This window comes from Pithys albifrons, chromosome 8 (genome assembly GCF_047495875.1).
Source record: "Pithys albifrons albifrons isolate INPA30051 chromosome 8, PitAlb_v1, whole genome shotgun sequence".
Taxonomy (NCBI): domain Eukaryota; kingdom Metazoa; phylum Chordata; class Aves; order Passeriformes; family Thamnophilidae; genus Pithys; species Pithys albifrons.
In genome coordinates this window covers 22607918-22752096 of record NC_092465.1, presented here as the reverse complement: position 1 = coordinate 22752096, position 144179 = coordinate 22607918, and the positions used below count along the sequence as shown (strand labels likewise).

The window sequence follows — 144179 nt, the reverse complement described above, 5'->3', positions numbered from 1 at the left end:
AAATGTGTTCAATTTTCAGATGTTTGTTTTAGTAGACATACTGAGAATTTCCAAGGCTGTGGCGTATTTTCACTATTCTGCCATTTACACTGAGCTTAACAACTAAAAATAGACCTGTTCAGAAACCTATCCAGAAACTGAGCAGAGGATTGAGAGTGGGAGATCTTGAGCCACAATTACATTTTTGCAGCCAAGTTGTTGTGTGGGCTTAAGCAACTCATTTTCCAGTCATACGGTGAAGGAAATAATGCCCCTAGTTAATATTTTTAAATATTTGGAATTGCCTGCAAAGATGTAAGTACAATCCTTTTTTTCGCCACTATATTGCTTCTATCACTAAAGTCAGATATGGAACCTGAGCAGAGTTCTAACAGGTTTTATGCTGAATTTTTGGTTTCTGTCCAATTTTCTTCAAACTGCTGTCAGCCATAGGCAGGTAGGGGGTATTCTTACTGTCTGTTACCTTGCTGTCCCATTCTCCAGCCCTGAATCTCCCTTCATTTCTCTAATTTTAGCCCTATGCAGAGTATTATGACCTCTCTGGATACTGAAAACTGGTACCATGTATAGCTTGTTGAGCCAAGGTCTAACTGGTGGAGCCACATTCAGGTTATTCATAGTTAAGTCAAACTCTTTAAAAACAGAAACAAAAAACCAGTTTTTGAGGTAGTTTATCTGATACACTTTTTTTTTCTTTTATTTCTTCTGTTCAAAATCTTTTTATTAGAAACAGCTCCATCCACTTGTAGCAGCATTCCTCCAATGCTATTATGAGATTCACTAGTGATGTTCTGCAAATGCCAGCCAAAATCTATCTGCAAGAACATCTGCAACTGTGCAAACCTGTTGTAATTACCAACCATCATCTTTTATCCTCCTGCTGGGGCAACTGCTCCAAAGATGACTTTTTGCCCTGAGCTAACAAGGTCCAGAAACTTGCTGTTATGTACAAATCCTGCCACATGGCTTATACGCAAATTCTAGTAGAATTTTTCAGCTACAAGAGGTAACAAATTCCCAAGTAGCATGAGTCTTGTGGAAATATTTTAAATTTTCTGTGTTTTTATTTGGTGCATCTGCTTCATACATTGTTATTCCATGGGATTATTTTTAAGGGTTTGCAATAATCATACAAAAGAATTATTTCAAGAAATATCTAATAATGAAAAAGGTGTTGCAGATGCTGAAATTTGACTGTAATTAAACTATAAAAGGATGTCATTTATGTGTATGTGTAAACAGGTGATAGATATTAGGAGATTGATATTCTGTACATATAAATGTATACAGTAAGACTACACTGTATTTGCTTGTAGGAAAAACACAAGTTCACACACTTTATGGCACTACTGGCAGATAAATGTTGCAGAAACCTTCAATACATACCTGTCAGCAACTCTTTTGTGACTAGGTACTGATACCTTCCTCTCTTGGAATTGTTTCCAACATTGCAAACCTTCAAGGACTTTCAATTAATTACAATTTTCTCTCTCAAGCAACCTGATAAACAAGTGCTTTCATTTTTCCTGCACTGTAGAACTGACTTTCAGAGGAGGCACCTGCCCTGGTGGGCAGTTTCACATTCAGCGTCTCTGGCTGCCTTTTCAGTCATCAAAAGTATAATGTGCATCCAAAGTGCAAAAGTCTGATTGCCTCAACACAGGAAATGTTATAACTGCAGGGCCATACATTTCTCAAACAACATTGGCTTAACCTCGCTCCTTGAGAAGAGTATGCAAGTTTGATTGCACCTGCATAACCTTGTACCTCAGGTGTTCAGGCGAAATCACCTCACCTACAGAGTGCCAGTCATGCTGTTTAAAAAGGCAGAGGAACTCGGACAGCTGAAATAAAATCAGAAAGACCCCACCAAATCAGTAATATTTGATGTGCAATTGCAACACGTACAGGATGAGCTTTCCACTGCACTTCTAAGTAAATACATTTACAAACCATAGCGAAACTCTTGGCAGAGCATCATGTCAGCATTGCCTGCCTGCCTAAAATATGTGCCTGTGAGACTCAAGGAAGGAGCTCCTTGTTCAGCAACCTCTCTGTTTCTGTACTCTTAGAACTTCCAGGCTTGTATTCTGGTTCCTAGAGATTTTGACCATCTTTTAGGTCCTCAGTGTGATGATTTCTGCATAGCTGAAGCAGGTAGGGCTGTGCTAAAATGGGCTATTTTCATAGTCAGGAGTGTCTCAGACATGTAAGTGTGGATTCCTTCTTGGAGATAGCACAGGGATCTGAATATTGGCACTAAGGGGTATTGCTTGTGATTTAAATGTATTTCCACACAGAATGGTTGGGTTTGCACCCATTGCATATAGCACTCTGTTAAATTCTGATCTCGAATTACCCTTAATCAACCTATTCTCAGCACTGAGGTCCACAGGGCTACACTGTGCTGCACCAGCAAAGAACTTCTGTCAGCACTGATGACTTAATTAAATACTTCAAAGACATCTGCAGTGGCACTTACTCTCCTCTTCACACAGTTGCCCCAGACTTTTTGTTAAACCTGTTGATATTTTTATTTCTCTGGATACCCTTCGTATTGCTGTATGTCTGCACTTTATCATCTGAGGAAAGAAGCAATTGCAATGACAGAACTAGACCTTGTTATGCCATGAGTAATATTACACACAGTCCAGCACTTCTGGAGGGAATCTTGAATGCTGGTACTTTATATACATGATAAACAAGGGGAATTTGGTTTGTATTTGAGATAATTTATGGTATAGGCTCCTTCATGTGTAGCTGCTGCTGCACTGTTCTTTCTTGCCAAGATTCATTACACATAATTGGTTGGCTAACATCCCTGGGACTTCTTAGAAGGTGTATTAAAGAGCCCTAAAAGAACAGTATGCAGATTATAGCTTCCCATGTTTTTTGTAAATGTTGCAGACATTTGGAACATGTCATTAGATTTTTTCAAAAGGAACAGAAGGAAACCACAGTAATAAGTATTTTCCTCTTCCTACTCATTTTTTGGGTAATGAATTTTCGGCTTATTGAAGCATATTTTGCCTGTTGTTCTTTGCCTGCTGACTAACAAAGAACGAGAACAGTTATCACAGTACTCAGTAAAAGCAGTGTTGCAGTCTTGAGTAGTACTGAATATGTATTCCATATAAACCTGCCTCCCTGAAATTGTGCTTTGTTCTTGTGGAGAAAGAATATACTAAGAAGATAAAAGCCTATCAGATTGGCATGGTATGCACCTAGATCCATACAGCAATTCTATTGCAGAGAGATAAATAATAGGAAAAGGGTAAACTAGGAGAATTAGGCTGCAGGTATCAGTACAGTAGACAACATTCAGTCCAGTTACAAAAAGTCAGCCATATTCTCAGCTACTGTGCAGCTAGAGGTTTAATGTACTTTACTGGAGAGACTTGCCTAGAAAGCAATTTTTAATATTACTCTGCATAGCACATTCAGAGGCTCACTTGTGTGAAATTTTGACCTCAGATGCAAAAAGATAACACCAGTAAAACCCATGATGTTGCTTTGGAGTGTTATTACACCATTGAGGAGTATGTGTAGCAGCTAGCACCTATTCTTACCTCCTCCCCTGCAGGGAACTGGCTGCACCATCCTGAAGGGGTCTGATGCAAGTTCTGTGAAAGTGATGGAAGAACAGAGAACTGCAAAAGAGTCTGCGGCTGTGGTCCCTTCTGGCTTTGTGGGCCCCCAGTGTAAGTAAGGAGGGTCTTTTGAGATTGGGCACGGGATCATGGATGAATGGTGATGCAGAGACAAGCAGGGCCACATAAGGATAGGCGGAAACTGATAGAGGGACAAGAATTCTGTACCTCTGCTTTGTTCAGTGATGAGAACACCATTGAGTCTAGTCTACTCCACTGCTTCCAAATCCCACTTGTGTTTGGGTGAATCTTTTTCATATATGATCAACCGAATTCATTGTGGATGCAACATCATTGCTATTAATCATTCTGGTATTCCCAGCTCCCTGGATTTTATTTGGGTTTAGAGTTAGTGGTTCTTAATTTTTAGAGTGTACCTTTGAGCCTACACTACACCACTTCTAATATGGGGTTCAATATTTATATTTTATTTAAAACACAGGATGTGTTACCCCAGTGCTTTTAACATTTTAATATACACATAAAATTTTTATGGTGCTCTCCCTTCCTGAGAGAAGTCTCAGGAATATAACAATTTTCCTGTGAAGAAAAAAAAAACACGTAACAACCCAACTTCGCTTTAATTTTGGGTCTACTAAAGTCTCTTGCTATGCATGACTGATATCAGTGGAGATAAAATAAACCTCCAAGAGCAAAACATCAGAAAATTTTAAAAAATCAGCTTAGTTCTGTGCTGGCCTCAGCACACTGTTGATTTGGTGCTTGGGAGCCCATAGTAGCAAGGATGCTGATGGCTGGAGCTGGAGCCATCCTGACCTCCTCCCTGCAGCGTCACCCAGGCAGTTTTCTGGAGGCAAACTGCTGCCTTACTCAACTCAGGTGAATCTAGTGCTCTCCCTACACATTGTTTTTCACTCTGTTTCAGTTTTCCACCCAAGACGTGTTGCCAGAGATCAGGTGAGGTTGCAGCCCAGCTGTGATGCAGCTTTGGCTCCAGCAGCAGGACGCACAGAAACACTGCTGTACTGCAGGAGCACCAGTAGATGGACAGCCCCCTGGCTGCGACCCTGCAAAAGGGTGGGTGAGATGCCCAGCCTGCCCTTAGAGCACTGATAGCCTTTCCTGCTCATGGTAGTTGTAGGCAGTAGGAAGCCATAAGCACCACTTATGGCTATAAATGGTGTAGTAGTAGGATGCTCACTTTCTGGTGTCCCTTCTGGTACAGTGCATCTGTTTCCCTGAGGGCGTTATCAGTGTAGTGTGACTGAACCTATTGCAAATTACAGCTGGATGTCACCTTCAGGATCTGTACTTGTGATGCTTTGCATCTGTGACAAACAAAGTTGTACCCCTTTGAGGGACTTTGTATTCTCTGGTCATTTTTCTTCCATACAGAAGTTCCTACTTTACCAGGGAAATAGTGGTATGTAGCATTTCATCAAACACAGAAAGCCTGAATGTGCACCTACCAGGTCTTCATCATGGGTTTATCTGTGGTCAGTTAAAAGAAGCTGAATCTTTATTAAAAATTAAGTGAGTCCAGGTCCTCTCTTAACAACTAATCAAACTCTTTAGAACTTGATATGTTTTAGAAAATTCTTCAGTTCTTACTTAATCATCCTTTTCATCTGCTTTGACAATATACTACAGTAAAGATGGTAATTATTATTCTAACTATTTTCATGTGGAAGAGTAAATAGCCTGGGAAAGGTACATGCAATGTATTTCCATGTGGCTGAAATGAGGAATCATGGAAGGTCTAACATCAAGTTCTACACTTACCAGATTTCCAGATCAAAGTTATTTAGATATAATTTTGTTGCAATTTACAGATTTTTTTTTAATTAAGAAGACTAGGTCAGCTGCAATGTATGCAATTTGGTTTTTACTAAAAGAAAAAAAAGGGTACAATTCAAAATTAATTATGCACGCTTATAAATATATGTGAGTAAACACCCTTAAAATCTATACACAAATTAGATTTATAGAGCAAAATTCAATACTATTCTACAAAGCTGTAAAGTACTTGTAAATTCTCATGAAAAAACATCAATATATTTTAGTTTTAATAATGACAACATTTAATAAATAAGATACAGCTTCACGGATAATACAATATAAAATATTGTTTCACATATCTGTGCATTGCATCTTTATTTTTACCAGTCTTCTCAATTTGCTTTTACTATTTCTCATATTTTTAAAATTTATTTATTAACAATAGACCTGGGCTAATTGTTTTGGTTTTTTTGCTTTGAATTTCGGGATGAGTACTTTCATGCACAAAGTTTACTTCTTTTTTTTTTTTTTTATTTGTTAGCAGGTCTGGCAGAGAAATGAGTGTTGCTTGTTTCAGTGATTTCTGCATATAGTATGACATCGTTATTTTTATATCTCTTGGTTGAAAAAGAATCTTGCAATCTACTCAGTTTGAAAGCTGTTTTCTTTGTATTTTCTGGTATTTACTCTGGAAATGCAATCAATGTAAACAGATATAAAATAGTCCAGTTTATTTCATTGGATTCTCTCTTAACTACTACTTAACATCAAATGGTGACACACCTGTTAAAGGAAAATTTTTTCTTTTTTAAAGATGAGGTTGTCTTTTCCTCCATATTTCATGAGAGACAACTGCTCTAGGATGGATATCTACCTTATGTGTAATCTTCAGATTAGCACATAGGAGTCATTCCCCTTAGCTACAATCACCACCTTTGAAGCAATTGCCCATTTCCATTCCTTCTCCTCTGAGCTTTGAAGAGGAGCTCATAATTCAACGGTGGCCAGACATCTGTACATGCTTATCTAAGTACAATGTATTTGGAGTGAATGTTTCAGTGTGGGATCGGCAGTGTATTTTAAAATGTACCCAGGTGCTGGAGCTGAAGCAGGAGGTGTTTGCTGCTGTCCATTTAGCCATGCACTGGCAGGGCCACTACTGACCCTCTGTGGGGAACAGAAGGTCCATTTGTGGCAGTCGGAGCAAGCCCTGTTGTAAATGAGGATCAGCCATTTCAAATTTTTTTTCCTTCCTGTCTTGGTGCTGTATTTGGGACCATGCACTGCATCTTGTATTGGCTCACTCAGCTGGTGCCACTCTGCTTCCCCACAGCAGAAGAACAAGTGGATAGGTCATTTTCTGCTTTATTAAGAGATTTGAAGGTCAGAGCATGAAAATGGTAATTTCAATCAGAGCCAGTCTGGTTGCTCAGCAGACTAACGGTGCTGCTATAGGTGGTAGATCTTAATGCATGCAGAGGCTGTGATCTAATTCTGAGCGCTGCTTGTTGGGTCAGATCTGGTTGAGTCAAATTGTGATGCATCAGCCCATCAGGTTGTTCCTGAGAGGTTGTCTCCCACCTAGGTGGCAACAAATAAAATAAAAAGGAGGGAATTGGAGACCTTGCTTTGCTGAACAAGCACAAATTTCTGCATTAAGGATTAGCATTTAGAAAATAATCCACTCCTGTCTTTAGCGTAATCTCAGCAGACATACTAAATTCAGTGTTGAAGGCTTTCCAGGTACTGTCAAGTACCAGACATAGGCACTCCTTGCAAATTGATGGGAGTAGGAAGCAGGCAGTGGAAGAGAATAGATTAATTTCTTATTGTCTCTTGATTAATTCTTGTAGTGCCAAATAGCATGATGTGGACTACAAGAGGAGACTGTTAGGAATTCACAGTTTTATCCTAAAAGGAGAGAGGGATTGCAATGGCTCGATTTCATGTGTAAATATAGCACTTTATTCTGACAGTATAATAACTAATGAGGATTTGTAGACACTTGAAAGAATAGCAGTATATTTTAAACAAGTATACATGAGTTTTTAGAACCTTACTACAGCCCTCCCCTGATGCACAGATCTGTGCCCAGTTCCAGCACACTAACAATAGCAGAAATAGCAATTATATAGCAACTGTAACATTTTTCAAGACACCATGGGTACAGTATTAGGAGAAAAAAACTCCAAGCAAACAAATTAGCAAAATGAAAGCATATGTTATGGGTTCACCTAGGGGGGCCTAGATTTGGGCTCTGAAGACAAACCAAGACAGCATAGCACAGCACTTAATCACGCAGTCATCTCATTTAAATCAATGGGTTCACTCATTTTTGTCTAATTATGCACGTTTTTAAGATATGCTTAGTATGTCACAAGACTGTGTAATCTTATCATTGCAGCTATCCATTTCCCTTAGATTTGCCTTAACTTAGGAGAAAGTAATGCTGTTTTGTTACTGGTCACGGGTAGCTGGCACAGGAGGTATGGGCTTGCAGCAAGAGCTGGTAAGCACTGCAATAGGATGCACAGTCATAAAGTCTTAGCTAAAAAGTAACTAAGTATTGCTAAAGAGATGGTAAATTACAGAAGTTTCTTGACTCCAGTGATGTTACAGCAACCTTGCAGTAGACAATGAAGGTGGCAGGGTAAATGGCTCCTGCCACCTTCATTGTACACTGCATAAGTTGAAACCAGTGAAAGCCAGAGCAGATAAGCATAATTACAAGTGGGGAGCTCTGGCAAAGATGGAGTGCAGATGGCAGGAGAACAGTAGTAAAATGATGTGTTTTATGTTACTTTTGTCCCGTCTTTTATTTACTTTAGTCTGCTTGCAGGATGTTTGTCTGTAAACATGACCACAAAACACTTAAACAGGAATAAAAGTAACTTTTATTGAAGGAATTTAAAAGTAGTCTCTGGAAAACATGCAAGAAACACCATGTGTGCTCCACATCATCTTCAAAGTAGAGTGAACACAGCGGGGATCTGCTACTGTCACCAAAACCAAATCCAAGCTGCACCTTTTAATATTTATATAATTGAAAGCACAAATCCAGTTTTCTGCCTTTGAAAGTGCTAATGTCTCATAACAGCAAAAGAGTCAAACTCATCTTTTCAAACTTGTAATAACACTAAATTAATCCCTTAGTTTTGGGATAAAGCAGCAACATCAGGACAAGACTGCTTACCACATATTGCAAAATATAACTTTCCATTCTTAAGACTAATTAGAGAAGCATGCAGTAGCACCACTATGGTTCTGTCAGCATTTTCACAATAAACCCCCCCTTTTCAGGGCTTTATAACTTGGCTGTAAAAAATTAGCTTCAGGCGGAAGCTTGGCATACCATGGTTCACCTCAGCAGCAAATCATGCTGTGCCTGTGGTTATGCGTGTGGTTTGTTGATTGTTTCCTAAATATAAATTTTCATTAAAATTAGTTTTGTAACTTCTTGGAAGACAATAATAAAATAGATTAATTTTTAAATGAACATAGTTACTTTTTTGACAGGCTCTTGCAGCAAGTTGTTAAAAGTATGGAGGTTTGAGATATGAAGCACAAAGCCTTATGATGCTTTGTTTTGGAAATTAAATTATCTCAAGGGAAGTTTGAAAGCAGGTTATTGCGCTCACATGATGAACTTATTTCACAGGGTGTAATCCTGACTCCAAGAAAGACACCAAGCAGCTTTGATGGAAAAATGCCTCACAAAAGCATCTCATGTGAGAGCACATAGCCCCTGAAGCCCTTGGAACAGCTATGCCAAAGAGAGAGTAAGTGTTCTCTGAGCTGCAGGAGTGCCCAGGTCACTAAACTCTCAGGTGAAGAAGCCATCAGTGCCTTTCTCCACTTGGCATGTAGCAGTGGCAATGTCAGCCTTTCCCAGGCTCATGGCAGATCAAACTGAGGCATCTTTTTAAGTTGTTGGAAACAAAACCACTGTTTGTTCAATTTGCATACTATGGATGACCTCAGTGCATCAGAAGTGTTCACGTAACACATTACATCCACCAATTTTATATTGAGCTGACTAGCACAAATAAAATCTGAACTTCAAACGCTTCTGTTTCAGCTTCACTGTGGTCTGTAGGAATGCCTAAGGAGCCAGGACACTACCAGGCACTTGGAAACACTGCAGCATAGAGAGAGAAATGGAAGTATTGGAAAGCAAATCAGGACAATTTGGTAAGATGGGCAAGGCTGACCAATTTTTTTTCAGAGTATGAAAAAAAATGAGTTTTCCTCGTTTCAATACAGCTTAAATTTTGGTGTGGGTTTCAATATTTTTTTCATCACTTTAAAAAGTTCATAAGAGTTGATGATTAAAAAAAGATAGGTAAAATATGCAGGCCTTGGAAGCTAAATTTGCTTTTTCGAAGGAAGTAAGAGAGATACTGTCAAAACATATAGGAGATGGAGAATGTCATCAATATGCACTACCACACTCTCCAAATCATTCTTCAATATAAGTGTCAAGAAAAAACTAACAATCCACATCCAGTATTCTTCGATCAATGAACAGCTGAAGATGAAAATTAATATTATGGAGTAGAATAACCAATTATAAGCCAATTCAAAAGTCTATTCATCATGGACTCATTTTTTGCAATGGGTGGATAAGATTTGAAAGGGAGAGAAAGCAAGTGAGTAAGCAGCACTGAGCCAACTCACCAGCTTCCCAAGCACAGAGCTTTGTCACTCCCCAAAAACAGAGTTTATGGCTGATGAATAGCAAAGTATTTGAGCTCAGCCATCTCCCTGAGTACAAGCAGTCAGCTAAGACTGCTGCCTCTCACACAGAGGTAGGCTCAGCCTCTCCATCAGATCAACAGAATTTGGTTCCAGCTTTAATTTTCTCCCAGAGTAGCTGCCAGGATATCCTCGAACACATAAACCCAATTAAGCCAAGCTAAAGTGATCATTAAGCTTTCAAGTATGTGTCTGCTGATATTTTATAAGGCTGTAGTCTGCTTAAAGTTTCACCTCCTGCAGCCAGTCATGGTTGACCCTGGGAGTCCACTGAAACAACAGACAGAGGCTCCTAAATTTCTGGGAGAGTCTTTGAGTGTCACACAATTAGAGAGGCTGCCCAGACCACAGTGGCTCACATGAGAATTGCTCCAAATTTCTTTTTACGCCTTCCAGCTGCTGAGGTAGCACCCACTCAGAATAGTGACTTTGACCTACACCTGTGGGCAACCTAAGAGTGTGCAAGTGGGAATGTGCATGTCACCATTTGTCACCTTGAGGACTGGTTTAAATTTTCTGATTTAATTTCCCTTTGCAAAAATGATAATGCTTTGGCTGTGACCATGCAGTTTGCATTCAGCAAGTGCTAGCACTCACTGGAAAGCAAACAAAATCTAGTGCTTAGTGTCTCACTTCACCTCCCCACCCCAGTCCCAGTTTATATAGAAGACTCCCCTTCACACGAACAACTCTAGTTCTCCAGAATGACAACGAATAAAACCAAATAAACTGAATTTGTTAAATGGAGAGGGTATGCATTGCTCCATAATCCTGCTGCTTTCCATTGACTCTACACACCCAGCTTTGTGGCCATGTTGTCAGAAGCCTATTTCACTTACCCAGGCTAAGAAATCAAAAACAGTTCTGCTCATCTGAGCTTTGTTTTCTTGTAATGTTAGTTCATACATAAGTACAATGCAGGGAACAGACACATCAGAGAACATCTAGAGGGATTTTATAGACAGCCAACCAAGGGCACAGGTAGTCTCTGTCCGTCCTCATGTTCACTTTTGCCTGTCTTATTGGAGACCTTGTGAACATGAAGACATTCTCTCTCTTTAAATGGTGTTTGTGTTTCTTAATGATTTAGTAAGTCATCTGTGAAAGTAAATATCTCATGTACAGTGTTTGCTCTTCTTTGATTCCCTTCCAGCAGTACTCAACAGCCTGCAGGCTTAGGTGCTGTTTTCTTAAATTTGGGGATGCACTGACTACACTACATTTAGACTAAACAAATGCAGTCAAAAACATGTATTCCCACTCTTCATGGTAGTATGCTAGTAAATTAAATGAAAGGAATGTAAAAACTTTATAAGCATATTCCACTTGAAACAAACAAACAAAAATTTACATGCAAAAATGAATGTATTCTAGTAGAGGAATAAAATTTACAAATATCTTTTAGGATTTTCAAGCCATCGATATCCATGCTCTCATTGCCTAGAATTGTATGGCCTCTACAGCTTCATGCACTCAATAAGCATTTCCCAGCGTTTAAAGGTACCCTTTGCCTACTTGGAATCCCTTTTCTTGTTCTATTTTTTTTCTTGAAAGACACTGTCTGACTTCTTTTTCCCCTGTAGTTTTGATTTCTGTATTTCTACAAGAATCTCCTCTGATTTCTGCAACATTGCCTACAACCGACGGAATGGAGACCCAAGGTTTGCTGTCAGTGCCTTTGCTGAGATGACAGGAGGGTGTAGGAAGATGAAAATCAAGCTAGACCTTGGCTGTAAAATGCTGGCTGCTAAAGGAAATACATACAGAGAACTGAAATCAGAGGTGGCATAAGAGGTAAGTCAGGGCAATTACCTGCATCATAAACTAGCCTTAATTAAATGATAAAAACAAAAGATGGAATGGGATATAATGAAAAGGGAAACACATCAAATGATAGCACAACATATATTCCTATCGCATTTTGAATTTCAATTATCAGTAAATGTGAATCTTAAGTTGAACATGACCCAACCTGATCTACACTGCATGGTTACATCATGACTTCTGTCAGTGTCTGTGATTGGTCTTGCAGTAAGGCAGGGGCTGAACAAACAGAAAGGCATAGTGGCAGTTTTTAAAATGTATATATTTGTATATTTCAAAATCTCACAATATTCTTCATCAAAATCTAATCATTTAAAACTAACCAGTAAATATTGAGGATATATAAGTAATATGAATGTAGTTAATACTGCCTACAGTGCTACACTTACATATTACTTCCTTGGGAAATTTTAAACTAAGGCTGACTAGGTGGTTCATACCATTCTGACAGCCAACTGCCTTTGCTGACACTTTGTATGTTTGCACCGTACCAGTTGCATTGTCCAGAGGGCCATCACAAGTTTCCCTCATCAGTTTGTGTCCTCTAAACCCTCCCAGGTCATGCTGGCAGGGAACAGAGTGACTCTGGGGAAGTCAGAATGTCGTTCTAGTGATGAGTTTGGCCCTTTGTAAAAGAAACTGATATCCCTCTTTTCCCTCTCTACTTCTTTCCAGCAAGAAATTTTCATTTTCAAACCAATGACTCATACAAGTCTCTTCATCTTTTTGTCTGAAGCTCTCAGTCTCACCATGAAAACCAAAAGCTAAATTCTACAAAACAACATAAGGGAGAATCCAGTTATGATTAGGCTAAATTTAACATGCTCTCCTATGCATGTTTTAGTGCTTTATGTACATCACGCATGCCACTGAAGCGATAGACAGAAGAATAGCCCAGGAAAGGGAAGAAAATGAACTTCACAATAAAGGCTGTGTTTTCCCAAACCTTAAAGCATTTAAAGAATGGGAATTGCTGCATTCTTTTACTCTAAGAGTTCCCTTCTCAACTCTATCAGACAACTTACTGCTAACTCTTCACTCTGCTTTTAGTTATGAACTTGCTTTTGCTTTCCTGTTCATAACAAAGCAAGCAGGCAAGAATGGAAAGCAGAGTTAGGTAAGTATCTGGCAGTTTCATGAGAAGCATATTCTAGAGAGCAGCAATAATCCAGATAAGGTTCCAGTTTTCTTTGTGCTTGTTTTGAAGGGCAGTTGTTTGGCAGCTCCACACTTCCCATGTATGCTTTGTAGTCTATGTGTAAACGTAGACTCCCTCCCCTGAGTATCATCCCACAAAGAAACAAATAATAATGGAAAAAGTTTGAGGGTAGATATTTGTAAGTTATAAGAATCATATTCATGCATAATGATATATTTTATATAAAGATTTTTGAAGCAGTCTTTTTACTCTTATGTGTAAGAAATGCAAAATGCTTTTTTCCTTCATAACCAGTAACTATACAGACAGGTATACTGGAATGGAAAGGGACAAACAAACCTAAAGATGACAAATCTGTACAGAAAGCTGTTAGTATGCTAGATCCTATTACAGAGCTGTGGGAGGCCTTGTACACTATGTACCAGCTCTATGGGGACCTCCATATTTAAAAGGATGAAAAAAATGTGATTTGAAAAACCCCTCATGGGCAGCCTTCAAAGGCACAGACAGGTTCTGACTGGATTAACATTTATTGACTGTTTAAGCCTGCTTTTTTGCTTCAGGACAGAGATACACAAGTTTAATTGCAGAGGCTGTTCTGCCAACTGATCACCAGAGTGGCAACCAAAGCTTCACTAATCGGTCCTTCATTAGAGAAGTCTCTATTACAAAACAAATTAAGCATGCTCTGATCTAACCTGCAGGTCCAATGGCATTACAGCAAAGTTTAGGCTGTTAGAGCACTGAAAAACTTATTAAGGTTTAGCGCTGATATAGCACTTTTGTATTGATTTTACAATACACAGGTATTATGATTTATGGAGTGCTAGTGTCACTCTAACAAGCTGAAGGACACACAATATCATCTCCAACATCATTAAAATTCAGAAGCCTCTAGAACTAACTCATCAACGACTGTGCATTGTCACAGGCTATAGAGCTGTATTCCAGTTGGAAAATGCCCTAAGCTTCCGGGATAGTTGTCTTTCGGAATAATGTAATTTAAAAGAGGGGGGGAAGGGGGAAGGAGAGAATTCAAACTATGTTTTAAAAACTGCCTGTGAATGCCCAGTTCCTGCACTAGCAGAGCACTCTTCTTCACCTCCACCCGTTCACAGCTGGGATGCTCTGACTGCCGCCTGTGCTCCCGGAGCCGCCCGGGTACCCCCGACCCAGAGCGGACACGCTCGCTGACAGCCCCGCGCTGTTCCCGTCCTTCTGTGTCCCGACGACTCTGTCCTATTCTGCCCAAGTTTGGGTTCGCGCCGTGTCCCGGCCCGCAGCCAGCCCTCCCGCCCGGGCGGCCGCTATCGCTCTTTTTACATTAAAAAAACCCAAACAACAAAAAACCCACAAAAAAACCCACCAGGCCCTGGGCTGCCGCACCGCAGCAGCGATGCAAACAAGCTGCAGGGCCGCTGCCAGCAGCGGCAGGGACGGCTCCGGCCCCGACTCCAGCCCCAGCCCCGGCCCCGGCCCCGGCCCCGGCTCCGGCTTCGGCTCCGGCTCCGGCCCCGCCGCGCGGGCGGTTCTGCGGTGCGCTGGAGCCCCCTGTCGGCCGCCGCGCGCAAGGGCGGGAGCGGCCGCGCCGGGAACCGCACCGGGAGCGGCCGGGCTCCTCTGGACACGTGTTCCCTTCGGCTCAGGTGCGTGCCTGCCATCTCTGGGGAGTAGCGTAGGGCCGCTGGTCCCGTACCCCAGTTCTGAGCTGGTGTGTAACAACTGAGAACATGCTGAGTAGAGGCACAACTTTGCCTTTCCTGTAGCAATCTCCGAGCGCAGGAAATTCTCCTCACGGAATTTTATGACTGGGATGACAATAGTACCTTTAGCACTGGAGTGTGCCTGGGCTAGCCGAAGGAATTTGCCTTGGCAAAATCCTGGTTTGCTATCCCACCCTGCACTAAGTAGTCACAGTTTATGCCAGTAGGAATCCTGAGGGCCAGTTCTCTTCTGTGTTACCATTCATACACCAACGGCATTTACATCAGCACTACAAGATCACTTAAAAGGGGATGTAGGAACGACACTACAAACCACCTGAGCACCAAACCCATTTGTGGTTAATGAGATAGTGCACCATGCCCGGTATTGTATTATAAGCATTTCTGTTCTTTACTTGGTGATCACTGGTGTTGTTTCCTACCTCAAATAATGAACAGTGTTATATCACTATTACATTTGCTATATGAATATAATCAAGTATGGAAACATGCATTCTACTGCCACTCTTGTGTGTGCACAGCTCCCCTTATAAGCTGTGAGAATGTTTCATGTGAAAGGCCTTAAAGTCGGAAAACTGGGGGCTAGGCTTATTCAAAAGCAGCCTTTTCTGAGGTGTTCCAAAGTTCCCTAAAAATTGACAGAGCCTCTAGATATGCCACATATTTCTGTTTGGCATATATGTACTCATTTTTTCTCCCAGATTCTGAAACATCTAAATATTTTCAACTGAGTATGCTTGAAAATTACAGTTAAAATTACAAAATACTTCCTAAATTATTTTTCTGACTAACATTAAACCATAGTTTATGGATTACTTTTATCTTAAATGACACTTAAAGCTCTTCAGATTTAGCTCTTACACTCACGTAAGTCACTTCAATGGGGAGAGTCATCCGATCTCAAATTGCTTAAGTACCATCACCATAAACAACATCAGGAGCAGTCAGTAATAAGTGAGTAATACATGTAAATGACTGAATGAAAACCCCCCACAAAAGTACAAATTAGCATTTTTCTCTGCTGAGAATTGCAGTACTCTCTTGTTTTGGATCTCTTACTAAGACTCAAGCAGTCCTGCAAAATGCTACTCCAGTATGTATAGTTAAGTAACAGCTAAACAGATAAATTATTTTAAGTCTTCTTAAAATTATTATAATGTATATATCAAAGATTAGACATTTTCCAGACCTGTGTAAATAAGTGTTAGTCAGTGGCTTATTAGAGTGGTAGAAGTTGTTTATATTTTTGTTGCTCGTGTTTTTAATAGCTTATTATTTCTAAGGAAGGAAGACAAGGCTTTTCTTTCCAATGCAGCCAAAGACACCTGATTGCAAAATTCAGTCAGTCCTAAAATTAAAATTAGGAGGCTGGATCAGCATGAAAGCAATTGTGTTAGAAGTCAGCGTTGAGATGTTATTGATAGAAAAGCTAATGCAGTACATTTTCTTCTGTCACATGTTTCTGGCCCAAAGCAATTTGCCAACTAGCTAACCACCTCAGCATAAACACTGGGGAGCCCCTGCTGGGTTCTGGAAATCCCGCTTGTCTGCAAGTGCACAATATACAAGGCAAATCTCCATAAAGCTTGGTGCTACAGTTGAATACAAACACTCCTCAGGTCCTGCTGTGACTTGGCATACCCCGCTGGACAGCTGGAAACTGAGAGGAAAGGAGCTGCTGCCAATAACGGGTTACAAGGGATTGTCAGTGCAAAGTTTCCTGGAAATAGGCAGCAACTGACATTATTTTGTTGGAGGATACTGATGTGATATATAAGGTATATACAATGATACGTGGTTGCGTTTGATATATATTTGATAGGATATACAGTAAAACAGCACCTTTTTGATATGATCCATGTGCTTTGGCTAAGAATTAAACCCTGAAAAAAACAAACAGAATTTGTCCCAACCTTACATTTTACCTAACATAATTCTGGATATCAGATGATGCCTTAAATGTCATTTCGTTATGTTTATCAAGAAGATTTAGCATGCTAAGGGTTGTGAATGTGTATCTAACACCTTTGCAGCTGCAGTTTACTGTAGAGAGATTGCATGCAGTCACTTTTTCTTTTTTTTTTCTTGGAACCGCTTGCAATGAATTGCTACCAGCAATCATTAAAAAAATTTTGCTCTTTTTATGTAGCTTGAATATACAAAATGCTACTTATCTGCATCCTAGTGTAAAGAATACTTCAAAGACAATTCAGATATATAAATGAAACAGCTAACATAGGGATTGGCATACTCGATCATCATTAGTCTAATGTAATATAATCTTTTATGTAAAGAAGCTACATTTTCTAACCCTGAATAAAAGCCCAGCATTCTCTGTGTGTTATAATAAATTAATGCAATAAAAACAGGTACACTTATCCTCTAAAGAAGCTTATTAAGCAGACTGCTAGTGCTGCAAAATTCAGCACACAGTAAACAATACTTTTTTTGTTAGAATAATGACTTACAGTTTATTCTTTTATACATCTAGCACTTGGGGGCCGCATCCATTTACCAAAATAATACCAAATTAGTACTGCAAATATTGAAATCAGACCTTTCAGACTAACCAGTGGCCTAATTTTCTCTTCAATCTGCTCTTAATCTCAGTTCATCAATAACACTGCCTTATTATAGGACTTTGACAGTGAGCTAGAGCTTTTGATAAATTATACATCTCAAGCCAGATTTAAAATTTGAAGCTCAAGTGCTAATTATCTGTACAGGCCTAGTTAATAACGAGATTTCTTGTTAAGTATCTGATCACAGCATGGGCATCATTTGTCAAGAACCTCAAGTCTACCTTGGAGACTAGCTCTTCGAATTCTCCCTTGCCTACCATATGTAAAATTGGGATCTTTGTTTCTATAATAACCTTTTATTAGGAAGCTGACATAATGATTAAGTTCGCTGTAGACACATACAATGAGTTAGACAATTACCCTTGCTGCTTTAAACTACTCAGGCTCCTAGCAAGACAAAATAATTAATATTGAATTTTAATTTGATGTGTTCCACATTTAAACCCCAATTTGCAAAGTACACCTGGAAGGCTGCCGCTGTTTCCTTGCAGTTTGTGCTGATGAAATAAAAGCTCCTGCAGTTTGAATGTAAAAGCACAGAAGGCATGATGCACCACAATCACTTCTCAGTGGAGCAAAGAATTTTCGAGCGTTAATGGGAAAGGTAATTACCTAGGTCTAACTTTATAGCCTTTTCTCTAATGAAACTATAATCTCCCAGGCCTACATGGTTTAAGTATTTACATGATTTTAACGATTTCACTGCCGTAACAGTTGTCACACATGGTAAGTTAAAATGTCAGTGCCTTAAAACAAAGATGCTAATTATATTTCTATATTTTTATTATTGAAATAAAACTGTACTGTGCGAAGTGACAGAACATAATAAAAACAACCATGCACTGCGTTGCCTAAGTGGAAGGGGCAGGGGGGCATATTTGTTTGCAAAAAAACGTGCCTGAGAGCCTTCTCAACTGTACCTGTTAACTGGGCTGAGTGGCTTAGTTCCCCTGAGCTTTGGCAGTGGAGCAGAGCAGGCCATGTGCTCTAGGACCCATAGTCTCTCAGACTTTGGCCAAAACTCCCACTGTGCCAACTTGTGTTGTCCTTCTCTTATTAAAATACAAATGGTTCTCAACCGTAATCGCCTAAAGTTGTCTCACATCCCTACAGTGCTGGCCTTGTAAGGTGGAGTCCTGGAGACCTTCCTCTACATTAGTCCAGTCCTTCCATACATTACTGCAGTCCTGATGGCAAGCACTTCCTCCAACATATAGATGAATTGAGTCTGAAACATGTGGAGAAATAGGCTTATTGCCTCAAGGACTGCACAGTGCAGCTATTTGCAGAGTGTACCCTGTAATGTGGTTCCAGTTTTTTGGGGTGGTGCCTGGGTCTGGCTGGGGGTGGGATGGAGCTCCCACCCAGCTCACGTCATCTGGTGTTCACAGCCTTTGCAGAGTTCTCTGTTTCTCCCTGCTAGCCTCTGCTTTTACTGTACTTGGCGGCTTCCTCTCACCTCACCTCTATGTCAGATATGTAGGTTGGCAGGGTTGTAATAACATTAGTAATGTCAACTTTCCCAATGACTTCAGCTCCAGGTTTGGAACCTGGCAAGTACCCTGCCTTTACTCTGCTCCAGTAAGGCTGGATGACTTCTTCCAGCCCTGGCTTTTGTCTGTGCTAGAGAACCTCTCACCTTTAAACAATCTGAAGTCATTACCACTGCAATTTCCAGGCCAGTCTAATTTGATGTTCGTCATCATGCTACACCTTTATTTTCCAAAACCTGCTCATATCTTCTAGCCATGGGCCTCAGGTGCAAATTTTTGTTCCATAACAAAAGAACTTGCCAAAAAGACAGATGTGGGGATGCCTAAACCAGATACCTTCTGATTATTATCAGCTTATGACACAAAATGACACATTTAAACAGAAAATCAGAAGCTACTTGGCTGACAGGAAGGTGAGTCTCAACACTCATTTAGAGTGTCCATGGGGAGCCATAATTTTCATTTTGTAGAAAATTCAGACAATTCAGATTTTTTTAAAATTCCTTACTGGAATGAAAAAACAGAAAGATAAAAATAGATTTATCAAGATTATTTTTCTGGCTGATTCACTGCTGCTAGTCTGAAAAAATAATTCAAGACTGTAAGCAGTGTCTTTTGAGTCACAAATTTTAGTGAAAGATGCTGTAATAAAACATCTGATAGAACAATCTCAGAGAGGTAAGCTCTGCAAATCCCTGAAGAGTAGTGGGACCGAAGGGTGAAACCATGGACAAAGAAACATGGACAACTCAATATGATGACCAAACATGGATTTCTGCTTTGACCCCTGTAACAGCTGTGGTGTTGTAAGAAAGACAAGACCCTTGGATGAAACTGCGTGGATCCTGTTAGCCTGGGGAGGCAAGTATTATTAGTTAACCTGGCACCAAAGCAAGAAACAAAGATGCTGCCAGGCTGGGGAGGGGCAAGAACATAGTGCTAGACTGTGGTTTGGGTTTTTTTCCCCTTCCAGAAAATAAAGAATTATAATCATCTTCTGTGCCTCAGCTCAAGGAGGACGCTGCAGACCAGGAGGGAGATCATATAGCATAACAATGTGTGATGATGGCAGGTAAAAGCTGCTTTTCCTGTGTTTCCAGATCATAAACTGGGCTATATCATTCAAGGGGAAAGACCTAATAGTCTTCTCATCTCTTAACACTGTGAGGGAATTCACTAGGATGCTGGATACTGAAGGAGAAGCCTTGCATTCCAATTTTAAGGATGTCAGCACTGGGAAAATCAAATGCTTTATTGGTTTGACATTAGTAGAGATTTTATGTTATAGGATTTCTTTTTCATTTGAAAGCATAGATCTACAGTAACAGGCAGATGGTAGAAAAGATGAAATAAGAAAGTGCATTATTATGATGGTAAAAAATGACAGACATCTTCTTTAGTTGCTCCAGTATAGCCATTCACTAGCAATGTTGCCTAATTAGCCTCCACCTCTTACCCCAGGGAGGAGCAGCTCTGAGCACTGCTGCTTTTCTGCTCTTTCTCTTCAATATGACAAACAAAAGCAGCCAAAGCAGCTGCTCTAAGCCACTGGCTTCTTCAAAGGTGAGAACAGAGTGAACTCCTTCTACTGCTTACTACTCCTAGCTTCCAGATAATATAGTTTTTATTATATAATATATATAATTTCCTCCCTAGTCTCTCGAACATCTCTGAAACATTGCTACTGAGTACTTTAAGTAGTAGATTTGTGCCTTTTGAAGAGGCTTTGGAAACCTTATATTTCATGGTATGAGAAATATAAAAACTTCTTTGTAGATTAATGACTGTTTCTTCTTGTAAGTTTTATAAAAAGAAGAAAAATATTGTTTTACCAATAATGAAATTCAGTATGGGTTATCCAGATCAGGAAATTTCCATCAAAAATTTATCATTAGTTTTAGAAGGTCGTCCTTTCCAGGTTCCTATCACAATTAAAAATTACTTTACAGCACAGATCTTGCTGTCCTGAAAGTTAAACTACATGTTTAAGAACAAATGATGTAATAATCAAGATGTTAGATGCAAAATAACACTGAGATAAAGTTTCTTTTAACTATATGAAAAAGTACGAGAAATTCAACACTGTGCAGCAATATAGAAAATTCACAAATTTTTGCTAATGCACACAGGCAACACAAATCAAACATCCCCTTTTTAATTTAGACATGCACTGGGTTTTTCAGACATCATATTACTGTGCACTAAAACAGCCCAAATCACTTATCAAAAACACTGCCAATGAAAAAAACAGGTTTGTCACTTTGCTGGTGGTCTTAGCACATAAAGCAAAATTGCCACTATACATCATCCTTAAAAGAAAGACAATACCAAAGGGGAAGCTGCCAGAAGGTGCCATTTTCAGATGTCAAGATAAGGGATGGATGTCTGAATTAATGCAAGACTTGTTGCATGTTGTCTGTAACAGGCAACCTGGTGCCCTGCTAAAGCAGACAGCAATGCTTGTACTTGGATGCATTTCTAGGACGTATAACTGAAGGAGCCTAAAGTAACTTAAGAAAACAAATGCTAGTTAGATTACTCCTGGAGGCAACTGCTATGGGTTCTTGATGGTGCTGTAAGCAATTCTTTCAAAGTGCTATGGAGAAAAAAATGCAGAGATTGGATCCTGGGGTAACAATCCATTGGAAAAATCCATTAATCCCAAGGGCATAAATTGAGAAGCCACCTTTGGCCCTTCTGAGACAAGGTCTTCTAGGAAAGACTAACTGGTGCCTGTGTTGTGAAAAAACTGAGTAAGTACACCCAGAATGGGAATGTTGGTGCCATTAAGCGGAACAGCAAAGTTAGTAGGCATTGCAAGAAGCAATGATGATATTAACAGTAATGCTAAGAACTACAGTGATTGTAGGGGGGGTAAGTGTGTCATTGGTATAACAAGTGCCCACTAGGGCTAGGGTGGGTTTCAGCACATAAGGAAGTAAAGGTTTGGAGGGCAATTTGTTTTGTAATATGTACAGTTGTGACAAGTGTTAAGATTACAAGGAATCATTGTCTACAAAGCTACTTATACTCTTGGGAGCGAGGAAAGGACCTTTAAGGAAGCTATGATGCAGGCTTAGCTTTGCCTGGGCTTGCATGTAACATCTTTATGAACCTTTCTGTATGTGGCTATTGCTTGGGTTTGCAGAAATTAAATACATTAAACAAGACTATCCAAAACCTCAGGTGGGTTTAAGGGTAGATTTGCACCTATTACGGAGTTCTGAAAGTGGATGGAAATTAATCCATTTAATTTTGACAAGAAAATCATGTCTGAGTATCCAAGAAATTAATATTATTCTGGCTATGAACTTTTGGAAAACGTTACTGTCTAGCAACCTAAAGCCTCTTGAAAGTGTCATTCTTAAGCTGATGAATCTGTCTATACTGCTTTGCTTTCCCATGTCTCTACCTTGTTATGTTTTGAAGTTGTTGTGCTTTCTTCCACTGCCAGAATCGTATTTCTGGCACAAGCACAAACCTGCTGCCAGCTGGTCACCTTGTGCTGGAGCCTCCTCATGGCAGCTATCAGAATGTGGAGTCTCATTAAGTTCTCTGTGTACCTCATCTTATTTAGACAGATGAAGGGGCCAGAGCAGAGGTACATCTGAACAGGATGCCTTAGTACCCTGTAGCTCAGAATCGCAGAATCAGCTAGGTTGGAAAAGACCTCTGAGGTCATCAAGTCCAACCTATGAACTAACACCACCTTGTCAACTGTGGCACCAAGTGCCACATCCAGTCTTTTCTTAAACACCTCCAGGAACAGTGACTCCACCACCTCCCTGGGCAGCCCCATTCTGATGCCCAATCATTCCTTCTGTGAAGAACAACTATTATAACCTGCTTTTGCACCCTCCTCTGCGTGACCACAGCACTGCAGAGCCAACAGGAACAGGAGTCGTGTGCTGTAATGGTAAAATCAGTTCTATGCTGCTCCTGCCAACATTAAGGCTGTCATTTCTACAAAGCCCTGATATATTTTTTGCCTCTTCCCTAACACAAATGTAAATCCTGAAAACTCATACTGGGATGTGGAACTGAGGGCATCTTTGTCTATACTGAGAGAACTGAAAGCGCAATTTAAATGTTAGTGATATTCCTTCATCTGTAACACAACCTGAGTTGGCCCCAGAGCTGACTTCAAGAAAGGAGCATTGTAGTGTTAAATATATATAACTGTTAAATCTTTAACTGAATTTCCACCGGTCATGTACAAAGACAGAGTAATACCTGAGTTACATTCCTACTGACTTGCACTCTTCACAAATGAAAGCTGGTGAGATGACTTGTTAACTGGTGTAGTAATTAATCTTCAAGAGGGTAGAAGTACAATATTAAATTGGAGTTCAGGTTACAGAGATGAAATCAAATGAACAAGTTCAGTATCTCTAACATCTTACCACTTAATCCACAAGCTGTCTAAGTACATCAAGACATTTAATTAATTCTGAGATTCCCTGATCAATTGCAGAAAAAAAAGATAAAATGCAAAGTATGCAAAAGAGTTCTAGTCAGACTGACCTGCTATGTAGCAGAGAATTATCAGTGTACCCTATATGCATGCTGCAGATGATATACTGTCTCTGCATCAGACTGTTCTGAAATTCAGACCTTCACAAGTTCCAGTACTCAGAAGGGCATTTGGAAGAACCTGAGAAGAGCTTAACTGATGAATTTGTCAAGTAAAAAATTTTCACTGTTAAACCTCAAATATGAAACAAGTTTCTCACAAAATGCAAGACACTCCCAGCCCATACAAGGTTTTTTTATGGATCAGCTAAGACTTTTGTGCTGGCCAACCTCTTTCCTGACAAGCCCTACAGACAGCTCAGGCCTCTGTGGAGAAATGGCTGAAGCTTGAAACTGGTCCAGGTGGGAAGGGAGGCCCTTCTCCCAACCATGGCATTTGACCAAACAGATGAGTTTGTGGGTTTACCCTGCCCCCAGCCAAGGGCTCAGCAGAGAGCAGTGTCCACAGGGTCTGTGTCTGTTCTGCCCCAGGGAAAGCTGCCTAAGCACTATGGGAGCAGCAGGTCAGGCCTGGTTTGGGGAAGCACCTTCAGGTTCTGCTTTAATTACCTGATCTGTTGACTTCTACAAAAAAAGGGAAGCATTTTTTGAGAGGTGCCTCATTCAGAGAGAAAACACAGTGTGCTGGGCAGTTAAATGGGGCATGTTTTATTTAATTCTCTTTTCTCCACATAGGAGCTAGGTTTCATATCTCAACTAATTTAGGTAGGAAGCTTGTTTTTATTCCATTAACTTGCAGTATGAATGTCACCACCCACACTGATAGCAGTGACCACTGCCAGAAAGTCACCAACACTTCACAGTAGTCCTTATTATGCCTGAAAAACACATAGCAGTGGATACACACTATTTATTCTAAAGCAGGAGTTACTTAATGCTTAACTATGTTAAAAATGCAAAAGTGAAAAAAAGTGATCTTACCTCCACCTCTCCAACAGCTGCCGTCACTGGGGAAGGACCAACTTCAGAGCCTGTGGCAGTGTTTTCTGATGAGCTATTGGCACATTAAAGACTTACATGTTCACCTGGAGAGGAGCACACCTGTTCAGTCAACCCGTGTACATGATAATGTATGATAATCGTGCATCAGTGCTTTTGAGGACTCTGTCATTGCACCCAGACTGCTGAGAGATCATCCCATCTATAATGCCTATGCAAGTAAGTGAGGTCCTACACATTGAATAATATTGCAGCTTGTTTGTTACTCGTTTTACATTCTCATTTTGGTAAGGAGAAGTTGACAAGACCGTAAGTTAAATTTTCTCTTTTTTTTTTTTTTTTAGTAGAGCTTTAACAATCTACAGTAGCTGAGAATTTGCCTAGTTTTCTATATCATGTTGGTTGTTTAAAGACCATGCAGAATTATGTTTTTTCTTTAGAGGCTGATAAGTTCAGTCTTCTGAAGAAGGTGTTGACTACCATTAGTAGTGGGTTCATTTGTTCTCTGCTGGACACTGTCAGCCAGCAGGGGTTTAGGCTGTTGTGCAGCTCCCAGCTCAATTATTTCTTGGGGCTCTTTGTTTAATATAATGGGGTCAAATTCAGACTGTAGGTGGCTGATGATTTCTGGTCCAATTTACAATAGCCTGTCTGTAAGCCCACCTTGAATCCAGTTAGTCTCTTTTGTAAAATAAAGTGAACACTCTGCAAAGTCTCAGTCTTTTGGTCCAGTAGTTTTTATAATGTGAACCGATTAGCAGTTTTTCCTGTTCAAAGTGGTTCTTACATATTTATGCAACTGTGTTGATAGGGAAATTATTTTTATGTCATATATTGTAGTGCACTGAAGTTGAAAGTTTTTCTCCTGAAAGAAGAAGAAATGGGAACAGGTTTAGTACTACCAATATCTGCCATTAAGTGTTTTGTGAATCTCAAGTTCACAATTAATCCAAAGTTCCTGATCCCTCTTAGGAGTATGATATGATCTTTAGAAGGCCATGGTATTGTGTTTTGTCAATATGCAGGCATTGTAGCTGACCAGCTGGCTTTTTAGAACAGGTATATATTGACTAACAAACACTGAAAAGAACTGTGAGTCTTAACTGCCCCAGTTCAGCTCAAATCTTTAGGGCAGAGGAACACAACAACTTCTGGAATGTCACAGCAGGGAAGTAAGTGTGATACATACCCCAGGGATGATGCAGAAAGCTCTGAGAATTCAAGGATCTTTACAGAATAAACTGCTCCATTTATTTCTGTGTTTTATGGAAGAGATGAACAAAAGGCCTCAATCTCACACTGTCTAAACCAACTGGCAATGGGACTACTTATTATCCTCTGGATTCAGACTCTAATTCAGACTGTAACTCAGTGCACAGAAAATATTTATTGGTTTTTCAAGATTCTGAAATTTTTCAGAACCTAAATACAAATGCTCAAAGTAGAAGCATAGAAATAAGGAATAAAAATTAAGATATGAAATGAAGAACACTTGACATTTCATGATTTTTACAATGAAGCAAATAGATAAGACCTTAGGAAAGCTACAGCAATGGTGATCCAGAATGCAGGGTATGCTCCTGTATCAGGCTATTTCTACTGGGAGATTCAGTGTTGCAGTTGGACCTGCTGTAGTCTGTTTCAAACCTTAGTTTTTCTGAAACGACATCTAACTACAGAGACGGTTTGTGGCAGAGTTTGTGTACAGACCTAGTGATTGACATAACCACCTGTTTGCAAAGAGGGAGCAGGAAAGCTTTGTAGTCTTCAGGCAAATAGCACCTTTTCCTCTTAAACAAGTGTTCTTCTTTCTATAACAATGTGACTGTACCAAGCAGCATTTTTGTTGAATCTGAACCAGGTGTTATATTGCTGTCTCTATTGCATTTACTTCAATCCATATATGTCTGTTTCTTTACTATACACCCAGATCTGAGCACTTGCTATTCCTTGTAGGGCAGGAGAAAGAGGCTGACATTTTGCCTAAAGTTAACTGATTTTACTTGCTTACAAATACAAAAGCTTCATTTTAACAGTTGTATCAAGAACTTTTCAACTTACCAATACTTTTCAATTATAAAAAAACAGCTACCAGATTAAGTGACTTACAATTTAAGCTAATGTAAGTGGGGAATTCTGAGTATATTTGGGTTTTTGATAAAATAAAGTAAGGTTCATTTGCTAATTCGAACTTGGTGGAAAAAGATAGAAAAACAATGCCCCTTAATTTTCCTTTGTAGGTAGAGACATGAATGTTGATTCTTTGCTCATGAAATAAACCTTCTTTGCGGCAGTAATGGATAGAGCTTGCAAACAGGAAAAGAAGTAAATAGGAAAAAACCCACAAAACTTACTTATTCAGAATGAAAACTGAAATAGATATTTTATCTTTGAAAGTTACCTCATTATTGAGTAAATAAGATGTCAAAACAAACTGCAGTCCTGGGTCAGTTTCTGTCCAGTTCTTTCTTAGCAAAACTGAATAACAATTTGAGAAAGCCTGTGAGGACATGAAGAGAGGGTAGCAAACTTGGAAAGGCACTGAAGAAGTTTCTAGGTGACTCTAAATTTAATGTTTCTATTCTACTTGTCTTCATTTCATATCTTAATTTTTATTCCTTGTTTCTATGCTTCTACTTTGAGCATTTGTATTTAAGTTCTGAAAAATTTCAGAATCTTGAAAAACCAATAAATATTTTCTGCCTTTTTCTTTTTTTCTTTTTAGATGAGCATGCTGTTGTCCTTTCACTCTCGCTTCATTCCAGTTCTTAATGCACAAGACGTGGAATTTAGTCTTAAGAAAAACTAAGAACCCGGAGGTAAAAAGCCTAAAAAGTCAAATGTGGCACTGTGAGTAAAAGGTACTGAACCAGCAGTTTGGCTAAGGGTTTGATGAAATGTCTCGTGTAAATGTTAATAAAACATTGGTAAAAGAATAAGATGAGCAAGAAAATGGCCAAAAAGTAGATATTTAGCTGAGCTTAACAGGAAAGTTATTGGAAAGAAGGTACTGGTTCAAAGGCTGATCAAATCTAAAGGGCTGAAAAATGTTTTTATGATTATCTTGACATAAAACAGGTGTATTAATGAACACTGCAGATGATAAAACTTTGGAAGGCATTGACGTTTTGGAACATGTCTGGAATATTACATAGGCAGAATTTGGGGGGAAAAAGGTTTGAAATAGAACTAAATGCAACATTAAAAAGAACTTTGTCTGTAATGTGGAATTTCATTAGAAACATCAGATGAAGTGAAAGTCATCTTTCATCGATCAGCATACACAATCCAAGCCACCAGTGCAACAGATCTAGTGGAGATGTAAATGTTCAGAGTTCTCTCTGTGTTTCTGCACACTATTGTATTTCAGAATATAGGTATGCTCCAGGTGTACGAGGTTCCTCTAGCCTAGTAATAATAAAGCTGAGAAGGATATATGAATCTGGCTTTGTATATAGCAAAGAAATAAAAAAAAGAAGATTGCATTTAAAAATAGAAAAAGACTAATTTCAAGCCAATCTATAAGTGTAAAAAGAGAGGAAGATTCATCCAATGAACCAGAAACCTTGGTTTTAAGGGAAGCACAGTGTGGGGAACATGTGTGATTTTTAAGGTGGATCACTTACAATAACAGTTATTTATGGCTTCAAAGGCCTCTGCAGTGATGTTTTCTTCATTTTAACAGTTTGGTTGTCTTGCAGTAGCACCTTTCTGTAGGGTGCATCTTCACCTTCCATCAGAAATCAAAACTGACCATTAAGCTCAGTATCCAGAAAAGATTGTCAAAACTCTTTCATCAGCATGTTGTGTTGCTAACTTTTTACAGACCCACAGTCTCACAAGTTCAGTTCTTGAGATACCAATTTTATCTTTTGAATCCTCAATTTGCATATCTGTGCAGAGAAAAGATGGCTTTCATGACTTCTGGAACTTGGTGTACTTTTCATGAATGCTCAGGCAAATTAACTTCAAGCAAGAAATGGCTGAAGAAGAGAGTTCACCAACAGTGTGGAAGAACAATGCATTGGCATTAGAAATGATGAAGTGTCCCTATTTTGCTGGCTTTATCCATAGATACCCATGAGTTGCCAGACCCATACTCCCTGGAGCTATTCCTGGCAGGCACACAAGAATGGCACACTGTGGGTGTACACTGTGGTTTTCAGACTGTAGAGTAAAAGATGTTCCCCTGAGATTTCATATGTTTTCCATTGGTTTTGCTCTAGCTCATTTGCAAAAGTGGCAGTGCTAAACAGCCAGGGTTGTTCTTCATTCTTCAGGGTGACTATGGAGATTGTAGCTGCATAAGGTGCTTTCAGCTCCCTTTAACCCTCATGCCGCATAACTGCTGGGCATCCCCTTAGAGTAACAAGGTTAGAGAGATGATATATCAATTTTTTTTCTTTTCTTTTTTTTTATTGTCAGCCACCTCTGAAGCACTTTGTATATGTGAGTCACATATCAGGCGCTTGGTGGAGATAAACTTCTCAGCTGTTAGAAAGTCCAAAAAACTGCTGGACCTTTTGGTACAAAAGATCATCCTCTTAAGGATATTTAATGGCTGGGTAGCAGTCTCCTGTGTGAATGTATCCAAGTAATTATAGCTTAAAGTTGTACTAATCACTTCTAATAGAGATGGACTCTTACCCCTGCTGTGTCCCTCACTGCTCCCAGATGAGAACTATCCCAACAATTTGGGATTAGCAAAAACACTTGTTATACTATTAGCTTCATAACTTTATTAACATCTTTGATTATAGAACAGATGGATGAATCTTAATCATTCTATAATGGAAGATTAAATAGCTTAAACTATATCAATCATATTTAAGTCTTTGCTTAATAAAACAATAATTTAAGTTGGGTCATCAGTAGGGTTTGAACCCCAGGCTTTCAGATTAGCTGCCGACTTCCTCCATTAAAAGAGTAAACCCATTAGCTGCTTGCAGTTGTACACTTATGTCTGTGTACACTGGCCATTAAAATATGTGACTCATGCTGTGTTGGTGGATTACACATTGAATTTTGAGATTAAGAATTCCTTTTGTGCCCCTCAGAAGGAGTTTTACCCCCTGAATAGAGTAGGCAAAGAGAAATGGGTCAGCTGGTGACAGTGTTCAGTTTTATTTTTGCTTAAAGCTGGTGTAAGTCTTCAGGTATCAAAACACTTTATAAAAATGTCTAGTTTGGTTACCATTGGTTCAGAGATACTTAAGAGCCAAACTTGCATATTTGGTGTATGGACTTTGAGATCCAGACAAAAACAGTCTTATTGAAGTCCCATCCTGTTGTTATGATCAGAAAATAACTATAAGACTACATTAAAAACTGCAGTGATTACTTACAGTATACTTTTTGTCATCTATTTTAGGTAAACTGGTTCACTGAAAACAGAAGTTCTTAGAGGTTTTTTTTCCCTCTGCATCATTTTGCTGTGCTACTTAAACCTTAGGTAACCTCAGATACTCTTCATGACCTCCCCCAGGGTCAGCACTGGCTTGCACTGACTCAGAATCTTGACTGCAGTTTATTAAAGCCCTTTATCTGCTGCTTTATCAGAGACAGCATATCAAACTTTACTGAAGGTGGCAAATCAAACCACTAACTGAAGGGAAATTGTGTTATTCTCTGAACATTGAATGAAAGAACCAGTGGAGGGTGACTTAACAAATCTCATGTGAAAAAGAGGTCTTCAGTCTTCAGTGTAAATTTGAATGCAGTTGATTACAGTGCCAGGCTTCAACAAGTGTGGGTTTCATGACTGTACAGTTTGTTCATTTTGGTAAATAAACAGAAAATGCGTAACTATTGCTTGACACTGTTAACACAGACACACAATGTCAAAACTGAAGGAAAAACATGGTAAATTAAAGATCAGCTACTGGTACAGAATTTGAGAATGTCACCTCCAAAAGCTAATAGCTCAAGGACACGCTGAGGAATATGGCTCCAGCTTAGTGGGAAGAGAAACTACTAATTCCTCATAAAAAACCACTTCCTGTGGCATCATTTGTCTTCCTTGGAGGAGAGGTGTCTAAAAGCAGGTTGAACTCTAGTTAACTTTGGAAAGCTCACAATAAAAGGTAAAACTGCACAGGAGCTCCATAGCTGTGTATCAAGCCCTATAATTCCGCAAACTTTGCAAGTTTGCCCATCAGTCTTCCTCAAAACTTTACATACATACTTAAGATTAAAATTTTATTTGGAGATGTCATTTCACTTTACTGTGAATCAGTACATCAGCTCTTCTATAAGTGCACTCAGTCACTCCCTGAAGAGAGAGAAACTTAGCAATGGTATATATATTTCCTGCTCATTACACTGTAAAGACCCTTGGAGAACTGATACATTGATTAGCACAATTTAGAAGCATGGTTTTGCCCTGATCAATACATTTGTGTGTTGCAAACTGGCTAATGGCAAATATCAGAGTCCCCACCTGTTTGGAATAATTGCAGGATACAAACATTAGCCTATTGAAAGAATGCATTTACTGGGCACAAAGAAAAATTTATGATCTTCAACTATACAGTCTCTGCAATAACAGTGACTGCCAAGCAGAGAAAAGATAGTTCAGCTATATTAAAATAGCAGGTAAATCTGGAGTCTGGGGTTTGCTCCAGGTATTTAAAGACCTGAGCAGATCATAATGAAGGAACAGATGTACCACTTCAAGCTAGTGTGGTACATGAGTAGCCTCAGAGGAGTGTTGGAACACAAAATGAAAAAAGATATAACTCTGATCAAAAATCTATGTCCAATGGCTCAGAAAATACATACACCTGCTTACAGAGACTCTCTGTATGGATTCTTCAAAGTTTGATATAGATATGCCGTAACTGTAATTCATGTCACTCCCTCAGGGTACAGTACTTTTTATACCCTGGTAAATTATTTTATATCCTGAAATAGCTTTTCCAGGTGAACTGAAACACTTTGTGGTGCTTTTAAGTACTCTGATGCTTCTGACTGGCCATGTTTTTCATTTTAACCTCTCAAAACAGAGGAGGACCACTCCTTTTTTGTCAATCCTATAAACCAGGAGATACAAAGTTCTCACTGGAGAAGAAGTTAGGTTGCCTTGTTAGAGTTCAGGAATTAAATATTTCCCAGGAAATCAAAACAGTAAAGTTATTCTAAGATGAGCTGCTTTCAATGTTTTCTACTGCTGAGGTTCTACTCTAAACATCATATTTCCATACTCAGCAGGAGATAACTATTGCCTGGTGGTTCCACATCTCACTTGGTAGTCTAACTTATCTCTGAGGCATAAAGGGGCATGACTTCACAGAGAGACCAGAGGAGAGTCAGACCAGCTGAGCTGCCCAGAGTTCTGGACCAGACAAGCCCACTCGCCTTTCTTGAGGATACAAGAGGTGGCCAAACACGTCCTGATGTATGAAGATGGAAAGTGAGATACTGCCAACAGGAGGCAGCGTATGTTGGACTGAACTACCCTAGGTATTTTACAGGGACTTAGGGTTGAGCCCTGAAATTCTACAGCTGCCAAAGTTGAATCACTATGGCCAGGGAAACATAAATTGCAGGAAAAAGTCACCCAAGCGAAGCACATGGTCAGGTGCTGGAGCTCTGAGTGGGTGTCCTGACTTTCCTCCAAAGAGCCTGACACAGAATTGAAGAGTTGTTTGATCTGAAACTAGCTAAATTTGTGTTGCTGCAAGAGGATTTCTTTCTATGTTGGGGCAGCTAAACGAATATATTTTCCCAGCTTGTTTAATACAAAGTGTTTCTACAGCAGTGTCTTGAGGGCCATAATGCTATGGCTTTCTCCTGGCACAGTCAGCTAGATCACCTTATTGGGTTAGAGCAGGAAGAATGGGACTTGCTCATCAAACTCTGGTTTTAGTGTTAGTAGGATTCAGGATCTGTAGTAAGTTTGTCACATGCCTTTGTACAGGTGAAAAACATGGTTATCAGATATTGTTCTCTGAAACCTGATGCATTGATGTGCCAGTTCCATGGAGATAAAGGTAAAACCTGGTCTTGGGAGGAACCCTCTTAATTACAGGTTAAGAACTGACACCTGAAATGAGCCCCAGCACCTTGGATTCAGTCCTCAAAATAAAACCAGATGGGTAATGGTAGCTTTAGAAGCTCATATTAGAGAAGTTAGAGGGGTAACCGTTCCTTGTAATAAAATAAGAAAATAGCGATTAGGCAGTGTAATATCAAGCTTTTCCTGCTCCATTTCTGCAGTGCTGAGTTTGTAGAAGAGAGAATTTGCAATTCTCAGATATCTGGGAAGTACTTTTAAGTGTTTCTAACACATCTGTTAGAGTCTGAGAATGTTTGTATTACAAAGGACTAAAGCTGGTAAGGGGGTTTTCTGTTTGTTTGTTTGTTTGTTTTTCAACTTCTACTCGTAATCTGATACTTTTTTCTGTTGTTTTTAGTTTTCTATAGCCACATTGAGGTTAGCTATACAGATAAGAGAAATTTACTCACCCTAATGTATCCTTTACAAGAATATCAGAGGATGAGGTACTATCGCTGTAACACAGAAAGTAAATGTAATGCCATTGTTAATATAGGTAGTGCTCCTGCAATCCACAAAGGTACAGGAAAGTAAAATGGATTAACAGTGACGTGACTCCTTCACCCTGTATTTTGTTGTTTACATGAGAAATTCTTTAAATATTAGTGTTAATCTAGCTCTGTTTTCACTAACTGTTGGCTGATGCATTCATTCCCAAGCAAAACTCATCCCTTTTGCAGCACTGCAGCAACTGTCCATTGTAATTGAAAAGAACCCTTTGGGACTTGCTCTTGATACAACTGTCTCTCTCAATATGGAGAGCTCTAGGTTTTGAGTCAGGCTTTAACTAAGTATAAAAGTGTTTCAGGAAGGTGACTATAAGTAGCCCAAGGAAACTGTGTTCTGGACTTTGCTACTGAGCTAGTTGAACCCTCTGATATGTGCTGAAAGGACTTTTTGTGCATCCAAGAGGAGCAGCATAAGGGTAAGACACTGGTGATGCAGGTTCTGGGAGAGCATTTCAGATCCACCGATTGTTCAGTGTTGTGAACTCAGTCTGGTGAAATATTCAGCTTTTATCTTCAGGCTGTCCATAGCAGCACATCTAGTACAGAAACTCTAATACTGACTTAGTATGCAATTGTTCACATGAAGTTCAGGGCTTCTGTTTGGATCCTCTGCTTTGCAGTATGAGTACAATTTCAGATGGGAATTATGCTGATCAGGTGGGTAGGAGCTGTCATGTGTCTTCTGTATTTCGTCAGCTGTCACAAGTTTGATAAAACCTCCTCTAGTTACTGAGGTCAGACACTGGTGACAATAAGCACCCAGAGGAGCCACAAGAGAGTGGTGACTCCAGAACCTGTAAATGCAGTTACTTTTTAGTCTAGTCACATGGCCTTGCTGGAAGAGGCATTGGCTCTGTCATAAGGACAACTATCTGCCAACAGGGTAATGACATTCATTGTGAAAACTTATTTTTCAGGTAAAGATTCCTTTTAGGTCTTCATCCTGCTTTAGTTTTTTCCCCCAAATAAGGCCATTTTCATTCTAACCATAGGAAGTCCTAAGTGAAGTGTTTGGGAGATAGATGATAGTGAATTCCAGTTTTCCTGGATAACCTTGGTCAGGGATATAAGTTGTCAGTGCTGTTCACATGGGTAGGCTTTCACGTTAGTGCCAGTTTTTGCTGGGCATCTTCCTCTCTGCCATGTTTCAGAGGTACACTTCATGCAGTGGTACAGCTCTCAGTTGCAATACTCTTTCCATTTCTCCTCAGCGTGAGAGAAACAACTAGAATCCTGGCTTGCAATCTGTCTTACTAATGCTTAGGCTGGTGTTCACAGCCCTAAGGGCTTGTAGGCAATTTAATTACATTCATTTCATAATTTCAAGTGATGGTATTTTGTAAACATTTTTAATGTATCATCATTAATATGCTAAGGAATGAAATCTATTTCTGCCAAGAAAGGGGAAATAAATCTTCACTATCTCTTTGGTCCACTAGTTTACATTTAGAATAGAACACCTTTTCTGAAAAGCTGTTGGAGACATATGCTCCCATTATTATCTCACAGTGATTTATCACTAACTCTAAAATAAACATTATATCCAAGTTACCTGCTTGCTACTGCCCTTACTATGCCATTTCAGAATATCTTAAAGAACCAGCATATGAACATTGGTGTGAGTTTGTTGAGTTTGAGAGGTTTTTTGCCTGCACTCTTTTAGTATTGTTGCCACATGTATTTTTTCAAATTGTAGTAAGCAAGAGGAAAAGAAACAAATAAAAACAGAATTTCCAGCCGAAATCCTAGCTAGAAAAGGCAAACTTACACATAGAAACCAGTACTGAAATCTCCTCATTGGGAGAACACTGAATTGAAAAAAATTCACCTATTAAGGGAAAAGAAAAACTCATTAAAATATGAGGTGTTCTATACCCTAAAGGTTGAGAGGATCTTTTTACCTACATATTTGGTGCTGAGTGAGTTAGCACAGCCCTCAATAACTTGAAACAGTCATAGACAGTGGTCTAAGATGTAATTCTGCTGTCAGCTGCCCAGAATCTCTCCATTTGTAAAATAGGCCATCTGTTTTCCACTTTCCAGCCACTTTTTCAAGTAACAAACAGCCCTATTTCTGTTAGAGTTGAGAAGGTGTTTTCTTGTAGCTGAAAGATCAAGGTGACTGAAGGCATAGGATAAGTGGAACCTGTAGTTCTCTGCCTTAGCACATGGTGCCTACCTCTTAGTTAACAAATCACACGCTGCACCCACTTCAGAGGAAGAATTCAATTAAAGTATGGATATTTACTTAAATTTATTTACTTAAATTTATGTTGAAAATCCAGTTCTTACACTCCGTAAGAATTAGAGCTTAATTAAGGAGTTTAGTAACAAGATGTATCATTGCCCCAACTTGAAAAATGAGGGGAAAGAGAGAGAAAGGTCACTTCTCAGCCCTTTATTACTGTACCTTTTTCTTCTTTGTTTTTGGTGATCACTACTGCAATAAAATTTGTTAACAGCCATGTGAGGGAAACATCTCTGCTCTTGCACTAAAAGCTTCACCCAGTGTCAGTAATTCTCTCTTTTAGCCTTTTTGTTAAATGTCTTGGGCAGTGGATTAAACCTGAACATTTAAGATATTTGTCTCCCTTTTGGAAAGGCTGGTTTATGTTCATAAAGTTCTTTCAATGCAGGAAACATATTAAATCCTGCTCTGTTCTGTGCTTCCAGTTTGTTCTGAGGTCGTGCAGTGGCAAAACTGCTCTGCAGAAATTCTGGGTCAATTATTTTAAAAAATAACAAATAATTGCCATTGGGTATAAAACTCTGATTGAATGCAGTAGAGACTACTGCTTTAGCATTATTAGAATAGCACCTCTTGGTTTTAAAGAATTGAGAAGAATTGCTTTTTTACAATGTTTAAAGTTACGTAAGCAAATTCAAAATCTGAAGATTGCCTATAGATATTTGACAAATATAGTTTAAATAATGCTATGAGGTCCAAGAGCAGTATTGTGTCTTACCCTGTGGAGGTAAGCCCTGCATTGAATATTTATTACTTCAAATGTTTTCTATTTTTCAACATCATCACTCTAGTTATTTTATCTGGCACATCTTTATTCTAAAATATAGGCACACAGTACAGAATACCACAGTAGGTTTTCCTGGCAAAAATGTATTTAGCCTGCTCAAAGACAGGAGTTGAGGTTAAAAATATTAGGTGGCAGTGCAAGGTGGGGATTTGGGAGTTTAAGACATTCTAATTATTCACTAGACCCGTATGCTTCTGTCATCTTCACCAATTCAGAACAACACTTGGAAAAAACAAGTGACCCTCACTATCATACATAATGTGGCAGCTTAATTGGCAAGAAGAGGGTGAAAAGTAGGCTAGGAAAACCCTTTGAGACTGATGGAGCATATTTCAGTGGCTTCATCAAGGTAATGTTACCCAGGTGATTGAAAGCAGCAAATATTTCACCAGGAAAAAATACACAGGTGCTTCAACTGCAGAATCACATACAAATTATTACAAACATTCATTCAGGGTTTTTTTGAGACTTCTATTTAAATATTTAGAGGAAAAGTAAAAGAAAATTATTAATACCCACAAATTATGGTGCTAGTGTACCTAAAGATACCTTGCATTTGCAGTGAGATTTCACTCAGAGAGGTTTTTGGTTGTAATACTTATTTGCTTTCATCACAGGAGGGAAGCAATCAGCAAGTAATTTTCTGCAGATTACCACAAAACATGCCTTTTTGCATATGTGACCAGAACAGACATAATACTGAAGCACCCTGAATTTCATGGTCACAGAGCCAGTCGAGATCCATCAGTCTCACAAAAATGCACTGTTCAATTTACAGATATCATAAGGAACCTTTTAAGTGTAAACAACATAGACCACAAATTGAATTAATACTGCTTTTATTGTTGTTTTGACTTCCTAGATAGCATAGTAAAACTAGAAAGAAAGGAACTTATGGAGTTTCCTGGACAAGTACACTGATTCTGTTAAACTCAGATGTAAATAAATAAACTTTAAATATGTATTTTAAACAAAATTCATAGCCACATTATTAGAACAGGTATGTGTCCCCAGATCAATATAAAATTAGTAATATATATTTTTCAGTAATATTTTCCGTCAAAAATACATCATCGTGTGATTTTGCTTCTTCAACATTACTAACATGTACCACGGCAACTACTATAAGCTACTGGTTCAACCCAACAAAATGCATGGGGAATTGGAAAACACTTTCTCCTGTGCACACATGCACTCCTGTGCACGCAGTGTGAGTTGTTACCACCAAGGGGCCCACATTTGTATGAGCAGACTAGGTGCTTTAGAAGTCCAGATTTACTTGGGCACTTTAAGTGACTTAATCGTATTTGAAATCAACATGTGTTAGCTAGTTGTTAATTGCCAGTTAAAAAAAATCCTGATCAGCAGTGACTAAAAATATTTGAGGGTAATGCTGTTAATCCAGTCTTTTGGACCATGTGTTTGCATCCCAAGATCTCACATCTTCATGTATGCTCTGTGCAGAGGTAGTGGAATAGCTGAGTGGATCTGGCTGAAGTACTTTTTTAAGACAGGTTTAGAGATGATCTGAGCATGGATGTTGTTTATGCTACTGGAAAAAAAAAATTAAAATATAAAATAGGAGTTTTGTCTGCTATTGAACTACAGATATTTATGATCATACCTCCCTGGTTGTCATACTTCCTCCAATGCCTACAGCTCTGACCTGAAAGTAAACTGTGTAATTTCAATGAGCCATACGTGATCAGAGATGTCTCTTCCCAGACTTAATTCTTCTAAAAATTTTCGAGGCTGATAAAAATTTATTCCCAAATCTGATAAATAAATAAAAAGTACAAGGGGATGTTTCAATCACGCTCGTCTGTCACCCTATACAAAGAACGAAACATTTCTTAAACTGACTGCTGTGCGATATGTTAATTAGTCATCACCAGAGAATGAAGGGCTTCATTAGCAGGTAGGTGCATGTGAGACAATGTTAAAGGAATATATATGCATGAAGCCTCAAATCTAACCATCTTATTTGCAATCTGTTACTGAGCTAGAATTTTGTTAAACATTTTGAAGATGTACAAAATCCCTTGTAGAGGAGGCACTGGCTCTTAAATAATTGGCAGCAGTGCTAGCTCATTAGAATAGCCTCTCCTCTCATGTGCCAATTGTGCCCTGTGTTGAGCTGTTCAATAATCAGCATCCAATCATTCCTCTTGTCACATCACTCAGCATGACAAATCAGTGATATTAACCACAAGGGTTAAGGCCAGTGCCAGTCATTGTTTACATCTCAGGTTAGCCAGTTCTCTTTCAATCAATACAATGTCTCTAGAAATACAATACAAATAGAACTGGTGGTATAGGCTTCATAAAAATCACATGACTTCCCCACATTTCAAAAAGAAGACAATAAATTATAGATGTGCCATACAAACTGTGGTATGAAACTGGCTATATTTAACTTGAAGAATATAGGGAATGCACTCCTGAAAAGAGTTGCTGTATTTGCCAACACCCAGTTGTAGAAATACCAAAACCTAGAGTTTCAGAGAAACACAGGATAAAGCACCCACATGGAGGACGTCCCTCACAGTGAGTCAGGTTGTCAGTAGTACATTCACCCAGGTAATGCCTAAGCCCTTCTCCTAAGTGATTTGAGTTAATTTGTGAGAAACTTGGGATACCCTTTCTTGCATGTATTACTTCCTATTGGTTGGCACTGGATTTCAGACACTGTTGGGCATCTCTTATTTGGTTTAGTTAGGTTCCTCTCAAGCTTGCAGCCTTCCCTAGGCTTTACCTAGCTGAATAATTTAGTGCATTTTATCTGTGTAATCTGTGTATTTTATCACCTCAGTGCTCTCCTGTGGTCAAGGATCACTAATAAATAAGGGAAGCAATAAAATATGATATTCAAACAGTACTATCTGCTGCCTTACTGTGCCAGCACTAGCCATGAGAGCAAGCGTCTGTTCACTCTTATCCACAGCATATTGCTCATCATCCCTCAGTTCTGGCATAGAGCAGCACTATGCTGTTCACTCTTTAATTTCCTAATTTCAGCAATAGCATCTCATAGAAATGTAGCAATGAATCAGTAAATCTGATATCTACTTGAGGACAATTAAATCTCGTATTTTTCTTATCACCAGTTTTGTAAGCAATAGTTATGGAAATCCACAAACTACAGTGACTATCACAAATTTAAAAGACTGATAATATGCTTGTGTATGCATACCAAAACCTGCTGAATCTGTCAGTTTGGAAAGAGCTGCAGGCTAAGTGAAGCAGGGTGTTCTCGGAAGTTAGCTAAACAATATGAATCATAATTCTAAAGAGAGAGGCTGGGCAAAAGGACAAGGAATAGTAGCCAGTAATATTAGAAATTTCTTGAGCTCTCTGTTCTAAACAACTTGTAAGCTCTGACAAAGAGGCATTTCTCTTGTTCTGTGCATCTTGCAGCTGGTTACCTTCTGAAATGAGCACCTGCCATTATTTTTTCTCCATCTTTGCTTTCACTGACAATAGAGTAATACAGGAGCAATGGAAGGCTCCTGAGTAATGCCTATGCATGGGGTCTGGCTGCAGGCTGAGCAATAACCCAACACTAGTTATCTCGTGGGAGAGTCTCAGTGCAGCTTCTTGTCTCTCTCTTTTGTCCCTCCCCTCCCTTATTCCTCTCTCCCCCCTCTATGTATAAACACAGTCACTTGATTTTGAAAGTTTTTGGGTTTGGTTACTCTCTTTACATAAATGGAATAAAAATCTGTATGCCACATTTAAATACATATTTCTGTAGTATAGACACTAGAGAAAATAAAAGGCAGAACGTGGATGCTCAAAAGATTCAGTAAATATACATTGGGCTGTTATTAAAGGTATATTCATCCAGAATCACACTGGTCTCCCTGGGCACAGCTGGCCTCCCTTGTGCAGTACATGCAGTACTGTACCACTGTGGGAAAATACAGCGTGGAGAGAATTCCTCTACTTATGATGACAATAACATAATAAATGCATCCTGAGATGGTCAGGATAGCTATTACTGTGCTGTGGCAAGCTTGGGCCTTTAAATGTCTAGCCGTTTTTCGTTTTTAAAAAGCTCATTTTATATATGGTTCATCATTGTACCACTGACCTTTTCTCTTCTGACTTGTGCTGATGACATCATGGAAATGACAAGATTACCAGGAGCGATGGAAATAGCTGCTTATTATTGTACAAATTAGCAAAGACCTGGCAGCAACACGAACGTGATAGGCTGGTACATCTGCTCTGGTGTGGATGAGAAAGCCACATCCAACCATCTAAAATCAGCAATCAGAATTCAGTCAGGGACAAAAGCTCCTGTTTGTCTAGGAGCTTCTCTCAGTGTGGGAGCATCCAGATGAAAATGTCTGATTATCATTTATTATAACATGGAGTTACAGCTGTTTTCCAATTTCAGTAGATAAATAGCACACTTACTTATCAATATCTCCTATTTTAATGTGGAGCTTAAGCATATTTTTGGGCAGGATTTCAGTAATTACTTCCCTATAATAAATTCCCCACTCATTTAGTTCCCTCATTCAGTTTTACAGTTATAGTAAGCACTGACACGGTTTAACTGTATTTCAGGGTGGTTTTAAAGTTCTCACAAGAATATAGAGTTCTTGTATTATCACCTGAAATGTGTTAATATTCCCAAGGTGGTAGTCTCGACTCAGTCTAGTAATATTACTAGGCTTGTAGCAAAGCTTAATTAGTAGATTCATACTCATGGTAAAAGTTAGGCATGGTCTCAGTACCATATTGAATTGGGGTCTTGGAAACAACTATGCCTGCTAATTTTCTAGGATAGTGCTGTAGAGTGAATAAAATAGTTAAATCGATACCAGCTAGGTAAGAGATATGGAAGATCATGTAGAACCCAATACGTGTGTAATCATACCCTGGTTATGATGGGAATGAAAAGGGTATGTTGAGTTGTGCTACTTAGGTGATCTGCCAGTCCAGCAGACCTTCTCTGGTTTCTATCCCTGTCACCACCATACCCCCCAAAACCAAAGAGAAAACAAGAAAAAAACCCCTGGATGCTGTTTTCTATTTACAAGTTTGTTTTCTATGCTTAATCAGAAGTTGCAGGTAGCTATGGAATAGATGAGATGAGAATTAGACTGCAGTAGGTCATTCTAGGGCTGCTCAGGTTCAGCAGGTTCAGTGTTGTGGTGACTGCAGGTATAAAAAGATATTTAATTTTTCTTAAAAGCACTTGAATGGCTTTTTGTCATGGTCTTATTATACCTGCTGAGAATGTTTGCTTTTTATCATTCACAAACAGGTAATGTTTCTGTAAGAAAAGGCTTTTCCTTCATGCTCGAGAATATAATAGTTTTTATTACCTCAAAATGTAGATTGAGGGAGAAAGTGAAGGCACAATCAAATATACAGGGGAAAAAATATTTCCCTGGGAAGGTCACAGTGAATTAATAAAGAATGTCCTTCAATAATCATTGTGACTTTAAGGGGAATAATTATTTAGTGTCATCCTCCTTTGCTTTGTTAGAATTTCCTGTAGAATTCTGTTTTCCTGTGTTCCCACTACTCCTGTGGATCATGCACATGGTGTTAGTGAGACTGAATGAGCTGTACTGGATAGCTCGGTGCTCTATGTCTTTATCAACAGAGAAAAGATGGCAGAACAGCATCTGTTTCCCTGACTGCAGGCATTCTGGTACTTTATCTGTGTGTTTATAGCTGGAGGCTATACTCGATCTCTTTGCTCTTGTGGTTTGGTAATTCCAGTAGCAGGTAGCTTTGGCAGCATTTCATATTCCTAATTGCATCTGTGACTGTTTCTCAGTGAAGTGGATGTGCTCATTTCTATCCATGATTCTTTTATCCTAATTGAGTAACTGGAGCTCACTAATGTCCAACATGACTCAAACCACAGCTTATGTGATGGCCTTCATGCCACTGTGTCACGTCATGGTTTTCCTGCTGGTTCTAGATCTCCCTATGGATAGCAAAAGAAAACTATAGACTCCCTACCTAGGTTGGCACCTCCCTGGGAAGTGGCTTTATGCAGATGCTGAAATTAATTAGCATATACAGGGAAGGACAGAGAAAGAGATCTCTGGAGAAATGCCAGCTTTAATGTAGGCAGACTCATCTTTCTTTGCAGTCAGTGAAAGGGAAAGGTCTCCTCCATATACAGGTCCTGTTTTTCAAATTACTGACTCCTCCAGGAATTACCAAAAATCATCAGAGTACATAGTTAAATGCAAAGTAATCCCCAAATTCACCAATATAAGAAAGTCGGGAACTTTCAGAAAATGTGTGCAAATCCTTGGCCCACACCCAACTTTCTGAACTCAGCCAAATTTGCTGTTCGTTAAAGTGCTTAGAATAGCACATGTGTAAAATTTAATGCAGAGCACTTCAGCATTTCATTCTATGTCTGACAGGAGATGCTTCCATTTGGGCTCTTGGTTTGTTTCAGAAAAGTGTGGCTGTGCATCTGTTCCCATCACACCACATAGAGGCAGCCTTGACAGACTCCTCTTCCAGGACAGCATTAGGTTTTTGGAGATCTCTCGCTGTATTTATTTCTTGTAAAGATCCTATTGCATTGTCAGCACTTAGCACCAGATAATAATTCTGGAGCCAGACACTCCTATCACAGGCCACAAGTCACTTCCATTGATTTCAAGTACAATGCAGCTTTTATCTCCATGCCATTCAGAAGAGAGTGTGGTTGGGTCACCCTCATTATATACATCATTTGAGTGTATACAAGAAAAGTAACATATTGGAGAAAACTTAGGCAGAGGCAATGCTGCTTTACAGTAATTCCTAGAATAGGGCAAAAAGAAGGCCTTTTTTTTCCCATTGAAAGCGAGATACTAATTCCAGTGAAATTATGGAAGTATTGTTTCTGCCTTAGATATGGCTGGGAGATAATAAATTTTCCTCTTCAATTTGTAAGTCTTTTGAGTACCTGGCTATTAGTTACTAGCCTTCACTAACAGCAAGTAATCAATAGTTAAATCTTAACTCCAAATAACCTATATAGAAAATAAAAAATTTCAGTGAAAAAGATAGTTTCTAAGAAGTTTACTTTGATCAGGTTCCTTTTTCATAATCTGAAGAGAGACAGAAAAATATAGAGAATGAGCACAGATACACACTACCAATGTGGCTGTCAAGGAGAGCACATTTTAGATCTTTGCATGTGGCTTGTTTTTGAAGCAATCTGAATGACTAATGGTGGGGAAGAGGGATTAGAAGGGATTCTTTATCCCTATAGGTTACCAAAAAAAAGGTCGTTATTAATGCAGTAGTAGAATCTTAAGTTACAGACAGACACGAGACATGGCTGCTCATAGCAGGACCCAGATGCGAAGCTAGAAAAGATACATAATGCTCCCCGTAGCAGCATCTGGCTTTTTGGCAGAGTCTACACACTTGGGCATTGACAACTCTGGATTTGCTTTGTAGTCTTTCAAACAGTTGGATTGCAGTGGCCCTGGGCAAAACTGCAGTACCTTTTCCTCCATAGCACATAATTTTACAGAGCATTTCACAAAAGAATTACCACTGAAAATGAACATAGTCTGTGCAATTAGTCTGATAATTAAGACTTAAGTACTGGACAGAGATCAAAGTGCTTGTAATCTGCAATAAAGTTCCTAGAGTTGTAGGGATTTTCAAAATGTTAACTTGTGCTTTATTGCACCTTCCATTTATTGTGTACCCATGATAGCAGCAACACATTTTCCCAGTGGATATCAGCATGTATAACTGCAGCACCTGTTACTACATAAGCCTGGTGTTTCTCACAATATGATTACTCTGTCAACGACTGCCATAAAAGGTGGCATCTGTATTCATCAAAAAGAGTTATCAATAAATGTAAAGCCATACCACAATTAGAGATCTCCAAGGAAGAACAAATCCAACAAAAAAAAAGTCAACGACACTATTTAATTACCAAGATTGTTAATCAATAAAATGCCTTCATAACTTTTAATTAAATTTTTATTTGAACTGGATGTTTAGAGAATCTGATTCTTTGTTTTTGTTTCATTTAACAGTTGCACTACTAAAGTACTGGTGACATCTGTGAACAACCATCCTCAGGGGGACATTTCATGTCTGTAAGTACATTTTGTCACCTACAGAGGGTGTTAAGAATCTTGTTAAAAATAAAGGAAATAGTTAGGAGACATCTCACTGTAGCCATTATTATAGTGCAAATTACCAGGTAGAGTAATCCAGAAGCTGTCAGGAAAGGTTAGTAAGAAACAGTGTCAGGAAATCAACCATTCAGCAATTCATCACAGCCTAACACTAGCCCTAAAGCTAAAGCTTTTAAAAGGCACTGTTTTATGAAGTCAGGGATATTTTTATTTTTTTTTACAGCAGTGAATAACAATAGCTAGGTGAATGGTTCTCTCATGAAAGATATAAAGACATAATGATGAAAAATGTCAATTATTTTATTGCACAAATCTGCAGGCAAGGTAAAAACCAGAGAGAGGTTGCTACAATTGAAGGCCATTGAAGTATAATACCTCACCTTTATTTTCTTTTAAATTTTGAAATATACAGTCTAATTTTTACAATCCTTATTCAGACAAAAAATGACAGGCTTTCTAGATCACCAGTCCAGTCCCTAGAGGCTCTGTAAGATGTCATGAAAATATAAAATTTGCCTTTCAGGAAGTTTTTACAAGTACTGTCTTGATACTGATTAACACAGATTGCCATTTTTCTGTTAAGGGACATTGGAAGAGTTTATTGCCATTTGTCTTCTAGGCAAATAAATGTTGTCTGCCTCTTCCTTTGACTTTCAGGTTCAGCTACTGATGAGTGAGTTCATTCTGATGTTGACTATCAATAATGATTTTCTACTGCTGCAGTGCCACTGATGTGGCCATAGCTGTTCTCTGCTATCATGTACTGTTTTCATGGTGCACTGTGAGAAGAACATCACCATTGCTAGTTTTTTGGCTTGCCTTCATAATTGTGTCAGAGCACTGGACACAAAACTTGGTCTTTTATAAAGTTGCCAAAATGGTACTTGGGTGGTAGTGGAACCAAACACAAAAATCCTACAAACCACCAAAAGACTGAGCCAGTTGAGAAAGAACAGTTTGCATAGGCCAGTATTTCCTGGTTAATTCTGGCTGGGTGAAGTGGAGGGAAGGCAGAACAGTTTGCTGGAGGTAGCCTAGCCATGCTTAAAATTTCCTTTTGCGAAGGGAAAGAGTAAACACACATCTACTGTAAACCTGCTGTTCAGAGGCCTGGTTAGGTGCCAGCATCCCCACAGCTCTAAAGTAGCTTTGTAATACTTAAGAAGCAGAAATCTGGTAGGAAAGAAGGTGACAAAAAAACCTGTCTTCATATTATAATAATATATATCCCATAATATACTCCTGGAAAAGCTGGTAGCCCATGGCCTGGACAAGTGTACCCTCTCCTGGATTAAAAGCTGACTGGAGGGTCAGGCCCAGAGAGTGCTGGTGAACGGAGCTGCATCCAGCTGGCGGCCGGTCACTAGTGGTGTTCCCCAGAGGTCTGTGTTGGGTCCAGCCCTGTTTAACATCTTTATTGATGATTTAGATGAGGGGATTGAGTCCATCATCAGCAAATTTGCTGATGACACTAAGCTGGGAGGGAGTGTCGATCTGCTGGAAGGCAGGAGGGCTCTGCAGAGGGATCTGGATAGACTTGAGAGATGGGCTGATTCCAGTGGGATGAAGTTCAATAAGGCCAAGTGCCAGGTCCTGCACTTTGGCCACAACAACCCCATGCAGCACTACAGGCTGGGCACAGAGTGGCTGGAGAGCAGCCAGGCAGAAAGGGACCTTGGAGTACTAATTGACAGGAAGCTCAACATGAGCCAACAGTGTGCCCAGGTGGCCAAGAAGGCCAATGGGATCCTGTCCTGTATCAAAAATAGCGTGGCCAGCAGGACCAGGGAAGTGATCCTTCCCCTGTACTCTGCATTGGTGAGGCCACACCTTGAGTACTGTGTTCAGTTCTGGGCCCCTCAGTTCAGAAAGGATATTGAGGTGCTGGAGCGAGTCCAGAGAAGAGCAACAAGGCTGGTGAAGGGACCTCACCAGCTCAGAGGTGACCTCATCACTGTCTAGAACTACCTGAAGGGAAGTTCTAGCCAGGTGGGGGCTGGTCTCTTCTCCCAGGCACTCAGCAATAGGACAAGGGGGCACGGGCTCAAGCTCTGCCAGGGGAAATTTAAGTTGGATATCAGAAAAAAATTCTTTACAGAGAGAATAATCAGGCATTGGAATGGGCTGCCCAGAGAGGTGGTGGATTCACCATCCCTAGAGATTTTTAAACGCAGATTGGACGTGGCTCTGAGTGCCATGATCTAGTAAATGGACTAGAGTTGGACCAAGGGTTGGACTCGATGATCTTGGAGGTCTTTTCCAACCCAATCGATTCTATGATTCTGTGATTCTATGACTCAATATGAAAATGTCACAAGAACTACCAGTAACCAGGGGTTCCATTGGCATTAATAAATAAATGAATGTTAAAAGACAACTGTCTCAGATTGTGGGTATCCCCTAAGTTTAAGCGATACCTGGAAGAGCTATGAAGATGACAAACAGAAATAGTAATGAGCATAAGATTGTATAAGATGGCAAGTTCAAGAACACCACACTTTGCTGAAGTCTCTGAGAGCTCCTGGAATGCTATACAGCCCTATGTAAAACCATGTGAAAGAATAATGCAATTGTTGATTAATAATTTTTAATGGAGCTGTTTGATGATTAGATGGCAGAAGGTTTAATCCAAGCACAAACTCGCATCAAGTTTGCATTGATGCTAAAGGGTTGTATTTATAATCAGCCTTAATGCACTACCAAGAGCTATTCTTCATTTGCAATGTTGTTGATATTTTCTGAAAACTTGTCAGAATGGAACACTCACTTCTCATGGACATGAAAATACCCTTATGAACAGATAATAGCATCAATCACTTTTAGTATTTGGATGTCAGATATGTAGGAAAGCCCTGCTAACTACCTTCAATAAAGAACTTTAAAAATTACTCCTCAACATATATATACATGTATTTAAGTCAGAGGAGAACAGATTAAGAGAACGCTCCTTCCCTGACACATTGGATAAGAATCTATCTTGTTGCAATGCTAAAAATTCTCAATTCATCAATTAAATCCAGATTCAGGGCACCATCTCATATTTCCTTGTCAAATAAATTATGCATTCTATCAAAGACCACACAGATTCCTACTTAACAAAACAGGGGTATGTCTGAACATATCATAAATGTGAAATATGAAGGAGAACAAAATGAGACAGCCAATAAAATGCAAAATTTGTCAGATAGCATATACCTTAGAAATATTGTTACCAGTACTCAGAATTTGTGATTAAAACAATATTCCTAATTTGTCACTCATTTTCCACACAGATTGGAACTTTCTTATAATAATCCCCCCCCCCCAAAAAAAAAAAATCTGAGGGAAATTAAAAGTAGCAGGTGAAATGGTATTTAAATGTACATATTTCTATATTTGCATACATAAAAAGATATTTCTTATTATTTATCTCTTTTTTCAATTAAGAACTAAGTTGGGAAAAGGATGCATATTATCAAAGGACGAAGTTTGAAGATACGCTATTATTGAGAACAGTCAAATGTAAAACCATAAATAGAAATTGCCTACAGCTGTCATAATAACTGTCTGGGCAATAAATTGGTGGCTGAAATTCGTGTCAATAAGGGGAGAAAGAAATATGAAGAAGTATGAAGAAATCAGCTCTAAGCAAACTGCTGCCACTCAAGGATGAGACCTTGGATTGGGTTGCTTTATAAAACCATTAACTTGGTATTCCTCAGTTTTCATAAAGCAAACTCTGTCAAGAATAATTTGGAAAGAACTTTCAAAGAAAATACTGAACTGATTAGACCTCTGATGTATCAAGTCTTGGATATAGCTTATTGTTCTGATCAGAGTATAGTAGAAAGCTACAGCAGAACTGGTCTCTAATCAACATAAAAATACATTAATAACATGTGCTTTCCTTCCAGAATGAATGTTCCTCCTTTTGTTTTCCTTTATTAGGAGCTCAGCATACTCTGAAGCAGCTTTCACAGATGAAGACTCCAAAGAAGCTCTGGCTAAACAAGAAAGCTAGCTAGAAGGTAAGAATTCTAAAGTATGTTGGGAACTAGATAACTTTTTTTGTTGTTGTTGTTTAATTAATATGCTATGCTTTATGGACAATTGACTCTTGCCAATAGACTTTCACACTGATACTGTAACCAGATTATCATATGCCTTGTTTTCTGATTCAAAATAAATCCTCAAAATCTCTTTTTTAATCTTTGTGTGGATAGACAGACATCCTTATTCTCTAGCAGCTCAGTTTAATCAGCAATGATCACAAACTGCTATTAATCCTACCTCAACCCTGCACTGATCTGATATTACCTGGCCTCCTGGATAAAAGAGGCAGTAGAAATTCACCTCACGGTCCATGCATCAAGCCTCTACATTCTTGGTGAGGTAGCCTGCTTCTTCAAACTGACATTATGCTTCATATAAAATCTTCAGATGAAGATGAATCTGCCATGTGGAAATAGTTCCTGTGTTTAAGTACCCTTTGCACTTTATTCTCGCTCTATGCTTCGCCATCTTTTCTGCAGTCATTAGATTTTCCTATACTTGTGTTTGTTTATAGGTATCAGATGTCTTCATCTGTAGATAATTATGGACCATGATCAAATTATCTCTTAATTAACTGTGGATGAATTAAATAGATTGAGCTTATTCCAAATCTCTGGGGAAAGGTAGGTTCCTACTTCTCATGTTTTTTCTTTCTCAGTGGTTTTCAGACATGTCCACATACTTTCAAAGGTTGGGTGCATCCTACTTTAAACATCGTGCCTCAGAAATAGATTTGATGTCACAGGTATGACCATTATTACCATTTTTCTCAGTATTTTCATCTACATCTTGGAGAATCCCATTAGGTGTTTCTTTGTCACTCTGTGACATCTCTTCCAGCTGCTTTTCAGCCATGACTTCCAAGTCTTCATGGCCCTTACTTTCCAAGCATCACTTTCTGTCCTTCTAACGACTGGTGCATTACCCACAGCTCTTCATTATTTCCTTTGTTTCACTTTTCCATTACTCCTTATACCAAAGTAAACAATATGTGAAAAAAATAAACAACCCTTCCTGCAAATTAAAATAAATCAATATATGAATATACAAAATCTGCCCTTAGTTGGTACAATCACAATTTCTGTCTCTCTCCACCACTACAACAATATCTTCAAGTTGAGAAGGAAGTGTGATACCAGGAATATATTATAAGATGGAAAAAATACTTTGTTTCTTAACTACATGTGAACTTTTTCTGTTTTGACAATTTTCCTCACATTGCATCCTAACCAGATGAGCAAGCACAGCATACATATATTTGCAAACATAAAAGCATGTGAATGGTGCTAATGATAGTGGTGGTGAGAACAGAAAGGAGATGGCATTTCATGACTTAGGTTCACTAATCAGAACTGTTTGAACTCATGTCCATGGGATCCTGCAGAATGTAGGTCTCTTGGCAACCTGACCTGACTTTACTATAAGGTTACTGTAAGAAATGGGTGATTTTCTTTCCCCTAATTTGAGATCAGACAACAATGATAACGATTTTACCACCTTTGGATAATAGTGTATATCATCTCTCATATTGATGAGAAAAAAATGAATGAAATTTACTAAATTGTTCAACAGTGTGCTACACCATCCTTGTATTTCCAATCATAACAAAGTCAAAAATTTTTGCTTGGAGAGGCAGCAAAGTATGCACCTACGTGGTGGAGATGAAAGTGGTGGGTATATGGGTATGTAACTTCCAATTTACTTCATGGTATAATGCACATGTACAATTTTAGGACCTGTCTATCTGTTGTTCAGTCAGCTGCAGCCGATCGCTGGAAGGAGGAAAACACCATGCTCCTTCAGAGAGGCTTAATTTCTGCTCTTTCACTTTGTCTTTAACAGGAGTTACAATCCTTCAGCTGAATGTGAGAGGTGTTTTTCCTATGTGGGGAAATAATGACTGAAATCATAACCACCTTATTGTGACTAAGTGAAAGATCCATCTCATCACCTGCAATGGAAGCTAAGCTGCTAAAGGAGACCGTACATACAAAAGGAACTTCTCTCCAGGTATATAATAAATTACTTTAGATAAATCCTCCCGTATTCAGCAGCTACCAGTAAAGCTCAGAAAGCCTACTCTTTCTCTCTCTGTCTCCATGCCCATTTTTACAAGAAGAATCATATGGTTAAGCTATTTTACATGCTCACAGCTGTTCAGGAAAGATGAGAAGCTGAAAGCCATGACAAAACCCTCACCATGCTGATTGCACCGCATTTTACCTACCACTTCTGTTATGAAAAACATCTCCCGTTCTTGAGGCTGTTGGAGGCTTTAGGGATAATACAGAGGTTCAGAATGGAGACTGTAACACTTGGGAGGAAATCTGTCTAATTTTTTGTTTTTAAAACAGAGTTGTAACCTGTGAGTATCAGTTACTAATACACATTTGTGCAGTAGTGCAATCCCCTTCATTAATGCCAGGGTAGTTCAGTGGGCACTCAGGCATCCCACAGTCATGGCTGGAGCTGTGGCAGCCTGTGTGGGGCATGAGGGCTTGGGAGAGCAAGGGGCCAGGGCACAGCTCTACTGCTCTTCCATGGCTTTACCAAGGGTAAGGTACTTAAGACTCACACTGTCTGTAATGGCCACAGTTTCACTATGCCATAGCCTCACAGAAAGTGATCTTTGCAGAGCAGAAATCTCAAGTCTTTCAGGTATAACCTAGAAACTGCCTCCAAGGTTTTTATAAAAAACAGGAAAGGAAGGAGAAAGTTAAAAATACTGGGTTGAATAGGAAACAAGAAAAACTTCACCACTTGTTCACAAAACCTCTCTGTGTTTCTAAATCCTTATCTAAAAAAATTAGCAGCCAAACCAGAGCAGATCCTTAAACTGGTTATGAGTGCTCCCAATACCAAGATAAATACTGGGGTTTGTTTCATTTGTTTTGTATTTGGAACCTCTCCAGTGGAAAGAAAATTATGCCTGATGTGCTGCTCCTTTGGTTTTGCACCAAGGACAGTAATCCCCTCTTTCTGTCTATCCTTTGATTGCAAAATGTCATATTAATGCTGATCATTCCATTAAAGTCTTAACTACAGAAATAACAGAGAAATTAGAAAAGTAAACCAGACACTTTCTCTTTTATTTAATCCCATTTATTCTTTCTTACAACATATGTTTGGTCATTCTGGTATATGGGTCAAGGAGAATGAGTTTCCACAAAAATCTGCTGAAATTCTAACTCAGAACTATCCCAATGGAGGACCCGGCTAAGTGACAGACATGACTACAGTCTTCCATGGCATCCTCTCTTTCTCTCAACTTTATAAATTCTCTGAAAACCTGAGCATGAGATATGAACACATAAACTTGAGAAGGAATACCAAACAAAATGGTATGGCTTACTGATCTTTCCTGCTCAGTAAGCCTGGATAAAACTATACATTTAGAGTTAGAAATCCTTTTTGTTTGTTTGTTTTTCCTACTTTGGTTTGTGTTTCTTTTCAAAGATTGCAAGTGAAAAATAATTCAATATGGACTTTCCCACGTAAAATACTGAATTTTAGAGTAGCAGGAGTAGGAACGGAATATTTGGATCATCCCCGCTGTTGCTTCTGAATCCTGACTACTGCTGTTCACTTCCTTATCATTAATAAAAGATAAAGCAGATGACACAGAGACCGTGATGAGAAACAGCAAGTCTGTTTTGCCACGAATTTCCCAGAATAATTCTCTTTCTGTGTTGATGCTAAGGTTTCATATAGGGAGGTTTTCTATTGGTTGAGTATGCGTCAAAGAATGTTGATGAAAGAGATGGCTGAGTTAGTAATTCCTCTTCAGAAATGCTCTGGGAGTGTGCACAATTGGGGTTTCCTTGGATTGGTATATACAGTGCAAGCATGATGGACACAGATTATCTGTATTTTTGAAGAGTAACTAATATTGTAGGTCTGCCATGTTCTTGCACAGTGAAGTATGAAAGCACTCAGCAGTGCAGGACACCTCTTTGTCTCTGCCAGTGGGTGGGAAACTTAAAATTGTGAAGAGAGTAAGGAGTAAAAATTATAGGACTGAGGATTTGCTGAGTATTAATAAAAGGTATCAGTCTCCTATTTTTACCCAGAGATGTTAAAGGGACAAGATGGACCTACATCATCTGGTGATGCTAAGATTTAGATTTACAAAGAACCTGAATGCCTAACTCTTTGGGGCTTTTTCGAATATTCCAGGTCAAGGAAAAGGTGAAGTTTTCATTTCTTGGTGTCTCTTTGAAGACCACAAAGTTCGATGCCTGATTTGATGATCACCGAACTCCAGCACAGTAGAATATTTATCAATAAAATAGGTAAGCACTATTTATATTTTAAGCAACAACATTCAAAAATACAGCAGAAGGCTCTCTCAGACTATTGCAGTCTACTGAACTCATCACTTCCTAATTAAATTTTCCATAGCTTGTCTTTGGAAAACTGGTCAGAAGCATCCTTCATCATTTAAGGGATTTTTTTGTTCTTCTGATGAGGGGATTACATGGAATTTTAATAAATGTAATATCCAGTAAATAATCAAATAATAAATTTAATACCAAGAGGAGATTGCCAAGAGCAGAAATTGCAAAGGAGCTCTCTTATACTACTCAAGCTTATTTTTATAGAGTTGTTTCCACAGCATTTTATGCTAGTTTGGATTTTTCTGCATATTGATAATTGATGACAATGTTAATTACCCAAGTTCTATACTGTAAGTGGTTTAGAATCTGTGACATTTTATAACTGTGTTAACCAGCAGTAGTGATTCGTTCAAGAAACCTAGTCACCAGAGGATTCACTGTGTATCACTGTCCCCACAGTCTTAAAGGACAGTGAGCCACAAAACTAATAGTGAACTAGGACTCCTAGCCAAGGTGAAAAGCTGTTGCCTCATGGAACTATTTTCCAATCATCCTCCTTCCAGCTGAGCTGGACTAGTGACACTATAAACTGGCAATTAAAAGACTCAAGTTTAAAAATACCTTCAGCTTCCCAGGTCCCACAATGGCAAAGGTTAAGTGGATTATGTGGAGATAATTCACTCAGCTCCAGAGGGAGGGTGCTGATTGCCAGGGCTATTGGTTACCTCCCTCTCACCTCCTCACTTGCTGAAGCAGTGATTGTTACAACAGTGTCAGCTTTGCCGGCCTAAAAGAAGGGGGTGAGAAAAAGCCTGGAAAACTTTCCCAAAGGACCCTGCAGTTACTAATGGGCACTGACCAGTACTTGAAAATTTTACTTTGATATAACCTTGAAAGCTGTGCATGGAAGTAGGCCCTGCTCCTCAGCTAACATCTTAATGCTGCTGTCCATTCATGCAAGTCTTCCAGTAAAAACACCCTGTTTCTTCAAGGGAAAAGAAGTATGAATAAGATTGCTGGCCTTACGTGATTGGCTACTCTTCCCCATGCTCCAACTGAATTTAAACCACCAATTGCACCTCTTGTTGTGTGGCAACACCTACACTGTGTTTCCAATTAACTTTGTAAGTTTTTAATCAGTGACAAATGCATTTTTGTAAATTCAATTTGCCTTTTATTGCAGCTCCTATAAAATGTCTTGCAGCATTCCGGAACTTTGTGAAGGTTTTACTTGCTACTGACATAATGCAGCTGTCGGACCTACAACAAAGGCTAAGGTTTATGAGCAACTTGAATTAGGATGTAGGTTAAGCAATTAAAGTTCAAGAAGGGGGAGGGGGAAATGGTTTTCCAAAATTTGCACTTGCCAATGTGAAAAAGCGCACCAAAAACATGCTGCCCACTGCAATGGACAAAGCTAAAGCAGCTAAGGAGCTTTAAATTTGCTATTTTGAGAGAGTTCCATATGTGAAAAGGTCACCGAGATTTCATTAATAAATCTGCACTGCTGTTTGTTTTCTTTTTTAATCAAACTCAAATGCATCCTGTTAAAGAGCTGAGTGATTGGATCATAAATCTGGATGTCCTTGAAGATGAAGAGGAAAACGCTTATCTGTAAAGCAGTCATCACACTGCCAGTTCTGTCATTTGCACATTTTTACAGGTGCTGGAAAAATGGTTTCATTTTAAATTATTTGCTTGAATTTCTAGGTAAGAAAAAAGAATGCTTGCAGTTATATTACAGTTAAAAGAGCAGCTGGGTTACTTCTGACATATGGAAACAACCCATTACAACTAATCTTCTGTATCTAAATTCAAGGTATTAAAACAATCAACATTCATAATGAACATGAATTAATATTTCATCTTAGTGAAGCTCAACCGTCAGTATGTTAACTTCTGGTTCTAGTTATATGATACAATGCTCCTAAATTCAACAAGTCTGAAATTAGTCAGCTTTAATGGGGCCTGAGTATAAATTTGCCTTGCTAGGTTTTATTTGGACTGGTAGAGGCAATCCAAATCAAGTTACCAACTGTTTTTGTTATATTAGTGCATGGAAAGCCTTATTCTGTGCTCTCCAGACCAGTACGTATTGTGCTAGATTTCTCATTTCTTCTTTTTTCTATTTTTTTTCCTCATATCTTGTTTTTTCTTTTGTTTGCAAAGTGTTTATTCAGCACTTTTGGCTGTACATTTTTTGTTGGAAGCATGATTATGATATTGGTGTGATTTCTCCTGTGTGCATTTGGGTCTTACAGCTGATTTGTCACTTTGTCTGAACCCACTTGTGGACATGACAATGTCCAGCACCAGCAGCATATTTTGCTATTGCAGTGCTAGCAGGAGGTTGGGAAATGAACATCTCTTTGGAACTTTATTAAAACAATGGATATGGAGAATAATTTCTGTGGATTTATAAACATTCTTACAAAAGGAATGAGTTATGGAGCAATAGTGAGAGGTGGGTAAACACATTTTGCAATTTTTTAGCTGACTGCATGACCTGCTTTAACTTAAATCCCATCTAGTTTCATTTAATGGAGCCATTTTGATTTCTGGAGACTTTTGATCTATAGAAGGTAAAAGTTATGAGAAAGACCTATCTGGCACTGATGTGAGTGCCAAAATCTGGCTTAGTGGAGTTTAGCACATTAGTTATCTAATGACAGTGGATGTGTTGCATTATTTAGTGCATAGAATGTCCACCCTGAAAAGATTTATGTGTTTGTTTAACTTTGTTCTGTCTGTTAATTGCTTATAGTCACTGAAAGTCCTCACATGCATAGAGTGAAACATCAATATATTTTATTTTCAACATATTTCTAAAATTACTTGCTTAATTGTTCACTAGTTGAAAAGGCATTTTGGTAAAAGCTTATTGTACTTTCCAGAGGTCTAAGTTATAATTTTCCTGTTGATCGCAGTGAGCAGAAGGAATAAGAGCAACACTCTAACACTGATATAGATGCATTCCTATGCTTCTAACTTTACTTCTCACGATTTTCTCTAAGTGACATTTATAAACATTATTTTTATTTGCTTTGTTGTAGACCCTACAATCTTTTGCTCATAAACGCAAACACTAACTTAAATTGAGTTCAGCAAGCCAGTTTTGAACTGCATGCAGAGAAGATTAAAAGAAATACTACAAAATCCTCTCCTGGGAAAGATCAAATGGTTACTGAAATGAAAGCAGCCTAAAACTGTAGCATTTAGCCCAGAGGGGGTGAGGGGAATTGGGCATTTAGCTATAATTAACACCTTCTACTTACACTCTCCAGTGTTTCAAACAGATTGTTTCTTATTATGGATAGTAGCTCACAAATCTAAAATCCCTTTATTTAAAGAAAAAAAAATAGATTCAGAAACAATATTAGCAACTGATGTGTCTAACTTCAATGGTTTGCTCTTTAGCAAAAGTTCTGTAATCTTTGGACATCTGTAGTTGGGCATAAAATCATAAAGCCTTAGGTACACACACAAATACATTATTTCTGTGTGTATATATGATTGCAGAGAAAAATCACCCTTTTTTTTTTCTGCTTTCTAAGGAACTTGTACTGAAGTTTGGCTTGGACAAGCACTGTATTAATTTATCCGAAGCTTGAGGTTAGCAACTTCATCCAGGATAAGTGTCTTAAAGATTCTTGGTGCTATTTCTTCATTCCTCCATTATTTTTGCCAGTGTTGCTTAAAAATATCTTAGATTGCTACCTGGAACATTTTAAATTAAGGTATTGTAGCTCTTCCTTTTTTCAGTTTGCTTTGATAGATAAAGTGCCCAAAGAAACAGAAAAGCTGACAGGCTTCCACTTGGCTTTCAGAGACCTTTCTCAGTGTTTTTGGTATGTTGCATGCTGGAGTCAAAATACAGCTTTATTTTCTCTCCATTTCTTCTGTCATGAATCAATCATTGTCACATCATTGCCTACTGATCATTCAGTCCCTCAGTCTGGTGCCACAGAAGTACTTGTTGTTTTCTCAAAAAATAAGTATGTTACTACTCTGCATCAGCTGATCTTAAAGTAAGATTTCCTGGCTTTCTGAACTTTGATTTACATGTTGCTACTACTACACTCCTTTGGCATTTATAAATTCATATCCTGTGTAGGTTCATATCCTGCCCTTTTAATGCATTGCAGGCTGTTAGCATATTTCTTCAACTGGTGGAGATAAACTCCAGTGGTACATGGTAAAAATAAATGCTGGTTCGCATGTTTATTAAAGAAAATATAATCTGTATATTCTGAAATAACAAGACAGTGGAATTCGTTTTTCCGTAACTGCAGAAGTGCCTCAAAATCATCACCTCTCCTTTTTCCCTGTCCTGTTGAGCTGTACAAGGAACCCGAGAAGTGTGAACAGAGTGCAGATGTGTCCTGCTGAGATCTCTGTTCACCCCTGATCTACCCCTGAACACCACACCTGGTGATTCTGATAAAGTTACGCATATATTTATGCCCATAACCTTGCTAAAAGATGAGGAGTGTTTGTGTGAGGCCAAGACCCCTAATACCAGGAGTTTTGGGGGGATATAGTGGGTACAGAGATGGCTGATAGACGTTTACTTATTAATTTAAGTGATCTGTGATAGTGCATCATGAAGTATTTCAGTGTGTAAGAGGAGACAATGGTATTTAAGAAAGAAGCTGATAAACAAAGACTGTAAGAACAAAGTCTGTGTGGTGTAGATTTGTTTCCAGTTTTTCTTGTTTTGTTCCTAAAGAGAGACTCTATTGACTATAAACGTATTTGAAGTAATTTCTTTTTCTGTAGATAAAGTTAATGCTTTCTAACTTGCTTTTTCATGCTTACAGGGTGTAACACATGGTAAGTAACAATAAAATACTGATCTGACTGTACAACTTTATGTAGGGCATGTGTGACTAAAACCTGAGCTATAAAATTTCCTTTCCTGCTTAGACAGAATTGCATATGCCTGTCATATTTTATTGGTTGTAAAATGGCACAAACACTTATGGATCACAAGCAAAACCAGACAGCCTACAGTATCATTGCATATTTGTCATTTCCAATGAAAACACTGGAGCAGATTTCTTTATACTTGGGCAAATTAAGCTATAGGAAAGTAAACAATCATGTTGCAGATGAATATGCGTGCACTTAAAATAAGCACATGGAAACTTTACCCTTCAGTACTAGTGGCAAAAAATATTTCTGATTTAAGTAGTGACACATGCAGTAATGAGAAAGCAACACTGTAGAGCCATAATTTTTTAAAGAGATACAGTCACTTTTGCGGAATGTAGACAAAAAGGGTTATGGATCCAATAACACAGACCCATTTTAGCTACATTAGTAAATATTATGTAATTCATTAACATCTAGTGACTAGAGTTATCTGAAAGAGATATACTCAGAACCTAAGTTACTAAAGTATTATTAGTATCACTATTAATAGTGGGACTCAGCCTTGTGAATTCTGAACTTGATTCTTTTCCTACATGGCAGACAAATAATTCTGGCAAATTATAAAAACTATTAAAAACATGTGAAAGGAATCATTTATAACAAAATGGAAAAATGGACTGTGTTAAATATACAGTGAAAGTATGCTCCAAATTCCCTTTCAAGGAATCCAATGGCAATAATCAATGACAGCAATTTTTAATATGAATTATTAATATGAATGCATATGCATTAATAATATCACATGCTGCAAACCAAACTGCATTGATGTTTTCACGAATTTCTTTTTGAAAAAGTGTGAACATTTAATTAATTAGCCTAAGTACCAGAAGGTATTTTAAGGGTGATATAGTTACAGCAGTAATCCATCCTATGCCCTTTCTTCAAAGCTGGCTCAAATTATATTTGTTTCACAAAATAAAGCCTTGTGACTTTTGTTTAGCTCATATGGCAGTAGAGGCCACTGAATAAGCTATTTGGACACAGTAGCATGGACCTTCATCAGATAAATTTTTGGTCAGGAAAGATATGAATGTTCTTTCTTGGCAGGTATAAATCTTTGGTTGATGCCCAGACCTCAGCGAAATAACAAACTGGGAGGACTATGCTGATCTGAATTCCTAAGAGTGGTTTGTCATTACTGTAAAGCCACCCAAGGCATGAAGATTTAACTTTGTCATATTCTTGGCATCAATAGCTAAGAAAATACTACAGGAGTGACAGTAACATGTAAGGAAACTAAGAGTGGATAACTGAAATTGATTTTGATGACTAAGTATATTATACAACACTGCAACACTTCAGATAGCATGTGTCTCCCTCTCACATGCCAGGCATTCTAACTGGATCCTGAGCAGGTTAGACGGGCTGAGAGTAAGTTGAAGTAATGATCCTCAGGCACTGTCTGCAACAGCCAGATGTGTGATACCACAGTGATGGAGAACCCAGAGCAACTCTGAGATCTCTCACTTCTTTTCACATAAGACTACTAGCAAAACTCTTAATCTTTTCTCTGCCTGTAATATGAATTCTCCATAACTACCATTTTCCCATGTTATCACTGCTTTACATTCATTAGAAGTAATTTAATGAAAGTCAGGATGATGATCATAAGCTTTCAGTTTTAGATGGCTGGTTTTGAAATAAGCTGAACTGACATGATCCTGGGCAGGAACTGAGCTGCTGTGTTTATTTTGGCTGTGTTTATAAGCACGTCAGCTTTGTAGTGAGAGCATCTTCCACTGGAGGAGCTGATAGGGTTGAAGGAAAACCAAATCCATGTGCAAAACCTTGTCATCTAGTCTGCAATGTCTTTGTTAGGGTGATGTTGGTTGGTCATATATATTGACTTAACTCAAATTCCTTTCATTAAATGCTTTTGTCTGTTAAGAAAATATGGAAGAATAAGCTTAAATCCAAGATGATATAAGTTTGGGGGTTTTGCACAACTTCATCTTACTTCATATGAAGTGACAACAATATAGGTGCTCATATTTGGTGAAGATGATTACTGAAATGGGTAAAATGTCAAAGAGCCAAGTAATGTATTTGCTGGCATACTAGAACTTAATTAGGAGTTAACAGAGATTCTCTCCACTGATTTCTCCCAGCAAAAGTGTTAAAACCTAGAGCTTTGGAGATGAGCTACACTGTTTTATATCCAGTCTTCTCTTACGTGTCTTTTTAACAGCTGTGAATTTCCATTTTTCTGCTAGATTGCTTGAACGAAAATGCTAAAATGTCATTGGGGACTGATTTAATAATTCTGACCCTTTCAAACACTGTCTGAAAGTCAGCTGCAACAACTGGTGACGTTGAAATGCATTCCAACAGCTTTCAAAAATCTTAGGTTTTGGGAAACTACAGTTTTTATATTTGAAATATGGCTTCCCACAGAACTGTGGTTGAAGTTGCAAAATCAGAAATAGAGTTTGCTAAATATCTTTGGAGCATGCTTTCAGCTTACAGAATGTGATGGCCATGGTCTGTGCAGTCAGGTCTCTGATCTTTTTCCAAATACCACTTGTGTGCCACATGTTTTTCACAAAGCTGTAAATGTGATGCTACTAATTTAATTTGGGGGTAGACAAGAGTTTGTTTAGAAGAAAACAGGAATATTTAAACGTATTCAAGGATCATTTCTACCCTCAGACATTTTTCCTCGGTGCCTGCTGTCAGCACTAGAAGTTTTGTCAGAGCGTTTGCAGAGAGAATTTATCTGATGCAGTCAGTGTATGAAACCCCACGTTTGTGCAGCTCAATCACTGGTGCTCCCTCTGCTGGTGGTGAAAGATGAATTCACAATCAACATGATTTATAACTGTTCCATAGTATAAAATAAAATATTCACAATTTATATGTGTAAATTGAGTAATACCCACAGTTTTTCTGTGAAACTGAGCTCTGTTTTTTCTGATGTGTTCAGTGTGGCATAGCTACTGCAATTTCATAGATTTTCAACCATGGTTCTTTTTATAAAGTACTAAACTATCTCATGTGAAAAAACTCTCATTTTGAAACAACCATTAGATAAAAATCAGGATGCAATCTAGCATCCAGAATGGATTTTGCCCAAAACTCTAAATATATGGCCAATACCCCATTGCCAACAGAAATTGCTCAGGAGTACAACAACTGAAACAATAAGCAGCTTACTCAAGAGATGTATGTGCACAGCATTCACATGTTTTCCCAGCAAAGACTGCTCACGCCTCCTACTAAATCTTTGTTTAATACCATGTGCATGAAAGGTCTTCCTATTTTCATAATATAAATATGCTAAAGGGCTAAAGGACTGAATTACAGTATACTGACAATTCTCTAAACTAAAATTCTCATCCAAAGCAAATGGATGCAATGCTGTATTATTTTAGAATTTAATCTGTATAGGCACCTTTCACTGACTGCTGTAAAAGTTACACATGTTCATGTGGAAGAAGAATATGAGCCTGAATTTAGTGTTTAGTGCACAGCTTGTACCTTTACACAAGCAGGAAAGCGCATTGCAATGCAAGTGTTGACCATTCAGACCCAAGGCATCTATGTTTACCACTCATTATTCTCTAAACTGAAGAGCATTAAATACCAACAGCCAAATGCCTTTAGGTCACAAAAAGCTGTTTCCCATCTTTGTATTTTTATGCACAAAGGAGCTTTCAGGGAAATGTAAAAGCACAGATAAAACTAAAGATCCAAGTCTACTTAAGGCACCTAAGCGAAATAGGTTTGTTGGTCTCACATCAGTGCATATTGCAAAAACATTTCAACTCAGTTGATAGTCTCTATTTAAACTGAGCTTTTTGGACTGAAATAACCAGGAGATCTACATGACTAAATTCATTTCACCTCAAGAGATATTTGTGGGCGTGATCTGTCAAGGATATACTTGAAAGTAGCGACATGATAATAGGAGTGCTGACTACATATTTGCATGTGGATACACAAGGAGACAGGCTTAGATTAGGGATCTGAGCTACTAAAATTAAAGTAAAGTTTTCTGACAAATACAGAAAAACTTTCCAGTTACTCATAATTCTTACATTGGCTGCCCAGCACAAAAAGCTACCACCATGGGCAGCAACAGCATTTTTGAGAGGAATGCAATGAAAACTATAGCATAGTTCCAGTTTCTTGACTCTTTCTCTTATAAGAGCAAGTTACTTTAACCTAATTCCAATGCAAATTTCCATGTGAGCAGTCGTCATCCCAGGAAACACCACATTTTCACAATTATAGAGGAATGGCAGACATTCTAGGAAGAAAAGAAGTTTAAATGAGGTTAAACTTTTAGTATAATGACCATTACTTCACATATTTTTCCAGACGAAAATACTTATTCAAGACCACCACCCCAGTATCAGTTTTAAAGAAAAATAAAAGCTTGAAGACTGTCAGCTTTCAACACAGTACTTATGAGTGGAGTCAAGGACACTCTTGGTCAGTTTGATTTCTTGTATAATAGAAAGAAAGACAGGATACTATGAACATGATGTTTACTCTAACACACTCTGAACCACGACAGTGCTTTACTGCAATTCCTGCTAGGCAGAGTTTGTATTTTTGTCAATCCATTAGTTTATCTCACCAGGCGAGAAATTTCCATGGCATGCCTAAAGCACCAGGGGGCAAAGCTTCCCAAAGCTCTTCATGTCATGCAGCTTTGCACGCTTGAATTAATGTCATTTTTCTAGGCGGGGTTTTTTGGAAATAAATAAATAAAAGCAAGTTTTCCTGACCACACTGAACAGTCCACTTCATGGTAGGAGACCACCTCAACTCTTATTTCTGAATGTACTTTATCACATCCAACAGGGAGACCATAAGTAACTGAATGGAATTTTCTGCCATAGAGAAAAAAGGTCAAGTATTGTAATATTAGAGACAGGATTTTCAGAAGTGTGTAGGGAAATCCCACACTTAAATGAAAGCTTAATTCCTTAGACTCTCAACCCTTACTGACATAAAATTAACATTTTACACAGTTCTTGACTCAAAAGCATATTGAAGTTTATGATACACAAAAATGTGAGTTACTAACAGAGAACTCTATTCTAGGACTGGGAGGTACAGGAAATTTTGCACTCCAAGAATGATGTTTCTGAAGATGAATACTTAAGACTGAAAATATTCCAGCTATAATACCACTGAGTAATGCTTCCTGAGTGAAGTCATGATATTACTTCTGGGAATAATGTAGCCCTGGAACTTGGTCATTTTACTATTTTAGATTAGATGAGCCAAATTCTTTAACACACTGTTGCTGCGACTGCTGTGTACCTTTTCCCAAACTTTTAGTGTTTCATTCTTTCTGGTATTTACTAAATGCCTGTTTGGAGTTAAAAACAAATTTTATATTTACTCTATGTCAAGCTATCATGGGTAAACATAGGAAAAATAAGAGAAAAGCTCACGAACATAGACTGTAAAGAGCAAATAGTTATATGCAATCAGAAAGGGAAGGCTGGCTTTTTCCATCTCCTGCAGAAAGGCTAACTTGTCTCGGCAGTCCTTCCCACAGCCTGCTGTGCAGGGGAAGCCACCCCCTGTACCTGCTCCGTTGTGACAGGTCTCCCTGCACACACCGTGCCTGGCTGTGCTCAGACATCCTGAGCAGCATCCTGAGTGCTGGTGGCTGCCTGTGTCCAGCAGGACTCTTACTGCACACAATGGAGGCTAATTTCTCAAAACAGCCAAAAAACTTGGCTTCCCATGAGGCCAGCACTTGGTCCAAATTTAGTAATTGCTTTAGAAGTCTAGTCATTAAATGCAAGATGATTCTGTTGTATGTTTAACAACTTTGGCTTTTTCCAGGCTGCACAGAGACATTGGTGAAGATTTTTAAACACCAACAGCTTCTGCTAAGAATTAAAAATGCGAAGCATAATATAACAGGCACAAAAGAAGTTCACTACAATCAAAGGGGATAAACTGCCAGTTTTATATACCACAGTATCTTCCACTTAGGAACTCTGACAGAAGCAGTGATATGTTACACAGCTACTAATTTTTCTTTAACATTGTTTCTTCTGAGAAAGATGACATTTTTTTTCTTTACTGAATTTCTCTTAGCTAATACTATAAATTGGGGGGAGGGGTGAACTCAAAAAAAAAAAAAAGGCCTGCTGCTTTAAATCAGTTACAAATGTCTTTCTGAGAACATTTATCTCTAATTGTTACTACAATTTAAAAGCATAGTAGGTAGTATGGAAGATTATTTTATATTGGACTTGTTAGTCTACTTCCATTAGTATCCGAAGTATAATTTAGCAAAATCTCCTTTTTCTTGCTTGTGGTGTTTCGTTTTTTATTCTACCAATGTACTCATTTTGTATGATTCAAAGAGTGCTTTAGTGATAAACAGAGAACTGAACTATGTGATGCTCTTAAACAGTTATGGACAGCCAAAGGGGAAGTCCTTTCCATAATTTGACTAGCAACTACATACACTACCCTGTGACAGAAATAGTGTATTTAATGGTACTTAGGAAGTATGTGTCTTCCCAGACTGATATCAGCAGTAACAAACAGAGAGGGCAGTTTGCATCATTCTTCCAGGTGTGCAATCAAGCATAGTGCTTTTCCCAGCCTGGTTTCCAATAATTGAGTCATTTTCCATTGTTTCCAATTCGCAGTGAAGTCCATAATTTTTTAATTTCCAGTTTCAAATTGAATTAACAGTTCCTCCCTTTCATTATAGTACGTCACTGAACTCCCAGGAAAAAAAAATTAAAAAAATCTATCAGCAAACAATTTTTGCAAGATAGTTTTCTGCAAACCTGCATATTGTTCCCAGCTCCAATAAATATTTTGTTTATCTTTTTGATTTGTCAGTTATTCAATGTTTCCCAGGTTTACTACTTTATCTTCAAAACTTTTGAGATGTTTTTCCCAAATGGACATTTCTGAAGGATGCTTCTGAACTCAAATGCCCATACTCATAAAATGAAAAAAAAATAAATTTGATTATTTAGAAAGCACACAATTGCCCCAGATCCCCTTTCAAAAGTAAAAGCAAGTGTTGGTCCTAAGCAGTTTGTAACTGAAGTAAAAACATACAAAGTAGTGTAGAAGGCAAGGAAAGCTAAGTGACTATTGCATGCACTTTAATGAGATTGCCAAGCTAGTCTTTGATTTCTCAGTCTGACTATTTTCTCAAGTATAGATTATCTTTCAAAAAGATTTCAAGGCTGGGAACTAAAAGAACTATAGAAAGAAATTTTCAGCATCACAGTGTAGCCACCAACTCCTTGAAATTCAATATTGTAGGTGAAAAACTGCTCACTAGGACATATAAAAGCTAAAATCTGTTATCCAGGAATGAGATTACAATGTCTTACAACCACTCCTTGTCTGTGAATACATTATGATCTGATTAAAGAAAAACAAATAGCCTATTTTTAAAATTGATGGAGAGTACAGACTAATGTCGAATATTCCTAGATGGCTATTATTTGTCTTTTTTCCTAATACCGTACAGAAATATTTTAAAATACAAATTCTAATAAATGCAGTAAGGACACTTTAATGTACATTTAATTATAGGTTCTAATAAATATGTAAACATACATACGATTTTCTATTTGTCTTGGAGCACACATAAAAATCACTTTCTAAATTAAAATCAAAACCTCACTTAGGTATTTCACTTTCTTTGAAAACTATTAAGAATACTCAGGAGTCACAACCATAGCTTGCTTCTAGCACAGAGCTATAATGTAAAGCAAGTTTCCTTCACTCTGTAGAGACTGATTCTCCCTTGAAGCCTGGATAAAATCATCCCGATAGCACCTGAAGGATCAGTAGAGGATTGCACTTCAATTACAAGCAAGAACCTGGGCCAAAAAGGAGCTCTTGTAATTCTCACAGTGCTCATTACCTTTGGCTTTCTGCCTTAACAACTGGCATGTACTATATCAGGTATATGAATGTTCTGCATGGTTGTTGCATATTCTCCATGCTTAGCCTCACTTGGCAGTGTTCTGTCTCTCCTCTTCTGCTGCCTTTCACCTTGTGGAAACATTATGTCATTCACATTCATGTAAGGCAGATCCAAACCACTTCTGAATTACAAGTCTTTGAATGGCATCCTCTTTGCAAGGGTTTGAGTAGCCACACTATGGACAAGGAAACAAAATTCCTTGCCCAGAGTCTGTATTTCTGAGCTGTGCTTGTCTTGATTTTTACAGTAAGAATGCTTTAATGGAAGTTGTGCAGCTGAAACAAATGCCAATGAGTTTTTTTCAGTGCACTCTTCACAGAAGCTCATAAAAATGACCTTTGCGTCAATTTGCTGGGGAAAAATATTTCTGTCTATAAGGTGCACAGATCAGGAGAAGCTGAGAGGATAAACTCAACATTCTGGTTTTGCATCTGGCTTACATTAGTCAGTAGTACATGATGTGATAGTGTAATAGAAGTAAAGAGCGTATGGAGGGATTCTAACACTCAGTTACCACATCTGTCTCTCTACATTATCATCATTAGAGTGTTTAGATGCAATTTATCTCCCTTTCCACTTGGAAGATTCATGTTCCCTCCTATGAACTGGGCATCAGCCCAACCATGATGGGTTGTGTCCATAGGGGAACGCCTTCACTTCAACACCTGCTATTAGCCATCATCAGCCCAGCAAGCTCTGCTTAGCTCATTTGTATGTTTGCAATCTTTAGCCAAGCAAGGAAGGAACTGGTGTATGTTTCTCTGATACGGAAACAGCAGAGAAAACTAGGGAAAAGAAAGGTTATAGCCACTCTTCCACAGCTGACAGATTTTGTACCTCAGACATACCAAAATTTAGCAAAGCTGGCTCTGCTTTTAATTAATTATAAATAGAGAAGAAGAGTGCTTCTGGGGTTGAGGCCATTGGCTAAGGCACAAGAGATCAAGAGTGAGTCACTAGGAACAGCCATAGTCTGACACTGGGCAAATCAACCTCTCTGTCCCAGAGTTACCAAATAGCTACTATATTTAGATTTCATGTTCCTTTGGGCAGGGACTGACTTTTATTACATTTTTACCAGCATGCAGTACCCTGAGGCCCTGATCCCAATGAGGTCATCTGGCTATTATCATAATGCAAACAGTTCCATCTATGTCTCTGCTCTCTGGCCTAAATCTTACCAAAAAAATCTCCATATAAAAAGGAACTGAGGAAGAACACCAAGATGGAGCACAGAGAATTCTTCTTTCAGATAAAAATTCCTATTATGTTGGAACCAAATTGCTTATCAGCAATCAAGCATAACAGGAAAAACTGGAGCTGAAGCAACTCCCTTTGTCCAACTCCCTGTCATTGATGGCAAAATCAAAAAAGCACTAAGGTGATCGAAGTTCAGAATATTGTTGCAGTGCATACTTTGTCGTATCTGATAACTTCTGGAGGTGGTTGTAAAAACATGCTTTGGAGGAAGGTACAAGGATCCCTATTTTCTCAATCTTCTACCAGGGAGAATAATGAGGATGGTCTGCACTTCTGCTAGCCTCATCTAACTGGGATGTGTAGATGGGTGTGATTCCTGCAGTATGTGTAGGAGTTATCACGCAAGCTTTCATCTAGCAGCCAGCCTGTGCAGACTATGATGACACATCCAGTTGCAGCATATACAGATGTTAGATACAAGAGAAGTCTAATTTGAACCAGGAGATCTGGATTCTGTTAGTGACTCTGCTATATATTTCCTCTATTGCTTTAGGCAAGGCATTCAGGGCCTGATCCAGTCTCCATTTAATTCCACAGCACCCTTTTCTCTGGCAGTACTCTGAACTGGTTTAAACTCCCAGCCTATTACTTTCCCAGGCTCTCCAGATTCCTCAGAGGTACAATATTACCTGCTCACTCCATAGGTATCTGATATGGCTTAAAACATTTGCCCCTAAAGTGATTTGCTCCCTAGGCATAGCACAAATATGCAATTGAATTAAACTCTTGATGCAGCAAAAGCCTCAAACCTTTAATAAGCTTCAGTCAAGTAAACACATACTGGAGAATTTCAGGTTCTATATCATTAGGTGTCAGTACATAGTCTTAAACATGCAAGAAGGTAAATTATTTCGGTGGAACTACTTAGGGACCTAACATTAAGCATACATCAAAGTACCATGCTCAAGGCTGTATTAACTATCATTAGCCATATACATGTGCTTAAAGTTAAGCATCTGCCTAAATGTATTGCTCAATTCATCCCTAAAAGCTTGGTACTCATATGCTTTCTAGCATGGAAAACAAACATTTGAGCCTAGAGGATACTAAAAATAATCTACATTTGATTATATAAAATGTCACAAATTACCAGTTTAATTTTTTTAATAAATCTAAAGAAACTAAGAAAAATTGAGGTCAAGTAGCCCATGCTAATTTCCAGGAATCTTGCTTACCCTATAACCCTTCACTTTTACGTAACATTGAAATCACAATACGGATGTGTATTTTGAAGTAATTGTGTTGGTGGTCCCTTCATGCTTTCTGAACATCTAACAGTTGGCTAAGCAAACACACGTGACTGATTAAAAGAAGAAAGGGAACTATTTTTACAAGGACCATTAAAATTTAACTGCCATCTGGCAGGGAATGATTAGAGAAGATCAAAATTAAGGCAGTCAACACAAATACTGTGTGGATACCTTAGGGAATTAATCTGGATAGAAGACAGTGGACTTGTGGCTAAGTTAAGAGACAGACAGAGGAGGAAGTGGTGAACACATCCTTTATGACTGCTGCCCTAATGGGCACATTCACAGCAACAGGAGTGGAGAAAGAAGAAATCAAGAACACCTGGGAATAATCAGACACTTGCTGTCTTAAAAAAGAACGTTACAGCATTATACAAGAGCCACACCATTCTTGTTCCCCAACAAGTCAGGAAGGAAATTTTTATTGTGGAGGTGTGTTGCTGTTGGCAGGTAGTTAATATTCAAATTAGGTCACTATCTTTACATAGGCATTTTAAATAGGGTCTGTAATAAATCTTTTACTTGAAAGACCTTATGGACCATGGACCTGTGGTTGATCTAACTGAACACTGGATGTCACTAGTTATACACACTATTAGTCATTTTAGAGGCATTAAAAAAAACAATCCAGCCATGAATTGGAGCAATCCAGACATGGCTTTTTCAAATTAGCAATCTTTAATTATTGGTATTCTTGAGATAGCATTTTTAATGAGCCAAAGCTTCCAAGCTGCCTAAACATGCACAGGTCATTTTTTACAACTACTCAACTGCCTGCCCTGGCAATGCTGCTGTTAGGTGTTCCCTAACAAGAGTACCATGTCTGACTTCATATTTTATGGAGAAAATTTGAGTTCTGTATAAATAGATAATGGACTGGCTGTTCACTGCAACATTTCATAGCTAAGACTCTGACCAGGCAGCCTTATAACTCTGCTCTTGTGACTGGTAAGAAACAATCAAAATACAACTTACCCAAAACTGCAACAGCCCCCATGAGGTAACTCCTGGTCTGACTGTACTGGAGTAGAACCTTCTTTCCACCCATCAGGAGCTATTGGGTGGGAAAACCCCTGTTCCCTCAAGCATCTGCCTTGAGTTTTTTTACTCCACGGCATTAATACACCTCTTCTGCCACTCTGCTGCCTTTACTTAAGGAACAGATGATTTCTAAGTTATACAATTAGTATGAGGGAGAACTTTTAGGAGGCAGGGGATGTCAAGAAGAAATAAAAGAAATGAAAGTAGTATCTGAGTCCAGGTGGCATGGAAAACAAATCAGTACTGACAGTCCACAAGGTCAGGTTAGCTGCCAAAAAGACAAAGGACAGAAGGCAGATGAGAGGAGGTAAAAGATTCCTAACAATTGATACAGTAATGTACTGTGAAATGAGGCTGGTTATTTTTTGTTTCTTGAGCTCAATACAGTATTTCAAAGTTGGACTTTTCAATACCATAAGAGAAGCATAGTAAATATGCTTCAAAGCCTTTAATATCTTGTCAACTGTACCTAATTTCATAAACATGCTAACAACACCAAAATTATCAGAAATATACTCATTACTACTCTGAAATGCACAGTCAGCATAAATGTTTGGTAATTTTAGACCCGGATTTCCAACACAACTTTTCAATATGTTCATGTGTCTACTTGTCACTCTGCATCCTTGAAAATGCTAGGACTCTTAAAAACATCTGTCTCTTCTAAACTTCCTTAAATTCAACATTGTTTTAGAGCAAGGTAAAATATAACTAAAAACAGCCTTTGGTGGTTTTTGCTAGTAAAATGAACAAGTGAAAATACCTTTCATGATTTGCAAAAATCCATTTCTATCCAGGACATGTGAGCATGGTCCTTCATTGTGCAATACTACAAGTGTAGTATTGTCAAAATACCATGAGTGTCAGGGCGGTTGCACTTTTTGATTTATTTTCCAAAGATCCTGGCTAAGCAGTGTAATATCTAAGAGTCAGGAATTATAACTAGAAATATATGGCTGGAAATTATCTACCCTGAATCTTACTTTATTGGACAAAGTATTTTTGAAGAAATACTCTGGGCAAAATACTCGTTCGCTTAACTAAAAAATCGTATTTTCAAATTTGAGCATAGGTGGCTGTCCAGTTGAGGCTCATGAACATGTTTTCCTCTTTCCTAAGCCATTTCTATCCTTATACAGTACAGGATAATTCTGCTAACACAAGTTCAGTGGGGCAAAACAGGAGCCAAGTGCAGCCATAAGATAGTAATATGATAATAATGTGATACATCTAATATATTATCATATATTTTATCTTATATAGAGCATTATGTAGACTAAAAACTTTAATAAGCAGTATTAATTTTGTTGTCCATGTGTGCCACTTTACAATTGCACAGGGACAGAATATGCCTTATATATAAATCTGTTGAGAACCCGGAAAGCTAAATACAGTGCAAAGAGGTAACAGTCTATCATTCTCTCTGCAGAATGCACCACAGACACAAAGCAATCCTGAAAATGCAGCACAGCTCTGGTAAACTTCTGCCGTCTGATGTCCCAGCTTTGATGCAGTAACCTGTTGAGACTGCTCAGAGTATGTAACAGTCTATGGCTCACTCCTGTTAACAAGGTGCAGAGCATTCATTCTCCACATGCAAAATTCGAAGTATTGAGCCAAAGTGAAAGAGAAATACAGTAGACATGTGTTGATTTTTTTTTTTATGATGCCCACAAGCATCTACAGATGTGATCCCATGTAATGAGGCATGTGGCCTTAAGCTGGAATTATTTGCAAACAGCAGGATCTTCTGGTAAAAGAGATGGCACTTGCTGTGTTATGAAAGCTGTCCCTCTAAACTCATGTTTGGTTACCACCTATGCCCTGTTGAAATTGGCATAGATAATTCCAAGTGGGAACAATGCCAGCATGACAGATGGGAATGAATTACAGGCATGCCAAAGAACCAGGATGTTCATCAAGTCTGAATATTAGGTACAGAGTCCTTTCCAAGAATTTAGAAATGGCAAGCTGTCCAGAGTTTCTCTACTTTAGGTATGAAATATAAGAATATATGACCTCTTTTGTAAGTATGAGGAAAACCAATTATAGTCATTTAAAAATAGCTTATCTGAGCCATGCAAAGCTCAACAGTAGTCAACTGAATTAGAACAGCTCTTTCTGTGGATTCAGATTGGCACCAGGTACTGAAGGGTAGAACCTGTGCACCCAAGTCAAAACGATTCCACAGGTTTTTGGCTAAGTGGTTCAGACTGAAAAGCTCTTGGATGATAATGACTATTGTTCATTTATACACTGTCTTTCTGGTTGTGAGCCTAAAGTATTTTTCAAAGTCATATCTGAAAGGTAGTAATTTATAATTAAGCAAATGAATGTTGTGTATATTAATGGGCTATAGTCCCATCTCCCCTTTGCCTAGGAATCATAACTGGAACTATGATCTCTGTGAACAGGGTGGAGGAAGGCAAAATCCTTCTGCCACGATCCTGACAGATATGTGTATTCTGCTTTTGCTCTTTACATGGAACAAATGGCCATTACAGATCAGTTATCCAAAACACTAATTTAATATCCAAACAAGAATTACTAATCCCTGTGGGGGGGTTTGAGCACTGAACAGCTACCTTTCCTATTTCTTTTTTCAGGCTGTGAATAACAAAATATGTTACCCAAAAAGACTTGTCTAGGATCATTGATATGATTCTGAGAAACAGGAAGGAAAAACAATCTGACAAAAATTACACAAGTACCTCTGTTTAATAATCAAGAATCTGGTGATGCAATTTCCCATGCACAAAAAGCCTGGACTTCCAGAAGAGCCCACTAACAAAACATCCCTCCATTTTGGATTTCTTCAACTTCAGCAATCAAAGTTTATGGATACTTATGAAAACAAAAGTGGTTCTACTATCAGCAAAATCTTGACTTTCTGTGCTGTGTATCATATGAAAGGTGTCACAACTGGATTGCTGACATCGTGTTCTAACCAGTGCAGCTAACAGTGTCAGGTTACAGCTGAGGTCTGTTTTCTGTTCAAAAGGTTTTAAATACTATTAGTAGGAATAAAAAGCATTGCTGAATTTATTTTCATTTAATCCAGTAATGTTCTGTAAACTAGAAATCTATGTGTGTGTTACCCAGTGAACTGACTGACCATTTCAGGTATTGGCTGCAACAGAGCCTTGAGTAATATCAGGAGTCATCTGAGTAAGAAACCTTAGTTAAAGGAGTTTGTGTTCTAAAGTAGTACATGAAGAGGTACAGTCAGTCTAAATGTTCTGAATTTTCTGTGCATATACAAATTACTTTGATTAAACATCAGTGGATTGTTTTATTACAGCTTTTTCTCAAAAATCAATTTAGAAAAAATACTGGATAGATTCATAATAATTTTTAAACACATGAGAGCTCACCCTGAATGTGGCAATCCTGACACACACGGTGTAATAGATGTGAAGTATAAAGGGAAACTATTCATGAACCTAACATTTCCTTTCACTTCAAATTACATTGCAAAGATTCTTGGTTGGACACAATAATCTTTGAGGTCTTTTTCAGCTTTAACAGTTCTATGAGTCTATGAAATACAAATAAAAGTTATATTAAAATAGGGAAGCATATAGACAAATTATAATTTTTGACATATAGAATTAATTTTAAAAATACAGCATTGTCTTCTACTTTGTGACATGCTGGCTTTTACAAAAGGGTAGCTGTATTTTTTCATGTTTACACTGCTGTACAGCATCCTGAAGATAACCAGTAGAACCTGAATGCTAGACAATAGGGCTTGTTATCCAAAGTGAGAGCAGCTCTACCAGTCTGTTCTGGCAAGGCTCCTTGGAGTCTTGGTCTCACTTTCCACCAGAAGCCAGTAGCTAGGATGAAGATGAGAACACAACTTTGCCATGCTGAATTTCTACTGTAGCAGGATGTTTTTCCTCTTGACAACATCCCATTTTGATGTATAGTGGCTATTGTAGTAGCAGACCTTACATATATAATCATTGTGCTATTTAAAGCAGATCTTAAAGACCCAAAAATTACCTGGTAAGGACTAATGTGATTTTCAATTCAAATTTCATTAGCACACAGTACAAATCTTGCCTAGTATGAACATGGTATGGTGTTTGTGGTTAATGTCATCCATTTCTAGGACTCAGGTGTTAAAATAATCAATGGACTGTTGAGCAAAATGCCCTACAGCCTAAATTAATTTTACTTTGTTAATGGTCCTCTGTTCTCCACTGAAAGATGCTGTTGAGACTATAAAAATAAATAATTTTAGAAAAAAAATCACTTGGGTAAGTACTCTGGGGGACAAAGATCACTCGTGAAACACTTTCTCCTGTAAAGGAGAAGTTTAGAGTGATGAGAAAAAAACTTTATGTTCTGCATTCCTATAAAGCATCTCTTACAATTAAGTCAACCCTGTAATTAAAATTCACAACATTACTTATATCAAAATGTGCCAGCTACTAATAATAAATACAATAAACAGGTATTAAGAGTGTATTACCAAGAGAATTTCTCCTTAAAGCAGAGACATCTAATAACAGCTTTGTTCCTTCTTCCCAGAGCTAAAATGGTATAAATATGCTGGATTAATTCTGCTCTATATACCAACTTTCTACAAGCCATTGCTCCAGTTATATGAGAGGACACACCTACACAGTTCTGAATGGCAAAATTCGACCACACAGCTGTGAATGGAAGAGGTAGAACTGAAACATGGCCCAGGCTGTGAAAAACACTGGAAACCCCTGACTTTGTAAATCAATATCAATCAATGCCCTACAAAGTACATCATAAATCTGGATGTTCAAGAGAGCAAACCCTGCGGTAATAACACCACCTTAAGGTTTAAAAGATTTCACAAACATAAGGATAATCTCAGGAGGCCTTTGATCCAATTTCATCCTTTGGGGGTCTTCCAACAATTAAGAGTTATGGGAATGTACTGGTTTTCCAGACACATTTCCTCTTCAAAACAGATTTAAAAAAAAAGATTAACATGAGCGTGTGATGTGTTTTGAGTTAATAATCCTGCGCTGGAAGATAAAATTTAACCTGAAGGAATAGGTTTTGATCTAAAGGAACATTTTATTTAGGCTTTGAACTATGGGATTTCTCTTGACTAGTCAAGATTTCTCCTTCAGCTGGTATAGAATGAACATTCATCTTTTAAAAGTTATTAATAATAAATGTTGAATTCTGAGAGACCCTTCAGTGCAAAGCACTCAGGACATACTCATTTATCCAGCACTGAACAGGATTTTACTTGTTCAACTGAACCAACAAGCAACTGCCATTATTTGTCTGTACCTGGAGGAAAACCAACCTATACTTACCAGACAAGCATTCCAGTTTACAGTCACTGTGCCCAGTTTCCTTATTACCTGCTTTATGGACAGATACAAGGCTTGATAGTTGCTTTTTAAGAAGGCACCAGGAAAATGCTATTTGAATGATACTCGTGTGTAGTAACATTCAGAACCTGATATGTGTATGTACTAATTAATTTCAGGGTTACAAAGTGAAACTGCATAGGGGGGATTCATTACATGGTGTACCAAATAAATGAGCTGCTTGACAGTGACAGTGAAACACTGCTACTTTTCTAAAAACTAGGACAAAGGGACTGGGAGAATATGGTTTCAGGGGAAGTTTTCAGAGGGCTCAGGAAATCTGAGATGATCTTTTCTCTCTCCTTTTTGGGAAAGAAGGCCACACTAGTGAACCACAGCTCATGGTCACTTGCTGTTCTTACCACCCTGACCCAAATCTGGCTCATCAGGAGGGAGCTGTGGGAGAGGAGTGGACTGGCTCTTCATGCACCAAGTACAGGTCAAACATCTGTACTGCTCAAGTATCTTCCTTGCCAGAGGCAAAATGGGGAGAAAAACTTCTCTGGTAGCCTTGGCTACTGTGCACATAAATCACTGGTCCTGACTGGGAGACAGCTGAAAAACTGGGAATCTACTTTAAGAGATTTTGGGAATCTAAGATAATATTTCAAGTAGAACAGATTTTCAGAAATGTAGTGAGCAACTAGAAATTACACTGTCTTTAGTGCACCAATGTATTTCCTTCAGCACCTCGCAGCAGGTCAACCAGTTAGGTCAACCTCAGTTCCCAGAGAATGGGGCTAAGCTGTGAAAAGACAAAAAAAAAAAAAAAACCATAAGCAATTTATGACCTCTTTTGCAGGCATTTACAGCCTGACGTTTTACTGCTCTGTTACTGAGACTCTGGATGCGCACTGGAACCAAACCAAGCTCAGTGTTGGATTCAGGCAGGGAGCAGAAGGCTGGGAAATCAGACCTACAACTGAGTACAGCTCCGCTGCACCTAAGCATCAGAAGACACTGCACTGTAGATTATAAAAGCCAAATTATCATTATAATTAATACGCAGCTGTGGAAAGTACCTATTGATTATGTTTGTTGGTGGGTGTTGAAGTTGCTGTTGGAGCACATCAGCTGTGCTACCTATGGTTTAACCAGTGAGAGGAATATAAATCCCGAGACTGTGCTGTTCCCATCCCTAAACACAACACACAGATCCTCTTCCTTTTTCCATGGAGACAGTGTGCAGCACACAAACTATTTTATTTAATTTTTATAGCACAGATTGTGTCAGATGAAAATTTGCAACAACTTAAATATGTTTTCCAGTGTTTTTCCCAAAATGTCCATTTTTCTGCCTCTTTACTGACACTAATACTACTTACAATGGCAAATGGCCATTAAAATAATGATCCCGTTATCAAATGAAAAACATCGAAGCACGTCTAAGTGATTAAAGCGGGAATCTCGGGAACACATGCTCTGCTCAGCCATGGTAATCCTGTTTCGACTAAGCTTGATTGAAAAGGATTTTTTCGTGGCTTGGGTGTGAACCCGCTCAAAGTAGCTAATTAAACAGGATGGGCGTTTTGCGCACAGCGGGTGTGCTCGGAAGCGCTCCCTTGTGCTGCCGGCGACCGGCACCCGGCACCCGGCACCCGGCACCCGGCGACCGGCACCCGGCACCCGGCGACCGGCACCCGGCGACCGGCACCCGGCGACCGGCACCCGGCGACCGGCACCCGGCGACCGGCGACCGGCACCCGGCACCCGGCACCCGGCACCCGGCACCCGGCACCCGGCACCGAGTCCCCGCCTCGGGCGCGTTCCCGCAACTGCGGCTGCGCAGGAGAAGCGGCGCGCGCGCGCGCACCACACCCCCCGCGGCCGCCAATGGCGCCGGCACAAAGTGACCTTGGCCGCGCCCCGCCCCTTCCGCCGCCCGGGCCCGCCGCGCCTGCGCAGAGCGCGCCCAGCCTGCCCGCCGTCGGCCCAGCGCGGCAGCCGCACGGTGAGCGCCGCCCGCGCATCCGCGCCCATCGCCGTCCCCGCCCGCCGCGCCCTCACCCTCTCCCTCTCTCCGCAGAGACGCCACATCGGGACCCCCGGAACGCCGCCCGCTAAGATGTTCGCTTGCGCCAAGCTCGCCACCTCGCCCTCCCTGGTGAGTGGGGACCCGCGGGGGCTCCTGCGCCTCCTCCGCGGCCGCGTCCCGGGCGGCAGCGGGGGCCGTGACGGCCGCGGGGCGCCCGCGGGTCGGGCGGGCTCCCGGATCCCGCGGCAGGGCCCTAGGACGAGCCCGTGCCAGCGCCGCCCGCCCGAGCGCGGAGGGGCGAGGGAGAGGGGTCGGGTTGCGGTGGGGCCGCGTTCCCCTTCCCGCCCCTTGGCGGGGCCGGGCCCCGTGCCAGGGTCAGGGGCCTCCGCAGGAGCGGGACGGCAGCGCCGCCGGCAGCGCCGGGGCCTGGTGCGCTCCGCGCCTCGCTCTAGGTCAAATTCCAGCCTGTTGCTTGTCCTGTGCAAGGCCGGAAATTTTTGTCCTTGCAGAGACAAGAGGCTGTCCTGCATGAAAATGTTCCCTCTGGCCTGCAGAACGTCTGGCTTTGCATAGTGCAGGCACAGGTTTCCCCTGCAGGAAGAGCTTTGTGCAAGAGCCAGTATGACCTTATGCTGCGGGGAGCCCAAGGACACATGCAGGCCGCTTGTGAAAGAGGATTCATTCATTTGTGTCTTGCTAGTTTTAAAAGTCTAGGTTACACCTGTGCATTTAACAACTTTGAAATTCATTTTCATAGCTTTTATTTTTTCATTTCAAAATGCATATCACTGCCTACTGATCTGTCAGGCCTTTTTGTCGCTGTTTTCCTGCATTGTCTGTCAGTATAATGCATGCATGGGTTCATTGAATGATGTTGCTATTTGGAGCAGCATCTGCTGAAAACGGTGCTGTCAGATTGCATGACAGTTCTTGCTTCTGTATCATTTATTGTATGTCCGAACTGTGCAGACATGGCTGCCTTTCAAGGAAGACAAATGGCTTAGTAGCTAATAGCCTTATAATCTTACAGACTATTGTATGGAACAGCTGTGATCAAATGTTTCTTCTTTTATAGTTTTTTCCCTTCTCTTGCAGATCCGTGCTGGATCAAGAGTCTTGTACAGACCAATTTCGGCATCTCTGTTGTCTAGGCCAGAGGTCAAGAATGGAGAGGTACCTTATAAACAAAATTCTGTATCTTCTTAAATTACCTGGTGAGCCTAAATGTCCTCAACCTAGAGTTCACTTGCACTAACTCCAATACCTATAGTGTGAAACTTGCTTTAAGTCAAACACCTGATAATACTTGTTGCTGTCTTGCTGTTTGCCCTAAGAAGTCTTTCACATTTGAAGTTGATGCTTTTGGGTGGAACAGGCAACATTCATTCTGAAATGTTTAACTCTTACAGTGTCATCACTTGGAAGAACTACACATTGGATTTAATACAACTTTTAATACTGGATAATAACACTATCACGTGGTCTTGTGCTCTGAATATAATGCTTTTTCTTGTTTGGTTTTCTTAGGGCAACTCAACAGTTAATGGGGCCCAAAATACTGTCTCCCGACTAGCACTTAGAGAATTCCAGACTAGTGCTATCAGCAGGGACATTGACACTGCTGCCAAATTCATTGGTGCTGGTGCAGCCACCGTAGGTGTGGCTGGTTCTGGTGCTGGTATTGGAACAGTCTTCGGTAGTCTAATCATTGGTTATGCCAGGTAATCAATCTCTTTCTCATCTGAAACTCTTAATTTGTATGCAGATGTATCTTGAGACAGAACCCCCAGATCACTAAGTTGTAGTAAGGATGTTGGCACTGTAATAAATTCTGTTAATGATTACTGTTACTGATAAACAGACCTGAATAGAATCATAGGAAACTGTACTGTATTCATCAGGATGGCTCTGTTAAATTCAGAACTTTGTACATTCTACCTGGAGGAGAGCCATGAAAGAAATTGCCCCATTAGAATTGGGTGGTCTTTCAGTCACTGACATCCAATGTTTCAGCATTCAGTTCCAGAATTGAATTAAGAATCCAGCCTGGATCTTTTCCCTTGTGAGGGGAAAAGTCCTAGAGAAAAACAGTCTGAAAACTGGTAATAAGGCATGTGAGTCTGTGTGGTTTAGTCTCCATAGTCAGGATTGTTGTTTAGAAATCGGTGCTTAATTCAGTTTTCTAACTTACTCAGCTTTGCATCTCAGATTATGTAATTACTTAATCAAATGCGTTACCATTTCTTTGAGAAATCTGAAGGGGGTGAGGGTGGGGGTTTTGTAGTAGGGATAAATTTGCAAATAATTTTACAGCATTTCTGTAATAGAAATAGTTCACAAGAGCAGAACTGATACAGGCATAGAAAAGGTTTCATGTCCTTCATTACTCTTTCAAGCAGTAAAGACTGAAGTCTTGTTTCTTAATAAAGATTTTTAAGCCCTGCTGAAGACAAGGAAGTTCACTTTCATTGAAGGAACAAGTGTTTTCAGTACAAAATTAATGTATTGGTTTTTGAATTTTGGCTTGAACGTATCAGTAAGAGGTTGTAGAGTATTACTTCATAATTTTATATTGGACGATTTTTTCCCCTCACTTCTTGAAGGTATTGTATTTTTGCAATAGAGAGCTGCTTAAAGCATTGTACTCATAAAATTCTAAGAGTAAAGTTCTCACGTCACAGATGGGAAATAAATGTCTAAAGCACAGTACTGATAGTTTCTGCATGGGAGAATGTAGCGAAGGGAAATTCTAAAGTATGTGTGAGTGTAGTCACAAAAACTGCTCATTTAGAAACCCGCTATACCATCTGTGTAACCTGAATGTGCCAGCTCCTTTGTTGTCAATGAAATCCTTGCAAAACAATTGTTCTCCTTGGATTAATTGGATTTTCCTGTTGTGTAGCATGGAAGTATGAGGTTAAACTGTATGAAAAACATCTTAATTGTAAAGATGAAAAGGCCTTACACCTTCACTTTCTTTTAGAAATCCTTCTCTGAAGCAGCAGCTGTTCTCATATGCTATCCTGGGATTCGCGCTGTCTGAAGCTATGGGTCTCTTCTGTCTGATGGTTGCTTTCTTGATCCTGTTTGCCATGTGAATGGAGATCTGCCTGAAATACTGGCATTGGAATGTAACTGCATTTTATGGGACTCCCAAAATGTTGGTGTCATGGAAATTGATGCTATTTCCAAAGTCATTTCATTAAAGATAACAACTTTAACTGACAACCTGTTTGCCTGCATTTATTGTTTTTCTCACTAGGATATCTGGAAGATAGTACTTTGTCGTTCAGTCGCCTTGGATTTCTCCTGATAATGATGTATTGCATAGGACCCTCCAAACAATGACTTTAAACGTTTTATTTATTGATATAGGATGGTCATGTTGCTTGTTCGTTAAAATTCATGGGGCTTATCTTTAAAAGATCACAGGATGCAGAGATTAAGTGTGAAAGGCTGTATTGCTGGCCTTGTTCCTTCACTTGGGTTTTAAACTTCCAGAGCTGTTTCTGTGTACAATTTTTTTTTCTCAAGTTAGCTGGCACATAAGTTGTTCTGGCACTTGATAGAAGGAGCTCAGCACAAATCCGTGATAGTTACAAGAAAGTTCTCTTTGTATCATTTTCAGCTTCAGTAAAAATTTTGATTACTGTGGTAAGTTTTCCACTTGGATCTGACCCCTGTACCCTTAACAACTATTTTAGTTTGGTCCAGGGCGTTTAATTGTGACAAATTGATAGTATACTCTCAGTTACTGCTTTCTTAGCTACACATAATTAAAAGGAAGAGCTTCCAGCCTGCTAATGCTGTAAAGTCAGCCCTGCATTATCTTGCAAATTCTTTTAAGAGAATTAAGATCAAAGCATTTTTGTTAAAAAATACTGCTGTAGTATCTGGCTTTCCTTTTCACAGTATTTGTCTTGTAACAATCAGAATGCATTTATGGTGTCATTTGCACTTGGAGCAAAATACTGTGTGCTACTGTACTAGCCTGGTGGGAAGGTTGATGGCATCCCAGACATCATTGAGAATATTAAATAACTGATCATTTGAAAATTACAAACTGAACTTTGTAAGAATGTAAGCAAGCTTGCTAAATGTTGTGTCATCTTGCTATTAAGTGGGTAATGACTGAATTAAATATAGAAAATTTGATCTGTCTATCCTGTAGGAAATGGAGAAATGGTTACTGACTCTCAGATCAGTGCAAGGTGCAGGTAAGATTTTGTTTTCATCTGAATTAAAAAGTACCAAATTGGTTTCATAGAGATAGGGTTCAGTGCTGGACTTTGCAGTGTTAGGTTAACAGTTGAACTTAATGATCTTAAAGGTCTAAGAGACCTTTCCTTAAAGGTGTATTCCAGCTTAAATGATTCTGGGATTCATGTAGCCTAACTTGGACTTTACATGAGAAGTAACTTTCCCGGTGTGTTCTAGGAGAATACAGTCATCTCTGATACAGACAATATCCTTTTATATATGTGAACTTAAGGAGTATAGAATAGGTAGCATCTTTAAGTATCAGCTTTATGACAATATTAGTAGTGTTTTATATGACAAGATCTGAAAGTGGGGGTTTTGAGGAGTGAGAGGGGGTAGGAGATGAAAGATATTGCAGATATCTTCCATGTGGTCTTATGCTCATGCAGTGTTGATTTTAGGAACTTGCTATTACCTTTTCTCATAAGCTGTTGAGGTGCAGAGCTGACATGCACTGCATTTACCCTGGACTAAGGCTAATCTGTGCACTGCTCTTCTGGTAGGTGGTGACTAAATTTCTTCTGTTCTCTCAGTATGCAGAGATGTCTGCAGACATCTGAGGTGTCAGTCTGTAATTCCTAAAATCATGGGCAGTTTAATGGACTGGCTTAAGTCAAGCTCCAGATTTCCATATCAATAGTTTCTGGATTTACAACCCGTCTTTTCCCATGTGCTTCACCCTGTCAACATGTACCCTTTTTCTTGTGATCAGCCTTTCCTAAAAGGCAGGGGACACTGCCTGGATGTTGTTAAGTGTTGTAGCATCTTCCCAGGCTTTTTACCTTTTAACTCAGACTGGTGAACTTAGGCCACACTCAAGCAGAATTGCTATTTGGTTATGCCAGTCATGAAAGAATCCGATCTGGGTTTTACAGATAGAGACTAATCAAGGAGTTTAAAAACATGGCAACAAACCTTCAGACAAAGGATTATCCTCCTTATAGAAAATAAGGGGCTTAGAGTTAACAAGAGATGAGCAGATGTTTACAGCTGAACTATCACAGATCATATTGAATCCCTTTCTCTATTCCTCTATTTTTCCTGTTCTTAAAAAACAGCCTAGTTGGTCAGTTTGAGTAGTCTGCAAAGAGCACTCTGTTTTCCTAAAATGCTCACAAAAGTGACAACTGTAAACACATAAAAGATTTTTTTTTTTACCAACTCCCCCCACCCCCCGCAATCCAACGTCTTTGCACTGACAGAGGAGCAACAGGCCAAGGTCTCTTCATATTCACTATAACAGTTCACATCAAGAAATCTTTACAGGTCAGGGAAACTGAATCTAAAGCTTTGTGAGTTGATACTGTAGGCCTCACTTCCCTGAAACCTTTTTCACAGTTTCTTGTGATACGAACTATGCTGACCATAGAGATGGTGAACTCATGAAAATTCATACTGTAGATTCTCCAGACCCAAGGACTGTGTTCATGTTTCATTGTTGAAGATTAAACTAGCTGAAGCAGATTGTTGAAAATTAAACTAACTTCATTGTCTCTGAATAACTTCTGCCTACTGTCCCAGTAGATCAGACACGACTCCACCTCTGAAAGTGGTGTGCACAGCCCTGTTACTCTAACGGCTAATGAAGGAAATGTTTATGTTACCAATTATGCTCTTAAATTACTGCTGCAGGTAAAAGTGATTCATCCTTTGCTCCAGGTACATGTGAACAACGTGCTGCTGGTTTTTTCCTTTTCTGTTTTTCCCTGTTTTTTGCACCAATTTCAGACTGAAGAAAGGTACTTGCAGTTGAGTTTTTTTGTTTGGGTTCAGGACTGCTGTTGCAATGTGATGGTGGAGCTAAACCACTGAAAAATACTTGTTTCCAGTACAGCTTTTAGTTGCTCTCTGAAGAAAGAAGTAAGATCTCTCTGTTGCTCTCTTCTGCACTCATATTTGAGTCCTTTGCAACATGCTACATAAAAGAGTGATTCCACCTTTAAGTAAACAGTGTGGTTTTATGCAGTGCTGCTTATCCTACCGTATCTCAAAGAACTTTGCAAAAGTGCTGTATAGTGCCCACCAAAACAGTACACAAGAAATGAAACATACTACATTGTCTTTTGCAGGTTTAAAGAAACTCAGAGAAAATGTTATTTTACTGGAACAATACTACTTTTGTAGAAAACACTTCAATTTTACAATCTCATACTTCTGGGATCAGTTTCAGAACCAGACAGTTTCAAATGATACACAGGCACAGAATTAAACTTCATCTGTGATTAAGAGCACGTACTAGCTAACTCTCTTGCCATACAGGGTTATTCTTTTAAATAATCCAAAATGCTTTTAGTTCCTTCTGTATAAAATACAGGTGTTTGCCATCATTGTACAGTGCTGCTGCATGTTTGATACATTAACTAAGATGAACTTTTACCAGAATCACAGGCACACATCAAGCTCTGGCCCTGAGTTGTGTGTAAAGAGAGGGGGAAACTAAGGGACTGTAGCCAGTACAGGGCTTTGGAGGGCTGATTTTTCCACAAGTTGTGTGACAAGCACATGAAGACTTGGCATTGAGCAAAGCCTTGCAGCGGTTTGGTCTCTGCCTGCCGTCTCTTGCCTTCCCATCGCAGGCGCTGGCAGCTCCGCCAGCAGAGCCCGGGCGCTCCATCCCGCGCTCCCACGGCTGCCCCGGTGTGGGGGCAGCACAGGTACGGCCCGGCTCTGGCGGCGGAGGAGCCGCAGGGTTCGGGGCCTTACCGGGCTCAGGGCGGAGCTCCCGCAGGACTCGGGGCCGGGCCGGGCTCAGGGCGGAGCTCCCGCAGGGCTCGGGGCCGGGCCGGGCCCAGGGCGGAGCTCCCGCAGGGCTCGGGCCGGGCTCAGGGCGGAGCTCCCGCAGGGCTCGGGGCCGGGCCGGGCCCAGGGCGGAGCTCCCGCAGGGCTCGGGGCCGGGCCGGGCCCAGGGCGGAGCTCCCGCAGGGCTCGGGGCCGGGCCGGGCCCAGGGCGGAGCTCCCGCAGGGCTCGGGGCCGGGCCGGGCCCAGGGCGGAGCTCCCGCAGGGCTCGGGGCCGGGCCGGGCCCAGGGCGGAGCTCCCGCAGCCGCTCCCGGCCCAGGGCGGAGCTCCGGCCCTGCCTGCTCCACGTGACCGCTCCGCCCCCGCCGCCGTGTCAGCGGCGCTCTCGCGAGAGGTGACGGAAGCCCGCGGGGGACTCGGCCTTTAATGTGCGGTGCGGGCGCGTTCCGGGTGAGTTTGTAAACACGGCCCGGCCCGGCCCGGCCCGGCCCTGCGGCCCCTCCTCCCTCCGCGCTGCGGCGGCGCCGGCCGGGCGGGGGCGGGGGCGGCGGGGCGGGAGCGGACCCGCGCGGCGGTGGGCGGGGGATGCCCGGGAGGCAGTAACATGGCGCCGCCGCCGCTCTCCGCGGCAGCCCCCTCCCCCAGCGGGGCCTGCGGCTCCCGCCGCCCCTAGAGCGGAGCAGGGCGGGGCGGCGCGGCCGGCGCCGCGGACACCGGTACCGCCCGAGGTAGGGCCTGGTGGGGCGGGCGGGCGAAGGGGCTGCAGCGTAGCCGGGAGCGGGGGCATCGCTGGGACCTGCCCCGGCCCGGCCCGCCGCAGGGGGCGGGAGGAGGGAGCAGCCAGGCCTCGCCTTTCCGCCTCGTCTCAGCTCTGAGGAGGCCTCCGCCTGCATCCATCATTGCTGTGGAAGGAGGTCTCTGTCCGTCCCGGTGCTTGTGGGGAAGGTGCCGAGAGGGGTCCGGGTGCAGGGGGTGTCGGGCGAAGGGGTAAGAACAGCTTTTTGCAGCAGAGGGAGGTCTTGGCCTGGCTGGATCTGGCTGTGGACGTGGACCTCCTGGACCAGTTGCCCCATTGACTTTGATGTTGTTATGCATTATGGCTGTCCTGAAGATTCCGCGTGAAAAAAACGTCACAGACCCTCAATTAACGATGGCTGCACGGTGTTATAGGCACAAGTGTTTTATGCCACGATGCAACCTGATGTTTGTAGTTGGGAGATGTGTGTGCTGCCATGTTGCTTCTGCAGTCTTGTTCATTCTGTAGTGTTTTTGTATCTCAGTTCTTGGAGGGAGATCCATAAATGTGTTTTCATGTCCTGCCCATGCACTGTGTCCCTCATTTGCATTTCCTTACCTCTCTGTCGCCCAGAGATGTTTATCTTCAAATAGTGATACTGTCACCTGTTTCCTTGCACTGGAATGAGAAATTCGAATAAAGCTGAAAATTCTGAATCATCTGCTACTTTCTAATATAATGACCTCGAATATGGCCAGAGTGTATTTTATTTTACTTTTAAAATGATAGTTTTGTTTTCTTGTCATATTTTATACATGGCAGTGAATGTCATGTCCCCAGCTCTTGCTGAGTGCAAAGCCAGATAAGAGTTAATTAAAACAAATGTTCTTGAAGTTAAGGCAATAATACTGCTGGTTCTATGTTAGGTGCTGAATTCGGTATCAGCTGATAGGATGAGGACCAGGCCTTGTTGTCCTGGGCTTCCACAGGTGTTCCAGATGGGATTTCTTCATCCATCCACTGAAACAGGTTGCTGCCTGTTAATGGACATCCATTGCAGACCTAATTTCAGAGGGGCAAACTGTAGCTGAGCTGAGCATTCACTTACATTCTTGTGTCTTTAATTCTGCATTCCAGAATCAAAATTGTTATCTTGTTAAAAAAGAAAACAGGAGTTTTGTCAGGGGCTGGTTATTACATAATGCATCAAAAGAATTGTGCAATAATAAAAAACCTTAATGTGTACATAAAGTGTAGCAGTGCTGTTAAAAATCCATTTTGCCTTTGTTTCAATACTGATGTTGCATGTTAATGCTTAATCAACTAGTTGAGCCTTTCATCTTCACACTGTAGTTGATGTTTCTATCCTGACTTGAATTCTAGAAATATTTAATATGTTTGGTATGTCTTTTTCCAGAAACTTCTGGTCTGTGCAGCATCTAACATAAGGTGCTTTCAGATCTTAAATTTGATCATACACAGTTTTGTTTTATCTTTTGTCACAACATGTTGAATAGCTTGAAATATTGTATTATTTTTATTCTTGTTTTATTAACTTTTGGATGTATCTAGTGCTAAAATTCCTTTTCTATCATCAGCTTTTTATTTCTTCCACTCTTAATTAATTTAAACTTACAAATGCAGATTTCTAGCTCAGAGAAGTGTTACTAACTTTAAAAGTTTGTTACATCTAATATCAACATTTTTAATTATTTCTTAAAATAGTCTTGAATTTCTCTATAAAAATTATGTATTAACTATTTTCAAAGGAGGAAACATGATTCAATACTTTTAACTGTTTTTGAATAATGAAGATACCAAGTTATCATTGTCCTGCATAACTCAACTGCGTTGGTTTCAGGCAGAATGTGCATTCTAAGGAGACATTGGATATAGTTAGTGATAGAAATATGAGTCAGTATTTAATAACTATGCAGTAAATATTTTTTTCAAGTTTGTGCTGTAATGTTTCCAGTTTTATTCAGTGTCAGTTTCAGTTCATCCTGAGAACCTTTCCATTGGCTTCACTTCAGATAAGAGTTCCCTTCAGTAAAGCATTCAAAGTCATATCATGTTTCCCTTCCTGGGTAAATAGCCACAGTCATTCTTATAATTACTTACAGGAAAGAAGATCATTCTGTTTTAATGGGCAAGAGAAGGCTTGTAGAAGGATATTTATAATATATTTAAAGATATTTTTTTAACTTTAAGTCTTAATTATTGTATTCAATTCTATACTTTGGGAATGTAATCTGAGAAAATGTGAAAAGGAAGTAACTTTTTGTTAAGCTTTTTTTTAAAATTTGTTCAAAATAGTGCAGAAAAAGGAGGTTGGGTTTCTAATGTTTGTTAGGTTGATGGGCAATATGAAGATGTTCAAATTTAGATAATTGAGTTAGGGAAGGGAAGGGCTCGTATCTCTATTAAGGAAAATATAAAAAGATGGGGGAATATTAATCCTTCTGTATTTCTTTTGTGAGGTTCATTGACTTTTCATTTAGCTCCAAGAGCTGTATTCACACAGCCTGAATTTTTAGTAAGTTAAAGAAAGGTCAAGGTCTCTGAAAAATACTTAAGCCTGAGGGTTGAATGAGAAGCCACCATATTCAGCCAACAGGAAGTGTTTGGCCTAAGGGCCTTTCCTTATGCCATTGGTGTTCTCTGTCTACCAGAAGAAGCCTGCTCCTTCAGCAAAGGTGAAGGAACTTCATTGCTTCCTTTCTGTGTATGTCACTATCTGTCCAGCTGGCTTTGCTGTTCTTATTTGAACTTGTTAAGTCAACCATCCTTACTTCTTGCTGCTTCTTGTCCAGATTGTCTCCCCTTTACAGAATTTAGAGAAAGATGGAAGGTATGGAATTAATTTTAGACACCAGATACAAGGAGTTACCTAATAATATCAGCAAAAGCTTCCTAACATTTGACTTTTTTAAAGAAAAAAACTGAGCATTGTGCTACAGGCATTCCAGTCTTCCTTATTCTTCCCTAGAACTCTGAAACATCACGTGTCTTCAGCAGAACAGCACAACCCTTCTATTAAGCAATGTAGCGTGAAGGAGGAGCTCCTCTTCTCCTGTTTGTCAGTTCTTGATATTTGCAACCATTAAATATTCTATGGCTTGTACTTTCCTTGCAGAATCTACTGAACTACCTCTGGCAATCCTACTTTCATTATGAGGATTAATGTTTTTATTTTTCAGATTTTATCTCCTCCACTTTGTTCATCAAGAAGTTTTATTTTTTAGAAATGTGAAATTCTGTGGTGTTACACAAATACAGTTACTCAGGTCACTTCTGAAAGTGCACTGTGATGGTCAAATATTAATTACACTGCTTTTGTTTCACCTTTCTTCTTTTGCTTTATAGGAAACAAAAAAAAGTAGCTATTCCAGTCCCTCCAGGTGAGTGGAGCGATGTTTTTTTTTCCTTTAAAATACAGAATTTTTATTTTTTTAAATTTTGTATCACTTGTTATTAAGGGGTGTATTGTGCCTACTAACTTCTGATTTTTAGTGAAATCAAAACTTGGAAGTCTACCTCTGTGGAAAATTGTGGAAGTAAAGATAGATTCAAATGTGAGAAGTGATTCAGTTTTATGCTGTGAATGCTGTGCCAGTGTCAAAAGTGTAAAGGTGCTCTGTCCATTTTGATTTGTGTTGATTTTTTTTAGTTACATGAGAAAGACACCTCTTTTAATTTTGATGGGTTTAAATTTACCTGTTATGATTTTGGTTTGGGCTTTTTTTCTCTCATCTAAAGAAGTGTGTTAAAAGTCTTGTAAGGATCTAAGCAGAACACTAAATTCATCTCTTCAAGTAACCAGTAAGAGAATGCTCTCCTTTACTGTGGCATGTATGTTTGGTTCCCTTCACTTTGAATAAGTATGCACCTCAAGCAGAGCTCTTAGAGTTAATAAAGACTGAAAAACTTTGACCTTGTCCTTTTATGCTTCACTTTCCTGTTATAAAATGAAGCTTTAAGGTTATTACACGCTATGATGAGACCTGCAGAAAAGCTTAGTAAGAGTTAATAATTCTCTGTACAGTGAGGCTACTGCAGTAAAACAGGACACAATCCCAGATCAAATGTACGGAATAAAAGGAAATGTTGACTAGACATGATCTGTCTTGAGGAAATGCAAACATCCGTAGGAAAAGGCATCACTTGATAGTGTAACACAAGCACTTTCTAATCTTTGGACCCAAAGGAGGCTGAATACTGGTAGGACTACTATAATTCTGACTTGTCTCAGTGGCCTAATATACTTCTTGTCCAACTTTGATCTTTTTCAAAACAGAATGTACAGATGTTTCTTGAGTTGGAGCCATGTGCAAGTGGCCGTCTGGCTGCAGAGTTGGGTTTGCTTCACGTGTGAGCAGTCACAGATAAATCAGCCACTGCTGTACCTGCAGAGTGACAGATTGTCTTCTATGGACTCTCCAGGTTAGGGGAGTGACACACTTGGGAGAATTTGCATCTCTTCTTGCTTGTTGGCCAGCAGAGGAATGCTGTCGTTCAAAGGTTTTAAGGTTTTTGTTTGTGGTGGTTCTGTGTGTTTAGAGCTGTCTTTTCTGTGTTCAGTTTTCTTCCCTGCTGGTAGTGCCAGCCCTGATGTTACAGGAGGGCAGTGTCTGTGTTGCTGCAGTGCCTAAAATAAGTAATCACAGGGTAAGACTGCACAGCCCTTGAGCAGGTTTGTGCATGGAGGTCTTTTGGCACACAGTTTGCTTTCTACAGGTAAAACAGGCTTTAGCTGCAACTCTGAATCTTTACTAGATATGTGTGAAGAATTATTTTTCTTACTAAGCTTGAAGAGGTTTTTTCAAGGACTACCAATATGTAACATTTACGTAGCTTTTTAAAATCTATAAATAGAAAATAAATGCTGAAACAAGGTGTCATTTGTGTTTTCCATGCTCCTGTATGTGGGAAATTAAAAGAAAACAGAAGAACCTTTACCAGTTAAATAAGACATGTCTACAGAAAGGTATTTTGGAAGCAAGCCTCAGACTATGCAGTAATAGTTTCCACAAAGCGTACCCTGGATGTTTAATTAAAGTCTTACAGAAATATGCAGATAATTGTTGAAGCTATTTTTGTAGCACATTTAGGTAAATACCATTAATGTGATGTTTTATAGACACTTCTTTATTTTTAAAATAATCACAGCATCCTAAGTATAAGTGAACTACTTGCAAACCTGTTTTCATTTATATTTTATATATCTTAAAGATGAGTATATATTTATTGTACCACTTATGTTCCAAAAGTGATACAAGAGGCTTTTGACATTTTAAGTAGGCATGATCTGAAATTATTTTCCTTCTGTGTTGAAAGTGTGGAGCAAACACCAAAAAAGTATTTTTTTATTTTAGTACCAAAGGTGATTACACTGCCAAGATCATTTCATGTTTTTCCTGTGTTTAGCTCTGATCCTGTTACTGTGTGACTTGAATTCTATGTATGGATTTCTTTGTGCTACTGAAGGGAATGTAGGGTTGAAAGTTTACAGAAGAAAGTTGTAGTTCAGTGCACTGTAGTAAGAATCATTTCACTGAATGTTTGTTTTATCAGAAGAGATGAGTTAAGGCTGGAGTTTTGCATTCAGATTGGATTCCTTCAGGAAACATCTCTTTTCTATCGGACAAGGTGTTTGCTGTTGCCTGGGTAACAGTCCAAGGTAACAGTCCAAGGTGTCTGTAATTCACCCCTAGTGTCAGTTATTACTTATGTATTTTATTTCTCATTTGGCTGGACGAATAACTTTTTTATCAAGATGGCATTTAAGTTGCTCTTTTTATTTTCAAGGGGATAGTATTTTCTAAATTCTTCTTTCTTACTGTGAAATTCTCACTTTGAGCCATCAGTTTCCAACAGAGAGAGACTCTTGAAATCAGAGTGGAAATTACAAACATTTTTTCTGAAAATTTGCATTCTGTGTATTAGTCTTGTTGTGCCTGTCAAGCAATGTAATCCAGAAGGAAAAGAGGAGGCAAAGGTTTGGTTTTATTTTGTAGCAGCAACAGGTTTAGTTGTTGGGCCATGAAGTTAACCATGCAGTGTCTTCTGAAGCTGTCAGAACATTTCCCAAGTTTGGTTTGTCTCTTGCAGTTGTTTGCCTCTGTTTCTAGCTGTGATATCTTTATGGTATACTTTGAATTTTGGTGTTATCTTGGATTGCTCACAATTTTAATCATTCAAATCTTGAATTTCTGCAAGGACAGAGATTCCATGGCCCCACTGGGTAGCCTGTACTTTGCTCTCAACTTTCTTGATGAGCCTTTCAAATGTTGCATCTCATCCTTTTCTTACACTCTATGCAAAGTCTGGATCTGTCTTCTCTATATAAACACATAAGAAAGAAGGCGGGTCCTTCCTTAACCTTCCCTCTCCATTCTGAACAAACTTTTTCTTCCTTATATTCCTCTTGTTATATAATAGGCCAGCCTCCAAACTGTTTGGATGGGGCCACAGGTGGTTCTCTCCAGTTCATCAACTGTCTTGAGGAACTCAACACAGGATACGCACTCCAGCTGGAGCCTTTTAAGTGCCAGATAAAGGAGAATAATAAATTCCCTTCATGTGTTTGCTGTACCTTTGCTAATTTGTCCCAGCAGCCTGTTGGCTTTCAGTGCTGCAGGTGACATGATGCTGAGTCATGTTCCATTTGTTGGCCACCAGGAGTTGCAGGTTCTGCCCCAAACATGCTTGACGCCGGTTATGTCTCGGCCTCCGCTGCTGCCTGGAGTTACTTCATCCTGTGTGCAAGCTTTGCTTTTGTCTTTGTAATAGGTAAATACAGTTCTTATCAATTTGGCTACACTAATGAATGCAAGCCCTTTGTTTTCTTACCCTGTCACATCCAGTTTCTATTTAGATTTATAATATTCAAGGTCTTGCTTGGAATGTGAGTAAACTTCTTTTCTCTTTTAGGTGCAAGAATTTCAGTGCTTCAAGATAATTTTTTTCCTCAGATCTTAGCTAGAATCTCTTTACAAGGGATTCCCTCACAAAATTCCATGTGGCCTGTAGTCAAATAATGTTACAAAGATGAGGACGTGAATTTATCTCCAACTTTTTTCCAGTAAGTTTGCCAGGCAGACAGTGCTGCTTTTTTTTCCCCACATATATTTAATTTTTACATCAGGCATTCACAATTCACAGGCATCGCAAGCCGGCACATGGAACCAGTCAACAACTTCATATGCAAATACATGCTTTGGTAATATTCCTTTAAAAGGGAAAATGAGGAGACTTAAAAATTGATCTTTACATCTTACCACCTAAGAAAAACGCAAACAGTATGGAGTAGATTTTATGGCTGATCCTCTGCATTTCCCAGAGGCGTGTTAACAAGATCCAGTAACGGTGGAAAAAATGTCCTACATGCACTTTGGTTAATCAAAGTCTTCATCCTTTGGGTTAAAAAAGCCCCAAAACCAGAATTGTTTCTTATACCATCAGACGTTTCTGATATGGATATGACTCTTCTGCTCATCTTACATATCCATATGTGCACGTTGGCATATGGTGGCATATGTAGCTATATATAACTTCATGCTGTCCCATGATCACAGATAGAAAAAAGCAAATTGCTTTTGAGATCTCAATGAGACTGAATCTGTTAGTTTAAACCTGCATTTAAAAAACAAGATAGCTGAAGAAGGATAATAAGCTTTTAGAATAGTTTTTAAGTGTCTGTTGAGGTTCCATGTAATGTAAGGTTATAATCCTAAAGCTTCATTTATACGACTTTTACCCTGAAGCCTATGAATATTCGGACTTGCCCATGACCTTGTTAATACTCTTTATTAGTGAAAGTACCAAGTTCTTAGTTTGAAAAGTTCAAGAAATATTTCATTCCCTCAGAAACTTGAGGCAGGTAATGAACTATTTGCAAAGAACTACAGAACAGTCTCCATTCCTGATTTGGTTTGTCATCCTTTCTTTGAGATGTTAAATGTTTCCCTGAGCTGTCAGTGCCAGAGTCTAAAGTTTCTGGCAGCCATTTATCACTGACTTGTGATCTCAGCTCAGTATGCTCATTCTGTTAGATATATATATATTTGGAATCTCCTGCACTCCATGTTTTGTTTCTTTGCTGTTTGGTGTATCTGACCAATGACACTGGGATCTCCTCCCTAAAGTAATATCCAAAAAGTCTGTACAGTTTTTTACTGTACAGGTACAGGCAGAAGGATCAGGTAATGTGTTCCCTACAGGTCTCTGTGGTAATAAGTCTGAAATTATTTCCTTGGGCTTACTTGATTTGTTTTGTGTCTAGTGCCCAGTGGTGAACCAGAGCTGTACATTCTTAGGTTGGTTAGACAGTTTCAGAAGCCTTGCAGCTCTACATGACCAGTGTACTGGGGGAGAGATGGGTTTATTCTGCTTATGATCTTTAATCATAAAGTCAGCTTCATTCATCTTTATTTGCTTCACCAAGCGAAAGAGTGTTCAGAACTAACATTGTTAGTTCTCCATACAAGTACTCACATTTAAACATGAATTTATTTCCTCCAGGGTAAAGCCACAGATGCCACAACTAGAGGATGTGTTGAAGTAAACCATTCCTTTGAAAAACTGTTGTTTCATGGGTGAAAAGTGGACACTTTGTCATTTATCTTTACAAAATTGTGCATTATTACATTTTTAACATGCATAGTAATTAGCATCTTCTTTTACTTACAGCTCATTGCCATGAAAAGGAGGATATGATAGTTTGCCCTATGAAACAGGTTTATATGTGAAATCTGGCAGGTATGTGTATTGGTGTGTGGGTTGAGTATGCAGAATAGCACTAAATATAACCCATACCTCTTACTTTTTTCCTAAATATTTTTAGCCTGTCAGTAATTTAGTACCTGAAACAGTACTGAAGTGCATGTTTTTGGAATTAAATTTGTAACAGTTTATGCCAAGGGCTAAGTATCAACTTATCTTTAAAGATGAGCTTTAAACAAAGATTGTGAAAAGACTAAGGGGTCAACACTTTTTCCTCATCTGTTGGGACCATAACCTTGACTACTTGGAATTGTCTGCTGCTTTGATATTTTTTTAATTGTGGAAATTGGATCATTATTACAATGTGTTTAATTTCAGTGACAAGTTGTCCTACTGTATTTTCAGATACGTTTTGCAGTTAGTAATGTTACTTGTGAACTCTCATTTCCAACTGAGTGTATGTTCAAAACCTGCTTTGTGTACCTTTTTGTGTACCTTCCATGACATAGCTTGAAATCCATACACTGTTTGAATTCCAGGTACCTGGAACATTGGTATAGCCAGAAGGCAGAAATTGTTGCCCATGGAATATTAAAATATCCTGTGGGTGTTGATTTGTTCATGGTTTGTTGCAATATTTGTAAAATTTGTTCCATTCCAATTTTAATTCAGGTAGCACAACGACCTGTGGAATATGAGTGATGACAAACCCTTTTTATGCACTGCCCCTGGATGTGGCCAGGTAATAGTCTGAACTAAAATTATTAACATTGATCAAATAAAATTAAAACAATGAAATGTGTTTTGAGGGATCACAGAAAAGAGGATGATGATCATTGCTATAAAGTGTCTGTGTTTTGCTGAAAAACAGGTGACAGCAAGAATTTGTAATATTTTGTGTGTTTATCCATTTGCTTTCATTAAAAAAATCAAGAAACAACCTAATTTGTATCAGGTAACCTGTATTTTCCAGGATATTTTGGTGTTGGGGAGCTGATTGTGAAGCTTGCTTGTCACCAATCTTCACAGCTATGGTGACTGCAAATATTTAATAGCATTATTTTGTTTTATGTACATTTTTGTGTATAGAAAGATGCTAACAGTATGCATGTCACAAAATGTATTTCAATTCCTACTGTAGTCTTAAGGTGTTCTAGTAAATAGTATTAGTGTATATAGAGAGGAGGTGAATGTGAGCAGAAAAGTAAAAATACTATGACATGTTTCAGCAGATGGTTGCCTAAAAGGAAGCAGTCTTAACACTTTAATTTAGTAACCTGAAAATAAGTGAATTTGCATTATCTGCTGCATGAGGTGGACATCCCTGCATCCTTTATTCAGAGTTAATTTCATAAGCTGAATCTGTTCATTAAGCTGCTGCCTTTATATAGAATTGGGTTTTTTAAACAAGATGGTTTTAATTTTATTAGCACACTTTGATTTTCTGGATTTTGAGTTCAAGATACTCTCATTTTTATTCTGAAAACTTAGTTCTTATGATGAGTGAGAGCATTAATGCTTTATTAATGGAGCCTTCTGTATTTAAAGTGGGAAAGGACTAAGATTTCTTACTATGTATGTCTAGTATGTTCAGAGACATCAAAAGTAAGAGAAGAGGTCTGCTTTCTCCTAAACAGCATGTTTGTCCCCATCCTGTTTGAATCTCATTGTGATACAAGCTCTGTCAGAAGTGTTTTGGTCATTAAGTCTCATAGAAGACCTTATGGGGCTGGACCAATTGGGATTCCAGTGAAGATGAACAGCAAAGTTTCTGTCCCTGAAAATGGGCAAGGCTCCTCTAAAACAGATAGAATGCTCCAGAAGTCATACCATAGAGTAGATAGGGGGAGTCAGGGTCTGGAGAGCCTCTTCCTCCAATATTCACAAAATAAAATAAGAATTTCAGTGTTTTGTGTAAAATGTGTTCTTTTTAGGAAACCTGCATCTTGGTAAACGCCTCCTTAGATTATGTCAGTTGAAACACTAACTCTACCCAAAATTACAGATGCATAGAAAATTTCAAGTTAGTGAAAGTAAGAATATTTGTTTACAGCATCTGCTTTGTCTTACTGCTTTTTTATAGCATATACCCTGAATTTTAGGAAAAGTATGCACAAAACTAGCATACTTTTGAAAACCTGATAGATTTTTAAAGAGCTGGTAAGTTTAGTTTGTTCACAGCATTTCAGTTGTGTGACATTCCTCCAGTGTTTTCCATTCTATCTGCTTGTTATTTTATGTTGTGAATGGTCAGGGATGGGAGCTATGGTTTATTTTATCTTTATGCTGTTAAGTACAATGAAGTTTGTGATTACAGATCAATTCTCATTATTGTGGTAATACACACAATGCAGTAATCAAATAGTAGTAATCAATTACTAGACATTGTCAAGATTCATTAATATAGCAAATGACCGGTGGTTGATGGAGTCTGCAGCACTCTGAAATTCTATCTTGGACTTGCAGGTACTTACACTATGATTTCCTGATGTCATATTTAGTTACTATGAACGTCATTTGAGTTTTACATTTCTGCTTGGTACTGTTGACCAAGGAGCAAGATGTATCTGCCTAAGAGGGTTGACTTGTAATGTAGTAACGATAGTTTTACATGTTGTAAAAATTGCTTTCTGTGGAATGGCATTTACTCTGTTCACTCAGAATTTAAACTATTTCTTAAAACTTTTTGCTGCAGCGTTTTACCAATGAGGATCATTTGGCTGTCCATAAACATAAACATGAGATGACACTGAAATTTGGTCCGGCTCGTAATGATAGTGTCATTGTGGCTGGTCAGTATATACTTCTATAACAAGTTTGTTCACTTTTTTGCTGGAATGGGCATACATTTTAGGCATTTTCTGTACATAACATGTTAAGAGAATATGAAACATTTTCTTCACTACAGTGTGTGCTTAGGCAATATTTGCTTACATAATTCATTCATCTCAGAATTTGAAGCAGGTACTGTTCTGCATAAGTTACTTTTATTTGGCTCCGATATATAAAGTAAATATTTTTAAATATCAATACTCAAGTAATTGATTAAATTATGTAAAAAGCATTCAGTAAGAACATGCTAATAAAGGCTGTGCCTAAGAGGATCTATAATTAGATCAAACTATATTTCAGTTTTAATTATTGATTGATATTACCCATCTCTTAAATTTTAAAATATATAGCATCTTTTACATATCATGGTGAAATTAGAAGAAGGAATCAGTAATTATTATTCAGATGGGATAATAGAAGAAATATCAAATATTTTGTTTTCATTTTAGCTTAAATTCAAAGTACTTTTACTATATTTCCGCCTCTGAATTTGTGGTATACCCTTGTTCAGTTGTAACTAACTTTTCTTGTTTGTCCGGGGTCAGAAGTAATCACCAATAGATGATTGATTGCATTATAAATTTTAAAGTTTTTGAATGAAGGTATCATGTGCTAAGTATTCTAAAGTTACAGTCAGGATGGAGTTTTTTTCAGTGGTGGAGCAGCCTAAACGGACATCATAAAGGCTTTCAGGCATCATCTGGGTTTTTTTCCTTATAGGAGGCTAATTTGTATGGCCAAACAGACAAAAAAAGATTATTGCTCTTAAACTAGCAGTTAAAATTTTAAAATTCTAAATGTGCTCCTTGGCAATTATACCATAAGAAAGGGAACATGTCAAATAATCAGGTGTTTGAGAATGAAATCGTGGCAGTGTCTGTGCAGCCACATTCCAGTGTAGGAACTGCCATAAACAGCAGGTTATGTTAATAAGTACACATAATAATACCACATTACAGTATTTTAAATGCAGGTAACTTTGTGGCAAATGTGATTCATTTTGACTTGGTAATTACAGGGAAAGAAGGCAAATTACATAGTATCAGAAATTTTGTAGTAAGATGTTTCTGAAATTGCTTCATGGAGTAGTCACCCAGATGGCAGAAGTCCTGTGATTCCAGCTTGATACACAGGCATCATAGGAGTCTGTATGATCTTGTGTACAGTATTTCACTTTACTTCCCTTTAGAAGTTCCGTGCACTGTGGTCCAATTATGAAAAGAAAGAAGTAAACTGGCTGTGAACTGTGCACTTTTTTTTTTTTATTTAAAAGCCTTCATGTGGGCCTTCTCTTTATTGGAAAGTAGAGCCTGCTTGCTCAATGAATTGATCTGCTGTGCACTTGAGAGTAGCTCCCTGTGGTTTGTGAACACAGACAAAATGCTTTGATACCCTCCCAGATGTGTCAGGGGCTCACTGGTTTGGCTCCAGTTGCTGGTCTGTAGCAGGTGGGCTGTGCTGGCTCCTCCCTGGAGGGACAGCAGAGCCCGCCTGCAAGGCAGGAGAGTTCCCACCCACCTGTCTCTTTGTTTGTATCCTGAGAAGTATTTACGATAAGTAGGTTCATAAATGGTATTTTAAAAATAAAAATGTGGGGGTTTTATACACTTCATTTCAGATCAGACACCAACACCAACTCGATTCTTGAAGAACTGTGAAGAAGTGGGCTTATTCAATGAATTAGCAAGTCCTTTTGAAAATGAGTTTAAAAAGGCTTCTGAAGATGACATTAAAAAAGTATGTTCAAAAACTTTTTCTTCTCAGAGCTTCTAAGTTTTATATCAGAAATTCCATTAAAAAAGCAAACTTTGGATTTATATATTGTCTTCTAAACTATACCAATAATCACCTGTTAGCTGCTTGTATATGTTTTATGGAGAGATTACAAATCTGTGATTACTCTTCTGAAAGTTAGTTTATCTGATTAATTTTGCATAGTTAGCATGGACAGTGGGACTTTGTCTTAGCTCCTAAAGCATGTAGTATAAATGCTTCTGCAAATAAAAAATTTTGTTCAATGTACCCTTTGAATAATATTGCCTTTGGTTGACTACCTGGTTAACTTTCACAGGAGGAGATAAAATAATTTTATTTATACAGAACTTGCAGCATCGGTAGCTTCATTTGCTTCATTTTAGTAAAGATTTTTAGAGGTACCTCTTTATGGGATGGATTATTATCCATTCCTGTTAAGCCTCACCCTTGTTTTGTTGCCACAACTATATCAAATCATGTATTTTAAAGTTTGTTTTCCAATTAGTGTATGCTGTTTTTATAACATGACTTATGGTAAAACCGATTCTGAATTTACTACGACTGTACTTTCTGTGTAGTTCACCACTGTCTTGGATGAGATTATAAGTATTGCCAAGTATTTTAAACATTTTGTCCATTTCTTTAATTGATAATAATTTTCCAAGCTTCCCTCTGAAACACAGTCCTGCCATATATCTTAACGATTTATATACACGATACGATCATGGCAAAGTGTGGAAAACTGTACTGCAATGGCACACTTCCTAGGGGATTGATAGTTCAGTTTTTTTTGTAGTATTTCATATTTACATGTGGTATGAAAGCAGATTCTGCTTCTAACAGTCCCCCCCTGTCTGTTAGTAATATATTGTATAGGAAAACTAGGAATTGAATTGAAAAAAGACATCTGGAAGAACTTAAAAACATGAGCTTTGGGGGAAGTTTCTTCCAAAAGTATTTGGATAGCAGACTAGACAGGAGTATAGGCTATCAGATGTATAGTGTTGCTTTAAGTACTGTTGTAAGTTTGTTTCTTTAAGGCATTTCAGATGTCCCACTGGATTTTACCTGTGTAGTAATACAAGATTTGATTTTTCAATATTTATTTGCTGCAATAAGCTTGAAATTAATTGTCCACAGTTGCTTTCTTGATTTGGAAATGTAGTTAAGATTTTCTGGTTTGTGGCATGAGGTGTAATAATTCATATAAGGATAATACCTTAATTTAGCTGTAATTTTTTAAGTGTAACACTCCTTCCTTAGTTGTAATTTTCTTGTGACTCTTGGGAAAGGAAAACTTTAAGAATATTTTTAATTCTCTAGAAAGAAATACTTAATCTGACATTGGTGTTACTGAAGATGGGTGTTCGTGCAGGTGGTGGTAAAATAACCTTGACTGGTAATGCGTCTGCACCAACATCTTTCAAACATCAGCACCTCTGTATTGTTATGGGCTGATATTTGTCTTTAGTTACTTGCATTTTCTTGCTTAGTTTAATTTTTTTGAGATTGAGTAATTTTGTTTTACATTGTTTCTCATAGATGCCTCTAGATTTGTCTCCTCTTGCAACACCCATTATAAGAAATAAGATTGAAGAACCTTCAGTTGTAGAGACAACTCATCAAGATAGTCCTTTACCTCATCCAGAGTCTACTACCAATGATGAAAAGGTCAGAACCTTTATTTTTCTCTTTTTGGAACTTATTTTTGGAGTCTTCTGTAAGTTTTTTGTACATGGTGATAGCTGCACCACTTAGCTGGTTGAAAGGAAAAGTTTTCATTTGCCGTATTCCTGTGGATTTACAAGGTCAATTGTTGAATTCTTTACTTAGCTTGTTCACTACAATTATTTCTTTGCTTCCAGAGAAGCCAGAAGGAAGTCAAATTTAAGATTCATGTTAGAAAATGCTAAAGGGGCTTTTTATTCTTGTTTATGCATCATCATTCATTAAAAAAAACCAATAGAAGTTCCGTTTCTTTGGTTTTATTGTTTTTTCTTTTAAATAGCATCAACAGTTTGGAACTCTCCATGTGTACATTTTTGTTTAGCTTATGTATTACCAAAAATTGTTTTGTAGAAAGCAGGAGGCGTTCTACAGAAACATACAAAACTTAAGCACCAGATAATTTTGTTTCAAGTGTTACACTCTTTAAGGTGTATCATTGTGTTTAAAAGTGATCTCAGGCATTTGCTTGTTTCTTTTACCTGAATACTCCTAGAAGACCGAGGTATTGTCTGTTACTAGAGGATGGTGTAGCCAAATCAGTTTTAAAACTGTTGCTTTAATGAATGAACAGTTTAACAGTAATGTTCACTTCAATATGTGACTTGTAGTGTTTTCATTTTGTGGACTTCTCTTGAAGAACACCAAATGAAGAAAAATGAATGAAATTAAGTATTTGTAGTCTTACTTCTGTAAATAAAAATATTAGGAGCAGAACATGATAAAGCATTAAGGTTGCTTTACTCAGTCTTTATGTGCATCTTTACTGGGTAGTCTGTGTTTGAGGGACTTAGCTGCCTTACTCCCTAAAACCAACAGGATTTTTTAGGATCACAGGGTAATTCAGGATGGAAGGGACTGCAGGATTTTCTGGTCCAGCTTCCTCCTGAAAGCAGGGTTAGCTCTGACATCAGACCAAGTTCCTCAGCACTTTACACACTCTGGCCTTGAAACCTCTGTGAGAGAGAGGCTTTTGTAAAGCTTCTCAGTACAACCTCCTCCAGTACCAGGCTGTTCCCATGGGGAAAGCGTTTTAATTTGGATCTAGTCTGAACCTCTCTGATTTCAACTCTTTCTCATACACTGCCAACAGGAACCAATGTGAGAACAGCCTTGAGTGTGTGACAGAAATTGAAGGGAGTTTCCGTTCAGATTTGTCCTTAAAAAGCTTTGCTCAGTTTCATTAGTTAACAAGGATGAGTGATCCTGGGTAATCAAGGCTATCATGTCTCAAAAATAGTAAAAGTAGTTTATAGAAATATATGTAAAGAGCTGCTTATAGTAAGTGAATCACAGTTCTCTTTTATTTCATTTAGTCTTTATTTCAGAGGTTAGTGTGGGGTTTTTTGCTTAAAATACTTACTCCAAGTAGTCTAATTTTGGCAAGAAGATAATATTAATGTCTTCGTACTGTAAATTCAGTATTTCTTTAGCATCATTACAAGTGAAAATTATATCTTAGTGCTTGGCAGTGTTTATGAGCTTTTCTCATTCAGGATGTAAGTTCAGTGTGTTGCTGTAGCAGAGAAGCTGCTGCTCAGCCCTGTTCTGGTGTCCGACTGGAGAAAAGCTGAGCAAGGCTGAGGGTGGTGCTGCTGAATGTGGCCTGCAGAAGTTGAAAAATGTGACCAGAGCGTTGCTGTTTTCTCAGTTAGATTTTTGTATTTTATAGATTTATTGAAGGAAGGAAGTTGGTGTGCTTTTTTTTTCAGAGCATAGCTGTTTTTAAAATATATACACCACAGTAACTGTTTCATTGGCTGAGTATATTTTAATAGCCTTAAATGATTACAGCCTGTTAATGTATGTGAAAGGCAATTCTAATTTTTCTTGTAGTTGTCAAAAGAATTCCTTGGAGAATCTTAAAAAACTGTGCATAGTTCTTTTCCTAGTTTTCCAAGAGTTCCACAAGTTCTATTAGGCTTCAGTAAGAGTTGAAATTCTGCTTTGAATGGACGACAATATCATTAGAAGTAGATAAAATCTAAGCCTTAAAATAACAATGAAAGCTTTCAAACCTTATGGTTGTATATTAACAGTGCATTGAAGGGTGACCCTCAACAGAGTTTTAAAAGTTGCTTAGTTGTTTTCAGGTAGCTGCTTGCCTAACTTACCTGTTTTAAAACCAGTTGTTTTCTTACAGTAATAATCAATTACACTATTAGTTCTGGCCCTCTACGTTTCTGTATAAAGAATTCTGTTTATTGATAACATTAGAAAGTTATTGCATTATATTTGCTTTTAAATAGAAAATTCTTGAAAATATGCACATCTGAAAACACTTAAGTAAAATAACTATCCTGTTCTGTAATGTCTTTTCCAATTCATTGGGTTTTAGTTTCAAGAATAAAGGAGTTGGAGAAGTCCCTTTAGTAAGTTTCTGATTCCTTTAAATAGGGTTAAATGTTGCATAGGTGGCTAAAGGTAACATCAATTTGACTAAGTCTCACTATTGCAAATTCATCTCTATTTTTCTTTAGCAGAATATATTTACAAAGTATTTTATTCCAGTCAAAATTTATACTTAATTAGTGCAATGCTTTGGTGACCAATTATTATCTGGTGGAACTATGGTTTTGTTTTTATATGCACGAAAAGTGTCGGCCTCCTTTAGGGCCATACTTCTAAATCTGCAGCCGATGTTATTGCCACGTTGTTGCAGTAACTGGCACCTGCAGGCACTTTTCAGTGTAGCGTAGAGCAAGTTAGTGTAAAGTGGAAGTTGAAAATACGTTTTGAACTGCATAAACACACTCATCATTAAATGTGGTAGTTATTTAGTAGTTGAAGATCATTTTTGGTCTTTTAAAGCATAAATGCTGGTTTTAATAACACAGGAAACTGATTGTGTGTATGTGAGGTTTCCATTTTCAGAATCTTAGAGGTTTTTTTCAGAATTTTATACATTAATCCAGTTTCCATAGAGCACTCTGTCTAAAAGTTTCAAACTGCCCTTTTCTTAGCAGGGGTTCAAGGCAGGGAGAGACCCAATTTTAAAGTCAGTATTTATTAGAACACCCATTAATTAACCTGCTGCTATGAATAGCAAACAAGTGTTCACAGAATTGCCATGACTTACTTGCCTGTACATAGTTACCTGGTTGCAGCAGCAGTTGGAAGACCAATCCCATCTGTTTGCTGAGTGGTAGAAGGTTGTACTGACATGTCAGTGACTTCTCGGTAGGTGTTCAGAATTGGCCATGTCAGGCTGGCTGGGAGCTGAGCAGCCTGATCTAGTCAAAGGTGTTCATGGCCGTGGTAGAAGGATTGGACTGGAGTGACCTTCAGAGGTCACTTCTAACTTCAACCATTCTGTGATTCTGGTGAAGTTCTTCAGTGTCCATTCTTTGTCAAGTGCATATGGAATGCACTAGTCCTTGTTTGCATCTAAGTGCCCTCATGACTTTGAATGTTGTCTGAGTTGTGCAGCATGTTCATGCCAGCATGCAGGTTGGGCTGGTGTTCTGAGTTCATGAATTGTTGCAAATTCAGCAAGGATGGTTTTCTCTGAGGCTTACCTGTTCTTGAGATAATTGCACACACTGCACTTCTTTTTTTGGCCTTCTGGTACTTAGAGAAGCCACTGGCAAAACCCACACAGAAGGGGCTGTTATGGCATTGCTGTTGTTGGGAATGTGTAAATATCTGGTTAATTCGTGCTTTTGTATTAAAGCTGTACACCTGGGTCCATGGCTGCTGGTACCTGACTGTCCTTTTCTCCTCTTTGATGGAATTTAGAATTACTTTGCGATAGCTGTTTGTTCTGGGGTTTTCGTGTACGTGCGCTTGTAACGATACATATACTTTTCTCTATATATGTGGTTGTCATGAATGAAGATGTTTCAGGTGAAAGGAGGAACAAGGAAAAGACCTCAGCTGGCTGTTAGAGGCAAATATGGATGTGTCTGTCAAAATCCTACAGTGGGAACAGACTTTTTAGTGGCTCTTTGCTCACAGTAATGAGACAGGTAATAGTGGCAAACAGCAGGCAGGAAGGGGTGAAGTTGAATGCAAATTTCGGAATTGGGCATTGCCATGAGATTATCAGGGCAAGTGTTCTCTTATACCTTCCTGTAGTTTCCCACAGTCAACCAGTTCAGTCTCCTTTATGTTTTCCCTTTGACTCTTCTCATTGAACAAGATCTGTATAGCTGTTGTACCAAATTCCTTATTTGCAAAGGGGTATTTAATCTTGTCCTAAGAAGCATTGGGCTTTTTATTTTTTTCTGTTTCTGAAATTCCAAACTGGATGTTTTCTTCTTTTTACTGAATGCTTATCTGTAATTCTAGATACTGTGTTCAAATATTATGCCCCAGATTGGTAGTAAAGAAAAACATTCTGACTTTCACAATGTTCACTATTATTCTCCAAAAATTCTTCATTTACTGTGCATAGTCTTTTGGGTCCCTTGAGGAAAAGCCTGAATGAACTAATGAACCCTGATGACAGATCCAGATTTTGGAGCGACAAAGTTTTATCATCTAAAGTCCTTTCTTGTGTGGAGCTCATAGTCTGCCAGCAAGCACACCGTTCTGTGACTTGCTCGGAGGAGCACACACATTTTGCATTAACAGATGTAATAAGAGAAACAATCTCTTAAGAGAGCTAAGGCCTTACTATTTAAAACTTTGTGGATGTATTTTCGGAACTTAAGCTTAATTCAGAGGAAATAATGACCAGTGCAGCCTGTATGGCACAGGTATGAGATGTTCTCTTTGAGTTATGGTTTAACAGCAGAGAAAAGTCTGCTGGTCTTAAGAGTGTAATTTTATATGTCATTGATTTCAGTAGCTATTGTCAAAAGAATAAAACTTGGACAAGCCTGTCTGAAGGTAAATTTGAAGTCTGACAGTATCAAGGGTTTCCTGAGAAGAAAGGCTTTGGTTACAGCAAGGCCCTTCTAGGTTTTCAGAAACAGCAAATGCAGGTATGACATTCAGTTGATAATGTACTTTACCTGATTGCTAAGCTAAGAACTATGGTGATTTCTGTCCACTCTTTATTTGCATTCAAAAAAGTTTAAGTCCTGTGCTCAAATCCTTTTTTCTGCATTAGGATACACATATATTTTTCAGAGTTCTGAATGTAACAGTCTAAGTATTTTTATCACTCGAGTAAAGAGAGCTACATAGGTAAGGGATAAAAGCTTAAAAAAGTAGCTTTTTTTTTCCTCATTTTTACTGAACCATAAAACTCTTGTTTCTCTTGTTTAAGTCCAGAATAATGGACTGATACTGAAATGTACATAAGGACACCATAAAATGTTTTCCTTATTTGGAGAGTGGGTAAACATAATAGTGGTGATAAGGGCATGGGTTTCTTCAAAAAAAATTAAAATCTGATGATAACTGAATTATAAGTAATAGTAGCCTTAGCATAAATTGAGCCAGGTTTGTCATAAAGCCAAAATCACTATTGTTGGAACAGATTTTACTATGATGGTTTAAATGATTCATCCAGAGGGGATTTTTGAGTGTTCTTAATTTTATAACTGATTCTACTTGCATAATGTTATTGAAATTCTGATTTGTTCTATCAAACTGTGTCCATTTAACAGTCAGAATTAGTGGCCTGTAGTTGTGTTTTACAAACCTATTAACCTCTCTTTTTCCTCAGGAGGTGTCACTGCAGCAGCCTGCACAGCCCACGTCAACAATAGTGCGTCCAGCATCACTACAAGTTCCTAATGTACTACTTACGAGTTCTGACTCAAGTGTTATTATTCAACAGGCAATACCATCACCAACTTCTAGTACTGTTATTACCCAGGCTCCCTCGTCTAACAGACCAATAGTGTAAGTTACATAAATCCTAGTAAAATATTTTCTTGCCGAATTTAAAAGTTTTAATTTACTTTCAGTTACTGTTTCTGCAGTTAATGTATGAATTTGAGATGCTTTGGTGTAATGTGGTGCTTTACTACACATAAAACATGTAACTTTCACTACATGTGAGATATAATGCCATGTTTTCCACATCACTAAGTTCATATTTTTGATCTCCAAATGAATATTACATTACACCTGTAAAAAAACAAACCAATTTAAAGTAATGTGTAAACTTGTTCTCTTCTCTGGATAAGTTTTCTTTTATATAGTTCATTCCTTTTTCAGTCCAGTTCCAGGTCCTTTTCCTCTGCTGTTACATCTTCCTAATGGACAAACCATGCCTGTTGCTATTCCTGCATCTATCACAAATTCTAATGTGCATGTCCCTGCTGCAGTTCCAGTAAGTAAGCATGATGCTATATTAATTTGAAAGTGGAGCAGATTTGCATTAAGTGCAGCATAGAACTTAGTTATAAGCACCTTGATAGCTGTTTTGGCTTCAGAGGGTAGTGCTGTCATATGCTTTCTATTGTGATAACATACTCAGGTTTTCTTCATTTTTATACTTTATCTGGTCAGCTTGTTAGACCTGTCACCATGGTGCCTAGTATCCCAGGAATCCCAGGGCCTTCCTCCCCACAGCCAGTGCAGTCTGAGGCTAAATTGGTAAGTGCAAAACTCCATTATTCCTCAAGAAGAATAACTTCAGAAATTTTTTAAATTCTGTTGCTTTTTAAAACAGCTTTAGTTTTCTTTTGTTAGTCTAAATTCTGCAAGTACAGATTTAATAAAAACAGAATAATAATGGCTGAATTTATTTTACAGCTCTTTCCAGTTCAAGCATCTGTTAGTTCTGTTGTTAATAGCCATTTTGATTTTATTTTTAAACATTCTTTTAAATTCATTAGATTATTAGCTAAACTCCTTCTTACTCCTTGTATTGGAAGATTGGGTATATTAGTTGGAAGAAAGACAAGATTAGTAGCATCTTAACGGTGAACGTTTCCTTCAGAGAAGCAGAATTATGTTTCATCCCAAAGGACATGATACTTCTTAAAAAACGAGGAAAAGAAGGTTTTTTTCAAAAATGTTTTCAGAATCTCAACTGAATATAGTCCATTTGACAAGAGTTTTGTAATTAGATATATATTATTGACATAGTTAACAAACTGTTATGTGTGGAGGTTGTTTCTGTTCTGTTGGGCATTTTGAGGGGGTTTGAGGATTATTCAGAAAAATCATTAGTAAAACAAGAAAAACAAATTTTGGGTTGATTTGGTTTTTGGTTGTTTTTTGTTTTGTTTCTTAATATTAGTGATCCATTTGTAGTGGTAATTTGAATTAATTTCTTGAAAAATTTTCTGCAACATTAGATAGTTGCTTCTCTTTTTTTGCTTTCTTGTGTTTTTATTCCAACTGTTCTAAAGCAATAAAAAATCTGTTATTAAACAATAATTAACCATTTATGTATTTAAAAGATTCCTCCATAAACAGTGTCTGTCCTCTGAAATAGTGTTTGTCTTCCTTCAGCTCTTACTTTATGCTAAAATAATCAAGAACACCTGCTAGATTAAATATATTTTTCTACATTAATATTGGTAGGTGTGAGGATGCCCTTAGCATTCTTTGATATCTCATTTCTCTTGACCTAAACCTGTGGGGTTTCTTTCCTTACCCATTTTCTCTTTGCACTCCACAATATGAAAAACAGAGTCTGGGAGTCCTGGTTATTCTGCTGTCTGGAGTAATGGGATTCCAGCAGGGTGGGCATGCTGGACCGCATTCACCAAATACTGAAACTACTGGGGAGAAACCATTACCACTGCACTCACTGGTGCTGTCTGATGGGGTCCAGTCCTCCGTCAGTTTCCTTCACTGTTCAACACAATGACTTTTGAAATAGTATAGAGAGGGACAGAAAGGAAGAAGGTCTGTTTCTGTGCATCCTTGTCCTCCTAGGAATGGGAGAAGGAATATTTTAATACTTGAGGAAATAGTTAAATGTAACCAGCTCTGATGAAATGAATTTACCTTAAATCCAGAAGAGAAGAATATAAGAAGGTGAAAACAAGAACTGTTTTCTCAGAAACTGCACTTACAGGAGACTTACGCTCTGCATTCTGCTTTGTGAAATCCATGAGGAATTGGTTCCAAATAATTTTTCAGATAGGCAAGAAATTAGATTTTTAAGTGTATTACTGAATGACTTGATTTTGGAAAGGTTTAAAGGCAGAAGGGAAATACAGGTATGTGGCAAAGACTTTGGTCTCATGTTGGAGGAAGCAATCACTCAAATACAAAAAACCCAAAGGTCATTGGACTTAAAATTTAACAGTCTCATCAGCCTTCTTATTACAATAGCTAATGTATGCACTTCAGTGAGACTGTAAAAAGGGTATTTGTAGTATTTCTTTCTTGTTGCTTAATATAAAGCATAAGCAGAATTCAAGAATATCAGAAGTATGAATATTTCTTATGCTCATTTACTTTTATATAGTGCCTAATCACAAAAATAAAAATCTTAATTTCTTACCACTTTGAAAGTACAAGCAATTTAATGAGAAACTTAATGTTTATGTAGAAAAGCTTCCAACAGGAAGATAAACTCTCTGTGCCATGGGCTGCATTGTTGGCAGATATGTGATGGTTTATTAAATGCAAAGTTCTCTTTAATTTTTAAAATGTAAGTCTTTGTGATACGAACCCTCTTCTTTTTCATGTATCTCTTGAAAATAACTTTGCTTGCTACATACTAAGTTCTGTGAATGTATGGTAACCAGGTTTATTTTTCAGTTGTGTTCCTGGTTAAACTAACAGAAGACTTAACGTTCAATTTTACTGCTTCCCTTTTATTTCATTAATAGTTCACATTTAGTTTTGAATAACAAGCTATTACACTGAAATTTAATAAATGAACAGTGTGTGTTTCATGTATTAATGGTATACTGCAATTTGTGGATTTATTAGTATGGTTAAGTTAGCAGAACACTGGAAACACGTCCTGTGTCCCGTTGTGTACCATAGCTGTATTTCCCCCTCGTGTTGTGGGGCAGTCCTGAAGGATACCAGCCCCAGGAGCTGGAAGACAGGGATGAGGAGCAGAACGAAGCCTCTGTAATCCAAGGGAAAATGGACAGTAACCTGATACAGCACTTGGACACACTCAAGGTTATGGGCCTGGATGGGATCCCAAGGTTACTGAGGGAACTGGTGACAAAGCTTGCCCAGCCACTTTCAGTCTTTTACCAGCAGTCCTGGCTAACTGGGGAAGTCCCAGGTGACTGGAGTAATATAATGTAAATGTGATGCTCATCTTCAAGAAGGGCCAGAAGGAGGATCCAGGGAACTACAGGCCTTTCATCATGACTTCTGTGTTGGCAAAGATCACGAAGCAGATGATCTTGAGCTCTATCATGTGGGCATAAACAGGACACCCAGGGTATCAGACCCAGCCAGCATGGATCTGTGGAAGGCAGGTACAGCTTCACTGGCCTGCTTGGCTTCTGTGACAAGGGTGGCTTACTTAGTGGATGAAGAAAAGGCTGTCAGTGTTGTGTGCCTGGGCTTTACTAAAGCCTTTGACATTGTCACAGCATTCTCCTAGGGAAATTGATTGCTTATTGTCTTAGTCATACTCTATGCTGGGTTAAAAAAAAGGCTGGATGGGCTGAGCCCAGAAAGTGCTGCAGAATGAGGTGAACTCCAGCTGGTGGCCAGTTATAAGTGGGTTCCCCAGGGCTAAGTGTTGGGGACAGTTCTGTTTAGTATCTTCATTGATGACCAGAACAAGGGGATTGATCTCACCGTGGTCAGTTTGCAGAGGACACCAAACTGGGCAAGTGTTGATCTGCAGGAGGGTAGGAAGGCTCTGCAGAGGGATCTGGACAGGCTGGGCGCATGGGCCAAGGACAGTTATATGAGATTCAGCCAGGTGAAGTGTCACAACCACCACAGTCTGGGGGAAGAGCGGCTGGAAAGCTGCTTGTTGGAAAAGAATCTGGGGGTGCTGGTTGGCAGCTGACTGAACATGACCCAGCAATGAGCCCAGGTGGATCCTGACTTGTATGAGAATCAACAATAGTATGGCAGCAGAATCAGGGCAGTGGTTTTCCCCTTGTACTCGGCACTGGTGAGGCTGTACCTCGAGTCACATGGATATTGAGGTGCTGGAGCAAGTCCAGAGAAGGGCAATAGAGGTGAAGGGTCTGGAGAGAAAGTCATATGAGATGCTACTGAGGGAGTTGGAGCCATTTAACCTGGAGAAAAGGAGGCTCAGGGGAGATGTTACTGCTCTCTCATAAGAGAAAATGGCCTCACGTTGTGCCAGGGCAGGTTTACATTGGATATTAGGAAAAATTTCTTCATAGAAAGGGTTGTCGAGCATTGGAACAGATGGCCCAGGGAAGTGGTGAAGTCACCAGCTATGGAGGTATTTAAAGACATGTAGATGTTGCACTCAGGGACATGGTTTAATGGTGGACTTGGAAGTTCTGGGTTAACGGTTTGACTCCATTAATTAATCTATGAAGTCTGTCAGCCTAGTATTCTCAATGTCTTTTGGACAAAAAGCTGGATGAGAGGAAAAGCTATGATGTTCCCTTCACAAAAATTCCAGGAGTCAGGTTTTGTATAGATATTTTGAATTTTCTTGGCTGTCGTTTTGTTTATTTGTTATTTATTACTTTGGGAAATTTTTTTGTTGTTCTCTATAGATGGACCTTGCAATCTCATGGATTTTTTTCATATTTCATTATAAAATGTAAGAATAGAATATGTAGCAAATACAGAAAACATGCTTGAATAGTTTCCTAACTAACTTCCCTAACTTCCTCAGGTATTACAGTAAGTTTGGTACTTACTGTATGAGGTGCAAAGTTTGGAAAGTTAACAGGGTTTTTTGTATCTCAGAAGGGTTTTATCATACTTGCTTTTGGTTCTTTGAACCTTTCTTTTATTTAAAGACCATACTTGGTATTATGCTGTTCTGCATTTTCTGCTATCCTATAACAATACTATTTCAAAGTATTCTAAATTGACACACATTTGACAATTTCAGAGGTTGAGTAAAATTCCTGAAGAATTGGTTGGTGTAACTTTGTCATGGGGTAACACCAAGTTGATGAATTGTTACCAGATCTAGAGCTGTCTTGTGTAGAAGGCACAATTCTATGTTTTGGATTAAATACCTGGCACAAACCAAGGCAGAAACTAGGCACTTGCTTTTGTGCTTTGTGCCTTTCTTTGCAGAGGCTATTTCCACAGTTCATGTCTTGCATGGCGTTTCAAGGAGCTAATGTAATTCAGAGTTTTGTAGTAAGAAAAGCACTTTGTGCTCTGATTTCATTCCTTGTCACAGTCATTCATTTCTGTCTTACCTGCTTACAAAAGGCTACTGTTGTGTAACTTCTTTGTTTTTTTTAAGTGAAGGTGAGAACTGATTAGATAAACTTCAAATTAGAGATTGTAGTGCCATTGTTTCCTAATGGTATGAAATTAATTATTTAAATATGAATTTTGATAGCTTAATTTCTACATTTTTATTAACATGAAAAGAACACATTTTTCTTTATTTTGAAGGATACTTCCTGTTTTCTTATGAGCTGCATATACCAAATTGTACAAAGAGCATCCTATATTTCTTCTTTATAAATTCATGAATGAACTTTAGTAAAACAAATTGGTATTTTCATTTCTAAAAGCTAAAGCTTAAAATAACTGGCAAAAGACAGCTTTGGTAATGGGCATAGGATGACTTCCTGTAGGATAGTTAAAATTTTTCTTCTGCTGTCATAGAAGTCTTAAAACCCTTTAAAGATAAGGAAACTAAGATACTTGCTGACTTTTTTCCCACTATGGACAGCTTTTGGAGACTTCTTCCCTTTGTACATGGGCTCTGTTACAACATTTAAAAGGGTTTTTAGATTAGAGTGTCCAAGCTTAATGCATAATAATCAGAACTGTGTATTTTTTTCTATGTTTCAATCTGAAGTGTCAGACTCCTTCAACGTGGCAGTTTTGGTTACTCATGTGAAGTGAGTTACTAAGATGTCACCTCTAGAACTTCTTTCTTTGCTGAAATGCTCATTTCTCTGGTTACTATCAAAGTTGCTCGACACTAAATGATCATGTGAAATCTGTAGAGGAACAGTTGCATTTGGAAACAGGTTCACTGAGTGAAGTAGCAGATAACAAAATGTGTATCAACTGCAAGGACTCATGACTAGGAGGAAAAAAAAGTTATTAAAAAAAGAAAAATGCATAAAACCAATGACAGACAAAAATTTAAAAATTGGCTATGCGGTGAGACAAATCCTTATGATTGGTGATGTTATTGCAAGAGGCTCTTGACTGAAACAGCTGACATTTAGTGGAAGAGTGCATTAAGCCGAATTTTAGTGTTTGCTTCACCATAGAAACATGTATTGTGCTATGTGTGTTTCAGTGCTGTAGAAGAATTACATGCAATTAGATTGCATTTTAATTTTATTGACCCAATATTGAAGTTACTGTAGTGAGCATAGCTGGTCCATTCACACCTGTGAAAGGGACTGTTACTGTAGTCTTGAACATTCTTGTATCCTTTTTTTCCTACTGCTTGTAGAACTAAAGCAAAAAATGACTAGAGATTTTATTCGGGGACAAAGTTGTCTTTTACTGCTGTTCTTTTGAAAATGTCTTTCTATCTTGCACTGAGAATGACATTCAGTAGGAGTGAAAATGAGTTTCAGATTTCTGTGACAAACAGTATAAATGGTCAGTTTTTCTGACATGACTCCATGTTTGTTGTTATGCTAAAGAAACTTTTGCATACTTAAAAATCAAATGTGTAAGTCAGTTCTGTGGTATTTTAGAGAAGATGAGATGCAATAGCTGCCTTGAAAAAACCAAACCATCAAAACAGACAAACTGTCAAGGACACAAAATTCAAAATGTTGCAGAATTGCTTCCGATCTATTTGTGACAATATTTGTAATTGTATGCTTTGTGTGTATGAAACATGAGCCTTGAGTTGCAGTTGTAAAACATCCTTTTTTGAATGGACAGCCAGTGGCTGCAAACATAATGTTCAGACCTTTCTGCGTGGGTTGCAGGAGTTTCTGAAGAACTTAAATAACACTGAATGTTGCCCTCAGTCTCCTCCTTCTCATATGAACCCTTTTGTCACAATGTGAGAAATACCTTGTACTCAGTGGGCAACCAGTAGACTTTCCGCAGGAGATTTCTACTGAGAAGTGACAGAGGGCAGCTTGGCAAATGTTCAGAAACCAACATTAACTTGCTGGAGCCCGGCATGGGACCTTGTGTTCAGCAGAATTCTTCTGACCTGTCTCTGCATGCCGAGCTAATCAGCAAACACCTAATGAGCCTACTCTAAAGAAACAGACCCTCTCACAACCTACTTCATTTTCATACGTTCTCTGGGGGTGGAGAGACAAGACTTCATAAGGACTGATGATGCTGCAAAGACCACAATAATGATAATTAACTTGCTGAATTTAGAAGATTATGCTGTTAATTAGTTGCAAAATAAAGATAAGTAATAGAGCAGCAGATGGTGGGATAACACCCAGGAGAAGGAGGGTTATTACTCTGATGAGCTTTTGTGGCAGATATGAAATATGGATCTGAGTTTTTCACAAATTGTTTCTGGAGTATATTATCTTGTTTCTGTGAGCTCTTGATGGAATGATCTAGTCCTACCAAATTTTGACAGATGTGGTGAGGATTTGTTTTCATGGATATACATGAACAATAAAACCTTGCTAATCAAGATTTTGAAAGCTATTAAGCTATCTGAAAATACAAGTTTTAGTTTGCTATAGCCACATAGTATCAAAAAACCTTGGTTGTCATCAAGTTTCCACCCATAATAATGCTTATATGCATTCATTCTTCTTTCAGTATACTTGATTGTTGAAACTGGAATTGTCATTGTATTTGGAGTAGCTGTCTCCCTGCTCACAAGGAAGCACAACATCCATATAATATTTTACTTCAGCATTGCCTCTTAAAATATGAAATGCTTTAAACACATGAGCTGGGTATCTACTTGTGAAAATCTGTAAATATTCCTCGGATTTTCACAATATGTCTGCATTTCTGGATAATTTTAATCCTAACTACTTGACTCTCAACTTTTCAGCATTGCATTATAAAAGTAAACCCAATTATTTTCTGATTCCTTAATACATTACGTTTAACAATGTAATTCTCTAAAGGACTTTATTTACTTACTGAATTAAAATGTTTAAATGTTAACAGTAGGGCAAGTTAAGTCCTACTCTGACTGTTTGCACATCTGTGTGCAAACTCAGCAATTACCACCATGGGCAAAACAGACTCAATTTGAGGAAAATTAGTTTTATTTATTACCAATCAAATTAGAATAGGATAAAGAGAAATAAACCCAAAACTTAAAAACACCTTCCCCTCTCTTCTTCCTGGGTTTAACTTCTCTCTACGCCTGTGCCCCTGCAGGGAAGGAGGAAAGGGGAAGAGGGATTGTGGTCAGTTCATGGCATGTCTCTGCCACTCCTTCCTCTGCTGGAGGAATGGGTCGGCTTGGAAGGGACCGGTTTGGATCATCTGGCTCAACCCCTCTGCTCAGTCAGGGTCATCCCAGAGCACATGGCACAGGATTGTATCAGCAGTTTTTGAGTATCTCCATGGAGACTCCACAGCCTCTCTTGGCAATCTGTTCCAGTGCACAGTCACATGCACAGTAGAGAACTTCTTCTGCATGTTCAGATGGAACTTCCCGTGCATTTGTTTCTGCCCATTTTTTCTTGTCCTATTGCTTGGTACCACTGAGAAGAGCCTGGCTCCATCCTCTTGACACCCTCCCTTCAGGTACTTACTGACCTTGATGAAGTCCCCTCTCAGTCATCTCTTCTCAAGGCTGAACTGGCCCAGCTGCCTCAGCCTTTCCTTCTAAGAGAGATGGTCCAATCCCTTAATCATCTTTATTGGCCTCCGCTGGACCTGCTCCAGGACATCTGTGTCTCTCTTGTACTGGAGAGCCAGAATGGACACTCCAGATGTGGCCTCACTAGGGCTGAGTGGAGGGGCAAGATCACCTCACTCGACCTGCTTGGCACGATCTTCCCAGTGCAGCCCAGGACACCATTGGCCACGATGCCACACCTGGCACAAGAGCACACTGCTGGCTCATGGACAGCTTGTCCACCAGGATCCACAGGTCCTTCTCTGCAGAGCTTCTTCCCAGCAGGTGCATCCCCAGCCTGTACTGATGAGTGAGGTTATTCTCCCTCTGGTGTAGGGCCCTGCATTTGCCTTTCAGGAGATTCTTACCTACCTGTATCTCCAGCTTGTCAAGGTCCTTCTCAAAAGGTTGCACAGCCCTCTGGGGTATCAGCCACAGCTTCCCATGTCTTGTGTCACTGGCTGAGGAGGCATCGTCTTGCCCCTTCTTCCAAGCCACTGACAAATAAGTTAAACTGGGTGCAGTCCAGAACCTTGGTGACCACCAGTAGTGACAGGCCTGCAACTAGTTCCTGTGCCACTGATTATGACCTTCTGGGATCTGCCATTCAGCTAGTTCTCAATCGACCTCACTGTCCACTCATCCAGTCCGCACTTCCCATATTCCAGTGTGCAGTGCCTCCCGTGGGAGTCAGTTCTCCATGAATTTCTCCAGTGTGAATCCTTCCCACAGACTGCAGTTCTTCACAAACCGCCCCAGTGTCGATTTCTTCCACTGGGTGCAGTCCTCCACAGGGTCACAAGTGCTACCACCAAATCTGCTCCTGTGTGGGCTTCACATTCCATGGTCCCACAAGTCCCAGCAGGAGCCTACTTCATCCTGGGTTTCTCACAGGGTCACAACCCCTTTCAAGCATCCACCTGCTCTGGCTTGGGGTCCTTCACAAGCTGTGTGTGAATCTGCTGCCCCGTGGTCCTCCATGGGCTGCAGGGACACAGCTGCCCCACCATGGGCTGCAGGGGAGCCCCAGCTCTGGTGCCTGGAGCACCTCCTGCCCTCCTTCTCTGGCCTTGGTGTCTGCAGAGCTGTTCCTCAGAAATACTCTCACTTCTCTCTCTGGCTGCCATTGCTGTTGTGCAGTTTGCGGCTCTTTTTCTCCTGAAATGTGTGGTCCCAGAGGTACTACCACCACTCGACGGGCTCAGCCGTGGCCAGGGGCAGGTCCATCCTGGAGCTGGCTGGCCTTGGCTCTGTGGGATGCGGGGGAAGGTTCCAGCAGCTTCTCAAAAAAGCCACCCGTGCAGCCCAACCCCGTGGAAACTTTGCCGTGTAAACCCAATGCAAGTAATTTTTGAAACAGTAACTTTTAAAAAAACCCCAATATCAGGGCTTGAAATAAAAAAGGGCATACCCTTTAGAACCTCAGCTGAAGTTAACATAGGCACATTGTAACTATTTTGGTAAAGCTGATTCCTGCTGTCAATACTCTCTTGATGATGACTAATGAAAGTTTGTCACGTCCTTACAGTAAGTTATGATACAAGAAAAACTTCCAAATTCAGGCCATAAATGAAAATACATTGGAAAAAATCATATGTTAATAACTTACAGAAAGGATATTGTCATATTAAATGTTAAATATTTTCATTAAAAGTATTTTTTAAAAACTGAGTGGGAAGTGATGTGTACAATAAAGGAAGAGCATCAAACCTTTTAGCAGTTTTTTACTGTAAAATAACATGCTGTAACAGTTACCTTGCATATTTCTACATAAATGATCTTTATATATAATGTGAGGCTTCTTAGTATTTTGTGCATTATTATGATGTTTCAGGAAAGATCTTGGCTTTTATCTAATTACACATAGGAAGGGTTGCAGAGGTGAATGTTTGTAAAGTGGAGGCATAACAAGCTATTTAAAAATGGATAGGGAACACCAGATTTTTTAAAAGGGAAAGATGTTTATATTCTGGTTAACTATTTTCCTTCATGTGTGGTTGTTACCATTGTGGTAGTACCCTTGTGTACTACCAGTCTCAGGAAGTGTTTGTTCATGGCCTTCCAGAAGTCTCTGTGCAGACACAGTTCATCATGAAGGAGGCTTTGTGTTTACTTTTCCCTACAACTTACCATCCCTCTGTTTTTGGGATCCTATGTAAGCCTCATTGCTATTGTTATGCTTGCCAAAAATTGTCATCTGTTAGTAGGTATGCCTGGATCAGTGTTGAAAGCCTATAAAAAGAAACAACAGAGTTTGGAGTGCCTGTTTCCAAAATGGAAGTAACTACTAATATAAATAATTAATTGCTCGAGTTGCCATGATAGAATATTTCCTTTTTTTTTTCTTTTCTTTATTTTCTGCTTTCAGAGATTGAAAGCAGCCTTGACCCAGCAGCACCCTCAGGTAACAAATGGAGATACTGCCAAGGGACATCCAAGTGGGTTGGTTAGGACTCAGTCAGAGGAACCACGACCACAGTCACTACAGCAGCCTGCAACTTCAACCACTGAAACACCGGTATGACAACAGAGTGGAGGTGTACTTCCTACCCTCTCTTTTTATTTTGCAGACATTCTTTACTCTTGATTTATAAAACAGAGGTTAATAGGTTTCTCTTGGAGTCAATAGCTTTGTAGCAGTAAAATATTTATATGTCTTACATGTTCTTAAATGCTTCTAAAATCTGTTTTCCAAGATGATAATTTCAAAATAGGTATTATCTATCTGCTCAAATTTAGAACTAAGTCCTGATTTCTAGAGTTCATTAACAGGAGATTCTCTGGTATCTGAAATTTGTACAAGCTGGTCAATATATATAGAGATATAGATATATAGAGAGATATGGGAAAAAATAACTGCTCTTATTTTGTATTTCTGTTGCATCTGTTGTATATTTAATATTTGATATCATAAGTGCTCTTAGAAATTTTTAATTGCATCAGGTATCAGGCTTATGTTAACTTACCTGACAGATCTTTTCTGGGCTGCCCCATGAAGAGTTTCAGCTCTGTGATGAAGTGTACTGTGTTAAAGTGTAAAGTGTCAGGTTCTCAGAGGGGGGCTCTGATTTTAGGTATGGTATGCTGTGCTTTTGGGGTGCTCAGTGATTGCAGGGGAGTAAAAAGCAAGACCTCGGAGTCAGACTGGAAGTGGGAGTGCTGCTGGAGGAAAGATAACTTCCCTGGATGAATCCTGGAGGATTGCAGCTGTTCTATTTCTAAAAGACCTGTTAGAATGTATTTTCAAAACACTTTAAAAAAATCTTAAAGAGTTATTTTTCAGAATTCTTAGTATAATACCAATTTTATAAAAGCCACACCCTTGGCCAGAACCAGAAGGACCTGCATCTGCAATGAAAGCCTCAGATTCTTGGACTGGACAGTGAAATCAAATAGGCTATCAAAACAAAAATGTTTGGAGCAGAAAAAGGAAAAAAGCAACCCTTCATATAAACTAATCTTTTTATGGCTGCTGTTCCCCATATTGCCTTCAATTTTTAAAAGAGTATTTTCATAATATCACATAGAAGAATTTTCAAGATGAAAAACTCGCTGTTTGATTATTTTATGGTTATTTTTCAATTAGTATTAACCAAAATTCCAAGTGTTTAATTCTTAAAAGGCTGATTGGAGTTCCCTTTTTTATTTATTATTAGCTATTTAGAATTTATGCCAAATCAATATGCCAGCTAATATGTTTGGGGGTTTTAATTTAAAAATAAAAAATCTTACTGTGCTAGGTTGAACATGCAGGTGCACCCTTGAATATGTCATGTAGACAGTTATATTCTGTCTCTCCTATTGTTTTAAAGGATTTAAAGAACCATTATGTTGTTATCATATTTCATTAAATCTTCATTTAGGTTCTGTATACAGCTGCAGAGTGAGTGTAATGTATAATTTAAAGTATGGAAATATTTTGATCCCGTCATAATATGTGGGTGGATTAAGGGAAATCGTTATTCAGTGGTGGGGAACACATCAACAAGTAGGAAATTGCTATCTGGAGATCCAGGAATTGGTGGATCTCAGCACTGGCAGCATTTGTCAAACAACTTCTGTGTAGTGGGCATAAGCGTTTGTGTCATGTTCCAGTTGTGACCAGGTTTGTGGGAAGAGTATTTGGGAGGAGTCAGAAATAGAAAATGTATTTCCTGCTAACTGTAACTTGAAAGCTATTTTGGGTGTAGTACGTTAATGTAACGTGTTCAGGAGTGTAAACATGGTAAAAGTTTTGAAAACATTGCTGTAGAGTTAAATGGACATAGCATTCCGCAAAAGAAATGTGCGTAACCTGAATGTATTTAGAAATGTGCTGAATGCTTTTCTCAGGATGTGATGATGACTGTCGAACCTGCTGTTTAAACTACAGCACTGGCGTAAGTTGTGAGTAGTAGCATATTGATGGCTTGCTTAATACTTTTTACTGTTTTCAGGCATCACCAGCTCAGCCCACGCCACAAACACCAAATACAGGTGGTCGGCGAAGAAGAGCTGCCAATGAAGACCCTGATGAGAAAAGAAGAAAGTTTCTGGAGCGAAACCGGGCTGCTGCTTCCAGGTGCCGACAGAAACGGAAAGTCTGGGTGCAGTCATTGGAGAAGAAAGCCGAGGACCTGAGCTCACTAAATGGCCAGTTACAGGTATACTTTTTATTTCAAGTCAAAATGAGTAAAGTTTTTCCCTTCCTAAGCAGTGATCCTTGATCATTGGAACTTAAAACTTTGCATTAAATCTAAAATAGAAATGGATTTATAACTGGTTGCTCAGATGAGATTTGAAAATTCAGCACTAATTGCATATAGCAGTAAAATTAGAGAATAAGGGCATACATATATTTCAAGATGTGTGAACTATAGGATCTTTGTTCTATTTTAACTAACTTTCAGACTATGATACTAAACAAAGATGGCAAGATGTGTTGGAATAAAGGCTTATTAGCAAAATAATAGTCTTATTTTGAACAGGTATTGCTCTTAATAATTTGTTTCGCAACCTAAGTTATTTAAATAAGTTTTAGGTTTATTTCCTTTGGTTCTTTCAAATTTCACTTCTTTTCCTTAAAAGTGAAAGTAGTGCTTGTGAAAGGTGCCAGATTGACATCACTGGAAACTGAAGGCCTCTTTTGTCCACAGAACAGGTACAGCACAGGTAGTGGCAGTGTAAATTTCACCACACTGCCCTCCCAGTGTGCATAAATCCTATAGAGACAGAAGTATGCTGTAAGAGGGTAGGCTAGTATATGTTGCCACTCCTTTTTCCACCTCATCTGAGGTTGTCAGTCTTGGGAAGTTGTCATGTGGACACACCTTTGTCCCGGTAAAACTATCCATGTTGCTTTTTCTTAAACTAGCATTAAATGTTAAAGCATTCTTTCCTAATGTATTCCAGCAGCACATAAGAATTGGCACAAAGAATTGTTTTCAAAATAAAATGTCTACAAGCTTTGTTTTGAAAATTCCTGAAAGGAAAAAATTGTGTAATTTCCTAAATAAAACATTCATTTAGAAAATGCAGTGAAATGTACTTTGACTTGTTAAAGTTCCACTTCTTTTTCTTCATCAGAGCTGTTCACTGAGACAGATTCACAGATCTTCTTCCTATGAAAACTCCTCTGTCGTGCTGTTTGGTAAAGAAAATACCAGTCTGACTAACAGGAAAGTAGGGCATGCTGAGATTACTTTTCATCATGTAATCAAAATTACAGTGTATCAGCTGTCTTCATGTCTTTAAAAATACTCAGTATCCCAGACCTTAAAATTTAGAAAATTCCTACCTAAACACACAATGTGAAATGATTTCCCATGTTCCAAGTATCATGACACTGTGCACCAGCACTGGTTAAATTTCTTGCAAGTATATATTCTTCTCATACCTCTTCAGTCTTTAGTTGTGTTCCTTTATGCAGTCACAGTTCTCAATGAAGTCCAATAATTACAAAGTTAAACACAGCAATGTAGCTTAAATAATCTAAGAAATGAGTGAAGGAGAATAAAAACAATTAGCCCTAGTTCAATTTTTTAGTGGAAGTAATATTTTTATCACTTGAACTGCTTTGACTAACATACACCAATTTGTATAACAAAAATCACGTAAGTGCCATAACTGAAAGATTTTCAAGAGTTAACTCAGTCACAGTGAATTCAAGAAAGATTTTCTTATGATCTAGCAAAAGCAAAACTTAACTGTAAAGAACAGAATGGCTTGTAAAGAAAATTGAATGTCAGAGAAATAATTAAGCTCTACTTTATGCTGAAACATAAATCAATCCTGTATTTCTATAATAATTCTTCACTTGACAGGCTAACACAGCTAATCAGCATAGTGGGCAGTAATGACCCATGATTACTTACTTTAATAGAAAATCTAATAAGTTTGGAATTTTGCCTTAGTGGAGTTTTATAGACTGAGTGTTTGGGTTAGTAGTTCATATTTTGCTTAATATCTAAGTGACCTGCTCAGCTGAATTTACCAGAATGTCACATTTGCAAAAGTTGGGTCATAGAAAAATAACTGCATTGCATTGCTTCGTGTAACAATTCTGACTCTTTTCAACACAGTAGCTTTCTTGTAATGTCTGCATCAAAGCTTCTGATGTCAATGGGAAACCTTTTAAGGCTGGAAACTTGCCAACAGTATATAGGGATTTTGAAGAGGTTTACTTGGTTAATGTACGTATTTTGTTCTGTATATTAACTTCTGCCAAGTTCTTCTTTTAAATGTTTGAAGGTAATTTCCTTTTTAAGCAGTATTTTTCAAATTTTTTGCTTAAGGGAAGATTTCCATGTATTACATCACACTAGTAACATACATAGGTTAGACAGGCTGTATTTATTATCGGCTCTCCTGTGTAAGTTTTTTTCAGGGTTTCAACCTTTTAAAGTTTATTTACTGTTCGATTTTTGTTGACTGTGTGTTCTACTAATGTGTTGACTTGTTTATTGATCTTAAATTCTGTTCCTCACCTTGTTTGGCCTGTGTGCCTTGTGCAGTCCTGCCGGGTATGGGGTGCTGTGTAACGTATTAAGAAGGTATTGTTAGTGTGTCCACAGTGGCCACTCAGCTGTACTGCAGGATGAGATGCCAAAGTGCATTATATGGACAGTATTTGGTCCCTGTTGCTTTAATAATGTTAGAGGGCAAAGTATTAGAAGAAGAATGGCCTGTCTTCCTCACAAGGTCACCGTTGCGTTTTCAGTGAGCAGCAGTCCAGTGATGGTTTGTACTGATGCTGCAGAAGCTGCTTGAGGAAGGTTAAATTATGAAAGTATGCCCGTAAGTAAAGATCCTTTCCCAAGGAAGATGTCCAAAAAGAAACAGGGAGAGCACTGTTTTATTCAGCCACAGACAATCCCCTATCCCCAGAAGTCACATCTGCCTGTCTCTGATGATAATTCTGGTAAATGCATATCACAAATACTGTCCCACATCTTGCTGAGTAAGGGTTAATCTGGTCCCACTATTACGTACACATTTTGGATGCAGGGAGAAAGAGGCAAATACAGACGAACATGTCATACACTGTGTGGTATATCTTTGTAAGAATACAGAAAGGAAAGCAGGTAAAGTCAATATGCTTTCCTCCAGCAACCTGCTTTCTCATGTTAGCACATTTTGAAATGTGGGCACATATAAATTCTTCTAGACAGTATGTGAGGTATATTTCATGCTTATTTAAGAAATGTTGATGCCTACATTTGACTCAAAATCTTGTTAATGAGGAGTACCTTTCTGGTGTGAAAATTCTAAATAATCTTTCTTCATGCCAGCTGCTAAAGTGTTTATTCCACGTGTGGCCTGTTAGCCTGTTTTCAACAGGTTAACCGCATGTTAAATGACCACCACACGTTAATGTGTTTTGAACAAGATTAAAAGACTTGGTATGGTCACATACAAGATAAGGAACCACAATGTGTGTGGGTATTGGTTCTAACAGCCTCCCTTTACCAGTTAGAAGTGGTAATATGTGAAGGACAACCACAGATTGCCTTTCTGTGACATTCCACATCCCATGTCTGTGTCTAGCAGACATAACTTTGTTCTAGTTTCAGGAGTGATGTGTGGATTGCATGTAGCTCTCTTGGCACAAGTGTTTGTGTTATGGAATACACAACGAGCACTGTTAGTGAGATTACCTCAACCTTTTTTTGCATAGGAATGCTGTTCGATTTTTTTCGAGTCTGCTTTAATGTAAGATAATGTATTTGCTTTTTGTATATATGCCAGCAACATTCTTAATATTTTCAATACAGCTTACATTAATGCATAAACTTGTAAAACTTAAATAATAATAATAATAATATATGTTACTTTACTTACAGAGATAAACAGCAACTTCATACTTAAATGTGCTGTTTATGTGTAAAATTCCTCCTTAAAATGTAGGAGACAAGATGGAAAGTTTCTGAAAACCTTTTCATGATTTGATCACTTAATTTGCCAACATTCCTTTGAATTAAACAGAAGTATATTTTGTAGTCTTGGACGTTGTTACTTCTGTAGATTGTCAGTGCAGGTTTTTTTATTCCCCAACTGTGTAAGTTTTGTGCAGCTGCCTGCTTGGCATTCAGATCTGTGGCTCCTCGGTAAGTAACATGGTGAACTAAGGGGAGACTGAGCGCTGGAGGCAATAGCAGGGTGCTTTCTTAACAGCCTGAGGTTTTAGGACATGTCATGCCAGCTGGTCGGGAATTTATGGGGCTTTTGATTGGGTTTCTTTCATTGCAACCTTTTTTGTTTGTAGTTACGTTTTTCTTACATTAAAAATGTTTGTGAAGTCAGATTTTTGGCATCTTTCAGCTGTTGCTTTTAATACGTAGTTTCTAAAAGAGATATTTTTCACAATAAAATGGCTGAATAGAAAAGGGATCCTTAATAGTTTAAGAGGATTTTGCAAGTATAAATTGAATTTTTTTGTCTACTAAATGGAGAGAGAGAACACAAAGAGGACCTTTTCTTTTAACAGTCTGGTATTTTAGTTACTGAGTGTAATTAAACCTGCTAAGTTCTGTTCCAAAAAAATTGTTTTCCTTTGGAATCCTTTTACTGGTAATTCATCTCATCTCTGACTACATTGCCTTATTTCTGGCTTGCAAGTAAATAGATTGACTTTCTTGTGGTTTATTTTTCCAGATAATTTTAGTTGCAATCCAGTTTTTGTGTGTTTGTTTTTTCTTTAACTTGCTCCTAAATGCATAAACACAGGCATTTACCAAACAATTATGTCACATGTGGGGTATACTGTGCTAATGTGGAGAAGTTTTATACTTAAAGTAACTTTAAGTGTCAGTAGAAAGGATTTATATTTAAAATCAAGTAACCCATGAAAAATATGCATTGTATCAAGATATGAGGATCACAAAGCATTACAGATAACTTGATTCATAAATACTTTTCTACTGTTTAAAGTGAAAAATGCCATACCATTCTGAATTTAGGTTGTCACATGTAATGCAGTTACGTAGAGTTTCTCATCTATAGACCCCAAACTGCTTTACAGGGAAGGTAAGTATTGCTGTCCTCCATTTCACAAATGGACAAAGTGAAGCACAAAGCAGTAAAATGACCTTGCTCAAGATCACCCAGTAGTGGAAAGGCACAGTCTGGAAATGAACCCAGTCCCTGGCTTCTGCAGGGGCTGTCTCCTGGGTTTCACTGTGCTTTAGTGACATAAGCTGACATCTCAGGATTTTGTCATTATTATCAACGATTCCTTCAAACAACACATTTATATATGGCTGACAAAATAAAAATCAGTCTGGAGATCAACAAATATTTGCTAAATTGTTTTCCATTACACGAGATTTTCTTTTTTGAAGTCCAAGTATAAAAATAGTCACTAAAAAATTATTCTGCATTGGCTTTTTGGGATTTTTTTCTCTCAATGTTGAATGTGGCATCTGTTAAAATGTGTGTAGCTAAATGTAGGTTTGCTCTGATTAGAATTCATCACAAAACCTTCCAGAAGAATCTCAGTAGCTGTATCATGTGAATGATGAGACTATATGTAGATTCTGTACCTGCAAACTGAAAAACATACATTGTTGTTTTTTTTTTTAAAAAAACATTTCCTAGTTAAAATAATAAAAGTTAGCCAAGTTTCAGCTAATGTTTACATTTTCTGAGATAAAAGAAATGTATACATTTCTGCAATACATGCCAAATGAAAATTTCTTGTATTTTAGCTACCCCTAAATGAACAACTGAAAATCCTATAAAACTTAATGCTTACCTTCAAAACGTGTGTAGTTGGAGCCTGGTAAAGTACATAACTTTCTTCTCGTTTAGAATGAAGTCACCCTGCTGAGAAATGAAGTGGCACAGCTGAAACAGCTTCTTCTGGCTCATAAAGATTGCCCTGTAACTGCCATGCAGAAGAAATCTGGCTATCATAGTGAGTAATGTTCCATTACCCATAGCCTGAGGCTGCATCAGTGAAATACTGCCAAAGTGAACTGAATGAGCATTAAAATTGAGAAGTGCAGTTCTAATATTACATATATTACATTAAAGATTTTTTTTAATCTTGAAGGTTATTGGAAGACAGGAATTAATATGTGATATTTAGAAATACATTTTTAAGTTGAAATTGAATTGTTGCATAACATTGGAGGTTTTATGTTGGTTTAATAAATGTATATGATAATTAACATTCAAGGACTATCGGTTACTACACCTGCTCTGGAAAATATAATTGAAGTATTAAGAGCACATGATAAACCATTTTTTATACTTTATCTTAGCCTAGTACAGTGAAAGGTCCTTGTGGGTTTTTTTAATTCATCATAATGAGATTTCAGCAGAGGTCCTATAACAGCTGTCCTCATTTACCACAACATCCAGGATTAGTCAAGCCATTAAAATAATCAGATGCAGGTTCATGGCTTCTACTGTACAATATCTTTTAGATTGTTTTGATTTTCATATTAAACAACTGCTTTTCAATAAACAAAAAACATGTTTTTATAAGCAGTTCTGATTTTGAAGGGAATACTGAGACTTTCAATATCAATTTTTTCTAATCCATATTTTTACTTTTAAGTTATTCATTTGATTTTTTATCCTTCCAGCATTTTAAAGGTTATTTGTGCTTTTCTGACTTGTAACTTCCTTTTTGGCTGTGATACACAGTGCCAGAACCAGCTGCTGCTGCTGGAGAATAAATGGCCAATTTTGTCCATTGTACACAAATTTGTTACAAATAACTGAGCTGGGAATGCATTAGGCAACATTCATAATATATAACCCACAGCTTTCGTTTTTATGATTTAGTGATATTTCAAGATATTTGTAAATGTGAAGATTGTTTCTGCCATATGTAGCCACTTCATTTTAATTTGCCAGTGTCAGTAATTCAGGAGAATAAAGGAACATTTTGTATTGCATGCAAACAGATCCTCAGGTGCTTGCGATAAAACTTAATGGCCACCATCTTTACTTGTAGTCATTGTAAGCAATTTCATCAGAATGGGCAATATTTTTTAATTTAAAAGATTCTGGAGATTTAGCAGCTCTGTATTGCCATATATATTTAGAATACTGATTTTGTCAGTTTTGAACTTATAAATCTTGGTCCTTTGATCTCCAGTCATTTTGACAGGACAGAAAATAGCATCTTGGAGTAAATTGGAACAGTACAGAAATATGTTTGGGATTTATATTAACAATGATTGCTGCAGGGATGAGGCCATTATGGCTCCCATCTGACAGAACAACATAATTTCATAGGGAAGATACAAGGGGGGATGGCATTATGCGTGCAAGGTTTTAAAAAATCAAACAGAAAAAACAACAAAGCCCTGTAGGTTTCTTAAATTTTGTTGGGTTTTAGGATGCATGTTCCTGAATTATTGGCATGAAAAATACTTAATTTTAAGTCATAAATTGGCAAACTGGTTACATGCTAAGAATTTATTCACTGAAGAATTAGCAAATGGCCTGGTTACTAATGCTTGTTTTCTGCCCTGAGAAAATGACTATAATGCTTCTGGTTTACTAAGGAATGCAAAATGAATCAGACCTAAAATACCAATCAGTGGCAAAAGCAAATATTAGGAAAAAAAATAGTGTGCAAGGAGATTGGAAGCCCAGCTCACTGCAAGCACAGCTTGCTAAGTTTCTTGAAAGTCTCTTGAAAGTAAAAAACTTAACATGAATGATAATACTAACGCCAATCCTCTGAAAGGATTTTGTCACATTATCTCTGTGTGAATATTGTTAGGAAAGCATGTTGGCTAAGTGACATACCCACAGTACAATTTATGAGAGGAAAAATGGTTTCAATCAATATGTTCATGAAAATGGTGTTCCTATAAACTGTATTTAAATAAACATATTATATTCATCAAGTCATCAAAGTTCAATTGCTGCAAAAATGTAGCAAGTGGTTTAACAGTTCTGCCTCTACAGAAGAAGTGAAGACCTCAGTTTACAAAACTCCTGCAGTGCCGACAATTGTGCACTGCTTAAAAAGTGCCAGTTTAGACCATGTACACCACAGCTAAGTCCACAATTTGATGGTTTTCCCTGTTATTTTTATGCATTTAAATAGGCACAAATAACCTGTCACTTTTCAGGGTATTTTTGGCACTTAATTTTACATATTTTTTAAGATCTTTTCAATTTTCCTGGCAGTTTTCTCTGAAGCCAAGTGAAAAGCACAACAGTTCTAAGATTGTTCTTGGGATCATATTGTCCTTATTTAAATTCTTGTTCCTGCTTCAAAAGAGGTGTCATCGGGACAGAGAAACCAGAAAAACTGATTATTGCACTTTGAGTCAGTATGGATGAATTTGTGTTGCAGTGTTTTAGTTTTTGGCCAGCTTAAATTTTTTTATTTCCCAATGAAGGATATTATGCTTCCGAATGTATCTTTAGCCCTGGGGGGGTAGGTGCTGTGTATAGAATAAATCTAGATGCTGTTCATTTATTTTTCATGTTATCTTTTCCATACTAAATAATTTTTAAAAGTCTTCTGCAATACACTGTATATTTTCTCAGGATTTTTTTGGACTTGTGGTAGGAAAAAGGTGAAAACTTGCAAGAAGAAAATGTGAAAATCAAAGATGTAAAAAAAAATAAAGGGGTTTTTAGGTATTTTTTCATATTTTTCAGAAGGACATCAGGACATCATAGTATTCGAGAGCATTTGTTCAAAACTGAATATAAAAGAAGAAAAATAGAGGCTGCAGTGGGGGTTTGTGGGGGTTTGTGTTCTTTCTCAAGTTAAAGAAATGGTAGAAGGTAAATAGCCAGTTTCAGACCTTGAATGATTTGAACCTCTCAAACCACTTACGTTCCTGCAGCCTGTTCTGGAGAAGCAGCAGTTCCTCAGTGGCTGCAGGGGGTGATATTCACAAAGGCCAACTCACTGGAAATGAGTATTTCTAAGCTTAAGTCCCTCTATAGTCCTTGAAAGGCCAAATGAGAATTACCATGAGGTTTCCTCTCTAGTGATTAGCAGGGGACTGAAGGGAGTTCAGAATCACATGTTGGTGCTTGTGTACTCATTTTGGTTTTGGTGGGGTTTTTTCTTCTGAAGACCAAAATCCCTCTTTGCTTACCTTACTAAAAGGTGTTGGTAAGCAATGCTAAGAAGCAAATGATGACAACATTTGGCTACTCTTAAAGGATACTTTTTAGAGCATCCTCAAAAGTCTGTGCTTTTTTGGTGTTTTTTAATTCCTTTCTATAGCTCATCTAGCCCATGTTGTGTCAATTCCCAGAATGGCTTATGCCTTATGACACAACCTGTCTAGGAACTATCTTGCCTTGAGGAAAGTCCATGTAATGTAGCTCTGTAAATTTTCTGCTTTCTGATATACAGCAAACGTTACTTCTGTAGGTTAATTTCTAATCCAGAGTGTGCATTTTCCTTGATTTGAGGCAAAGCTGGAGGAGCTGTTAAAAAACTAAAATCCCTTGGCTTTTTTTTTTTTTCACACTGCTAGCTACAGTATGATTCTGGTGTGTGTCAGTTGCACTCTTGAAACCACAGTCCCGTGTCTGGCAATTCTGTGGTCAACTAAGAAAAAAGAAAATTTTTCTTACTCACAGCTAGTATGTTGTATAAACCTGAGTCCAACATGAACTTCATTTCACTGTTGTTCGTTGATACTTAGTGTTCTGTTGCTAATATTACCCTGACTTTCTGTGAAAAAGAGGATACGACACCACAGCGTTAGCTCGTATTCTCATGTTAGTGTCATCCTTTCCCATCCTTTCTCTTCCTCTGGGACACTTCTAAATTCATAGGCCAATCTCAAGCAAATCTGAAAGGGATTACAAAGCCAAGACTAGAGGAAACCAAACTTTGTCCTGTTGCTCTGTCACAAGGAACAGTTCCCACCAGCTTCTGGCTATGCGTGTATCACGACAGTCCGACAGTGGTTGCAAAGGGACTTCCAATATTCCATCTGGGTGCTGGTTTTAGTTGGTTGGTAAAACTGTTGGGGAAAACATTTGAAAATATTAAGTATGACAAAGTGATACAAAAAAGTTACAGTGAAAATCAGCATTCATATTTCTGATTTTGGAGTTCTTTTTGCTTGTCAGTGTTTGTATAATCCCCAGGCAAACCTTTGCCACTCAGCATAATATGGGTGTCTGTGCAAGAAAGACATTTTAAATCATGCTCATTGTGGACAGTCAAAATTATCTTTTAACCTGCTTACCCTCTGTCATGGGAAAACATGATGTAACTTTGTGGCTAATCTACTTCAGTTTCGTGGGAAACGCATGAAATATTCTGGAAATATTTTTAAAACTACGTTTAACAATTTAAAACCCTGTTGGGAGGCATTTGTATGCAAAAGAAGTTATGGAACTTTGTTGAAAGAATGTGAGTTGAAAACTTGTGAAAGTATTGTCCAATTAATATAGCACTGTATATATTATCTTTTCAGATTTCTTATTCATGATCACAAGTAATTGTTACTGAATATAGAATTACTCTTGTTTGATTACTAAGGAGATGCAGTCAATGGCGTATATAAAAAAATTTAAAGCAAATTCATATAGAACCAAGATGTCTGGTAGCATTTTTAGTCTGTGAATATGCTTATTGATGTGAACATGCATCATTAGAATTAGGTGTGGTACCCACCACCTAATTTACTAGAAAGAAATTAGCCAATTTTAATCATGGCTTTGAAGATGTGAAAATCAGTTCTGGTTTCCTGAATAGTCCATATTGCCGTCTATTTTTTTTTGCTTACAAAGTAGTATTTTCTTTTTTAAAAGAATGAAAACAAGATTGTTTTGCCATTTGTGCTGTTACACCATGAATTTTAGTTATTTAGGGACTGATTGCTGTTACTGCAGTGGGGTGGTGTGCATTCCAGGGGACAAAATGAATTAATTTTTCTTCTTCAGCTGCAGATAAAGATGACAGTTCAGAAGACATATCAGTGCCAAGCAGTCCCCACACAGAAGCAATTCAGCACAGTTCTGTCAGCACTTCCAACGGCGTCAGCTCCACCTCCAAGGCCGAAGCAGTGGCCACCTCTGTTCTCACGCAGATGGCAGACCAGAGCACGGAGCCTGCGCTGCCCCAGATCGTCATGGCGCCTCCCTCCCAGTCGCAGCCTTCAGGAAGTTGATTAAAAACCTGCATTGCATCAGTTTCTTAGATACACATCTGTGACTTTAAAGGGAAACCAACAAAAGACCAGTCTCCATCTAGGAGAAACTGTAGCTTAAAATTATTCATTTTGGAAAATCCAACTTAAATTTGGCTTTAAAGATTGGCAGGTGGAGATGAGACAGAACAGCAGTTCTAGTCTCTTGGCGAAAGACTTTTTTTTTTAAGTATTAGTTTTGCTAGTTATTTTTTGTGCTTAATGTGTAAAGTGTGTGTACAGTACAATGTGGTTTATTTCATTTTTAATTTGGTATTATTTCAACAAACATTGGGGTGAATTACTGAAGGTCATCCCCAAGACTGTGATAGTAATATTATGTGACATTTTTATACCAAAGTTCTGCATAGTCCCTATTGACTTTGTAATGTTAGCAAGGTCATAAAGCACTAGGCAAGAGAAAGACAGTAACAGTAAATTTGCTTTTAGTCTTTTTGCCTTTTTTGTTGTTTTGCACATTGTGAGAGGAAGAACATTGGGAGAAAAACATTTGGGTTGTTTTATGTATAGCATTTTGGTTGACTTTTAACTGTTGGGGTTTTTAATTTGTTTAATAGGGCCAGTACAGTATAAGATACAGTGCTCTTATGCACATACCAATCCTAGATGAGGATCATTACTACATAGATTGGATTTTTTTTTTTTTTTGAAATTGATGTCAGGTGGGGTTTTTTCCACTCCAACACTTCCGTTCTGGTGGGAGAAGAGCTTTATTTCTCTAGTCAGAATAGGTATCTATAACCACCCCTTGTTGCTAGGCTGAAACCAGTAAGCATATTGTAAAATACAGGGTTATCAAATATGGAATACATAGTATTCCAAAGTAGGTTGATATTTTGTGGATTTTTGAGTCGCAGACTAAGGAGTTTACTCATGGTTTTGGATTCCAGAAAAGCCTAAAATCCTTCTTCAAACAACTCGACTTTTTTTTGTCATTGTCTTGTATTTGCAAGCTAACCTGTACTTAATTCTTGTGTAAGCACTGTCATCTTTTAGTAGCAAAAATTTTGATACCTTTCTTGTGGAAAAAAAAAATCAGTATCTACCGTATCTTGGAAACAATGTAATTATAATGTGGTGTGTGTGGTGTGTGTGTGAGAATGGTTCAGTAGTTAATGCCAGCAGTCTTTGCTTGAATGTTTAAAGATGCCTTCAATGTGATGCTGGCTGATAGGTGATTGCAGTTTTAAAATGTTATTTACTGTGCGAACTTGGATAACTAACATTCCATGACGTAGTTTGTTTCTGATGAGATGATTGTAGGTACACTTTTTCTCATTATCCAGTCATCTGTAGGATATTGAGTTTTTTAAATGTGCCATTATCTATTTTGATTCTGTACTCATGTTCAAAATACAGTACAATATTTTACAATAGATTAAGTTGTTTTAAAAAAAGTAGATGTGTGCTTTCAGGTCGGAAAACTTTGTATAATAGCAAAAACAGATACATAGTAGCAACTGGCAGTAAAGCAGGATTCCATTATGTATATAACAAAGATTTAATGCATTTATAATGGGTTGTGTAGTTCATTTGCTCTTCCTTCTCCACACTATAACGTGTTTTTAACTGTCAGTGCCATCAAGTTTCTATTTGGTTCAGTTTTAAGTCTAAAAATGTAATTGATCCACAGGAAAATCATAATTTCTGCAATATATATACAACCATACTATAACGAAAGCTGGACAAAGAAGTATCTAAGTTGTGTATGTATCATTGCAGGGCTTTAAGCATGAAAATAATAGGGATTCTAAATATTTTGTATTTTAAAACTAAGAAAGTTGTGTTGATAACCTCATGCGTTTGAGTCTTACTTTCCCAATTTCAATATAAAAAGCTGTAACAGTTACTGAACGTTTCCAGGATGGGGAAATACAGTGGAACTCTTGTGAGAGGGAAATGAATTGCAAAGGCACAAAGTGTGAATTCTGCAAGAAAGCTCTACAGTCACCTTTCATTGTAGTTTTGGTGGACTAGATAAGGCCTCATTGATCATACTATAGTTTGCTCTCCTAAACACAAAGGCTTTTAAGTCATAGAAGTGGAGTTTTTTAATAACAAAGCTGTTGTGCTTGTAATATAAATCTACATAAGTGTATAGGAGATGTGTAAACAGTTAATGAGTTTTAACGGTGGGGCTGGAAAAAGAACCATTAAAATCTGTGTTCAGCAAATAGAGAAAAGGTATTAGCCGTACTACCATGGATTCCGTTTTGAGACGTATGTCACACTACTTCTGTACTTAGCATTTTGGGTCTTTACATTTGACATGTTTCACAAACTGTACTGTTTTCTTTTATGTGCAGTTTGCATGAGTAAATCATCAAAGAGAATAAAATCTATCTTTAAGTTATGTTCCTAATTTTAATGAAATTATAATTGTTCTAAAAGGCAGCACTGTCTTCAGACTTATTTCTTCACCCTTGCAATTATCAGTGTTTTTCTGGAAGTCATCTATAATGTCAAAGTAATGTTACGCAAACAAGAACACGTACATTTCTGTAGAAAATAAGGCAAATTCCATGGCTCTGCAGTTGAGCTCCAGAAGCTTCTGAGGAGTAAACCTCATATTGCTAGTTCCAGGAGCCCAAGGTAATCCACAGATAAATGAGTTCATAAACATAGCTTGGTGATCCCAGATGTTGCTCAGCCATTTCTGGTTGCCCTGAGTTCCACAGCAAAAGCACTCTGTGTAATCAGAATTTCCAGCAAACTTCCAGCTATTTTTAATCTTATTTCAATATATGTGAAGCCAGAAATAACGGCTGTAAGGCAGAAGAACAGCTGACAACAGTTGTGTTGTTAAAGGTTCATAAAAAATCATGCCCTTTTGCCTGATTTTTAGAATAGTAAAAATGGTTTGGGCTTATTTATGGATGTTGGAAATATACATGGAGGGGCACATTTTGTTATCCTTTGAAAAGCTCTTGACAGAACCCTGATATGGAAGCTTTGGAGGAAACAAAAGAGTAAAGCTGCTGTGTGCTTGCAGTTGTTGCCTTTATTGCCCTTGTATGGACCAAAGGAAATGAAGTTAAGCTGCACTCAGCTTTGAGTCCAATATGAATTATGCCCAAGACTTCTATTGCTTCATTATGTTCTTTTTCTGACTATGTAAGCTATGCTTGTCACTCCAAGGGAAAAAACCCAAGTCTGTATAACAGGGATACTCAAGGAGGGGGAGGGAGGGCTGGGGTGGAGAACCAACCCACTTTTTAATGTCTGTGCTGTAAAAAGACTCAAGTTTATATCTTAACTATTCAAGTAAGCTTTTTCTCTTTAAAATGCTAATAAGAGGCTACACAAAGAAAGATACTACACTCAGGGAAGGAGATGACAGAAGTGTGGGATGAGCGGTGATTTCAACTACCTGAATTACAGAAGTAATTTGCTTGGAAACAGACACAAACATTTTAATTGGTCATCATAAATGATAATGACGAGAAAACATAGTGAAATTAAGTGCATCCTAATAAAGTAAGGTATGTTAAATTGCACTGAAGGAAACTTCAGCAATGCTTCTTGACATGATTAATATACTCATGACAATGTGTCTAATGAAGGCTGTTTGCATTTATATGCTGCCTGTTGCTCCCCTCAGTAGAGACATAATTTCAACAGTGCTCATTTACATTGCAGAACAGTGAGTCTAAGATTGGCTTGGAGTAGTCTTTACATGTATTTTTAACCATGGTATTGATGGTAATACAGGTATCATTTATTTAACCTGTGTGTTGTGTAACACTATGTAGGGTTGGTTTGGACTGTAGTATCAGGAAATTTTCAGCTTCATATTCTGTAACAGTAAGTCTCCAGTCCTTGTAGGTTTTAATATGCCTTTTTTAAATTAATCTTTATGGCATTCAAAATCATGAGCTTTATTTCATTTCACTTTCTTCCTCTTCAAAATATTTTTCTTTGTGTCATGAGCCCCGGAAAGTGCTTATATATTTAGTGTGTAATTTCATCTTTTTTCATACTGCTTCCTCCTTGATTGTGTTAACTCTATAGCAGATTTCCATTTCAAGGAGTTAGTAGTCAGAAAAGGAATTTCTGCACACTACCTTCAGCTAAACTAGATATGAGAAGCTTATGACATCTTGATATTTACATCTTTCTAAATTAAGGTATATTACATAATGTATATTTAGGTATGGGAAGACTTTTAAGTGTTAGAAAAGATTTCATACGGATGCTCTGCACAATTAACAAGTGCAGGTTGTAAGCTGATTGCTGCATAGTTCTGCAAAGTACAACCCTCTTCAAAAAGAGTTTTTAACTTCCTAAGTGTGGGGTTAGTATCATCTAATCACATGTCAATAGAATAACAAGACCCAAATTTGATCCAATTTGTGTAATTTTATTTTAAGCCTTGCTCAGTCTTTATATTACCATTTATATAATGTATGTTGTTCCAAGCACTTCACGCTATTCATTTTTTGGGGAAGAAGAAGGGGCAGGAGAGAAGATTCTTAAGTTTCCAAATAAACTACCTGTAACAGAATTTAATCTGTTTATTAATGAAGAGCTAATCAGAAAAGTGTTGCAAAATCATCATGCAAGGATATTTACTATTTTTAGTCCACGGGTAAAGAAACAGTAGCTTAAGCTGCATAGACAAACTAGAAATAGTAACAAGCGTAGATGTTGCAAAACATCTTGACGCAAAGAAAAGGAGTATCAATAGCAGAAACAAGGTAAGGTAGGGAGTGGGCAGTATTTGTAACCACCTTGGGCAGCAGGGCCTGGTGATACTCCAGGTTACAATTAATGAGCTTAAAGGATAGTCCTCTCCAGCTTAGGTAGGTCTGTGATGAGCTTCAGGAATGAGAGTGCTGGCACAGGGATACCTCCCGAGGGAGGGGATAGCAGGTAACCAGATTTTCCTTGCCTCATTCTTACCTGGGGCTATCTCAGTACATCAAAGCACAAATGAGCTATTATACCTCCATTTAACACCGTCCTGCCCAGGTGGATGGAAGGCACTGAACGCCTTTCTGATGTTTATGTTCAGCTACCTGATAGACAACTATTTTTTTTTTACTGTCTCAAATGTTCCTGCTCTTGTTTTACTACAAACTAGTATTGCCGTGGTATATAAATAGTATTTCCCTCCCTTTAGCTGAATCACTTTTTTTAAACCGTTACAGAAGGCAAAAATAACGCCTTGGAGAAATGACTGGGCTGATGTGTTTTATTAACTGGATGATTTCAAAAAGCCTACTAATTTGCTTATGTTTAAAAATAAAATAGGAAATCATATCCATGTCCTGAATCTGGGATTCTAATCAGGGGAAAAGGGAGATGAGCAAGGAGAGGATAAGCCCTCTGCCTTAGCAGCAAACAATTTGACTTTCTGAATAAATTGAGAAAATGAAACTGAGGACAAAAATGTCTGCACCATTTCCCACTATTTCCTCTGAGCAAGAAGGTGCTGTGTTTCACTGCTCAACTATAATAGCACTTTTCTCCAACACAGAGATGCATTCTGTGAAGATCTATTTCTTCCAAGTGTTTACAGTGATGTTGGGAATGTTTTGATCTCATTTGAGGTAAGTAGTATAAACATCCTATTTTTCATAATGCTGTGCTGAGAAAAATACTCTTAAAGGTGATATAATGTATATTACAGTCATTCTGATGCCTCTAAAATGCCAACAGACTTTACAGTCAGCCTGGCTGTGATTTGAAAACAACCAAAAGGCTAATATTTCAGTTTTCTTGCTTTCTGTCCTTTCAGCAGAATTGCTGTAAAGGACTAAAGATTTTTCTCGCAAAAATAGATAATCCTTGTAAATGTGAAGCAGATGCTGCATATTTCACTGGATCATAAGAACATTTTGAACACTTGCTCATTTTGTTGACTATTTAATGACTCTTAAGCTATTAAGTTTACAATTTATGACTTGCACGTATGTGTAAAATATTCCTTTCTCCTGTATCTAACTGTTTACCCAAACTTTTTAGAGCTCTGATTCTGATTGCACTTCTATAAATTATGCAGCACTCTCCTGAATGCTGTGTAGGAAGGTTAGTGGCCAGAGAGCTTTGAGCTCTCTTCTCATTCACCAGACAACTGCAGTGCTGTTTCTGAGTTGACAGCTGTATTTGTCCCAGATGGCACAGCATTGGCTTCTTGGCATGGAAACACTTTGTATTGACTTGGATGCTTCCCTTAAATGTAAGTACCGGTTTCTTACATAAATTCTGTACTTTTCCTTGTTACAAAGGTCTGGGAAAGTAATTTTGTTTCAAGAAAGAAACACATCATCTTTATCTGCTCTTGTAATTTCTTACCTAATTTAGGTTTTGTTGTTTTCACATACTGGATAAGGGCACACACCCACCTTCATGGAACTGCTCTTTGTAATGTGCCAGGCACCCAGGCGTGTTCCTGAGGGGGCATAAAATCCTGTGGGTCTTGTCTGCCTAAGAAAATGTCACCACCTTGGCAGATTTAGATTGTTACAAACACAAACTTTGACAGATTGTAAACTTTTGGTTTGACATCTCTATTGATTTATTCTGGCATTAAGCTAAATCTAAACTTTAAAAGGTGAAGGTATATTCTTACTAAAATAATATAAAGCCATTTAAAATTTTGCAGTACATTATCTCTCAAAATATTTGACTTAAAGCTTTCCTACACTGACAACTTCAAAGAAACTTGTAACTGTTTTATGAAGAGGTGAGGATTAATTTTATCCTAGTGAAGGAAGGTTCCTTCTATCATGCGTCTTTCCCAAGCAAGTGTGAATGCAGAATCTGATTAATCACCATCAATACCTCTGTCAGTAAGCGTAATTTAATCAAAAAATTTGAGTAGTTCACAGACTTGCTGTGCATCACCACATACAGCATGAAGCTGTGTCAGGAGAGGTTTAGGTTAGTTATCAGGAAAACATTCTTCACCCAGAGCATGGCTGAGCACTGGAACAGGCTCCCGAAGGGAATGGTCAGAGCACCAAGCCTGACAAAGTTCAAGAAGCACTTGGACAATGCTGACAGGCACATGGGGTAATCCTTGCAGTGTTCTGCACAGGACCAGGAGCTGGGCTTGGCTATCCTGATGGGTCCTTCCAACTCAGCATATTCTGTGATTCAGCGATTCTCTCCCTTTTTTCCTTTTAATTCGGTATCACATTTCTTCCTAAGGCCCAGAATTACTCCTTAGAAGACACTGTCATACCTAAAGCCTCACTGTAGCTTAGTCCAAGCAGGGAAGTTTTATCCTGAACGTTTTCTCAATTTTACCCTTCAAGGGTCAGAAATCTACAGCAGTGTAGTGTTTATGGGGTTATTAAGATTTGATGATTTGTCTAATCCAGCAACAGCCATTCAGGCCCTTGTCTGAGGCTTGCAGGAATTGTCACTGCTGTTACTAGTGGAGATAAAGGACTGTTAAGAGCAAGAGGTCTATACAGATATATTGAGTATATGTTAAACATTGAAAATGAACTGTTTCTGAACCATGCTGGTATGCAGTTATACATTACACAAAAAAACTTACCTTCTTTTCAAAGTGCATACTTGGAACTTTTGAGTTCTGTTCTGGGGGTTTGTTTTTGGGGTTTGGTGGTGTCTTTTTTTTTTTCTTTCAGAATTTTAGTGGGAAATGAAGTTATGTCAGTATTCTGATTGCTGAAGTTTGCTGTGATGAACTGTCAAACAAGCTGCTTTATGCTTAGAGCAGCAGTGCTTTTATGATCTAATGAAAAAACATTCTCATAATATTTGCATACATTCAAAATTACATTAAGGACATTTATTGAAGGTGTTTTGACTTTCTATAAGTAAGAATTAACTGTACTCTAGTCTCTTTTAAGGAAAAAGTTAATAGTTCACTTCTCCATCTCCTGTTTTGCTTCAGAGCAAGGGAAATGTATTAAACCTCGTTTGGTTTCATCTGACATTGAGAGGCTTATAGACATCATGTTAAACATGTCACCTACATGTCACCCCAGGTTGTGCCCTGTAGAGCTTCATTGCACCTCTGGGTATGATACATTGTACCCTGAAAAGATTAAGAATGGAAATGTCACCTTGTACCTCACAGCTTGTACAAGTTGAAATTAAAATGACCCCATGAAATATATGATATTAATAAGTGAATATATATTAGATTATTATTTCATAGTAAGCAAACTGCAGCAGCTCTATTCCTGAATGGGAACTATATTTTGTACTGCAATCTGTATTAAGGGTTTATCCAAAAATAACACAGGAAATAATACTGTGTACAGTTACTGGAGCAAGGCACTTCTGGCACATTTCCATGGCATACTCAAAGTCTGTGAACTGACCTACATTTGTCTTTCATAAGTGTGGAAGAGACTACAGCAGAGTACAACTCAAACCCCTACCTACTGAGTGAGCCAAGGTCTGAAGAGTCACAAGCTATAGTTAAATAGCAATTTATAAATTTGCAAATAAAATTATTTCCGTTAGTGATGTCTTGCTTCTACAAGACAATGGATAATAAATTATTAACCGAATGAGGTAAGTAATTCCATTTCCTACTGTTTCCTGCTATCTGTAACATCTAATTCAAAACCTGGGAGTTTCCAATTTCTCAGGAACAAAATGCCATCTAGTGGTAACTGCAGAACATTTTGAGCAAATACTTTACATTGACATTATGTTTTCATATTTTTCCTCATATTCTACATTTTACAGCACATTAAGCTTTTGAGGGAAGATAAAGAGGGAGAGGGAAGGTACAGTCCCCCTAGCTGTGGTAGAGATGCCACACTGCCCAGCTGCCTGGGCGCTCCCTGCCTGCCCCTGCAGCTGGGCCCAGGCATGTCATTTCCCCCACTAAAGGCTGAATAAAATTTCATACCTAGTTGGTAGGCTGCACCTTACTGTTGCTTGATAATAAAATATAATTTGGCCAGCACTGTGTGGAAAGTGCTGAAAGCCACCTCTGCCTCACTGTCTCTTCATCTGTCTCTCTCCTGGTAGGAGCCTTTGCCCTCTGGTTCAACATTCTCCAAGGAGCCAAGGGGAAGCCATTGCTTTTGCTTTTCTAATGAACTACCAGTGAATGGTAAAAGTTTCTCCATGGCACAGTTTGCCTACTTGACTCCTTAGAGGAGAATATAAACTCTAAAAAAATTAAAGAAACTAAAATAGAATAGACTCCTGAAAAAGTAACTTCCATGAACTGGCTTGTAGAATTGAATAACAGACTTTACTTGTACAGCAAGAATAAATAAAAAACATTATTTAAATATATTTATCAATGTAAACTGGGGATAGGAGCCTGCAGGTGATGTGAGCCCACTGATGGAGGCAGTCTGGCTTTATATATGGAGCTGACTGGAGAGAACTCTGCAATGTTTCACCTGTCTATGCATTTGTACTTCATTGTGGTAGGGGTTTTGTTGTTGTTGTTGTTGTTGTTCATGGGTCTGCTTTGTCCTTTCACCACTTGAATTCCTCCCTCTAGAAGTCTGTGTTGCCCTGTTCCACTGTGAGATGTTTGCAGCAGCAGCTTCCAGGGCTGTACGCAGACTGAGGGTGTGTTCTGCAGGCTGGTGCAGAAATCTCATTGTCCTGCTGATGTCATTGTAAAGTCTGTGAGGATGTCATGGCATCAGTTTGATTGGCTGTGAAGGAGTTTGTGGATGGAAAAATTCATTTTGATTCTTGTTTTGTATGGTATTTGAGGTAAACTGCAGCAGACTGAGTCTGATTAACAAGGGCACTCACAGCACAGCTCACCCAACAGGGTCATCTGAGAGTTTGGGCAGCTCTGGGGTCACTGCCCTTGCTGTGATGCCAGCACTGGCACTCATGCACTCCTCTGTCCCTCTAGGATACTGCCAGTTATTTTCCTGGGCCCTGGAATTGGCCAACAGCCAGTGCAGCTGCAAAGAAAGAGGAGGGAGCAGAAACAGGGCTAGAGCAGCACTGGTTTCAGTGGCAGTGAATTGTCATGGAAGCATATTCAGGTAGGTGGAACAGGAAGGGCTTGGGGAGCACTGGGAAATGCAGCCTGAAAAGCACCAAGAAATCTCTCTTGTTTGTCCTTGCTAAAAATACATGAGGAAATCCCCACAATTTCTTAAAGCTAGAATAGTGGCTTTCTCAGTAACAACTGCAGGCTTGCAGCTATTGTGGCTGCATCTGCCCTTCACTCTCAAGTTTTCAGACCAGCAGGATGCTTTAAAGAGATTATGATTCTCCACAGTCATAAGGAAGGTGTTTTGTTGTGCATAAAGGGAAGAAAAGAAATCTTAAGAGCAAGTGGTCAAGTGATCAAATCTTGAAGTAAAGGAGAAGTAAATGGGAAAATAACTGATTGGTAATGATCTACCTGAACTTTGCATCTATGTTTTTGACACTATCTAGATAAATACAAAAGGAAGTGAAACAATACACAGTATTTTTCATTCCTTCAAGGAACTTGACAGAATATAGACAATGTTACATTCAGTGGTTTTGGCTAATGATTATAAGCTATAAAGAGGAAATTATTTTAATGCTGTATAACATAATCTGGATTATTGCTTTTGATTTGAGTACTCTGAGGGTAAACTAGATTTCTTTAGCCCTTGTTCCCCTAAAACAGTTTAAGACACATTCTTCATGCAAATACATCCATCTGGAAGCAGAAAGGAGAGAAATTTTCCCTCAGTGGACCAAAGAAGCTGTTTTCTGACAGCAAGCAGCAAATCAGCAGTTGAAACATTGCTGCAACCCAAACTGAAATGGTGAGGTCCTGGGTTCCCCTGCCCCTGCAGTATCATACAGAGTTTCCCAAAGCGCTTTGTTTGGTTGTTTATTTTCAGGACATATTTTCTTGACATACTGGGGTTTAAGAAAAAAAGCCCCAAGCAATCCTCTTTGGAAACTTTTTCCCTTATCAGTGACTGGTTGGTACATATAAACTCTGAATTCTGAAGTCATTGTGTCTGCATAGGCTGAAGGCATTTGGATCACATCTGTGTAGAAGACCACTAGGAACTGGATGTTGGAAGGACTAAACCAGGAACTGGTTTCCTGTATATCTGTTTGATTGAGGATTGCATGAATTACACTTACAGTTGAATACATGAGGTTGAATCCTAGATCTGAGCTTGGTGTGGTGATGTGCAAGTCAGATTGCAAGGTCAGTTACCTGAACGCTGATTTTTTTTTTAAATAAAACTGCTGCATGCACAGCTGAAAAGTGAACAAGTCTTAGTCTCTGGCATTGCCCATTTAGGACCTGGATATCTGCTAATTTAGTTTTGCTTTCTTGAGGGGCTTTCCCTGTGTCTTGGTTAACAAGAAAAATGTGCACAACAATGAGATGTAATTATTTTATTATTAAAGAAGGGGGGAGTAACGCTTTTTTTCTTTCTTCCTTCTCTCCTCCCCAGAAAAAATACGAGTGACATCAGACACAGAAAAGAGAAATTTCTCTCTGTGTGGGCCACATAATAAATAATTGAGGCACAGTTAAAAGGGCTTAGAAAGAATCAGATAATTTTCTCCTTTCATGAGGAATCTTACTGTTGTAAACTTACAGTTCACTGAAGCTATTGTGATACTGGCAGATAAATCAACAAATAGGGAAAAAACTCAAATCCTAATTAAATCTCACTATTACTTCCAGGACTGGTTTATTTCCTCTCCAGGAATACTTGATTTGAACAGCTTGTTTAACAGGAAGAGCTATTGATCCCTTCAATAACACTTTAGAATCATTAAGAGGAAAAACTTTAAGCTCCTTCAGCTCTTTGAAGTTGCTTTGGTTAATGTCATCTCTCTGCAAACCTAAAGAGCTATTGCTGGTCTTGAAAGATATTTCCAACATTATTCTCTGCTGCTTTTTGCTCCCTGCTGCCGTTACCTGCCTGCTCACAGCTGGGCAGTAAAGCAGAAAGGGACCACTAGTGCTGTGCTTGCCCACTCTCTTTGGAAGGTTTTATATTCTCCTTCAAAAGTCTTCCTGGTGGAAGTAAACACATATTTCAGAGATTTGTTGAACTGTAAATTAGTTATCTAGTTCTTTTGCTACCTCAACACTGTGAGACTTGGACTTAAAAGCATCTTCAAGTCATTAAAGTTCATTTTACAAAGGCACTTGATAACTAGATTGCATGTCAATACAGCAGGAAATTCTCAGAACATTTCCAAACTTCATTTCCTATTCATATAGTCCATTTTCTAAACTGACACATAAAATTCAATTTCAAATCTGAACCAGTTTGTCTTTCCAGGGCTCATACACCTTTGTTCATGCAAAGTGCATTACTGAGCCTTAAAATACCCCTAAAAGTTTCATTTGCTCTAAAACATGGACATTGTCTCAAAGAATCCTAAGTATTCTAGAAAATGCAACTGTCTGAGAAGCAAGTCACATGGAATAACTAATATTCTCATTAAAAACATTATTTTTTACTGGCTTCAATAACACACACATAGGCTTCTCTAAGAATGCAGAAATTACTTTGAGGGACTGGTATTGAAAAATAGAGTAATTACACTAAGATTGTGTCAATTCTATATAGCACCTCAGAACTGCTGGTTTGGGTTGCTTATGAGAAAGTCCAATTTTTTTAACAGTTCTCGTGGATCTCGTGGTTCTAGAATTCTCAGCCGATTGCAGAACCACCACCAGTTCCGTGGCACAGCTTATGGATTCAAGTAGGAGATCATCACTCAGGGTTAAAGACATTTTGAAACACAGGAGTAGAAGTATCTTGCAGATTTTTGTATTTTTTGATGGCTAGCTTGTTCTTAGTTTTTAGTGTTTATGGATGAAATTATAGTCATAACAGTTTATTCCTAAGACTCTTTTGCCAATGGCTTGCCTTCTGTTTTTTAACTTGCAATTATCAGGGTTTTTTTCAAATATATACAAGCACTACTTCAACTAATGCCTTAGTAGGAATTTCTAAGCATGGTATAAAAACGAAATATTATGAAAGTTAAATAGAAGCTATAAGCTGCCTTTTACAGCTGGTATAAACACACTTGGGCGTTTTACAGCCATCAGTATTATCTCCTTTGACACTTGAGGCTTGTCCCTAGGAGACAGAAAACAGAAACTTCCTGGCATTTCTTTAATTAGCCGGTTCATTTCACTTAATAAAACAAGCAATCAAAAACATACTGTGTTTCTTACACAGGACTCTTAAAAATGTAACTCAGAGTATGTGGCTTTTACATCTGAGCAAAGTGCAAGCAATTTTGAAATTTGCTAACATATTAATCATTTTATTACTAGCTGATCTCACACTAGAGGCCTATGCCAATGGTATATGCTTTTTATAAGCAGGCCTATGAGCAGCTCATAAAAAGCCTGACATTAAAGTACATGCAGACCAGCTGCAAATGATAATTTTTTTAAAAAGCCTTTTTGCAGTTATAAATAGTTTAGTCACTGGCCTATTTTCATGCTGCTAGCTCTAAACATCACCAGGAACCTGCTGCAAGAGAAACGTCCTAAGTGTCAGCATCAAAGTTTAAAATCGTATGATTTTGCCAAGATATGTAGGTAGCATAATCTGTATCCTCTCCATAGTACCTGTCACGATATAATCCTCACCACGTTTATGCACATCTTGGAAATCCGATTTAATAGGAATCATGATATAAAATTCATCAAAAATTCTTTTAGAAAGGACTTTGTCCAGGAAACATGGGTGGTGAGGGGAAGCTTTTTTCCTTTGATGCAATTCTCCCCAAAAATGGCATAATGTCTCATAACATCAGTCTAAATACAGCACATTCTTTAGGCTTCAAGTAAACAGCTTTAGTTCACTTTTAAAACTAAGACTGTCCTCATGTGCTGCTTCCCCTTAGGTCTTGTGGCATTCACTTCTACTGTAACCAGAAAAAAAACACAACTCTAGAGGTTGTCATTGTCAGCTATTTCTGTCAAACATTTTATTCGTGACCCAGAGCACCAAAAGCAGGTGTGTTAAGCCCATTTTTCACTTCACTGATGTACATCACCTACTGTGTACTGAACTGTTGTTATGGGACATAGTGCAAGTCCTATCGGTCAGGATAAGATACCAAATGTGAGTTTCTAATGTGGTAGATGAGATTTAAAACAGGAGCTATGGTGGATAATGTACACATATCTCACTTTCTTTGGCAATGATCATAAAGTTCAACATGAAAATTCCTCCTAGTAACTGTTACTTTGCTATTCTGAACTCTGTAAATAAAATTTTTGGAAAATTACCCCCAAAATCTACAGACTAGCATAGATCCCAGTAAAATACTGATTATGTCTGGTTTGCAAATGTGTTTGCATAGCTGCTGTACCTGATGCAGGAACTCCCTCTCCCTCTATGCCTGTGCAGTGTTTAAATAACTTTGCTATTAACACTGAACAACAGCAACATCCAAAAGGTAAGCTCAAATGCCAGTTCTCCCATCAAAGGGAGAAAGATTATCCAAAATGCTGGTAATGTGCAATGACAATTCTGGGTTTGGTGATAAGGCTTGTTGTTACATTCAAATAACCGTCATTACATAAAAATTAATTGTAACTAGTGAGCTTGGTAGTCAGCCTTCAAACTTTTTATTGATGAGTTTCAAATTATCTAAAATAATTGAATTTATCATACTGAATAAGTGGTAGAAATCTGCCTAGCTGTTTTTCAAGGAGCAAATGTTCCATTGCAAATACTGTGAACTCCAAATCCACTCGGTAAGGCAGCCCTTGGCTGCCTCCCTGCCTGACCCACAAACTCCCAGCAGTTACACATTAGAAGCCT

The 144179-nt window shown here is 38.5% G+C and overlaps 2 protein-coding genes across 7 annotated transcripts; both read left to right on the top strand.

Annotated features, from left to right (window-relative positions):
* The first annotated feature begins 76170 nt into the window (after window positions 1–76170).
* Window positions 76171–79500, top strand: ATP5MC3 (ATP synthase membrane subunit c locus 3). The gene is made up of 5 exons (XM_071561991.1): window positions 76171–76248; window positions 76324–76401; window positions 77368–77445; window positions 77800–77993; window positions 79256–79500. The coding sequence occupies exons 2-5, from the start codon at window positions 76363–76365 to the stop codon at window positions 79368–79370; spliced, it is 426 nt and encodes a 141-aa protein (XP_071418092.1). The 5' UTR covers window positions 76171–76248; window positions 76324–76362; the 3' UTR covers window positions 79371–79500.
* Window positions 79501–83630: 4130 nt separating this feature from the next.
* ATF2 (activating transcription factor 2) lies at window positions 83631–131847 on the top strand. 6 transcript variants are annotated; one of them, XM_071562818.1, is made up of 14 exons: window positions 83633–83720; window positions 87373–87407; window positions 92698–92766; window positions 93403–93472; window positions 95426–95522; window positions 97181–97299; window positions 98860–98988; window positions 104774–104838; window positions 105157–105271; window positions 105451–105537; window positions 116184–116333; window positions 118252–118458; window positions 124103–124208; window positions 129188–131847. In XM_071562818.1, exons 4-14 carry the CDS (start codon window positions 93425–93427, stop codon window positions 129412–129414), a joined length of 1350 nt encoding a protein of 449 aa, XP_071418919.1. In that variant the 5' UTR covers window positions 83633–83720; window positions 87373–87407; window positions 92698–92766; window positions 93403–93424; the 3' UTR covers window positions 129415–131847. The 6 variants fall into 6 exon arrangements, with proteins under 6 accessions (XP_071418917.1, XP_071418919.1, XP_071418913.1 ...); XM_071562812.1 differs by having other exon boundaries at window positions 83636–83720; window positions 104660–104838; XM_071562813.1 differs by lacking the exon at window positions 83633–83720 and adding an exon at window positions 83790–83998 and having other exon boundaries at window positions 104660–104838.
* The last annotated feature ends 12332 nt before the right edge of the window (window positions 131848–144179 follow it).

Coding starts and splice junctions, on each gene's coding strand:
- ATF2 (XM_071562812.1), top strand. CDS start 93,425: ATGAGTGATGACAAACCCTTTTTATGCACTGCCCCTGGATGTGGCCAG. Junction 116,334..118,251: donor CTTCAACCACTGAAACACCG/GTATGACAACAG, acceptor TACTGTTTTCAG/GCATCACCAGCTCAGCCCAC. Junction 118,459..124,102: donor CACTAAATGGCCAGTTACAG/GTATACTTTTTA, acceptor CTTCTCGTTTAG/AATGAAGTCACCCTGCTGAG.
- ATP5MC3 (XM_071561991.1), top strand. CDS start 76,363: ATGTTCGCTTGCGCCAAGCTCGCCACCTCGCCCTCCCTG. Junction 76,402..77,367: donor TCGCCACCTCGCCCTCCCTG/GTGAGTGGGGAC, acceptor CTTCTCTTGCAG/ATCCGTGCTGGATCAAGAGT. Junction 77,446..77,799: donor CAGAGGTCAAGAATGGAGAG/GTACCTTATAAA, acceptor TGGTTTTCTTAG/GGCAACTCAACAGTTAATGG.